The 144,179-nt window shown below is 42.8% G+C and overlaps 3 protein-coding genes across 5 annotated transcripts in view; all 3 read left to right on the forward strand.

Moving 5' to 3' along the window:
• The first annotated feature begins 8,849 nt into the window (after window positions 1-8,849).
• Window positions 8,850-69,090, forward strand: LOC139747544 (obg-like ATPase 1). Its single transcript, XM_071659950.1, has 11 exons — window positions 8,850-8,974; window positions 10,722-10,915; window positions 11,334-11,390; window positions 12,763-12,890; window positions 16,041-16,132; window positions 16,269-16,430; window positions 17,507-17,604; window positions 33,608-33,748; window positions 63,690-63,786; window positions 63,923-64,045; window positions 68,889-69,090. Exons 2-11 carry the CDS (start codon window positions 10,731-10,733, stop codon window positions 68,985-68,987), a joined length of 1,182 nt encoding a protein of 393 aa, XP_071516051.1. The 5' UTR covers window positions 8,850-8,974; window positions 10,722-10,730; the 3' UTR covers window positions 68,988-69,090.
• A 21,849-nt stretch (window positions 69,091-90,939) lies between these two features.
• On the forward strand, window positions 90,940-134,533 carry LOC139747545 (EF-hand domain-containing protein D2 homolog). 3 transcript variants are annotated; one of them, XM_071659954.1, is made up of 4 exons: window positions 90,940-91,062; window positions 106,545-106,707; window positions 131,969-132,223; window positions 132,824-134,533. In XM_071659954.1, exons 2-4 carry the CDS (start codon window positions 106,666-106,668, stop codon window positions 133,034-133,036), a joined length of 510 nt encoding a protein of 169 aa, XP_071516055.1. In that variant the 5' UTR covers window positions 90,940-91,062; window positions 106,545-106,665; the 3' UTR covers window positions 133,037-134,533. The 3 variants fall into 3 exon arrangements, with proteins under 3 accessions (XP_071516055.1, XP_071516054.1, XP_071516052.1); XM_071659953.1 differs by lacking the exon at window positions 90,940-91,062 and adding an exon at window positions 104,161-104,611; XM_071659951.1 differs by lacking the exon at window positions 90,940-91,062 and adding an exon at window positions 105,805-106,215.
• A 1,376-nt stretch (window positions 134,534-135,909) lies between these two features.
• LOC139747542 (methionine synthase-like) overlaps window positions 135,910-144,179 on the forward strand; it is an 85,771-nt gene continuing 77,501 nt past the window's right edge. Inside the window, exon 1 of the mRNA XM_071659949.1 lies at window positions 135,910-136,052. The gene's annotated coding sequence lies outside the window, so the exon portion shown is untranslated. The remainder of the gene's footprint in view (window positions 136,053-144,179) is intronic.

Here is a 144,179-nt window from a genome sequence, read left to right on the forward strand (position 1 = left end):
GTAGTTCCCTCCTCCTCCTCCTCCTCCTCCTCCTCTTCGTAACCTTTAAACCAGAAAACAAATCTACCAGAGCCGTTGACAGGGTCTGACAGACGTGCGAAATGGGAGAGCACACACAGACACACACACACACACACACACACACACACATGTACTGGAAGCCATGAGTGATGGGTTACTGGCCACACCTACCCACATAAGCCCCAGTTGTTCAAAGGCCAAGACCTCGAAATTTCCCCAGGTGTTCCAGCACAGATGAGACACCACGCTACTACCACTACATGTCTACTTCATCTACTACTACTACTACTACTACTACTACTACTACTACTACTTACACGTGTACTGCTCCAAGTACATGTCTACTACTGCTACTACTACTACTTCTAATACTACTTCTCCAAGTACACCTCTACTGCTACTACAACTCCAAGTACACGTCTACTTCTACTACAACTTTAAGTACACGTCTACTTCTACTAATACTCCAAGTACACTTCTACTACTACTCCAAGTACACGTCTACTTCTACCACAACTCGAAGTACACATCTACTGCTACTACCACTACTACTACCACCACAACTACTTCTATTTCGAATCATAAGATAACTATCAAATTGTACATTTCCTGCGCGTTATTACCCACAATCCTCCAAGTACAGTAGACCATCAGAGACTAATTGTTACTCCTTCATCCGCTGAAGACCAACACACACACACAAAAAAAAAAGACGAACGAACATGGCCAACATGAAGGCAGTATTGATCGGGTTGTTCCATTCGACCATCAATTGTCATAATTGCGAAGGCTAGACTGGGGGATTAAGGATACCTTACGTCATCTGGATAAGAAGCGTGGTAGGATCTCCCGGATGAAGGAAGGGGGAGCAGCCACGAAGAATTGCGAGGATAAATAAGGGAGAATATTACAATTACTGGCGGGCGATGGCGTGACTTGAGAGCGAGCCTCGGGCCATAAACAGGGGAACATCTACATCTCGTAATGGATGGAAGAGACGTTGAAGAGGAGGAGGTGGTGATGGTGGAGCGACTCACGGGGGTGAGAGTGATGCCTTTGGGGGATTTCTGGAAGGCAAACGGGTGTGAGGGAGAGAGAGAGAGAGAGAGAGAGAGAGAGAGAGAGAGAGAGAGAGAGAGAGGAGAGAGGGAAGGAGGAAGGGACAGTGGTGCTTCCAGGAGTTCTGGAAGGAGTCTTGGGCTCTCGAGTGGAGTCTGGAAACCCAACCTACGAAAAGGTCATAAGTGGGACGAGGTCTTCGAGATTAGTTTGAGACTAAATGAAGATATAAGGTCTTTGGAAATTTTAAGAGATGATTCTTAGAGTGGTTTGGAAACCCTTGTCCTGGAAAGAATGGTTCTTGGTGATGAAACGTTAGGTTGAAGACTATATATTCACATATAAATGGTATGAGTTTCTTTCCTCATTAATACTATGAGACCTCTGTTGTTAATGCAAAACCTTCTCAATATTTACGAACAAGGGATATCCATGAGAGTAAGAGAGAAATTACGAAGCAGAATAAAGAATCATTAATGAAGTATGAATCAAATAAGGTCTAAAAGGTACGAAGGATTGCTACCGAACAAGAGAATGAAATCCAGGAGCATTTCAGGAAGATCATATGAGACGAGACTGACATTCAGAACTGAAATGGAAAGAAGGAAGGCTTGTGGGATTCACCTGTTCATCTAGTCACCAAGAGCCACTTTCTCCCGCTTACCAAACACTACAACACCATAAGACACTATTCACCATAACCCGAAGACACTTTATATCCAAGATGTAGCTACGGTGAAGAAGACACCGAACACTTACTGTTCAATGGCTACCTGCACTCTCTGCACATAGACGCACACACAACATCACAACACTCTATGGTCTATATGGTCCCCACCAGTGGACGTGGCCCGTTTCCTGGGCGCTGCAGAACCCTCATAAGGACAGAAGGGACCCCTGAGGCAAGCATATATATATATATATATATATATATATATATATATATATATATATATATATATATATATATTAGAAATGCCAAAATTCTCATGGAGATAGCCATGGAGTGTGTGAAGTTAAACTCTCTATATCAACATTTCATTGAGTACAATACGGTCAGAGGGACTATCAGAGACCAACATGGTATGGGCCATTCCATCCTACCTCAAGTCGAAGTCATGTCGGGTGAAAAGCAGACCTGAAAAACACGACATAGAAAATAACCAGAAATCCTATGATGGCGGTTTTTTTTTTTCTTTTAAAGACTCGGTTCTTGTAAGGCGTAAAGGTTACAGGAAGAACGAAACAAGAAGGACAATGCGAAATCCATAGCTAATCCTCGCGTGGCTTTATCTTTAACGTATGGCAACGTGGGAGTAGAAGACATCAGACATGCTCCACTGCTTGGAAAACGTGATCCAGCCACGCTTTGAATCTGACGACGTGGGTAATGAGAAAATAGCTGGATCAGAGAGGAAACTAGAGTCATAGAGGAGATACAGTCGTAGAAACTTAGCGGAGCAAAACTGTTTCTTTGAGAAGCTAAATTGGTTGAAATGGGGCACCACAGCCAGGGTATAGAACAGTGTTGCGAAATCTGTAATGAGGGGGTTAGTGCATTGGTACCATTGGTAGTGAACAGAGACCAAAGGTTAGAGAAGAGAGAGAGAGAGAGAGAGAGAGAGAGAGAGAGAGAGAGAGAGAGAGAGAGAGGAAAGTTGAGTTTGATGAATGATTTCCAAAGTGAGGGAGCTCAGGGATATGTTGTGGAGAAGGTAAAAGTGGCAGAGTAGCCAGCAAGCATTTGAAAAGTATGAGATAGTGAGATATGAATACAATGAAAAGCTGGGAAATCATGGGGGAAAAGTGGCTTACCCAAATAATGATCCAGAACCAATCCATTAGTCTATCAATATGTTACCAGTTACAGAGCAGTAAATCAGGTTAAGGGATTCAAAGGGAAGGATTGTTGAAGGTGAGTGGAAAAATATAAGGAACTAAATGATAAGTCAAAACCATATTCATAGAGCAGTACAGTTTAGCTATAACTTAAAATAGCGAGATAGTGTGAAAAGAGGACATGGTGAGCAATGAAATGCTTAAGTAGTGTACAGAGCGATTGACAGAACCGCTAAGGATTTCATAAAAAAAAATGGTAGGTGTCGTGCCAAAGGAGTGAAGAAAAAGACCAATAGTCGTGCCATTAAGGGAGGTGATTAGAGAGCAAGTAAATAATTTACTTGCAAAGAACATACGACGTAAACGAGAGGCAACACGACTCATTTAAAAGGAGTGATGCACAAATAATCCTCCGGACTTGTGTGATAAAGATTTGATGTCAACAAAAGAGATGGCTAGGTGGATCTTCCAATTCCTAGACTTTCAGAAGGCATTGAACAGTGACCCACATCAGAGTTTTAGCAAGGAAGCTGGGCTTTCTGGCAGGCATAAAGGAAGGACCCCTTCAGTGGATCGAGAATTATCCTTGAGATATGGAAAAGAGGGTGCATATCGGAGACTTTCCCTAAATGGGTTGATGCTCATACTGGCGTGCCGCAAGGCTCGATCTTGGAACTCTCACTATTCTTGATTTACGTATATAACTTCCCAGTAGGGCTAGTACCCTACCTGAACCCTACCTTGCCTATGATGTCAAACTCATGATGATTTAAGGGAATGAGGGACGGTACACCAACCAAGAGAAGAACTTGGGCAAACGCCGGCGTGTTGGTCTGACGCATGACTGATAGATATCACCCCAAGGAACCACACAGTACCAAAGAAGGGATAACAGTGAGAGAAGGCCTCAGTATGACTATCAACTGGGAGGAAAAAAAAAAAAGTGACATGAGTCTGTGTGTGAGAGGGACTTGAAAGTGAACGTCGTACCATAGTGATCTGCTAAAGTGACAGGTTGTTGTCTGCTGCTGAATGATATCAAAACTGCGCTTAAAGACACACACACGCGAAGACTTGATAGAAAAACATCCAGTAGAGGGCAGTAGAGGTGATGCCCGAAGTAAGGGAGCTAAGAAACAGGGTCAGATGAGAGGCTACGACAAAGTTCCCCACTGTAGAAAAGAGAGAAATATAAATGGAAGATATGATCACAACCTTTAAGTTCCTCATCCACTTTGAAAGTGTTGGAAGATGCTAAAAAAAAAGAGAAAAAAAAGAGCAAATCAGAGGTCACTGCAAGATACTGAACATGAAAATCGTCAAGGAATTCTATAAAGACGTACTTTTATAACATCGGAGTTCTGGGTGATGGGAATAAGGGATGAAACTGTAAATATAGAGAGCATTCAATACGTTAAAAAGTTGTAGTGACAGTAGAGAAAGCTGATCAGACGGGGCTCCACACGTGTAGAACCCCTTCTCTCTCCCTGTCTTGCGCACACACACACACACACACACACACTCTCTCTCTCTCTCTCTCTCTCTCTCTCTCTCTCTCTCTCTCTCTCTCTCTCTCTCTCTCTCTCTCTCAAGAACCCCCTAAAAACTTGATCTAATTCACTTTTTTTCAGAAATGTGACATTACCTTTAATATATAAGATTTCGTGTATCATACAGCATGCGCACAGAATGCAAGCATGAATTATATGAACGTATGACACACATATACCTAAACATAAGTGACTTTACGCCGGTATGATTGGCAGGTAATACAGCTGAATGTATCATAAACGTAAAACTCAAGCTCTCAAATCGAGATGTTTCAGCTGCCTAGCATCCAGGACACACGTAACTCCTTCGATAAGAACAGCAGATAACACTGAGTGTACGGTGTGGCTTCGCTTTTGAGAGACTTTGACTTTTCGCTTTTGAGAGACATTGACTTAGAGCAACATTAACAATAAGCTACTTTGATTTTTTTTTTTTTTGAGGAGAAGGTTTGAATCGGAGGTTTGATGAGGTGGTATGATGTTGTGAGGCGGCTCAACCCTTAGGGATGGGGTTGGCTGGCTGGGGGAGAGACACACTGGTGGTGGTGTAATTGGTCTTGCGTGAGGGTCCAACAGTCTCTCTGCTTGTCTCACTCTCATCCCACACCCCACCTGTCTTCCTCTCCCACCCAACTCCCCTTCCTTCTCTCTCTCTCTCTCTCTCTCTCTCTCTCTCTCTCTCTCTCTCTCTCTCTCTCTCTCTCTCTCTCTCTCTCTCTCTCACTACCCCCAGCTGTCTCCCTCCCGCTCAAGCTTGTCTTCCTCCTGCCCCAGGACACACCCAACCTGTCTTCCTCCGAACCCAGGACACGCCCTCCTTCCTCTTCCTCGCACCAGGCCACGCCCAACCTGTCATCCTCCTCATCAAGCCACGCCCTTCTTCCTCTTCCTTACACCAGTCCACGCCCCCTTCCTCCTACACCCGAGCCACGCCATACCCTTAGCCCCCCTTTGAACCATACCACGTTTCCTACCTCCTGCCCCACTTCCTTCCGTACCAAGCCATGTAGACGTCTCCAGATAACAGCAGGAAGGGTCTGTGTATAACCAACACTTTCCCTTGATTTCAGTTAGGGTAACTTTCATACGTTTTCATTATCATTTTCTGCATTTTCTTATCTCCGATTTGATAAGGGTTACCTTATCCACATAGTTTCACAGAAAATGAGATCATCCGATGGGGGGAAAAATAATCATGTAATGATTTAGTTCAATGATATGACAGATGAAGACTTAAACAAAGACTCAAGAGAATATAGATAAAACTACACAGGAGTAAAGAATTTCTGTAGGAAATATTTGGAGGAATGGAGTTTTGTAACCCATGATCTAGCTCATTGTTAAGGAAGGAATTGTGAAATTCACAATTGGAGTTAGTATTATGGGTATCTGTAGTTGCAAATGCAGAAAGAAAGGTTAAAAGAAAAAGGTGTAATCTAATTTAGTAACGATATCAAAACACAATTCACTTAAAAGATATACTGTGAAAGACATATAGGCGACGTGGAATCCAGCTAACAAATTTCAAAGATGTGAGAGTTCAAGGAATGAGGAAAGCACGAAATTAAAACAGGAACAGAGAAAGTTTGAAAAGAATATCATGAACAGGGCAGGAGAAAGGTAGCCTAGTGCGTTCACAATGGCAATACCAGCAGTAGTGTGTTATGTGTTAACTGTTAGTCCCTCTCAGACGTTTCAATCCTGATCCCTGTTGTTGTTTTTTGTTGATATTTAGGCCTTTTGCTCTACGAAGGTGCAAGGTAAGCAAACAGATGAATGAAGAAGAAATGCCTCTACAATCTGAAATTACAGTGGCATGGAAAAAAATTGTCAAAGTCATCGACCTGAAACGAAATATTTCTCAGGACAGTTTCAAAATACATCCCAGGGGATAAGGGAGAGGGGAATTCTTCCCTGTGAGAAAGGAAATACTTCCCTCCTGTATTACTACTTTCCAACAGAAGGAAAAACCACCCGAGGATTTTTCCTCCAAGCCTCAATCACTTGTCCTGACGCTACCTGGCTCGCGCGAGAAAAGGCGAACAGATATAATAAATGTTAGAAAATGTGTTTAACGATGCTGCTTTCAATTATGTTTTACTAGTAGATCTTTCCATATATTAATAGTCCTGTTGAAGAAAAAGTTATTTTCTTTATTCGTAGCATATCGTTCGCCCAAGAATCTTATGTGTATTCCACGCCTTTTTTTTTAATAGGTGTTTATTTAGTTCTTAGAATGGAATCAAAATGCCCTAAACACAAAGCCTTTTATTATTACCCCTATGCTATGCTTACTTGGCTTCAGGTCATTTGGGAGATTAATACATAAATTAATGCATTTTATTTCTTCCTTCAGATTCTGTAGCTCAACAGACTTCAGTAATGAAGTTTGTGGTGTCGTGTTAACCGCACCTGTGAACCACATTTTATCGAGCACTTTGCATATGCCAGCATACGTGATGCAAGTGTTCACTCATATATATATATATATATATATATATATATATATATATATATATATATATATATATATATATATATATGAGACAGGACCCGTCTCATACATGCAGCATACCACTTGTTACGTCATCTTTGCTTGTTAAGGTGCAGTGTAGAGATCATTAGAATTTGCCAAACTAATTTTTTCACTACGATTGCCATGTCGACAGACAATAAAAAAATATTAAAAACTACCTCAAAATTAATTTCTCTATGATTATTTGTCACAAACTTTGCTAAAACCACGACATCATGGAGTGGGTCCTTGTATATAGCCAAGATTAGAACTAATATTTTAATGGTACGAATTGGTTTCTCTCAACATATTGCAAGTGGGGGCAATCAAATCAATCTACATATTCAATCTGTATCCATTGTAAGATTTCTCGAAGCTTAATCTTAATTGTCTTTAACTTCTGTGTTATTTTAAATAAATTTGAATATGTGCTACTTGGGTTAAACTCCAGGGTTTGAGTTCTCTAGTGCCTATATATATATATATATATATATATATATATATATATATATATATATATATATATATACATATATATATATATATATATATATATATATATATATATATATATATATATATATATATATATATATATATATTCAAATTCTCTAACCTAAACTAAACCTTTAGGTTTGTATATGGAATCTTTACTTAATCTCCAGCTTTCAAACTACATTTTCATTGCCCTTAATACTTGTGTTGCTCTAGAATATGTTGGCGCAGTTTCTTGGTACATAAAATATGATATCATCTACATAAGAAAGGATTAAATTCATGGAGACTCCTGGTTTCCATACACGTTCTCGAATCACGTCCAGTACGTTAAATTCAAATGTAAGTTACCACGCTAAAGTAAAGCTAGGCTTTTTTTTTTCATGTCACTTTAAAGACTTGATCTGCAGTCTCAGAAGATAATGAGGCAGCTGTATGTATCCCATCTTGTAGGGACTCTGATTATATTACAGGAGAAATAGAAAATCAAAATCAAAGAACCCCATACGTTATATCGTAAAAGAATTCTGCTAAAAACATTGACATCAGTCAATGTAATTAAATGAAATGTTGACAAAATACTCTTTAGATCTTATCATTTGATGGAGATTAAGAGTGTTCTCGATGCGTATACAGAATTATACAAATTTCTACATTAAGTGAAGATAAGAACGGGTTTGAATGAAAATAATTAGTTCTGATAAGGATTTATTTCTGAAATGTGTCCATATTAACTATTGTTGTTTATCATAATGAATGACATCCCTCTTTCATGATTACTTCCTAACCTAAATTAACCTAACCTGACCAAAACGTCAGAGATCCTGTACCAGTCTTGTTCCTCACAAGTTTCCCATCTTGGAACTTTATTCTGATTATACACTAATCTAAGGAGGACATGAAAACGATTAGACTTTTATGATCCAGGTATTGTTTTATGGTTACAGTGAAATTTTCATGACATTGTACACCATTATAGTGAAATAGTACCGTGATGATCAATTGCTTTATCTGTGCCTTCTTCAGAAAGGCCGAAAAACATTTCATTACAAATCTGAACTCAAATTTAGTAGAAAAAAAACACGTATTTTGTGCAGTTAATTGAAACTTGATATTGGGTAATTGATTTGAATGAAGACCATGCTGAATTTGCCTCCTTTCATAATATATTTTGTTTGTAAACAAGACGTATTTTAATTTCATTCATTAAATTTAAATGTATTGGATTTAAAAGGCTTGAGTCATGACATAAATATTTTTATACTCGTTGTCCTTTTAAACCTATCGTAAAGAATGGGAACTCCAATATATTCCAATGTATTTCCGTGTTCTAAGTTTCTACACATTTTTTCAGTCTTTATTTTATTTTAAGAATATATTTGTATGAATGCTTTGCTTAAATATTGTAAATAAAGGATTTTTCATCTCCATCTGTCTTTCACACGTTGGGTTTGTTTTGGTGCCGGGACGTCGGTCTCTCAGTTATTTAAATTAGGTAAAATATCGTCTTATTTTCCTTAATTTTAATGAAGTAAACATTTTTTCATCATCTTGTTCCTTGTAGAAATAGATGCGATGTGTTATTTAGCCAATATATACCATTATGATTGAATTTAAAGGTCATTCATATCACACCTCATTGACAGGAATACTTTCTTTCGCTACTATATCCTGATTTTCAGCTGCTGAAATACATTTCTCTCAATTCTATAAGAGATGGAGAAATTTACGATGTATTAGAGATGTTATCTGTGTGTCCATGTGTGATAGGGAGTGGCTGTCAGCCTGTGGGTCATAGGGCCATCTGGTGTCACGGTAGAAAGGAAAGTTCCAGTTTAAGGGCACCACAGAGGTACCCCCTTAGTTCTAGAAGACAAGCTTATTGATGAGTTCTACATACATGATAAGGGTGATTTAGAGTAAGGGGAACATGATATTAGCATGACTTTTTATCCTACGTCAATATATATATATATATATATATATATATATATATATATATATATATATATATATATATATATATGTGTGTGTGTGTGTGTGTGTGTGTATATATATGCGTGTAAAAAAAATGATAGTAGGGAGGGCTATAATGATCTGGGTATATGTGAGATAAAAGTAAATGAAACGCGTCTAGAAATCAATTTTACTATTGAAAACATGAACAAACTTCCCGTAGCATCTTAGATTTACCATATTTTTGATGTTTTAAGAAATATGACATAATTGCAGCCTGAAGGAAGCTTGTTCGCTGAGTGTGTCAAACGTTTCGCATGGCTTTTGCCTCATTTTCTATAATGATCATACCCCTTCTGTCACTTTTCTTAGAGGAAAGAGTACTGCTCCATATCCTGCTCCCACTGCGTATGTCACCGCTCTGAAGCGCAAGGATTCCAATGATATGCATTTAACCCAAATCCATAAGTTATATCTGTGATGCTCATAAACTGAAACTTTTACTGTTGGTTTTGTGTAATGATATTTTTAGCATTTTGTATTTCGCAAAAATGGTAAAATACCGTTTTAGACCACCTGTTTGGTGGATGAAATTATGTTCCTCTGATGGGTTTTTATTTGTTTTCCATGATTCTGACCTTCAGCTCTACAGCAGATCATTACCTTTTGAGATATCCCCTTTCTTTATCCATCGATGATAAGGAACCCCCATTTGGAACTGGGGTTTTGAATTAGGGAAATCACAAAAAGTAGTGATTTGTGATAGAAGTAAAGCTCAGGATCATTCGAAAGATGTCAGAAACCGTCAGAAAAACAAATTTGACTAAACCTTGCTTAACCTAAAAAAAAATTTTTGGATGTTCATAACTGTAATAATACTGGGAAGATATAGCACATTACCTATTTTGTATTTATGTATGAAATTTCTGTAAACGTTATGGAACTGTAAGGGACAACATTGTAGTTTAGTCTTGCATCCTTATTAATTGATTTTCTTAGAATCATTTTACCAGGTAGTTGATGTTAGAAATGAAAGATATTTGACGGAAGAATGATAAGGATATTCAGTTTTGATTTTAACAATAAGACGACTGTGAGGAGGGCTTTGAAAATCAGTGGAAGAGCGGGGATGATTACAGTAGTTAGGTATGTGAAAGATTTATATGTAATTGGCAGTAGATTGTAACTGAGAAGTTTCCATAACAGTTTACATGCTTAGTCTGTGGATAGAACTACATTTTGATTTTTGCATTGCGTGCTATGATGAAATGTTATTTCTTTGGCAGTAACTGGAGATGCCACCTAAAAAGCCAGCACCTGTGAAGCCCAGGCCTCTCATTGGTCGTGTGGGGACAAATCTGAAAGTTGGCATTGTTGGTCTCCCAAATGTTGGCAAGTCAACTTTTTTCAATGTCCTCACAAAATCATCGGCGCAGGCTGAGAACTTCCCCTTTTGCACCATTGATCCAAATGAAAATAAGTATACTGTATATTTTTTTATTATAGTGAACTGCATGCTCATTTTTGGAATACCAATAGGCTTTCATCACAGAAATTACCTATAGTTGAACAAGGTGTACCACTGTTTCATGTATCCAAACTTAATGCCATTTTTCAAAAGCTAAGCCAATATTGTTTCTAGAAAGTGATCCAGTCACTTTATAGAATATCATAAATCAGTGATGAATTTTTTTTTAATTTTACTTGACTTAGGAACTGAATACAGAAATTCTCTGCGTGTGATATGTTGGTTCTTGAAATTTTGGAAGTAAAAAGTCCATGTTTTGTGTTACAGATTTGAAGAGTTTGTCTGGGCTACAATTTTGTATTATGGGAATGAAGTTTTAGGGTTATGCAGATGGACCATTAACCAAAAATTCATTGTTTCCTTTACGTAGGGTTCCAGTACCAGACGCAAGATTTGACTTCTTAGTAGACTTCCACAAACCAGCAAGGTAAGATAGTGATCATCATATCTTGGTATTTCATGTTTTGCAATGAAGTACAGTATTACAAGGGATTTATTATATTCTGTTTCCTCTCTCAGCAAAAGTCACAGCTTTATATTTGTGGGTATGTATTTGTGAACTTTGACAGTTCTCCTTTGCCACTCTTTTCAGATTCCTTTTGATACCCTTTCATGGAAACGTGTTGTTTACCAAGTACCATAAGCTCTATCTGTAGATTCTTTTTACATGTATGATATGTCTTATATACACATCCTGACCATCGTTTTCAGTTTCCAGTCTTTTCAGGTTATGTTAGATTTTGGATAAACCTTATGAGAATGCACATGTCATGAAGCTAAAGCTCTGCTTTAAAGAGAGATGTGAATTACTTATTCATATATTGATTTATGTCCCTTAAGTTGTACTTTTTACTTTTATGTTGAAGTATGAGACTTCCTGAGTTTTCATTTTCCGTTTAGACAGGAACCAACTCCTACCTATGTACATCCTTACATAGATATGCATTAAACTTAACTTTTCTCTTTTACCAGCTCTTTTTTCATTTGATTTTTTTGATGTTATATTTTTGCTGACGTAACTTGTTTAGAGATAGATGTAGATCATGATTGTTCATCCATATTCATTTCCTAGATTATATTTTGAATTAGATTTTGAATGTTCAGAAAGAACATTCTTGTAATGAAGAGATACAAGCACTTTTTATTTTCCCACATCATCTGGGATTATGGGAAATGAGCTGGCAAATGTTAGAGGTATCACATGTACAGGAGTGACTTGGCTGGGGGACATGATAAGTTGAGGAAAGATAACCACAAACTAGGATAGCTTATCAAAACGGGAACACATTGCATCACAAGTTTAGGACTTTTGTTAATACCAACAAAGGGGTTTCATACAATATTAAGGTTACATTTAACACCATGTATGATGACACAAATTTAAGTGACTGTTAAGGGAAAGAAATTCTTTTCCCCTATTTCTTCATTTAGAACCCTTTTCCTTCACAGAAAGAATAAGTTTGTCTTTTCTTCCCTTGAACTATTTAGAATTTCTACCTCATTCCAAAACTGGTATACTATGTATAATGTAAGTATGCATATGTGAATTATATCAAAACCTCATCAAAAGAAAATATAGGGAAACTGTAGGTGAACATTCTGAAAATGGGTTATGTGTTTCTGCATAATTAATGTAGCAACACTGAGCAAGATGTAAGATAGTGAGATCTTACCACTAGGAATATTAAGCCCATGTGACTACTCTGTGTACTTTTTAGATTTATATAGTGTTCTGTTTTTATGCATAATGGATTTTTATGTGAAGGCAAGTGTATGATTTCATCTTTTCCTATTTCTAGCAAAGTTCCAGCTTTCCTGAATGTGACTGACATTGCTGGTCTGGTGAAAGGTGCAGCAGAAGGGCAAGGCTTGGGAAACGCCTTCCTTTCTCATATCAAAGCTTGTGATGCTCTCTTCCATCTTACCCGTAAGTTGATGTTTATGAATTTTCTGTGAAAAGAATAAGTGTACCTTTATGTTCCAGAAACAGATTCCCCTTCTTTAGGGCTCCTTCTGTACTAAGGAAAAGGAAACCCACCACATCCATCGGACAGGATTACAGGTCGAGAAGTGTGGTTTTGTCGGGTGAGCCCAGGATAGTTGAGGAGTAAGTTCTTAGTGTCTGTAATGTAGATGTTGATTTTTGAGCTTGAGGATTTGATGATATGTTGAATCAGAGTTGGTAATGAAGGAGAGAAGTGTGCTTTCCAGAACGCGGACAACGAAGCATAGTTACATAAGCCTGTGGAGTATAGTTTTATATGGATGTATATCTGGTGGACTTGTGTTTAAAACTTGGTTGGGTGGGAAATCATTTAGTCCTCTTAAGGTTATTACACTGTGTATACATTTCTCCAAAGAAATTATGATTATGAATGTTGTCTCTCTGTTATATCTTCATTTTTCAAGTATTACAGTTCAGACCATATGCGAGGTATTGCACATCACTGTAGTTGTAGACTGAGTGAAGTCATGTGAATAAAGGCAGACTCTATCCAGATCAGATGATAAAAGAATGGGTGAAACATTGGTATTGTGTATAGCTGTGTAAGTACAAATGATAGAGTATCTAGGGTTGTAGATTTAAACAGTTTAGTGTTGCTGAATTTCATGTTAAACTCAGAGAATGATTGTTTGATTAGCTTGCTCAGAGCTTTGATTGGAAATTGAGGACAGTTATCACTTTTTCTTAAAACGTTAAGGAAAGCAGATGTGGAGCTAATACTTGTCAAGTAAAGTAGTTGAGAAAGGATGCTTTGGAGTACCCTGGTATTATGTGGTTTCAGCAGACCTATGTCTTGAACCTGTAAGGATTGCCAGTGACCTGCACAGCAACAGGGGAAATAAATACCATCACATAGTAATGATAAGATGTTGTCTATGCGATGGTGTCTTTTTATGTATTTCATTGATAATGCATGAGAGACTAAAAATTATTTGCAAGTAATATTATTAACATAGTTTCAATGAGTCATCATATAAGAAGTGTGCTAATACTGTATCATTGTGTCTCTTTGGCCGTATGAAATGCTTGTCAAAATATGCTGAGCATTAAACAGCTAAAGTTATTCAGAAGTCAGAATTTATAGTCTGAGTACACTTTTTGCTGATACTACTTTGTAAAAGCAGGAAAGGCAGTTAGGTATGATAAAGACAGCTTGCATTCGTTTGTTATTTCAACTAAATGGGAGTATCACCTTTGTGTAACTGCAGGCCAAGGATAAGAAATTTATAAGTATGAAATATTGCTAAGAGGTATTGATACACAGAAGATTGAGGGGCTTATTTTTGCAAATGTCAGGTTTTATTTGTTTTTCCAGGTGATAGAAAATAGCTAATGGGAAGAATGTACTGCTAATAATGAGTTCCTTTTTCTTTATTTAGAATTACTTTCAGCTTTGTCTAAATTACCTAAAACCATTTCACCTAATTTCTTGCTGTAGTGAGGTAGTCAAAAACAATCAAAGAGTGGCTTCATTTCCCTAATATCTGTTGATTCTCCGTGGCAAAGCGATATGGTTTTCTTGTGTTTATAAATGATTTTCTCATTGATTTATTGTAAGAGTGTTCTTTGTATAGAATGCCCAATCTTTCAAGAGCCATGGCTTTTGGTACATTAATTTAATATTATGATGTTTACTTCTACTGTTTATCTGTATGGCTCACAGGATTTTTGGTTCAATACTTGATCATCACATACTATACGTTATCAACGATTCAGAGTTCTTAGGACCCACACATTGCCAATTTTTTTTTATTTACCAAATTTCTAAGTATTTAGAAAGGTATTTAAAAATTTAGCTTGCTTTGTGTTAAGTGATTTTGGACTCTGCTGCCTCACATTTTTTTCGTACTATATGTGCAGCATCACTATACTTGTATACTGAAAAGGAAAGTAAGAAAACAGAAACATTGCCAAAAGACAAACATTTATTTTATTTTTTCATACATATTGGCCATTTCCTGCATTAGCAAGGTAGTATTTAGAACAGAGGACTGAGCTTTAGAGGGAGTATCCTCACGTGGCCCCCTTCTCTGTTCCTTCTTTTGGAAAATTAAAAACAAGAAGGGAGGATTTCCAGCCCTCCACTCCCATCCCTTTTAGTCGCCTTCTATGACACGCAGGGAATATGTGGGAAGTATTCTTTCTTCCCTATCCCCAGGGATAAAACGTTTATGTAATAATGAAATTTTGACAAAGATCATCTCAGCTCTGAATCCCAGATTTCTCATTGCTGGGTTTTTGATATCATACTTTGCTATATAACATCACTTTTTCATTACAGATGTGTCTGCTGAGTCAGGATATCAACCAAATCAAGTTTAATGTTCTGTTGATACTGTTATATAGTATTTGTGTTTTCATTTCCCAATCCAGCAATAGAAATGTGGCATACAAAATGTCCCATCATGTGTAATTCGATTGACAAGAAAAATATTTTTCATAATTCTTGTATCTTTTTCACTTGTCATAGGGCTTGTAGAACATATACTACTTTCATAACCAACATCCCAGAGAGAAATTGTATCCAAACATCTTTTTCCATATTAAGTCACTTTGACTAGGTATCTCCTTACAGCAGGATGAAGTGGAAGAATATCTTCCGAGATAAGCATGAACTGAACTTGGACCTTCACCATTTTCTTCTGCTTTCTTTTTTATGTTTTGAAGATGGTTAGAAACCCTTTCTGAGCCTGGCTAAGAAGTGGAGGGAGCAAGGAAATGGAAGGATGGAGTGAAAGAGGCTTTGGGGGGTTGTGGTGTGAACAGCCAGTAGGTGGAGAGATTTGCATGTATGATAGTGAATTGAAACAATGCATTATGCAGGAGGCAACATGTCACAGTGGGTTGAACCAAGGTCAGTGAAGCAGTTAAGGGAAACTGTAGAGTAACCTGTTGAGCTTGGCTAGGGTTGTGTCATTATCCCTTGGAATATCTCCAGTGTTTCATAAAAGGCAAATGAGAAGGGTAGGATGTTTGGGGTTGGAAAACTTACCCTCCTGTATCTTCATTTATTGAATATCTGTCAGTAGAGATTGTTCCAAAATTAATTTTGTTGAACACTGTGTTCACCAGGGGCTTTTGATGATGACGATGTCACTCATGTTGAAGGTGATGTTAACCCTGTCCGTGATCTAGAAATCATCCTTGACGAGCTACGTCTTAAGGTATGTCTTTTTCTTTTCCTGTAGCTTCTAGTAATGTATTAAAAGAATGCAGCTCTGATTTTAGTGTTATGTAAAGTTGATAATTAGTTTTACTACAAATTACCCTAGTATTTACTGAAAAAATTCTTTGTTACAGGATATTGAGTACATCGAAACGGTGTATGATAAGCTATTTAAATTAGTGGAACGAGGTGGTGACAAGAAGCTCAAACCCGAATTTGATTGTGTTTGCAAGATCCAAACCCTTCTTAAGGAGGAGAATAAGCATGTACGATTTGCTGACTGGGATGCCAAAGAGGTAAGTTTTATGATAGTACAGTGTGTCATATGTAGGGCTTTTGGGAATGGGAAAGTAGAGTCTGTGCAATAACAGTAAGTGGTATTTCATTTGGTTGATTCAGCTATTTTAATGAAGAAAGTAGTAAACCCTACTGTTATAAGATTTTGTGGCATTAATAAGTGCTTGATGGGAGGAGGATTGTATTCAGGTGATCAGAGTTTCATTTTAGTTATGGTACGATTAAATGTGATACCTCGTATATTTGGGATGTTTGTTTGTCTGCATACGTGTGTACATGTCTCTCTGGATAAAACAGGGTATTTTGTAGGTCTTTCCCACCAAACGATGGAACCAGTAGTAAGACGATTAGGCTAAGATCAGATAACTATAATTGGTTGACTAGCTGATGATTAGTATAGAGACAGTAGAATGGAAGAGATAAGTTCATTTGCTCTTTGTCATCCAAAGAGGTAATAACCATGAATGATTTAAGTGACCAAATGACTAAGAAATAGTTGTTGTGAAGATTGGTTGACTAGTTGCACTGCTCTCTTCACTTGCCTTTTACACCATGCAGAAGCAGCTAGCTGCCTCAAGGGTGAGGATTGGACTATTAGTTAATGATGATAGATGATCACTTAAAAGGTGGATGATCATCTGAAGATTGGATGATCAGCTAATGTTTTGATGATCATCTTATGATTGATATAAAGAGAGTAGAATTAATAAGATGGGGTCATTTGCCTCTGTGAGTTGATATCCAAGAATTATTTAAGATACTGATTAGTGAATAACTCAAAATCAGGTATATTGTTGATCTTGTGATTGTGTGATTAGTAAAAATTAATGCATTATCCCCATGAGGACCACTTAAAAAAGTAAAAAGCAATCGTGTATAAGGAATAAGATTCAGGTCTTTTTCATGCATAATAGATGGATGCATTTTTTAGGTTAAAGTATCAATAGTGGAGTTTTTCAGACCACCACAAGTAATTGCCTCAACCAATTTGTATGTGAAAAGTTATTTTTAGGGCTAAGTGGGAAGTTCCTAGCCTGAAATTGATGTGGTATATAATTCATTTTTGTCTTTTCAGATTGAGGTGTTAAATAAGCACCTGCTTATTACGAGCAAACCTATGATCTACTTAGTTAACTTATCTGAGAAAGACTACATTAGGAAGAAAAACAAATGGTGAGTACCTAGCTCAGTTTTTATTCATCAAAGTGCAGTTTGAGAATGATTTTCAAACCATTTTTTCTTTCTGATTGCTGAATTCATCCTTTTCCTCACTAGCTAACCTTAGCAGAATCTTTAACAGAATATATGACTGTGTATGTGTGAGTTCCATTTACATCCTTTTCTACAATTACTTTTGGATAGTGCAAACAGACTCGTCCCCAAACATTCTGGTAATCAACTATATCTTTACTGTTAGATGACAGTGGGCTATGTGATACAAAAATATCATTTCTGGATCATGTTTTTTGTCATTTATTTCGATATCTATCAGTGTAAGAAACTAGCAGAAGTGTTTGAAATACTGATAAGGGATTAGTATGATTGAAATTGAATTGGCTGTCCTGAAGTTGATAAGGAATGAGTCAGCATTGGGTTCATACTCTGTTTTATGTTTGAGGATGTGAATGGAATTTATACAGAATATTTAAGCAAGCTAATACTTATTCCACACTGCTCTTTAGGAAAGAACAGTATTGTACATGTTAGTGCATTACAAACTAAGGGAAAATCAAGTCGATTTAAGGAGCTAATCAGAAGATACAAAGAATGAAGGTAGTGTGGGGAACCAATGAATGAGGAATGGTAAGTGCCATTACCAAAGAGTGATTGTAGTAATTATTTCACTAACCACCAAGGGGGTGGACTTAATGTAGCTAAAGAAGAACAATCAGTATCTGAAAGAACATACGCTCTAGCCCTATGATTATTCCTTTGTTGATAATCAGTGTCTACCAGTATGCTCCCAATATTGCTGTACAGTATTATATATGTGCAAGGTACTGAGTGTACCCCAGGGAAGTAAGCATCTATATCCTTTTCCATGTCGATTTATTTGATCACAATCTTGTGATTGTTCCTAACTCGTTGCCCCTAATACAGCTCTCGTCCCTTCTTTAGGCTAACTGTGGCTTTTTAGTGGCACTGATGGGACTGATGTGAAATTTTTTTTTTTCATTTTGTTGAGAAAATTACTCTTTCCTCAGGTAATGATTCTCTTTGTTAGGCATATGACAGAAGTATTTTTGTGAGAATAGATGACTACATCCCCTCTTTCTTTACGATTTTTTTCAATTACTTTTGTTTAGAGGCCATGTGGACAGTAGACTTTATGTATCAGACATGGAAAAATCTCATTCAGCTTTCTTCTTCGCTAAAAATCAATGCAGATTTGTTATGAGGTTTTTTTGGACTTTTGCCAAAACTGTCCCTTAAGAACTTCTGTCAGTCAGCTTTTTTTTCACTTTTCCAAAATGACAAAACCATAGCAGTTTCCCCCACTAATATAGCCTCTATTTTCTTTGTATCAAAGATCATCTTTCTTAAAAGTGTGAGTCATCTGCTGGTGACAGCCTTTCATCCCCTCACTTTTGTCTCTTTAGGTACATCTAGTTTTGCTCAATCTGTGTCTCTCCTCACTGCAGCTGCTAATTTATATTTAGGCTTTGATAGGATTTTCTTTTTTGGGGCATACATAACCTCATTGAGTTTAACACCTGTAAAGCTGAATATTCCTCTGTCTAACTATATCTGCCTACATTGGATATGCTCTTAGTTTTGTGGAATGAATTAGATACAAACAGCCTCTCTAATCACTCATCCATATGACTATTGTCATAAAGACTACATCCATTTTCACTTTGCACACTTGAATGAACCCATGAAGTGCACGCAAAGTGCATCCTTTTGATCTAATCCCAAATCAGTCCTTAGCATCCTCATCTGAAATGACCCTTGCTGTAATTGCTTCTCTCACTGCATCTATCTATCTTTTCTCCATGGTCATGCCATCTTAAAAGATTTTGAGTATTTATTTTGTATTTCATATTCATTTCCTCACACCACATATCCTTCTCATATCTTCATCTTTTTTTATGTCTTATTCTTTCATCCCAATCATAATACGCAGGTTATCTCGCTACTGCTTTTATTTTTCACCTCTCCTGACCTAAATGAATATGAGTTTTACTTTCATACATCAGAGTTGGGAAACATACTGATTTATACAAGTTTGCATACAAAACTTTTTTCCATGAAGGCTTTCAGTGTACCATCAGTTATTCTTCCATGTAAGACTTCTCTCAACTTCAGCATTCTCACCACTGTCCAATCAGAGATTTTTTCCCAAATACCTAAGCTCATCTGCAGTTTCCAGATCTTCACTGGCTTCCTATATACCTTTCTAAAACTCCTTACAACTTTGACATCCCCCTTTTTGGCTCTGTAAAATGACAGCGCACTGCATCAACACACTTGTTTTCATTGCACTGTTTAATCTAGTATGAAACCCCACTTAACACAGCTGTTCAAATGTAGAAGATTAGTTCTCTTCTAAGCAATTACTCCAGTCATAAAAAGGATTAATTTGTCCCTGTATCTGCTTACACATTATTTATGGGTTTTGCATTACAATCTTACTCTGTAGAGTCGAGTCTGAAGCAGTATAGCTTCCCTGCTCTTGTAGTTTGACTTCAAAACTTGGATATACACTAGCCCTATAGCTTAGTTTTGGCCCTTTCCATCTTATTTCTTCTTAGAACAGGCTGCTTGTGTACCTCCATCATAAGTTACACCAAGCAGTACTCTGCAAGACACTGCATCACTTAATTTTTTGTCTGTTTGTGACTGAAGGATGTGTCGCCTTGAATTCTGTTATTTACATAATAAAGCTTTAAAATTCTTTACCTGGATTTTTTCTTCTTGTGTGTGTGTGTGTGCGTGTGTGTGTGATATCTAAAGCCTGCTGCTTTTTTAAAAGCAAAGCCTTCTGCTTCCCCAGAGTATTGTACATTGTTCTTTTTCATCTTTTCTCTTTCTGTGTGCCCCTTTTAATGTTTTTGTTTTTTCAAAGCCAGGCCTGGATGGGCTTTTCTTACCAGAGAGGGAGCTAATGTCATTGATCTCAAAGCAAGTTTTTTTTGTATACTTTTCCATTAATATTGCCAACTAGGTGACAAGCCAAAGAAGACTGTTATAGGTTAGATTTACAAAGCCAAATATGACCTCCAAAGTGGCTTCCCTTTCTTTCGGGAACCAACAGGATCTGCCACACATAGTTGCTGAAGAACATTTTAGAAGATTTCTTTTTCCCTTTTAGGTGAATCTTTAGTTATGGTTCTTTCACTTGTTTCTGGTTACCAACAAGATTCCTCTGACTTACTGCACATTGCACTCTGGCCTCACTGGCTTTGAAATATATAGAGATACTTAGCACTGTCTTAGGATACTGTGTTCTTATGTGAAGATTTATTTCAGTGTTTGATATAGATATAGATAGATCATTTAGGCAGGTATACCTTAGAACCGTATATCTGATCCATCCTGGAACCAGTGCTTGAGACATCTGATTGATGATGAGTTGTCCCATTGAAGATGCTACTCTTGTGATACTAACTATCTCAGTTTTTCTTAATAGTAACTAGATGATGATTCAGAATTCTCTTCATAAGTGTTAGATTATGCATAAATGACCAAACTCAGTTAAGTTTGTGTATTTAACATCCAGGTAATTATTCACTGTCCTGTATAAAAGTCAAATGATTTTGCAGTATTGGCTCCACTCAGTTTTGTTGATTTAACAGTTTGACTTTCATTGATTAACAGTTTGAATCATGATTTGTCATGCTGTAAGCAGATAACACATGACCACCGACTTTGATAATGGTGATAGTTGACCCGAGTGATGGAGGAGGTAGAGGACAAACAGCACTCTTGAAATTGCATGAATGCCTAATGTCATAGAGTGCTAGAGGCAGTAACCATGTGACCATTGGTTGGTTCCTGGATTCTGCTGCAACCATGCTGCGTCTAGGAATGTGGGGCTTTTCAGCCTTTATAGTTTATTGGAATTTCAAGACTTATCTCAAATAGCCAGATGTTACAGTATAGTGCTGCTAGATCTGGATTTTCACGAAGCTCCATTCTGTGCTGGTTAGGAGATTGCTGCTGTGTGTCATAATGCAGTTTGACACTTATGATTCTGTGCAAATGGTATATTTATTCTCAGAGTTTATTCCCAGCGCTTATTTTCCTCCTTACATAGTTTAGGGAAGAATTTTAGAGCTTCCAATGTAATGTATCAGAAAGGAAGGAGCATGGGGGGCAAGTCTCTGTAAACTCTTTTAAACATGTCATTGGTGTTGGCTTGTTTCAGAAAAATACAACCAGAAATCCACCTACTAGAACACCTTATGTTAGTTTCAGATATGGGGTTTGATTTTCATAATGATATTTCAGGTAAACTGAATATCTTAATGGATCACATGATTGAATAAGACATGTTGCTGCTCAGTAGAAATTCTGTTTTCCTTTTTATGTGTTCATAAAAGACATTTGATTTAGTCTGATGAGTCTGTGAATCCAAGATGGGGGTCCATTTTGATGGTTTCTGCCCCAAGTAACAATTGGTGAATTCTTTAGTGTATGCCTCCCTTTTTCACAAGAATTAATTGAAGTAGTGAACATTTTGTCAGTGGGGTAGACATTTTGTATCTATGAATCCCTTTATGTCCATTGCTTTATTGTTGGTGATGAAGTCTTAATTCTTTTTGGAAGATCTAAAGAGTGCCACTGATTGCTGCATGTTTTCTGTTTATTCCTTTATTTCAATTGATGTTGTAGAAAACCGTGTGAGTTGATTTTTATTTTCAGTTGGATTGTTTAGATTATATTTGTTTCTTTAAATTTATCTTTCCTGAAGGAGCAAGGTAGAATCAGGAACAGATGAACAACTGCCTCATTTTCACATGTCCAGTCTCAGTCGTTGTGCATTTAATTTATCTTTCCTGAAAGAGCAAGGTAGCATCAGGAACAGATGAACAACTGCCTCATTTTCATATGTCCAGTCTCAGCTGTTGTGCATGATGTGCCAAAACCAGAGCTTACCATCCAAGACACTGCCCAAAAACTACCTCATGGTTTGCTCTCCCTTGACTGCTTCACAGGCCTTGGTTCAAGCTACTGACACCACATCACAGATACAGTAGTAAATGTACTATGTTGACTTGAAAATACAAGAGAATTTTCAAGATAATCAAAGAAAATATTTAACATTTCAATTCCTACGGCTCTAACCTTGAAGAGAAGGTATAGGATACCAGCGAAATAACAAGTTTATTAGACAGTCAGGTAAAAGAATCAAGTTTTTACAGTTGTATCTCTTTGTAATGTTATAACTTACCAAGTTCATAGCTGCAGAATGGTGTAAAGTGCATGACAATGTCATGTTATGAAATGGTTTTGTCTCTGTCATTGCACAGCATTATATCAGCAATATTGTTGATTAAAGGTGCTTTTCTTTGTTCCATTGCTTGGAATAATGTCTTTTAAAAGTGATCTCTGAGAAATCCTTGTAAACAATAGAAAGCCAGAATACTGAATATGGAGTGAGTATATATCTAAGAAATATAATCCATGTTCACTTAGTAACACTGTTCATCCTTATTTCTTTGCATTATGTCAAAGATTTCATTCTGCCTGTTTCTCAGAGTGACTACCTCACATGATAGCTGTTCAGGAAAGTTGTCAGCCTTTATCCTGCAGCTTTTCAGAGTTTTTGTAAGCCCCATGCTGCAAAGTAGAGGGACAAACTTTATTGGCTTCCCTTGTGCTTGCATGCATCCTGATCTCTTTATATGTGACTAGAATGTTAATTCCATATATACTAGAATTTTACTAATGATACTGCATACAGATGTCCACACTTGATAAAGCTTTTGTCATTGAGAATCAGTGTGTTTTGCTCTAAAATGTTACCAAATGTTGGTACTCATGATGTATCATGGCAGGGCGACTAAGTATTGATCAGAGCTGTGCCTCGTACACTGCATGCAAACCTCTACACCTGATTTAGTTTTTGAGGCCTGTGGCCGAAAGTTGGATTACAAAACTGAGTGCAGTAATTTTTGCTAAATGCTCATGCACTCAGTTTCCAAAGAATAGGTTTATGGATGTCAACCAAACTGGAACCATAGTACATAGGTGGTTCAGCACCTGATTTAAGTTTTTAAGGTTTGGATCAAAAACATTAAGAACACAAGGTCTTTTCCTTTGAAGATGCTGCAAAATATTGTGTACACTGAAGAATTTGTTCATGGATATGGATAGTATGTATATCACAGATACAATACATATAGTTCTTCTGATTAAGCATTCAGCATTAGGACAGCAGGGGTTAAGATCATTTGTATGTCTATATCTTTGATGCCTGTTTCCTTCATAAATTCCCTCAAAGGGGTGGCCACTGCAGTAGAGTCCCTGTAACTAGTGAACTCAAGTGCCACTTCTTAGCCTTTAATGGCTCATCATTTAACAGAGGGTCAATCTAGTGCAGTGTTTGCAGAGGCTTCTACCACCTGTGTACTAAGATGATATTGAATACCTGCTTACTTGATATCTGGATGAACACCAAACTTATGCCATACTTACTACTTGGAAAGCTCCATATCTGATATTGTTTTTTTTTTTTTTTTTTTTTTTTTTTTTGTTAGAGGTCAAACGTCAAGGCCACAAGTTGACATTCAGTAGGTGGATACCAACTTATGCTGGAGGCATTAGTGTTTTACAGTTAGGTTTTCTTGTTAAACTTGGTGCTGTCTTATTTAAACTGTAGACATAATAAAGCTATTGATATATGATGGAAGGATAGATATAACTTATTTCTGTTAGAGATGAATTGCTTACAGTGTTTTGTGTGTTGCAAGCTGAGTTAGCTAAATGACAAATCTTGATGAAGGGACAGAGGATGGTGTGTGCATTGTTCCTGTTGATTATGGTCATTTTCTGATAACTCTTTATCACTGACAAGAAATTCATCACCTTATGAGAGATTATCATATGTTAAGAAACTGTTCAATAGTGTTATGGCACAATGAAATATCAAAATGATGGAAACCAAAAAAGGCACCAGAAAACTTCGTTAGGTAGAACATCATTGTCAGGAGTCACTCTATCAAATGTTTTACACTGCTTTTGTAACCTTTCTTTTAGTTAGCAAGGTTGAAAGCACTTTTAACACCCCTGTAGAGAAATTATGGCTTGGCAGTTTGCAATGAAGTTGCAGCAAAGCAGTAATTGTAATTGAATGGTTGAACACCCTGTTCCTCTACTAATTCTACAAGAAATTATTGCATATCATTAGCCAATATTTATTTACAGTTAAAGCTTTGTGTAAACAAAGCCCAAAACCAGGCACAGTTTGGCAGATTTGACAAAGCTCATACCTATGGTTGAATGATCCTCTGAGCATGAGAGATTCCCTAAGATATTCTTTTAGAAAAACAGGTTTAAAACCATCCAACCTCTGGTTTATCACTTGGTTCAGACCTGCCTTTGGCCATTCAGGGACCACCACAGAGATAACATTATCAAACTACACATCATAGCTTAGAATATTGTGTACTGTCAGGACATTTGCTACCATACTAACCTTTCCATTCCATGCATCACTATTTTTTCCCCCCAAACTTGTTTGCTGTTTCCCATGTTAACAAGGCAGTGCCAGGAACAGATGAAGAACATCCTCATTCACTCACATCCATTCTTTAGCTGTCTTGTATAATGCACTGAAACCAGAGCCCCCTATCCACAACCAGCCCCCATAGACCTTTTCATGGTTTTCCCCTGGCTACTTCATGATATAGTTCAGCCCACTGACAGCCCATTTCACTCAGCATGCCACATCACACTCCAATTTTTTAATCCCATGCAATCCTAACACCCTGCTGCATTTTCAGGTACCTTTCACTCAGCATTTTTTCACTCCATCTTTCCTCTTTGGTTTACCCCTTTTCCTTGCTCCCTCCACCTCCAACATGTATGCCTTCTTGGTCATCCTCTCCATATGTCCAAATGATTAAGAAAATCATGTACCTCTAAATACCTACATACTAGAACACAGGTTCCTTGGTGATCTTTTTACAGAGCATTCACCAGACCTTGTAGTTAAATTGCTAGACAGTCAATCTAGACTTTGAAGATGTCTATAGGTACATATCATTACATCCTAGAATGAGGGACCTTTTTCATTCAGAATTGGTACATAGGCCTGGCAGTTCAAGATGGTGCCATTTGACTTATGCAAAGCCTGAGTGATTTTGACCCTGCTCCCACACTAATGTTCTTTGAAGTTACTGTTCTGGCTTGCCTTTTGACTTTTTGGTAGTCCAACTTAAGAGGAGGAATATGCTAGGCATGGGCTTCAGGTCTTGACCACATTTCGAAAAGTGGGTTGTACCGTCATCCTGGATAAGTCCTGCTTAATTCCCACCCAGAACTTTGAATGGGCAGGAATACAGTGGAACTCTTTGTCTTCCCAGGGACAAAGCTGCTGTTGCCCCTCAGTCCTGGACCATGGTATATTGATGTAAACCAGAGAAACATCTGGGGAAGAGCAGTTTTGTAGCCCTGAGCAAGGTATGGCTTCGGACAGAAAAAGTAACTTTCTGGGTAAACAAGTTCTTTCCTGCCAAAAGTTGAGATCTCCAATGAGTCCTTCGTCATGTACTTCTAGAATCATTGGTTTGGTGGACCAACAAAAGGAACCTCTGAAAACCCATGCCTTGGAGAGCCCTAGGACTTATTGGATAATTTGGATGCATGGGGTTTCCATTCTTCGGAGGGTCATGTAAGTGGGGGCCTTTAAATGAAGGTATGAAATTCCTTTCAAGTCATCAGAAGATGCTGTTGGTCCCATGGTATTTTTTTTAAAATGTCCTGAGTCCAGGGTGCAGAATATTATTTCTAATGTACATTACTGTGGCCGTCTCTTACTTGGCAAACGAAGGCTTTTGCAGATCCGTGCTACTCTTAGGGTTGGTGGAAGAGATGCTCTCCTTACCAATATTCAAAGGGCTTTCTCTCTAAGCCTCTTATTTCCAAGGAGTATGCAGTTTCAGGGCAAATGCCATTTATGATCAGACACAATTTAAACAAATGTTTGCAGAGAAGGGTGCTTTCACTTTGATCCTTTCCTTTGGAGTGGCAAACCGGATGGATCTCTCTACCACCAAAATCAGTGTTGTTACAGTTGTGATGTAAATTGTAGGTATGAGTTGGATAGTTGCAACAGATTCTCTGTCCTTCGATTAGACGCTTTGGAACCAGTTTTCCCCTTGACGCCTCTTCTGAGTAAGAAGCTCAAACTAGTTAGTTTTCAGTTTAAGTAATGTTGGCGACCCTAAAAGTGGGATGAGCAACCTAAGTATCAAAGATTCCTAGGGTAATGCCATTCTCCTTGTTTAATACTCAAGCTTTTTTGTCGAATCCCATCCTCAAAGTCTTGGATTCTTGTACTCACATATATGGATTTTTTTCAAACATATCTACAGGCAGAGGTGTGAAGAATGCCAAAGAGATTACCTTTTCCATATTTTTTTTTTTCTGCTTCTCGAAGATTGTGTCATTTGGTCTGGCAAAACTGTGAGTCCTTCTTGGAAGAATGTGATGCGTCAGCTTCGACTTAAGCCTTATGTCTTGAGTGCATTTAGTCCTTTTTACAGTAATGATAAGGATGGTAACGCTATTCCCTCTGTATAAGAGTGCGTTTTAAGAACCCCTGTCTGTTGCTTCAAACACAGTCACTACACTACCACACTTCTCACAACACATAGATAGCTTCAACATAACCCCCCCCCCCCCCACACACACACACGCACACACGAAACACGATCCATTTGACGCTGTTCGCTAACAAATCCTCACGCAAAAGTGACAAAAGAATGGTTAGCCACCTTCATAACCAGCCACCATGCCAGAGCTATCCACTAGAATCATACTTCTGAAACTCTCGTGGTGAGCAATGGGGTTCCCAAGAAAGCTATTCTTTCTCACCATTTTTACATGACCCTCCCTCTTCCTCACGCCGACCACAATGTGAAGTTCCTCTCATAAGCGGCTAACTCACATGGCAACACCCTTGCTGTACGCCAGCAACAATTAAACATACAGCACTACGTGGCGCCGTTAGCACAATGGCTCGCTCACAGCAAAACGTGTGCATCCCCACGTAAATCAACTATAACCTTCACAGTGTACCCCCTGACGGGTATGAATCGAACATGTGGTCTCACATTACCTTCACCGAACAGACACCAAACATGTCATCACATACAACACACATGATATATGCTCCCTACATCACAAACATGAATACGAAAACCATAAACTAATCCCTCAACATTATCTACGTGCAAGTTATCCACCCTTCTTCTAAGCTGTGCCTGAACCTGTCTGGTCTTTGACCCTTCCAAAACCAAACATAAGATCACGAGCCACAGGAACATGATTACTCAACACAGTCACCATCTTCTCAGCAACCACAGGCATTCGGCTACAACCGGTGCAGTCCCACTTCAGCGTGCTTATCAACCCCAATTACATTCAAGTTGTAATTCCATCCCACCCAAGCCACTCCATTACCCACCCACCGACCTTCATGCACAAGTAAGAAAAGCTTATTTTTTTACCCCACAACCTCACACTTCAGCCACCTGTGCTCACAGATACCCAATCCCCAGCAAACACCACACTTATAAAACCCATCCAAACTATAATGACTCGATAGATATTAAACATCCACCATTTGTTCCCCCATATTTCCCAAATCCGTCATGAACTCCGTCGTATTAGACACACGCCCATTTAAAACCAAACTACTCCCCCCCTTAGGCAAACACGAATCACACTTTTCCGTTTGGACACCACCCTATCCCTACAAACATTATAAACATTGGGGTTAGCATATCTCGTCTTACTACCGTGCCGTACCATTTCACCCCTCAGTGTTGCCACATCACCCCCAGCATTCTAAGTCCCCCCACCTCATCATATGACTCAAGCATTTTAAGTGTACTACACGCCCACCAGACCACACCACAGTATACCCCAGAAATGACGTACTACTACTCCATTATGCATTGTCCTGCCACTGCATCGCACTCTCCCATCATGCCATCCTTACACCCATCTTAAGTGCTCCACCACGATATTTTGCGATCGCTGAAATATTCAGGGAATCGCCACGAGAAAGAAAGAAAGCGCCCGCCGAAACGGCATACTGAAGAGCGCCAAAATGTACGAGCTTCCTTGGTGACTAGAATGATGTACGTGTGTATATTTGACGTGCGGTGCCTTTCTTGCAAATCCAGTTCAGGGAGATTAGGTCGGAGAGATTGTGCGTTGGGGGGAAAGAAAAAAGTTGCCTTACTTCTTTCTTGAAGTCGAGGGGGCATCCCCATGATGTTTTTTTGATATACGTGCTGCTAGTGGGGTTCATCTGTCGGGTCATGGTGGATGTCTTCGCTGTTTTTTATGGACAGATTTTTTTTTTTCAGCGGCATTGTGCAATACTACGTTTCAACCTTGATTTTCAGTATGTTACATAGCTCATCAAATTGGCCGGTTTCGGTATAGGGAGTTATGTGTGCATGCGGATTAGGTGTTCAAAATGCCCTCCTAGATTTTCCTAGCTGTTATGATTGTATTTAGGGTGTGATCAATACAATAGGAGAGCTTTTTAGATTGACACAGTAAATACGATGTTTTACTTTGCAGTATAAGATTTTAAGGTATTTTTTTTTATATAAGATTTTAAGGTATTTGGGTTTTTTTTTTTTTTTTAGCCCTTCCGGTTTTCCACCCTTACGAAATTGTAGGAACACACCCAATTACTTTGCCTGATTCCTTCAATGACGTTGGCGTTGTAATTTTGAAAAGTGTTCAGAATGCGAGCGACCCTCTTTGTTGATGTGTTTTGGTTCCTGTCGTACCGTTCATCAGTAGTTCACACCTACCTACCAACCCGTCATCAATGCCACAATAGCACTAGATTAACCCACTTTCCCTCTGCGATGTCTTAACATCTCCCCCCTTTTATTCTCACGGTGGCATACATACATCTATCCCCTCATCGTAGGCTCCCTCTTGCAAGCGGGCAGCGTACGGCCACTCCGTCGTGTCCTTGTATATATACCACCCCACCCCACACCACACCACACCACTCTACAGCCTCTCTCTTTCTTTGTCCCTGCGTATCACTGCTGTCTCATTATCCCATCTCTCCTCCCCCTGCCTGATATCACGCTATCTTAACGCTCCTCCTCCTCTTCCTCCTCCGCCTTGCTGTCGTATCAGGCCCATTATGCATATTAAAGCTAGATAGCCCATTAAAACTTCCTCCGTGTATGATGATGCACCTGCATCCAGTCCTTAGTTTTGGGAGGTGAGTTTACGGTGACACTGTTAGGGAAACGTGTACTTTGGTATACGTCTGTAGCGAGCGAGAGAGACACTGAAATTTAGGAATCAGCTGAATTATTTACATATACGTGTGTGTGTGTGTGTGTGTACACATGGAAAGATTTGGAGATAAATCCTCGGGATTTTGGCTGCACAGTGAGCCAACTGTCACTTGGGAGTGTGCGCTTAGGATTACATCCGCTAACGAGGGAATTTCTCTCTCTCTCTCTCTCTCTCTCTCTCTCTCTCTCTCTCTCTCTCTCTCTCTCTCTCTCTCTCTCTCTCTGAAAGCCGTAATCCCCCTTCATTATTTATATTTTTTTCCCCTAATTTGCGTGAAGTCTCTTGACAGTGTGATGGGTTACAGGTTTCTTTTTTTTTGGAAAGGGAAACACCCCCGCCCTCACTTTTAAGGATGTGAAATCGGGATTTATTTAGTGTGGAAATGATTTTGAGGTCCTGGTGATTGCCATCGTTTTATTGGCAGTGAGTTCTAGTGTCGTAGATTGGCACTGGTAAGATAAAGAGTAGAAACGTGTCTTTTATCTGTTGTCAGTTACACAGGAATGGATGAGACGAATCTCTGATGCGATAGATATGTTATCTTTCATCTGCAACGTATCGTGGAAGTAGATAAAGACGAATCCCTGGCGCGATAGATGTTTTTATCTGCCACGTAACGTGAAAATAGATAAGGCGAATTACTGACGCGATAGATAAGTTATCTTTTTATCTGCAGCGCGAGGGGGAAATAGATAAGACGAGCCCCTGGCGCGATAGACATTACAGTTGTTGTCATTCTCGCCACCCCATCGACCCCCACTTGTTTATTATTGTATATCTCGCCGTGGATACTACCGGTTCTGGTATTCCAGTCGTCGCTAGAGGAACGTACATATTCCTTTTTCTCCCCGAGTCGTCGGTAATTAACAGGGGTAATTATTGTTGATGTGGGGGAGTTGGGGGGGAAGTGTGTGTGTGTGATTGGTGGTTGGCAGAGTGCTTGTTGATTAGCTGAGGGGGCCACGGTGGGCGGAGCCACCGGCCATCCCCGATTGGTCGGGAGGGCCGGCGACAGTTTCAGTGGTTCCCCTCCCTATCCCCCTCCCGCTTCCATCCCTCCCTCCTCCCACCTCAACGCAACCTCTTGCCGTGGAGCCTCCCTTACTTATCTAACCCATTTATTCCCCTTTATGGGCCTCCTCGCTCGGTAGTTGTCGACTGAATGATGGCGCCCCGTAATACCGCAAGCTCCACGACCCAGCAGTGAGACGCCCAGGAGGTAATTGAAGATAATTTTAGATAGTTTTCTTTTATTTCCCCCCCTCTCTCTCTCCACCACCACCACCCACCCCCTCCGCCTCCTCCTCCTACTCCTCCTCCTCCTCCTCCTCCTCCTCCTCCGCCTCCTCCTCCTCCTCCTCCTCCTCCTCCTCGCACACTCCCGACAGTAAAGGGGTGTTTGGCAACTGGGGTCGCGTCGCTCGGGTGGATAATTGGTGCGTCTGCAGTGTCCTTGTCTTCCCCCCCCCCCCAATCTCACGGGAAAATCTCTCTCTCTCTCTCTCTCTCTCTCTCTCTCTCTCTCTCTCTCTGCTCTCTCTCATCTCTCTCTCTCTCTCTCTCTCTCTCCTCTCTCTCCTCCTCTCTTCCCTCTCTCCTCTCCCTCTCTCTCCCCATTGCCTGACCTCTTGACCACGCTTAGTTTGCAAGATTTTTTTTAGGATGTCAGGATTTCAGCCCCGAAAATCTTTTACCTAAAACACGCAGGACCCATTTATACACAGGACGCTGTTGTGGGGAGGGGGGAAAGGTATAGAGAGAATGCATCACGTACACCGAAAACCAAATCTCCAGATGAAGCATTAAATCGTTTCTCAAAGGTAGTTAATTATATATATTTGGTCATTAAAAAATACCCTAATTACGAACAGTAGCAGAGTACACAAAGTCTTTCAAAACGTAACCAGTCATACTGAAGCACTGAAATCACAAGGTAACACTGTCTTGTCCACAGAGAGCACAGAATCCAGTATGGCTTGATATCTTAAACTGGTCATCCTTCAGCTCGCCTCTGTGCATCTGCCATGAGTAGATGTGTTTTTGTTATTAATTCTCAAAGACTGAATGAGCGCTCCCAAGGTCACGGAAAAATGGATATGTGAATCTTGATCCAAAAGCAAAAATTTTTATGTATCTTGAAATAGCCGGGCTTTTTCGGTGTACAGGTGAAATCCTTCAACCACCTCTGGTTGGTTGGTTGATTAATTGGGTTGGGGGGAGGGTGGGCTTTAATTAGGCCTTAATGACTCCCAGGGTCGTTAAGGCCATCAGCGTCAAGTTCAATTATGGAATAGACTTGACCACCTTCATCACATGTTCAGGATGATTCTGAGACCAGACCACACCCTCTCTCAGCTTGTATGTATCCTCTGAGGACAGTAGCTTTGGTCCTTAGTAACACTAAGAGAGGGCCATTCCAGCTGTTGCAGGCTCATGCCACACTAGGGGGTGGGGTGTGTTTTGAACAAGCGAGAGTATTGCTGTTGTGAGAGGGTAGGTTAGTAAGAGCAAAGAATGTGTCTCGTGTTGTCTACCATGATCGCATCAACACAAGGAAATGATTTACCGGAAAATCATCCATTCCGTTATGATGAACACACACACACACACACACACACACACACACACACACACACACACACGCACACACGAACCTCGCTTCTCACTTGGAGACGCGTGTTATTGATAGCTTATCAGTTTATAACACTAGTAATCTTATCACTGCAAAATAGTATAGTCGAATCTTGGAACGCCCTTCCAGGAGTGGTCATGGGCTCTTACAGATAGACAGTTGCTTTGCCATGAGCCAGTGGTCTGGAGGGCAAGCGAAAAATCATTAAGAGAAAAATGGCTTTTTGCTTTGTGAAACACGCGTGTAGCTTGAAGCGTTTGCCAGGGTCCAGGCAGAATGGCGAAGTTGCCAGGGTTTCGGTACGGTTGTGTATTCCAGGCCTGTGACCCACTGCTAATTTCCATGAACCTCCAGTGTGTGTGTGTGTGTGTGTGTGTGTGTGTGTGTGGGGGGGGGGGTGTTCCATGAACCTGTTCTCCATGTGTTCTCAAAATTTGAACACTCATGCGCATAGTAGCTTGGTATATAAAGCCCCTGTTTCACACCACTGTCGTGCATATAGCCCGTAAGGGGTACTCCAGCATTGATTCTATTATTGCCAAATTAGGGTACATGTATACCCATTATCCTATGCTGTAGTTGGTACCTCTCCAAATCGTGGAATCATTTCGGAAACCCTTCGTCGAAGCATGCCACATGGTCCGCACTCCGAGTCATTGACATCAGTCCACACATTACGAACGTCACCCCCATATCCTTCCTCTGTGCTTGTTACCGGTGCCCCTCGCGGTCACAGCTCCGTCAGGCTATTGCGAAGACACAAGGGGGGGGGGTTTCCGGGGGCGGCGTAGGTTCTTTCCCAAGGCCAAGGTTGAAGGTGGCTCTGAACTAGTGCCTTTATCATTTACTGAAGAAGACGACGTAAGGGTTTCCGGGTTTATGGAGGTTTCTCTGCTTGAAGACCCGGGTCATGAGGCATGTTTTGTGGCTAGAACTTGCGTATGTTGAGGCTTATAGTGGTTCAGTGAACAGTGTGATTTTCGATGACATTTTCTTGTAATTTGAACTTTTCTCTCTCTCCCTTTTCAGGTTGATGAAGATCAAAGAGTGGATTGATGCTAACGACCCCGGCGCCATCCTCATTCCGTTCTCGGGTGTCTTCGAGCTGAAGCTGGTCGACATGGAACCTGAGGCAAAATCCCAGTTCCTTCAGGAGAGCAACGTCACCAGGTAGGTCTCGCGAGGACGTTCGCTTCCTGTGGTGCCTCGGGGAAAACCCCACACGAGACACAGGTCCTCCAGACATAAACACACACACAACCCTGCCTGAACATAGCATCTTTCTGAATCCGTCTCTTGTGTTGATCCGGATAGTTAGTTAGCTCTTCGGACTTTGGACCTATCAGCTGCTTGTGTCATTAAGGACGTCGAAATATCCTGTAACACCCTCAAGTGTTAAAAGATAATTCAAAGGCCACTAACGCTTTCACTGTGTACGCAACCCTCTTGATCTAGAGAACTTAGACACGCCTGACACGACGCTAATGGAATCCCACACCGTGTGGGTCGTTGTGGCCTGACTAAGTGACCCTAAACCTCTGAGTCGCAACGTAGCGCATGGACTTAACACCTCTTGGTTCCCCTAAGAGGCTACAGAATCTTATACATACCTGACCCCAACATTGCAGCTCACTGGGACTCTGCATTTCACATAGGATCAGTCTCGCATGGACCTCATAAGAGGTCTACACCAGGTAGGTCCCAGGACCTGACACAGACTTGACCCCCTTAGAGGCCATCACCCCTAGAGACCATCGCGACCCCCTAGAGACCATCACCAGGTAAGTTCCAACACCAGACATAGCCTTGAGGCCCCCAGAGAGCATCATTAGGTAAGTTCCCAGCACCCGACACAGACATAAAGTTGGTCTGATTTATGGTTGACTAAATTCAACCCAAGTAAACTTCCAGAGGGACCTTGACAGACTCTTAAAGTTGGTCTGATGCATGGATGATGGTCTTATTCGTGGTTGATGGTCTGATGCATGGTTGATGGTCTGATACATGGATGATGGTCTTATTCGTGGTTAACCAGTTAGGTTCCATCGCCTGACTGTAGAGACCTGGCCCCTGAGAGACCACCTTCTGGTGGGTCCCAGCTCCTAGTAACCCATACCAAGTAAGTTTCCAGACCTGGATGTCCACATGGTACCTCCCAGACCCAAAATGCTTCCAAGACTCTAATGTTTTAAAGAAGTTTACGCGATGGTTAACTTTTCACAGAACGTGATTACGTTTTGTAATATGTCGTTGTTATTTTACGTAATGTAGTATTGGAGACATTTTATTCTTGAAAATATGAACTACCCCTGGCCATAGTTTTGAAATGGTAATAGAAGGAGCGTGTTTTTTGGTTCCTTCAGCAGCTGCCCAAGTGCTGTATAGAAAGTCAGTTTATAGTGTCATTATCAGTGAATGTGAAAGTGTTATATATATATATATATATATATATATATATATATATATATATATATATATATATATATATATATATATATCATTTTATCCCTGGGGATAGGAGAGAAAATACTTCCCACGTATTCCCTGCGTGTCGTAAAAGGCGACTAAAAGGGAAAGGAGCGGGGGGGCTGGAAATCCTCCCCTCTCGTTTTTTTTTCTTTTTTTTTAATTTTCCAAAAGAAGGAACAGAGAAGGGGGCCAGATGAGGATATTCTATCAAAGGTCCAGTCCTCTGTTCTTAACGCTACTTCTCTAACGCGGGAAATGGCGAATAGTATGAAAAAGATATATATATATTTGTTCGTTTGTCTGTGGTGTAAGATTAGGTAATTGTGCCACCTTCTCGCCCCTGTACATCCCTTCCTCACCTCCATACACTCATTACGACCAGCTGTCGGTCATTGTAGTTACAGCCGACCCTTTTTTTTTGGGGGGGGGTTGTGGTGTTTAGTGAACCATGGTTGGAAGACTGCTGACGCCAGCCACACACCCCACGAAGAACCCTCCAGTATTCAGTGACCTTCCGACACTATTGTCGCATGGTGGGCTCTTGTGATGACGCAGACAGATGACGAAGACGTGCCTCGAATCGCACCGCCACCTAGGCCGTCAGATGATGTGAATACACACACACACACACACACACACACATACAAGCACACACAGACACACGAACACCCCCGCCGACACGTCTGTCACATGTCCAAAGGCTTAAAACCTGTTTGCCGAGCCGATTATTGTGGCCCGTATGTTGTGTGTATAAATCCGGTGATGGCAGCCGTGTCCCGGGCCGAGTTCCATGACGGCCGACAGTAACACGGGAATTTACAGGGCAAGAGTCGGACATTAGCTGTGATTATCGTGGACATAACTCCCGGCCACCTCTCGTCCCGTCCCGCCTCACATTGACGCCGCTGGCTTTGGGTAGGGATTGGGCTAAGCAGCCAGCCATGTCTGGGATCGAGTAAGAACTGTGAATTCGAGGCATTTTATCATCATTATCTCTCATATATATATATATATATATATATATATATATATATATATATATATATATATATATATATATAATATATTGGGCTAGGAAATGGAAGGACGTGGATGGAAGGATATGAAAGACATCATCGGTCTGGTGTGCGTGCGTGTCGGAGCGAATGGCTTCGACTCGACAACTGGAGAAATGACAATTTGCTCTGATGACATATTATATTGTTTACCTTGTGACGGTGGGGGGGTTTTTGTTGTTGTTTATTTGTTTTTCCTTGTCGTCGCCTTGTTTTATGCGTTGGTTTATGTAAAAGATGGAGACACAGTGTGTGTGTGTGTGTGTGTGTGTGTGTGTGTGTGTGTGTGTAGAGGTTTATATATATATTTTTTTCTGTATTCGGTCCGAGTGTGATTTGGGGAAGGTGTTTGAGTCTAGGGCAGTTATGTTTTGTGGGTTTTTTTTCTGCCCAACGATGGTGGAGCCTCGCGTCACGCAGTTTATTTTGGCAGTCATCTGATGACTTATGGAGAGGAGGAGACATTACCCGGTAGAAGTGGGTGGTGGTGACATGGTCCTTCCTGACCAGTGGCTGTTTCCATGAGTGGTAGATGATGGTGGTCTCTGGAGGTCCATTCAGCTGAGTTGGGTAGCTCCCGGACCATGATGTTTGCGACCCTTTTGGGGCACGACATTACGACCCTTTGGAGCACGACGGTACGGCCCTTGACCATGATGATTACGACCCTTGGAGTACGACGGTATGGGCCTGTGACCATGAGGTTTACGACCCTTAGAGCGCGACGGTATGGGCCCTGTGACCATGATGTTTACGACCCTTAGAGCGCGACGGTATGGGCCTGTGAACATGATATTTACGACCCTTAGAGCATGACGGTACGGCCTTTGAGCTCGATGTTTACGAGCCTTGGGGCACGACGGTATGGGCCTTTGACCCATGATGTTTACGACCCCTTGGATCACGACGGCCCTTGAGCGTGAGGTCTACGACCCCTGTAGCACGACAGTACGGCCTTTGGGTACTGTGGCCTGGCCTTTGATCTGATCCTAAGGGAGGGGGTGGGTTCCTTCGTTCAGTCGAGGGGTGGGCCTCATGGTAGTATATGAGGCTGTGGTCCACCCAAGGCGGCCTTGCACTGTGGAGTCTCATCGGCGCTTGGTTGTCACATGATGAAGTCTTCGCCAGGAGCCACTGGCTGAGCGATCTTGGTGTACACCAACGGCCTAGAGCCTATTAGCAGCTGTCATTACTAGCTTCTCGCTTACACACTAAAAATACTGGATGTGTCCCGTCCTCATGAAGCTGCTTGAGAATACAAGCCTTGTAAACTCGAGGGACGCGGGAGGGTGCACGGTGTAAAAAGTGCTAACCACATTAAGACAGAACACAAGGGCAGTTAGGCCCACTTTTTGACGTATGTCTTGTAGGCCCACTTTTTGACATGTCTTGTAGGCCCACTTTTTGACGTATGTCTTGTAGGCCCACGTTTTGACGTATGTCTTGTAGGTCCACGTTTTGACGTATGTCTTGTAGGCCCACTTTTTGATGTATGTCTTGTAGGCTCACTTTTTGACGTATGTCTTGTAGGCCCACTTTTTGACGTATGTCTCGTAGGCTCACTTTTTGACGTATGTCTTGTATTCGGAGCACTGACAGAATTGTCTACCAACAGACACTTTTTGACTGCGGTGTCTACTCATACACACTGTGACCCGAAGCGTCAACCCCAACGACGTTCCGTCCCAAGTAACAAAGGACGCAAGACAGATCTATCGACCTTATCTACCAACAGACACACTGAGCGAGGCATATACCCACAAAGCCTTTGTCAAAAGTATACTGCTAGCATTTTGGGCCTCGGGGCCTGTTGCTCAGCTCACTCGACCACTTCAGAAATGTGTCACTGGATCAGTCAGTCGACACTTTTAGATTTGTAAATGCGTGTTGTAAACTTAAAGAACTGTCCCTCCTCCTTCACTGTAAATTGAATAATTGTAAATGCGTGTTGTAAACCTAAAGACCTGTCACTTCTCCTTCACTGTAAATTGAATAATTGTAAATGCGTGTTGTAAACCTAAAGACCTGTCCCTTCTCCTTCACTGTAAATTGAATAATTGTAAATGCGTGTTGTAAACATGAAGACCTGTCCCTTCTCCTTCACTGTAAATTAAATGATTTACCCTCGATAGGCTCGAGCGATTGTATTTATTGATTAGTGGAACAAAGGATATAATCGTCCTTGACCCACGGAAAACGTAAACTGCTCCACATCTGGTCGACACTGGTAGAGAGATAGGAGAGGAGAGGAGAGGAGAGGAGAGGAGGGAAGGAAAAAACAGAATAGCGGTGTCTCGGTAGTACCCCCAGACTAGTCGGAGGGGGGTAATGGGCAGGGAACCCACCACCCACCCCCAAGTACAGGTTGCCACCACGGGCTAACGGTGATCTCCGGTGGGGGGAGGTTGATCTAGATCTGTCGCTAGGGGGGAGGGTGTGTGTGTGTGTGTGTGTGTGTGTTCCCGAGATGTTGCAGGGGGGTAACATGGAGACCCAGAGATGCCGTTTGAGGTCAATTTTGAGAGTCCCCGAGATGCCGGATGAGGAGGAGGGGTAATATTTGAGCACCCAGAGATGACCTAGGGGGTAAAATAGGATTCCAGAGATGCTCTAGGGGGGTAAATTCAGATCCGCTAGATGTTGTAAGGAGTAGAATTTTAAGAGTCCATTAAACGCTGTTGGGGTAAAACGAATCGAGTCATTGGAACTCCGGGGGGTAGAAATGAGTGTCCCTGAAACACGGGTTTGGGGGGGGGGAGGGTAAAGTCAAGACTCTGAAGTGCTGCGGGGGTAAGATAAAACCCCTTAAATGCCGCCGGGGGGTAAAATTAAGTCCCTGAAGTGTTGCAGGGGTATAGTTAAGCCACAATGCCGGCCGGGGTTAAACAGTTCGAGTCCCTGGAACGCAATGGGGTTAACTTAGGCTGAGTTCGAGAACGCTGCGAGGTAAAAATTTTAAAGAGTAGAAATGAATACTTGAAACTCATTGGGGTAGAATCTAGTAGGATGGCTTCGAATGCCAGTCGAGTGACATAGATTTGTTTTTTCTTAAGCCATCCCTGTTTTGATCCGAATGCGCTCACTGGCTCAAGTCGTCCTCGGAAAATTGAAGACAGGGTTCGAATCTGACTCAGGGGAGTCGATTCACCAGCAGGCAAGGATGTGTGTGTGTGTGTGTGTGTGTGTGTCTATCCTCGTGAAATAGATAGAGAGGAGGAAAATATGACGTATAGATATACCCGATGCATCTTAAGGCATCAGCTTTTGAAAGAGAGAAAAGTTGGACACACGTATGCATGAATATTTCGTGTTTGACGGAATCAGACATAACGGGTTTCGCATTCGATCTTAATTGAACCGGTTGCGCCGTAATGGTCCACGTGAGTTATCTTTTTCAGCGGTCATAAAGACTGGGTTTGTTTTTGTTTTTTTCTTATATTCCCCGTTGCAACTTTTTACCGGGTCCAGACTTGCTTCCTCCACTTCTGTCTGTCTGTCTGTCTGTCTTGTCCGGAAACGCCAGTCATTAAGAAGTGGTGGTGGTGGTGGAACGGCGTCTGCCGCTGCTGGATGGTTGGAGTGGGGTGTGATGTGGGTTGTAAGGCGGGGTGGGAGGGCTGGCTGGTTAGTTCTTGGATGGATGGTAGTGGTAGCGTTAGTATGATGCGGGTAGGAGGATGGTGGTTGTGTGTGTGTGTGTGTGTGTGTGGAGGGGATGGTGGTAGGCGTAGTTTATGCGCACTAGTGGTGGTTGTAGAGGTGGTAGAGACATAGGTAGGTAGGTATATTGCTGTCGATGGTGGTTTAGTGGAAGGGGGAGGCAGAGCTAGGGGATTGTGGTAGGGGTACTGAAGTACGTTATGCCGTAGTGGTTGATGGTGGTTTAGTGGAGGGGGAGGCAGAGCTAGGGGATTGTGGTAGGGTTACTGTAGCGCGCATGTCGTAGTGGTAGGGTATATATATATATCGAAGCGGAGGAGGGGAAAGAAAACGTATTTTCGATCGTGGTAGGAAACTGCGGTGGCGATGGTGGAGAACAGAAGTAGTGGTGGCGATGGTGGAGAGCAGAAGTAGTGGTGGCGATGGTGGAGAACAGAAGTAGTGGTGGCGATGGTGGAGAACAGAAGTAGTGGTGGCGATGGTGGGGAACAGAAGTAGTGGTGGCGATGGTGGGGAACAGAAGTAGTGGTGGCGATGGTGGAGAACAGAAGTAGTGGTGGCGATGGTGGGGAACAGAAGTAGTGGTGGCGATGGTGGAGAACAGAAGTAGTGGTGGCGATGGTGGAGAACAGAAGTAGTGGTGGCGATGGTGGAGAACAGAAGTAGTGGTGGCGATGGTGGAGAACAGAAGTAGTGGTGGCGATGGTGGAGAACAGAAGTAGTGGTGGCGATGGTGGAGAACAGAAGTAGTGGTGGCGATGGTGGAGAACAGAAGTAGTGGTGGCGATGGTGGGGAACAGAAGTAGTGGTGGCGATGGTGGGGAACAGAAGTAGTGGTGGCGATGGTGGAGAACAGAAGTAGTGGTGGCGATGGTGGAGAACAGAAGTAGTGGTGGCGATGGTGGGGAACAGAAGTAGTGGTGGCGATGGTGGGGACCAGAAGTAGTGGTGGCGATGGTGGAGAACAGAAGTAGTGGTGGCGATGGTGGGGACCAGAAGTAGTGGTGGCGATGGTGGGGAACAGAAGTAGTGGTGGCGATGGTGGGGAACAGAAGTAGTGGTGGCGATGGTGGGGACCAGAAGTAGTGGTGGCGATGGTGGAGAACAGAAGTAGTGGTGGCGATGGTGGGGACCAGAAGTAGTGGTGGCGATGGTGGAGAACAGAAGTAGTGGTGGCGATGGTGGAGAACAGAAGTAGTGGTGGCGATGGTGGGGAACAGAAGTAGTGGTGGCGATGGTGGGGACCAGAAGTAGTGGTGGCGATGGTGGGGAACAGAAGTAGTGGTGGCGATGGTGGAGAACAGAAGTAGTGGTGGCGACAGGAAGGTTGAGGATGATAGAGAGTTGCTCCCACGAGTGACAGACAGGATGGCACAACCTCTCCGAAATAGGCGTGAGACGCTTGTCTGTGTGTGTGTGTGTGTGTGTGTGTGTGTCAGTGCTAGTTAGTTAACACGGGGAGGGGGGGTAGGGATGGGGTGCCACCCACCCACCTACCTGGGCCGCCCAGTTGGTCGGCAAAATACACCCCGGGCTGGCCGGGCGAGGCCCAACCCTCTATAAATAAACCGCCAACCGTATTTCTACGATTGTCACGCCCCCATCGGGCTACGGGCCCCAGGTAGTCCGTGTCACTAAGGATCGCTATCCCACGGCGCCGGAACGGGAGCGTCGACCCTGCGCGGCCACGGTGTTTAGCACGGGGTTGTGTGTGAGGGGGGGTTGTGATGATGGCAGAGGGGAAGGGAGGTCCTCCTCCTCCCCCCCTCTCCTTCTCCTCCTCCTCCCTAGGGGATGTTGCCCACTGGTGTCGCTGTCATTATCCGTGGGGCTCGGAATTCGGGGGTTTCGGGGGAAATGATACGACCCTTGTGGATCCAAATGATATGGGCCTCTGTCAGGGGAAGGCCATGAGGATTGGAGGCGCGGGAGGGGATGACTCCCCCACGAGATAATTTGGGTACCCCGGTTCCTCACGGGTCCTCTCCTCCTCCTCCTCCTCCTCCTCTTCAGGTGGGTAATTAAGCTCTCGTGGAGGATTCGCTACTTCCCCGTGGCCTGCCAGGGGAGGGAGGGTGTTTGGGGTGGCGATGTTGAGGTGGGGGTTAACGAATGCTCCTCGTTTACCGCCGCCCGCGTTCTCCGACACTTGAAGGGTCTCGTTGTCGGCGTCTTTCGTTGTAACTGTGGGTGACGTATGTGTGCTTGTGTGTGTGTGTGTGTGTGGGTACGCATGTTGATCCTCCTGGCCTTTGAACCTGACCCTTTCTAAGGATCAGGTTGATAAGGCCAGGCTGTCGCACACGAAGGGTCGTATCGTCGTGCTCAGGGTGTCGTACCGTCGTGCTCAGGGGGTCGTATCTTCGTCCTCAGCGTATTATCCAAATACCTATCAATGGGTCCATGTCATGTGTCCCTAACTGCAAGTGGATTGCATTTCTTACATCCATCTTGCTACGGGGTCTTCCAAAGGCCTGGCTGAAGTTGTCTCTGGAATATTTTCTTTTCCACGATGCCCGACACACCGCAGGCGAAGGTCATCTCGTATGGAAGGGCTGGAAGGTAGAGAAAGAGAAAGTGGGTGTTCAATCCCAGGCTTCTCAGGTGTGTGTGTGTGTGTGTGTGTGTGTGTGTGTGTAGACGTGAAATCCTCGGCTTATTTGTTAATAGGAAGAAGGAATTTTATTTTCTATATATGTATATGTTAGCTGAGACCCTAAATCAAGGCCATCCCATTAACGAGGCCAGGTGAGGATATTCCCTCTTTTCTTAACGCTACCTTGCTAACGCGGGAAATGGCGAATAGTTTGAAAGAAAAGAAAGAATATATATATATATATATATATATATATATATATATATATATATATATATATATATATATATATATTTATAATATATAATGTATTGTTATTATGTGGACCTTACGGGATTTTTTTTCTTAGATACACACGTATGAATTCTACAGAGCAAGCATTACGTAGGTGAGGTTTGCTGTAGGGCGCAACCTGAATTGGCCATTGTAGCCAAGTAACGAGGAAATGTATATTGGACCCATATTACCATAGAGGTGGGTGACGAGAGGATAAAGCTTGTGTTCTTGCTGTGTGCTTATGGCGAGGATGGCCCCCTTGGAGATCTATGGTTACTCTCTCTCTCTCTCTCTCTCTCTCTCTCTCTCTCTCTCTCTCTCTCTCTCTCTCTCTCTCTCTCTCTCGTGTATGTGTGTTTCCCACCATCCCCCCCCCCTCTTGGCGTTCAGACATCATTATATATATTTTTTCTCCCCATTTTACGTTTTCTTCAAGTTATTGCTCTTACGTTCATTATCATGTCTTCGTTTATCATGCTTCATGACTCGTATTAATCCCCAGGTATTCTTTCCCAACACCCCCCTTCCACCTTCCCCCTGTTTCCGTGGGTGTTGGGGGAAAATTTTCCCCATCCACCTGGACCTTTTGTCTTGTGTGTGTGTGTGTGTGTGTGTGTATTGACAGGAGTCGGCCTTGCTGGTGGTGGCTGGCTGCTGGCTGGGGCAGCGTCCGACTGACTGTCGCCTGCCCTAACACGCGAGAATGTCATCCACCACCGCATCACGTGCTTCCCACACCACACACCCACTCTCTCTCTCTCTCTCTCTCTCTCTCTCTCTCTCTCTCTCTCTCTCTCTCTCTCTCTCCAACGTTTGTTGGTGTATTCCTCTCGTCCACATCATCCAAACACCCCAACGACACCACCACCACCATCAGCAACCACCACCACACCACACCACCACCGTCATCAGCAACCACCACACCACCACACCACCACCATCATCAGCGACCACCACCACGCCACCATCATCATCAGCGACCACCACCACCACCACCACGCCACCATCATCAGCGACCACCACCACACCACCATCATCATCAGCGACCACCACCACACCACCATCATCAGCGACCACCACACCACCACCACACCACCACCATCATCAGCGACCACCACCACCATCAGCCATCATTAGTTGAGGAGCTCCTCTTGCGTGGTAGCCGCCCCTCCCTCGCACACGGAGTTCCCCATTCTATCCTCCGTCATCGTACTTTCCCTCCTATCCTCCACCCTCACCAGAGCAACCCCTTACCCCTTTCCTCCCCCTGTGTATCCATCCACTTTACCCCCCTTTTATCCACCGGCTCTTCGTCCACCTTTCCATCAGTCCAAACCATTTGTCTACCCCCCTCTCATTCCCCTTAGCCACGACTCCATTCACGTAAATCCCTACTACTGCTGCTTGACCCAATCATCTTGGGCCTCCGTCCAAATGACTTCGGGGGTAATTATCGTCGCGCGGGCCGGGGAGAGAGGGGGTTGCATCGCAAAGCCTCCTCACAGATCGTTGATGCTGGTGGTGGATTTACGTCTGGGTCGTGCCGTGCCCGAATTACGTCCTCGCAGGAGGTGATGTAGTGGCTGAACGTGCACCCGCCCCTGACGGAGACCCAGTGAAGAGGGTTGTGGTGGGCGGGGAAGGGTTTGACATGATGTTTGTGGGAGGTTCGAACGGGGGGTGCAGTGTGTGTGTGTGTATGTGCGTGTGTGTGTGTGTGTGTGTGTGTGTGTGTGTGTGTGTAATGGTCGCGCTCTTGGTACATCTCACTGTCGCTGGAGGGAGGGGAAATACGACTCAAGTTCACTTTCCCTTGGCGGAGGAGAATGTGACCGGGGTTCAACTCTCCCCCTTCGGTCGACATGAAAATTGGGTGGGTGAGACGAAGTCAAGCTTATGGTCAACTGAGACCGTCAGTTTACAGGCTGTCGTGGCTACTACGTTACTGCCAGCCAAACCGACGAGAGCTAACCAAACCAACGTAACCAAACCAACGTAACAAGGCAGGCCATTTCCTTTGGAAGGCTCCCACAGTGATACTGGTGGACTCGCTCCCTCTCCTACCTGGGAGAGAGAGAGAGATAGAGAGAGAGAGAGATAGAGAGAGAGATTTGTGAAACAGGTAACCTGGTTTGGTCCTGTGGGGCCACCAGTGTAATTACAAGGCCAGGCTCATCACGGTAATCAGACGCACTTATTGTGACGAATGTCAGGGAGGGACGGGGGATGGGGGGGATTAGGGAGGGATGGGGGATATGGGATGGAATGGGATTGGGCAGGGAACGACGATAAGGGGATAGGAGCTCTCGGATGGAAGTGGAAGATAGGGTAAGGGACGACAACAGCCGGTGTGGCGTCAAAATACAGCTGGAGTCTTGTGGATCAGCCTTAGAAGGAATTCAAATTAGACTTTTATAGATTACTTTCTTTTTTCCATATTCTAGGTAACTTCCCATCCAGCCTCACTCGAGCATACCTTCCAGACTATCATAACATTCAGACCCACGTGCGTTCCAGACCTACATGCCTTCCGAACCTATGTATGTTCCAGATTCTTATACATGACACACCCTCATGCGTTCTGGACCCACGCACGTTCCAGGCCCGCATTCGTTCCGGATCTACACACTTTCCAGACCCACCCACGTGCGTTCCAGGCGCATGGACGTCCCAGACCTTTGCTCCCGCCCATCGTCGAGGCCAAGCTAAGGATCCTAACCATAGAAGACCCGATGGTCTATGACGAGGTTATCTGCTGGAAGACTGTACATGGGAAAGCCATATGAAATATGACCTGATGGTCTATGACGAGGTTATCTGCTGGAAGACAATACGTGGGAAAGCCATATGAAATATGACCTGATGGTCTATGACGAGGTTATTTGCTGAAAGATAGTACGTGGGAAGCCATATGAAACATGACCTGATGGTCTATGACGAGGTTATTTGCTGGAAGACAGTACGTGGGAAAGCCATATGAAATATGACCTGATGGTCTCTGACGAGATTATCTGCTGGAAGACAGTACGTGGGAAAGCCATATGAAATATGACCTGATGGTCTACGACGAGGTTATCTGCTGGAGGACAGTGCATAGGAAACCAAGAAAACAGAAGACCTTACGGCCCATAACGAGTTTATCCGCTGGAGGGCAGGTCGTGTATTGGAGACCTTGATACATACTTCTGAAGACAACGGGGAAGGAGACATTATTACGCGGTATTATGCAGCACCCAGTGACCACCATGGTCAGGTGTTATGCAGGCTCATGGTGGCCACCACCACCACTGTGGGGCGTTGACGCCAAGCAAGATGTAAGGCAGATATCAAGAACGTTTTCTCGTGACGTCATGCAAGTTGGGACACAGACGTCAGGAACGTTGTGATACAAACATCAAGAACGTTTTCACGTAACGCCATGCAAGTTGTGACACAGACGTCAAGAACGTTTTCACGTGACGCCATGCAAGGTGTGACACAGACGTCAAGAACGTTTTCTCGTGACGCCATGCAAGTTGTGACACAGACGTCATGAACGTTTTCACGTTCTGCACTCGTGGGACCCCATTTCTTGATATTTTCTCTTGTCATACTCATTTTTTGAACATCTGTGTGCCCTCCGCATCGATGATTTCATTCATTTTATTCCATTCATTCTCCATTCTGTGCATGTGTGTGTCTACGCACAGGGCTTGGCGGGAAGGCCTGACGGGGCGCGTAGTTGAGGGTGAAGCCGTTCGGGGAGGCCAGCTGCACCCAGAGGAAGCTGCTGCCCTTCTGCCAGCTGCAGCAGCAGTGGCAGCAGCTTTGGGCGGCAGGTATATCTCACCCCCTATTACCCAGCGGCCCTAACGGAAATAGATATTACCGCTTACCAGAGGGTGTTGATTACCCGCGGTTACTGCTGCAGGCTGACCAGGGAAAGAGAGAGGCTCCTGAGGGCCGACCAGGGTCCGCTTGGGCTACTACGGAAACGTAAAGCGGGGCTCCTCCTCCTCCTCCTCCTCCTGGCAGACGAGAACCCCTGCTAGGTCTGTGTGTCGACGGGCGCTTACATGGCCCCAGTCACTCGACACGTTTCTGTGTTCGACCGTATTGTCTATCGAGTTACTCGGTCGAATGACGTTCCTCTTTCTGACTTGCGGATTTGTTTGTGAGAGGGGAACAGTGTGCACGCCGCTGGGGCTGCTACTTGACAGCGTTGGAGTTGGCGGGGGATGCATAAGGTAAGGAGCGAGCTTGCTCTCTCCCGATAGACGGTGTATTCGCATGGGTACCTCATTGTGGTATGGCTTGGGCCCAGTAAGAGACTTAACCCAGGCTGCAGTGCCTCCCCAAATCTCACCTCAACCTGCTCTCCGCCTCCCCCTGAGTCTCTCTCCCCCCTTCATCTGTTGGCCGCTGGTTCCGTCTGGTGATTCAGAGCCGTGTACGATTTGATGCATATATATTTTTCCCCCCCGGTCTGAAAAAAAAAATCACAGGATGTAAGAAAAAAGGAAAGGAACCCATATTGAACCGAGATCAGTCGAGGATGGCCTCGGGTTCGGCTCGGGCCAACCGCGCATTACCTGGCCGTACGTATCCTCTTCTTGTTGCCGATGGACACCCAGCTGGCCTCCCGGTGGCTCCCGACTGGCCCCTAGGCACGCCACGGTCTGGCGCCCCCGACTCCGCAGTCTACCACGTGCAGGACGCTCGTCCAGGGGCGTCCGCCGGTGTGGAGTAGGACTCTGGCGGAATAGTAACTTCGCGTCGTTCGACATTTGTTTGCGTTTTTTTTTTCCCCATTAGTAATTGAGACAGTAGTGTACAGAGGCCATGTCGGTTGGACATTGGAGGCTCGGGATTGGGGGGGGTGGTGGTGGTGGGAAGGGGTTGGTTGGGGGAGTGAGAGAGTTCTCGTGCAGCTGATTGGCGTCTTCCAGGAACTGCTGGATTATTAACCCGTCACGCTATCCTGAGAACTTACCACCTCTCGAACGTCATCACACACCCACTTTGTCTCGTCGTTTGCTCCGTGCGCCCACCTCCTTCCCTCGGGCGCTTGTGGGGGGAGGGGGGGTTATGAGGCAGGAGGGAGGAGCTACAGCCCGCCCTCCGTGTGGACGTCATGGCATCGCACTGAGGAGGATCTCTCTCTCTCTCTCTCTCTCTCTCTCTCTCTCTCTCTCTCTCTCTCTCTTCTCTGGGGACCTGCCTGCTGACGAAGGCCACTAGGGTGATGGACGCAAGGTCGACGGCCGCCCTCTTCCTCCTCCTCTTCCCACCTTCCTCGGCCCGTAGGCTTCAACTGGAGTCATCGAGTGGTAAAGGGCTTTAAGGAGGACTGTCGTGTAATGTTTACATATCTATATAACCAAATTTACGTATCTATACAACCATATTTACGTATCTATACAACCATATTTACGTATCTATACAACCACATTTACGTATCTAGACAACCGTATTTATGTATCTAGACAACCGTATTTACGTATCTATTCAACCATATTTACGTATCTATACAACCACATTTACGTATCTATACAACCACATTTACGTATCTAGACAACCATGTTTACTTATCTATACAAACATACGTATTTATACAACCATATTTATGTATCTCTTCAACCATATTCATGTATCTATACAACCATATTCATGTATCTATACAACCATATTTACGTATCTGTCCAATAATATTTACGTACATATACAACCATATTTACGTATCTGTACAGCTGTATTTGTCTTTGATTGCTCCTGCGCTTGTCACAGTAGATAGTATATTAAAAGAATAATCAAATGGATAGAATTTATAGCTTGTTTAGTGGCTGACAAACAGAGTCTCCACCCTGTCTGCCTTTGCAGTATATTGTAACTAAAATACCCTGGCTAATTCCTGGCCCTGATGTAGGTTGGCACGCGAGGGGAGGCGAGGCCTGCCCAGACACACCAGTTCACAATGACAGCATATTTTGGTACCAGTTAGTGGCAATAGCAGTAGTGGTATTGATCCCAGGTGGCGACACGCCAGTTGGCTGGGCTCGGCCCGCTCAGAGGGACGGCCTCCACGCTCAGGGAGATTCTCATGATAAATGACCTCCTCCCACAGCAGCGAGCCAGGTCGTGCCCTGAGACCTCCCTCAGTAGTAAGCCAGGTCGTGCCCCAAGACCTCCTCCCACAGCAGTAAGCCAGGTCGTGCCCCAAGACCTCCTCCCACAGCCGTGAGCCACGTCGTGCCCCGAGACCCCCTCCCACAGCAGCGAGCCAGGTCGTGCCCTGAGACCTCCCTCAGTAGTAAGCCAGGTCGTGCCCCGAGACCTCCTCCCACAGCAGTGAGCCAGGTCGTGCCCCAAGACCTCCTCCCACAGCCGTGAGCCACGTCGTGCCCCGAGACCCCCTCCCACAGCAGCGAGCCAGGTCGTGCCCTGAGACCTCCCTCAGTAGTAAGCCAGGTCGTGCCCCGAGACCTCCCACAGCCGTGAGCCAGGTCGTGCCCCAAGACCTCCTCCCACAGCAGTGAGCCACGTCGTGCCCCGAGACCCCCTCCCACAGCAGCGAGCCAGATCGTGCCCCGAGATCTCCTCCCACAGCAGGAGGGGGTGTCTCTCGGGACGATTTAGCATACGGCTGTGGGATGTGTCAGGGCACGACCTGGCTCACTGCTGTGGGAGGAGGTCTCGGGGCACGACCTGGCTTACTGATGTGGGAGGTCTCGGGGCACGACGTGGCTCACTGCTGTGGGAAGAGGTCTCGGGGCACGACCTGGCTCACTGCTGTAGGAGATCTCGGGGCACGACCTGGCTCACTGATGTAGGAGATCTCGGGGCACGACCTGGCTCACTGCGGTGGGAGGTCTCAGGGCACGACCTGCTGCTCACTGCTGTGGGAGGAGGTCTCAGGGCACGACCTGGCTTACTGATGTAGGAGGTCTCGGGGCACGACGTGGCTCACTGCGGTGGGAAATCTCAGGGCACGACCTGGCTCACTGCTGTGGGAGGTCTCAGGGCACGACCTGGCTCACGGTTGAGGAAGGGTCACAGAGGACGACGACCTGGCTCACGGCTGTCCTGCCTCAAGGGAATGACATAGCTCCTGGATGCTCTGCCCTGGAGGGGCTTTGTATGGGCTATGATTTCGAAGGTCCATCGGGAGTCGAGTGGAAGTCGAACTCTGTCGCGAGGGTTGACACTGTAACTTTGAGTGAAAGTGACACACACACACACACACACACACACACACACACACACACACACACACACACACACACACACACGTGTGTGTGTGTGTGTGTGTGTGGGGACAGGAAAGGGTGGGTGGGTGGTCGGAGGGGAAGGTGACAGGGGTGTGAATTATGATGGATGGTTGTCGCAGGGGTGTCCGTAGTACTGATTACTGACGTCTGGTACGCTGTCTGCTCCTCTCTCTCTCTCTCTCTCTCTCTCTCTCTCTCTCTCTCTCTCTCTCTCTCTCTCTCTCTCTCTCTCTCTCTCTCCAGTGGTAATGGCCTTCAGGCATAATACAGTTGGAGTTGAGACCCCCGCAGACAGGAAGAGAGAGAGAGAGAGAGAGAGAGAGAGAGAGAGAGAGAGAGAGAGAGAGAGAGAGAGAGAGAGAGACCTCAGGGTTCGACGCAACATCCCATAATGTGAACGGCATGGGTGGGATGGGCCATTCTTTCGTCTGTTTCCTTGCGCTACCTCGCTAACGCGGGAGACAGCGACAAAGTATAATAAATGATTAGATAAATGAATATATATATATATATATATATATATATATATATATATATATATATATATATATATATATACCTCCCGACTGTGTGAGTATCCTTCGTGTTTTTTCTCCTCAACCTCTCTCGTTAGCTATACTGATGACTCTCGTTGTCTCATTTTGGGGGGAAGGGGAGGGTGAGGGCGGGCGCCACATGGCTTACCATGTTTATCTGTGGCATTTGTGCGTCGTGGGCCGTCATTGTGGTAAAAGTCTAGTCCGGGGGAAAGTGATGGTGGGTTAGCGTGTGGCGGCGGTGGTCGTGGTGGTGTTGGTGGTGGTGGGTAGCTGCTGGTGGTGCTGGTGGTCGTGGTGGTGGGTAGCTGCTGGTGGTCGTGGTGGTAGATTGCTGGTGGTGCTGGTGGTCGTGGTCGTGGATAGCTGCTGCTGGTCGTGGTGTGTCATCGTCCCAACCTGAGCATCTGCCGTGTCGTTCACGCCTCCCTTCCCCGCACACCCCTATGGACGGGAGTCTTGGGCCTCTTCTGTCCTGTGCGCTGTCATCCTCCTCCACCGCGTTCAGTCCCCTCCCACTCCAGTCATAGTGTGACGGGAGAGGTTTGGTTTACGTCGCTACCTCGCTGACGCGTGCATATATATATATATATATATATATATATATATATATATATATATATATATATATATATATATGTAGGTACTTTCGTGGTGACAGGTCTTCTTAACTGATAGAGTACGACGGTACGTCTCTTGGACGGCGGAGGGTGGGATTGTACCCTGGCCTTTGACCTGGCTATTAAGGGTCAGGTCGAAAAAGTCAAGCCATTCATAGTACCCCGTGGGACGTACCCCAGTCCTCAAGGGGTTAAGGAAACATTTAACTGTAAGGTAGGATGGAAAGGTCCCTTACCTATTGGGCTGAGGAGGAAACTCCCTCCCCCCTCCGTCCTTGGTATTGCCCTCGTACATGTTTAAAGGAAGACAGCTAGTGTGGTTGTCGCTGTTTCGCGAGCTGAAGTGGGTCGGGACGGTACCTGGTCGGCGACTTCGTCGTTGAGGTCGTGATACCAAACGCACTTCGAGGCAGTAAGTCACCGAACTCCGTCCGTCCGACACCTCCATCTCAAGACCTTCACGTACAGAAAGGTATACGATAGTATTTCTCGTAGGATCACGCCAATGACCCCCCACCACACACACACACATTAAGCTAGACAACACTCAGGGGGTAAACCAGGACAGTAAACTCGAGTGGTTTAGTGTCAGTAACCACAGATGGACCAAAGATTTAGCGCTGTCCTAATTAGCGCTCCCAATTAGGCTGACTGATACGGTCGTATGGGTCAGGATACTAACTTCCTCTTTCCACTGGTTTCGATCTGCGCTCAAGATAGTCTTCCCCAGCGTTGCTGTCCCAGTGTTGCCGGGGGTAGAGGAGGGATAGCATCCCAAGCTTGCCCCGGCAGCACCCCAGGCTGGACGGACCAGGGTAGCACACCCCAGGCTGGACGGACCAGGGTAGCACACCCCAGGCTGGGCGGACCAGGGTAGCACACCCCAGGCTGGACGGACCAGGGTAGCACCCCCAAGGCTGGCTGGCTGGCTGGGGGAGCGGGCGGTAAGGTCAGATGCAAGATTGAGGATGGGGTGCCAGAGGACCCAGGCAGGGATAATGGAGGGTGGTGAGGCGGCAGATTACCCGTGCTGGCCCACGTAATGACCGGCAATCTGGCCACATTTGTCATTGACGGGAAGCCGATAAAGTTCACGAGTGGCGGGATGTCCCCAGCCACTCCCCAGGTCCCTCCTCCCCATTCCCATCCCCGAAACATGTACGCCCTCCGCTTCAACAACCGCTCCTCCTTGACACCGGAGTAAGAAAGATTCCTGTCCCCCAGGTGCACTTATGTATATATATATATATATATATATATATATATATATATATATATATATATATATATATATATTTCAGATGAACAAATCGTCTTTGAGTAGCGGTGTTTCTGTGTGTCTCAGGTGCACTATGTCAAGGTGGTCGTGTCTCGAGAGGGAACCGACGGACGGGGGAGGGACATTCGGTCTCGACTGTGTTGCAGAACGGGGACAGACCGACCGACCTCAACAACCCATCAGCGTCTACGAGAAACAAATGCTTGGGACCTTCTAGCATACTTTAACCAGCGTGTGGATAAAAAAAAACTTGGTCCTCTAGGATCCTTTACCCTCATGCGGTTTGAAAACGTGGTCCTCTAGGATCCTTTACTTTCATGTGGGTTGATAACTTGGTCCTCAAGGATCCTTTACCCTCATGTGGGTTGATAACTTGGTCCTTCAGGAACCTTTACCCTCATGTGGGTTGATAACTTGGTCCTTCAGGAACCTTTACCTTCATGTGGGTTGATAACTTGGTCCTTCAGGAACCTTTACCTTCATGAGGGTTGATAACTTGGTCCTCAAGGAACCTTTACCTTCATGTGGGTTGATAACTTGGTCCTCTAGGATCCTTTACCCTCATGTGGGTTGATAACTTGGTCCTTCAGGAATCTTTACCCTCATGTGGGTTGATAACTTGGTCCTTCAGGAACCTTTACCTTCATATGGGTTGATAACTTGGTCCTTCAGGAACCTTTACCCTCATGTGGGTTGATAACTTGGTTCTCAAGGAACCTTTACCTTCATGTGGGTTGATAACTTGGTCCTTCAGGAACCTTTACCCTCATGTGGGTTGATAACTTGGTCCTTCAGGAACCTTTACCTTCATGTGGGTTGATAACTTGGTCCTTCAGGAACCTTTACCTTCATGTGGGTTGATAACTTGGTCCTCTAGGAACCTTTACCTTCATGTGGGTTGATAACTTGGTCCTTCAGGAACCTTTACCTTCATGTGGGTTGATAACTTGGTCCTCAAGGAACCTTTACCTTCATGTGGGTTGATAACTTGGTCCTTCAGGAACCTTTACCTTCATGTGGGTTGATAACTTGGTCCTCAAGGAACCTTTACCCTCATGCGGTTTGAAAACTAATTGCTGTAATCTCACGTGTAATTCAGTTTCCGGTAAGGGGTCCGGATCCGCCTACCGCAGCGGAGATGACAGGTGGGAATGTGTGGACGGTGAGGGGAGTGGAGGGGCGGCGCACCTTGCGTACGTCCCGGCCGCTGGCGCCGTCTTCCTGCACCGGAGCTCTTGAAGGAGTTCCTCCTCCTCCTCCTCCGTCAGTTTCTAAAGTCCTCATGTCGCGGGTTAAAGGGATTTAAAGTCCTGTACTGATTCCGTTCCTCTTCGGATAATGGCATACCCGTCGCTCCATTCCGGGTTATTTCACTGTCTAATGTGCTTGGTACGAGCGGAACGTCGGTCCTCTCTGGTTTGTTTCACTGTTTAATGTACCTCGTTTGAGATGATAGCGTCGCTCCTATTTGGATATGATTATTTCACTGCTTAAACCTACCTCGTATGCGGCAGTGTACCGTCGCTTCTTCCTGGATTACTTCACTGCACAACGTGTTTACGATACGGTGTACCTCTTCGCTCGTCTCTTATTTCACTGTTTGACAAAACCGTGTATAACTGCGTGTACCGTCGCTGCCCTCTGGGCTATTTCACTGCTCAGCTTGTATAATACAGTGTACCGCCACTTTCCCCCCTCCCCTATGTTATTTCACTTCTTATCATACCCCGTATGAACCAGTGCAGATGCGATATTCCATAGTGCTTTAGCTAGCCGTCCAGTACACTGTACATAAAAGAAGAGAATGATGGATTTCTTTTATGTTTCCTCCCTCACCTCTCTCTCGTCCGCTCTTTTAGCACACTTAATGTGAGGATATTATTTTGTTCTTTGCACCTAAAATTTTGTTATGTTATGGTGGGTGATCGAGGATCCCACTGGTTCCCTAGATCCCACTGAGGACTGTTACTACCCATACGTGTCCACTGCTTCACTCTCCAGTGGTGGCTCACTCACAGAACACCGTCACACACACACACACACACACACACACACACACACACACACACACACACATGCCCACTCCTCAACTCTGCATTGGTCTTGCAATCTTTAAATGCGTCTTTAGTATAGTAGTATAGTATAGTATAGTATAGTATAGTGTAGTATAGTATAGTATTAGTATAGTATAGTATAGTATATAGTATAGTATAGTATCCTTGAGGATAAGGGGTCTTAGATGGTGTCCTGATAATTGTGACGAGGAGAGATGGTGACCTGAGCGTAAGACGAGAGAGAGTATGACTCGCATTTGTCTGGGGAGTGTAGTGTAATCTTAGATTCTAGATATCTCTGGCGGATTGGAGTTCAAGATAGGTTCGAGGGTGTGGGTTGACGAGGAGAGATGGTGACCTGAGCGTAAGACGAGAGTATGATTCGCATTAGTCTGGGGAGTTTAGTGTAATCTTAGATTCTGCATATCTCTGGCGGATTGGAGTTCAAGATAGGTTCGAGGGTGTGGGTTGCAATCTGTCCTTTGTAAGAACGTGAATATAATTCGACAGTGTTGCGTTTGGTGGTGGTGGAGGGGGAGGGGGAGAGGGGTGGTTCTTGAAGCACAAATTGCTGAAGTGTGAAGCAGAGATTAGCTTCCTAATAATGATGAATCTAGGTGTGACAAGAAAAAGAAAATGGCGTGTCAATAACGTGGGAAAGCCCGTAGGGAGAGCATGCCATGTAGATTAACTAGGATTAAGGGACTTCTCAGCTTCTTAACCACGGCAGGACGAGCCTCAAAGAGCGTTTTAGCCTGGCGTTTGTGCTGACTTCCTACCCAAGAGTCTCACTGTTTATGTTCGAGGGTTTAAGTCCTCCTCGTCTTCCAAGGGTTGCCCTCCCGTGTCCATAGGGGCTACACCATCGTATCATCCGAAGATAGCGTCGTCGTGCACAAGGGTCGTACCTTCGTGCCTTAAAGGGCCGTACCGTCGTGCACAAGGGTCGCACCTTCGTGCCTTAAGGGCCGTCCTATCGTGTCATACACAAGGGTCGTACCTTCGTGCCTTTAAGGGCCGTCCTATCGTGTCATACACAAGGGTCGTGCCTCCGTGTCTTAATGACCGTACCGTCGTGTCATACACAAGGGTCGTACCTTCGTGCCTTAAGGGCCGTACTATCGTGTCATACACAAGGGTCGTACCTTCGTGCCTTTAATGACCGTACCGTCGTGTCATACACAAGGGTCGTACCTTCGTGCCTTAAGGGCCGTCCTATCGTGTCATACACAAGGGTCGTACCTTTGTGTTGGGTGATAGCAGTGTAGGTGTCTTTTGATGGTTACCGAGCGGTTTTGGCTGATTGCTTCTCTCTTTTTTTTTTTCTTTTCTTTGGTGCTGGGTGATAGTTATGTGGTCTGGGGTGATCGCTAGATAAATAAATGAATAGATGTGGTCTGAGGTTCCAATCGCTAGATAAATAAATGAATAGATGTGGTCTGAGGTGATCGCTAGATAAATATATGAATAGATGTGGTCTGGGGTGGTCGCTAGATAAATAGATGAATAGATGTGGTCTGAGGTGATCGCTAGATAAATAAATGAATAACGGGTTTATTGGATTTGGGCTGCCTTATTAAGCTTGACAGTACACGGTTGAGGCATTAAAGATGTTACAGAAGTGGAGGGTTGTTCGTTACTCGACACTGGCTTTGTGGTGTTGGATGATAGTCGTGTGGTGTTTCCGTGGTGTCTGTATGGTGTCGGATGGCTGTGTGCGTGTGTGTGTTGTGTGTGTGTGTGTGGTATAGTCTGTGTGGTAAGTGTTGTTAGAGAGCAGGTGTAAGGTGACGCAATTGCGGTGCGGGATGGCAGCTGTGTAGTGATGAATAGGCATTGTGTGTGTGTGTGTGTGTGTGTGTGTGTGTGTGTTATCTAACATGTGTATAATATTTGTTGGTTGTATAGCAGCTGTGTGTTGCTGTGTAGCACGTTTCATGACTGTTTGGTGAGTTACATGGAGCTCTCAGAGTTTGGCACTTGTTTTACCCCCGTTTCTAGACCATGTATGTGTATACCATGGCTTTACTCCGTTGTATGTGTACACTTACACACCCAATCAGTCTAAGCCAGGTGGTCCCGTTTGTCGACCATCGCTTAGGGGAGGATGAACAATTGGGATTGGCTGTGGGCCGAATGCCGTCTCCACGATGCGAACCCGGGCAGGCCCGTGCTTGAATCATGTGGTCAACGACTATACCTGCCATACAACGGGAGTTCGTTGTGGTTGTGGCGCCGCAGTGGATCAAGAGGGACGAGAGATCTTTGGGTGCGGGAGGTGGCGGTGGCGGGGTGATGTTCAAGATGGCACCCATTATGTCGTGATGAATGGCAGAAGTAAGTAGTAAATGCGCGGAAGTTGGTGGTCTGTGGCGAAGGGGAGTGGCAAGCGATTGGTGAGATGGACAGCGTATTTGTAGTTAAGTTGCAGTGTTATTACGTCGGTAGATGGCAGGGTTTGTTGCGGTGATTGGTGACAGCTGCGTGTAAACTGAAAGTCCCTAATATCTGACGTTAAGTCCTCACTGCCCTCGGTATCGTCCCCCTGTGTTTGTTTGTCGCAAATTATTAATACACAAACAAAGCCGTGATTTGTTTTGCTACCCGTACGTAATCACAGCTTGTTGGGAGTTGGGATATGTTTGTCGTAAATATTACATTACGTGTGGACAAGTTGTCATGAAAGGTTACGCCGTTGTGTATTGTGGTGTTCCCCTGCGGCGTTTGTGTGGGCCGTGTATGACATCGGCGAAAGCGTAGTCTGGGGCGGCCATACCTTCCCCAAAGTAGGTAGATCCCTGCTGGTTTCGACGACGAAGAGCATCGCATTTGCCCGCCAGCGACTCGTCCGTCAGCCAGAGCTGGGTAAGAAATAACTCAGTAGAAACTTTACTAACGTCTACCCCGGGTGTGTTGTCATAAACCAAGATTAACTCCCGGAGCCCATTCGGATTATAAGTCTGTGTCAAATGTGTAGTTGGTGATAAAGAAGGACGTAGGTGTGGCCTGAGGATAGATGGGTTATTACGAAGCCGACTGTGGCTGGCGGGGCGTCGCGCTCAGCCAACCAGCGGACGGCGCGTGAGTCGGCGACGCCCCCACGTCAAGCCAGGCTCCTCCTCCTAGTCCCCTCCCCCGTTTCCCCCACCGTTGTTTGGGGGGTGGGGGGGCATCCCCCAGCTCCGCACACGCCGCTCCTCCGCCGTGTCATTGCACCATCCACGAAATAAATTACCGATGTAGATAAAGAGAACGTCTGCCGGGCCTCTATTGTGTTTTGATTGGGGTCGCTTCAGCAAGTAGCAATTATGTATGCGACACGCGTGCCTGACCTATTTATTGCTGCTGTCAATCAGTAATGACAGGTAATACAAGTTGGTGGGTAATGCTGGGGGTGGGGTATAAACCAGCCTGACTCTTCAACCCCAGCTTTACCTGGGGAGGAAGGGGGGTTGGTTTTGGTTCTTGAAGTCTTCTTAAGTAGCATGTTACTCCCAGCTGCTTGGGTGTGTCAGTGCAGCGGTATATGGTATAATGTTCTGGTCATTTGCTGGTGCATTGACACTCATTACAACCACCCCACACGCTCGAAGTAATGTTCATGATGATGGGGGTATGGGACACACACACACACACACACACACACTTGCCAGTCTATCGTCTTTGCAAAATTGCAAGATGTATCCTGTGGAATAGGGATGGGCACCTCGCCCCTTCCGTCTAGTTTATCCATCCGACGGAACGGAAATTTTGCCCCTCATCCTTCCGGCCCTCCTTCCCTTTCTCATTAAATTGAAAGGATTTCTCTCTCTCTCTCTCTCTCTCTCTCTCTCTCTCTCTCTCTCTCTCTCTCTCTCTCTCTCTCTCTCTCTCTCTCTCCTTTGTATTTGGTTATAGATGCACGGGAGACGATAACTTATAAGCTAAGGCGCCGATAGACAAACTTGTCATTCGTTAGGGAGCCGATGGACGAACTTGTTATCCTTTAGGGGGCCGATAGACAAACCTGTCATCCGTTAGGGGGGCCGATAGACAAGCTTGTCATCCCTTGTCGCCGATAGAATTGAGACGACTTATAGTCGTATCCTTAACGTAAAGCATGGGTGTATGACCCTTTGGTTACGATGGGCCAGGCCGTTCCTTGGTCAAGACGTAAGGTCACAGCCTACGATCGTGTTCAAGGGCATTAGCCAACCATCCTTCACACCCCCAAAAGTCCCAGACGCTGGCTCAGGAGGTGCTCATGGCGTCCCGGATACGTGGGTCTGTGTTCTCACCAGCTTCGAGCCCCGTCAGCAGTTTTATAAACCAACAGCGTCTAGCATGACGTAAAAGAAAGACGTAAATCTCAGGTTCCAGCCGAGACTTTTCGGATCCGAGTTTTATTTCGTAGTAGGGACTCCTTCATCGATGAATTGTGTTCAACGAAGAATTGCGTTCACCATTCAACGAAGTGTCTTCATCCTTCGCTGAAGGACTGGGTTCATCATTCAACGAAGAATTGTATTCATCATGTAGCTAAGAATTATCTTCATCATTCAACGAAGAATTGTCTTCATCATTCAACGAAGAATTGTCTTCATCATTCAAAGAAGAATTGTCTTCATCATTCAACGAAGAATTGTCATCATCATTCAACGAAGAATTGTCTTCATCATTCAACGAAGAATTGTCTTCATCATTAAACGAAGAATTGTCTTCATCATTAAACGAAGAATTGTCTTCATCATTAAACGAAGAATTGTCTTCATCATTCAACGAAGAATTGTCTTTATCATTCAACGAAGAATTGCCTTCATCATTAAACGAAGAATTGCCTTCATCATTCAGCAAAGAATTGCCTTCATCATTCAACGAAGAATTGCCTTCATCATTCAACGAAGATTTGTCTTCTTCATTCAACGAAGAATTGCCTTCATCATTCAACGAAAAATTGTCTTCTTCATTCAACGAAGAATTGCCTTCATCATTCAACGAAGAATTGTCTTCATCATTCATTGAACGATTGCCTTCATCATTCAACGAAGAATTGCCTTCATCATTTAACGAAGAACTGCCTTCATCCTTCAACGAAGAATTGTCTTCATCATTCATCGAAGCATTACCTTCATTATTCAACGAAGAATTGTCATCATCATTCAACGAAGAATTGTCCTCATCATTCAGCGAGGAATTCTCTTCATTTTTGAAAGCAGAAAATGATGATGTTTCTGTCAAGTCATTTTGAATCCACGCACCTGCATCTTCTTGATTTGAGGCCATCATTTTCACTTTTCCCTTCATTATCAGTTTGATTCAGTAGCAAAGGTGAATAATACCAACCACCTCTCCATTCATTAGCCTTTCCGTGAGTGTCTGTATCGTTACTCAAATTGGGTTATCAGATCAGCTTTTTTTTCTCTCCCCCCTACACAGTCTCCCATGGGAGGGAGGAACCGGTTGCCAAGTAAGGAGGCGCGGGAGACGCGAAGTAGGGGAGAGAGAGAGAGAGAGAGAGAGAGAGAGAGAGAGAGAGAGAGAGAGAGAGAGAGAGAGAGAGAGAGAGAGCAGTAGCCAAGTGGGGATTAGATAACTAGTAATTTGTGTCGGGATGATAGGGAATAGCGGCCACTTTAAGGTGGAGAAAATAGCACCCAAGTAGGTAGGGAGGGAGGAGCCCAGCAGACAGTTGAGGGCCTACGGTTGCATTAGCCAGGTGAGGGAAGACTGTGCCAATTAGAGATGGAGTGTTTGGTGTAGAGAGGTAAATGTCCAGTAGCCGTACTGGAGGACCATTTCCCCGCAAGATGAAAAACAAGAGTAACGCGTTGGTCTCTGTCGACACCTAAATTAACCTGATCACTCACCCAGTGGTAACGTGACTTAACCAGAAGTTGGTCTATCCAACATTGTAACATTGGGAGGTTACAGTTTGACTCAGGTTAACTCATGGCGGGGTGGAGAGGTTACAGTTCTCATCATGTTAAGAACTCCCCGGGTATCGTATGTGTGCGTTTTCCATCCCGTCTTTTATGAGATGATTTACGTACGAACGTCTCTCTCTCTCTCTCTCTCTCTCTCTCTCTCTCTCTCTCTCTCTCTCTCTCTCTCTCTCGTGCGTCGGTCTCTTTTGCCTGGCGTCAAACGACCAATCCTAGATCGAAATGTTAGTTTTTTTGTCTATCTGGCGAGGATGATTCTTGAAGACGTGATGTGTTGGTTGGTTGGTTGTCGTAGCTTAAGGCCTACCAACTACCAAAGGCCATTAGGGTTGTGATCGTCAGGATGTAACTACCAATCGAAAAGTCTGAATACCATATACACTAACTTTCATGTCTTAATACGGTACATATGATATAAGCAATTGTCTCCATTTAGCCAATATAGTTTCTTTGTAACCTATGTATTCGCTTTTCCTAGTATATATATGTATCCGTTTTTCCTTGTAATAATTCTACCTTTTTCAGGGTAACTTTTTTGTATGAAGTTTACACCTATTTGCACAACGTCTTTTTCTGTACTCATTGTTACGTGATGGTACTAGAAAATTATTGTAGAATCTTAGTCATGACTGAGCACACTTTTCTTCTCGTAGTGTGTACCATATTGTGTTGACCAACACCTTGATCACAGGACGAGTATAATTTTTGACGTGTTTGTGGTGACTGTGATTCGTGCCGAAATGGCAGTTAATAGCGAGACCGTTAATTGCATCACTTCGTAAAAGAAAAATAGGCCTTATAGAATGACACGTACGTACGGCAGTATATCAAAATGATTCAAATTAGAGGTAAGGTATTTGATGTATTGATATACGTATGTAGCAAGAATCATCTCACTGGAAGTGCCATTTATTGAAGAGAAGTTTATGGTCTTGTTTTCGTAACTGTGTGTCGGCGACGTCTGAATAGTCGAGGGGGGGAAATGAGATTAATGATAGACCATCTATTGTTTGCCGTTTTGGGGGCTCCTGTTCGCGAGTTGGATTGTCAGATAGCAGCCCGTGTGTTTATAATGTTAGGGTGCAATGCGGCCCCGGAAATTGGAGTGGTTATTTCGATAGAGCAGCGTGTGATTTGTTGATACGAGACAACGGCTTCCCCTCGGTGCTGTGCTTGTCTCGGGGACCATGGATCGAGATAAGTACAAGGCCATATACATAAACGCCTGCTGCAGGGCCATGGATCGTACCTGCTACACGTCCGTGGATCGTACCTGCTACACGTCCGTGGATCATGTCTGCTACAAAGCCAAGGATCACATGCAATGGGACCGTGGATCAGCCTTGCAACAGGGCCATGGATCACTACAGCTACAAGATCATAGATCGCTTCAGCCGAACGACCTACGGTCACAGCGACAGGATCGTGACAGTTTCTTGCTACAGGTTGCTCATGTTACCCACTGCTGGACCTTGGTACTGCATTCTAAAAAACCATGGTTGTGGCAGCTACAAGACCGATGGGTCAAGCTTGCTACAGGACCCATTTGTTCCAGCAATAGGGTCATGGCTCACCTCTCGTAGGACCATGATGGTTCTTGCTACGCAACTGCATTGGTACCCACAACAGGGCCTTAGTATTGTAGTGAACAGAACCCCGGTGGTGCTTACTACAAGACTTCATATCACACCTGGTAGAGGACACGTAGTTCCCTGCTACAGTGTCTTTGTACTACAATGTACAAAACGATGATGGTGTCCTTCAGCATACAGTTAGGTTGGTTGTGATAGTAGACTTACTTTACGTGCTGTCACACTTGAGTCTACATAAATACAAAAGTAGATGTTACTATATGGATTGCTGATTATTTATTGATAATGTTCTCAGTGGTTTGAATGAGGTACTTCTTGTATAGTCATTCATAATTACCCCAAGAGCACTTTCTTGGAAGGAGTCTTGGTATTGCTCAGGATCTCTCTCCCGGAAAATCCAGCTACCCAAGTCTGCACTACTTTCAGTTGCAGGGAAATGTTAACTCCTTTGTTGTGAGTTCATTGCTTCAAATGATACAGCCTTAACAAAGGTAACTTTTCACTCTCGGTGTAACCTCAAACAGGCAAGAAGGCTTAGTATGACTAGGCTTCTGTTGCAGTTGCGATGATGAGCCACAGCTAAGGGAGAAATGGTCTCTCCCCCTTGGTAAGAGGTAGTGAAGATGGTGCAGTTTGTCTAGGTGTGTTCATGTGTGTGCGTGTGTGTGTGTGTGTGTGTGTGTGTGTGCACTTGCATGATGACTGGAGTCGTGCCATGTCAGGAGTAATTAACTTTGGATACTGCATTGACCAGGCTAGATTAGGCATAAGTGCAATAGATACACTGCCTTGGAAATCAGTAGAGTGACTTGACAGTTACCTGTAATTTTCTGCAGATTTGATAGTTGCAGTATGCATGTAATTGCAGAAAATGTGAGGTGATATTGAAAGGAAATGTTTCCCTGGAGCAGAGCATCCCATCATGAGGAGGACCATTCTGCTAATTTTGACCAGACCTGTATTATGATGTAGGTTCTCTTAACATACATTCTTTGATGGATAGTTGCTCAAAATCTTAATGATTTACTTCTATTTTTCATATCTTATTTTCAGACAGTGGATGATGGCAATATTAGTTTGAAAATTTATTGATACTTTTATTGCATTTTAAAATCTGTTGATTGACAGGAAAACAGTACATGATTGGTTTTAGAGTTACTACTAGATTGATTGTATGGCATCTGATTATATGAATATTTTACTGCATATGATATCCTTAAGCTTGTATCTTAATGAAAAATTTACACATTTATTGAATACATTAACTGTGTAGTAGAATTACTTGCAGTTTGTTTGATACTTCATCTTTGTTTAATATGGTCATGTCTCCAAAACTGTTGTTGATGGATAACACACTTGACAAACAGCATCTCTTTTATGTCATATATTTGATGAAATGAGGTGTCACTCATTACCATTATGGATTCCTTTCCATTCTTTTTGTGTTAGTTTTTCTTTGCACTTCATGTCATCTGTCCCAACTTTGACTAGTAGGGCTGATGATTAACCTAAAGGTTTGACATTGCCAGCCTAATGGTTATTCCTTTTATCATTTGTGGTTTATATTTATATTTTCACCTTTAGTCCTTTGTTTGTCACAGCAAAGGAGAGGATAATATACTGTAGTTAGATCATTTCCCTCTGTAATATAGATCAGCTGGTGCACAGTTAGCATTGGTATAGTTTGTATTTGTTAATATTGATTATCTCTTTGTAGAATTCCGAGTAGATATTTTCAAATAATATATTTTTAACGATTTAAGAAATTATATATGCTGTGTACAACAACTGTCTGGCATCTTTCAGTGCCTTAGACAAGATCATCATTCAAGGATACAAGGCATTGCAACTTATGTATTTCTTCACCTCTGGACCAGATGAATGTAAGGCTTGGACTATTCAGGTAAGTTCTTTCTACTTTGTTTTCTCTTTGAGTTTCTTCAAATAGATATTATATACACATTTGTTTCCAAGCATGATTGCCAGGATAATATAAGATATGTTTAGGACAAATTTATATCTCTAAACCTGGTCAACAGGTTGGTACCAAGGCTCCCCAGGCAGCTGGCAAGATCCACACTGACTTTGAGAAGGGCTTTATCATGGCTGAAGTTATGAAGTTTGATGATTTTAAGGAGGAAGGTTCTGAGACAGCTGTAAAGGTAGGTCTAATTATTTCATATACTTAAATATATTTTTTTATTTTGATGTAAAAAGTATGGGCTTTGAATTTGAAAAGCTAAAATTATTAAAGAATGTTACTTGAAATACCTAAGGTGTATATTTTTTAAGAAAAAACATAAAGAATAACTGTGATATTGATATCCACTTAGTAATGTAACTGAACAAGAATTGAGGTGGAATATGTTAACCAGTTAGTACATGCACACAAACACAGAAATGTGGGGAGATAAGAAGGAAACTCCAGAGCTAAGCAGCTTTAGAAAAGTAAGGAAGGGTCTAAGATTCTGTTGTCAGAGTTTAGAGCAGTGTTCCAAGAGGTTCAGTGAAATCTGTAATGAAGGACTTAGTGGACAGGTGCTTTTGGTAGGATCTGAAAGGAGGTCAGAGGAGCAAGATGTGGTTCAGCACATGCCCAGAGCTAAAATGGAGGTGTAATGTAGAGATGTAGACAGCACATAATATGGTGGCAGCATTTGAAGTGTAAAGCCAGGAAACTGGGACATTACAAACAGAACAGATATGTTGGTCTCAAGTAACTGATCATTGTATCTTGACTGTTTCTGTACCCTTTTCATTGACAAGTAACTAAAGTGTCTTAAGAGAGTGCACTGCATTAACCTTTATATATGGGATGAAACATTATATTTTGTAGCCTGGCTTGGATGAGGTCATTGAGGCTCTTTTCTCTGAGATCTATAGTTTCTTCATCTCAGCTTAGATATTAGCTCTCAGAGGCCCTTGATCTTTTGCAGCCTGTTGGTATGAGGAATGTAGATGGCTTCACATCTTTTGAAAACTATGTTTCTTTCTGCTCTAGGATCAGGAAGAATTGTTTGTGAAATATATGATGTGTCTAGAGATACAAATCTAATGAAATTTGAGGATCATCTTTTATGGATCAAGATTAGTGTGAGCCCAGAGTTTCTACTTCAAAACAAGATGGTTTGATTTTGGAATAAAATTTTTCTAGTACATTCATGAAAAACTTCTTTTTTGAAACATCATCCCTTGTGCCCAGTCATGGTACATGAAGAATTCATTGGTTTCATGGAAGAATGCTTGTTTGTTGATTTAGGCTTTTGTAAGCCTTTGTTAGTGAGAAACATATCAAGTTAGATCAAGAACTTAGTGCTCTTTGGACAACCAGGGCTGACTGTTGAGACTGTGATGCAAGGAAAGTGGCCTTCACCTTGATTCTCTCATAAGATTAGATCATTGAAAGAGGTGAATGTCATTTGAAAATCACCTCTGGTGGATAATACTTGTGCTCAGTTCTATTCAACCCTCTGTGTTTGGCTCTAGTATGTTACCCTCAGAAGAAGACAGCCCAAATTGGATGCCAAATTATTGCTAATGTATAGGTCTTTTTTAGGCTTCACCCTCTTCTGGGTATGCTTTCTCATGGTTATAGGGCTATCCAAAGGTAAGAAATGCAGGCTCTGAAATATGAAAAACCATTTCTCTAGACAGAGGCAGACCACTGTGATCATCCAAATCTTTCCATCCCAACCCCTTCCATACTCTCTCATTTAAAGAAAAAACTTTTCTTAAGCTCGTATGATTGCAGGCCCTAGATGTAAATCCTACTTGGTAATTAGTGATGTGGTTGGTTGTCAGGTAGTGCCACCTGAAGCTCTGCTCCTTTGTTGTCATAGGCCAGGACAGACTCCTGTATAGTTACTGTATGTACAAGCATTTGCCAGCTTTATTACATATCATGATGGCCAAAAATGGCTGGATGCACCATACATAAGAAATAAAGTAGAGTTTTAATCATTCTGGAGCATGTTGTCTCTCTGATGCCCACAGGTTTCTGCCTTTGTGAGAGATATAGTTTTTCATACTTCAAAACCTACATTCTTAAGAAAGACTTAGGGGAAAATGCACTTGATTATGGACTTGTATTACTTGCAAGCACTGTCTCCGGAATTATAGCAAATGAATGTGTACTTGTAAGGGAAACAGTACCAGAGTTAGAGAGAGGAAAATTGAATGCTCTGTGAATATTGTAGTATGATATTGGTTGAGTCACCATTAGCTCTTGAAAATGTGAGAGATAGAGAATTTGGCTGGTAGACTGACGAATTTGGGTTATTCAAGAGACAGATTTTAAAGACATATAATTGGGGACTCCTTCAGTGAACTGAAAATCACCTCGGTAGAAGGAAGCAAAAACCATATGTTACAGGTGCCTTTACATGATGGATGAGAAGTAAAAGATTTACTAGTATCTAGCTTTTATCCTTCATTTACACAAGTGACTGGACACCTGGGATCGAAAAGTCACATTTTATCAACGTTGTATTATTATAGTGGATGAAAGTGGTATAGTCTCATCAAAGAACTTATTCCAAAGGAATCAGTCATTTCCCTGTTACTGCTATGCAGCCTTAAAGCAGATGGAGCCCCATAAAAGTTTCATGGGGTTGTATATGATGATATGTGACTTTTCAGAGGATTTTAGTAATAATTTGTTAATAGAATTAAACTTGTGAGAAATAAAAAGGATCATTCATAAATAGAGTAATTTACAAAAGTTTGTTTAGATAGTAGGTTGATTAGATTCATCCTTATCTTATTGGCATTATGAAGAGAAAAGACAGTGAAGTGAGGCCAAGTTAATTTTTGACTGTCATCTCACTGGGGACAAAGTACAAGGTACATAGGGTTAACTCAGTACTCAGACTTATTAGAACACTACATCAAGTGAGATAAGATGATGAGATGTGTACCAGTCAGTGGCAAATTTACCCTCAAGTATGAGTGCATAGATTTTTTTTAAATTTTTATACAAAATGTGGCAGACTCAAGTTAGAGTATGCTTACCATTGGGGTCATCCCACTTAAGGCAGTGCATAGAGGTGGCTAGAGGTTATACAGTAGGCAACAGAAGTTGTACCATAAATTCAGGTTTCAAACAGAACTTACTGGCATTATATTCCTTCCCCCCTTCTCTCTCTCTCTCTCTCTCTCTCTCTCTCTCTCTCTCTCTCTCTCACTCTCTCTCTCTCTCTCTCTCTCTCTCTCTCTCTCTCTCTCTCTCTCTCTCTCTCTCTCTCTCTCTCTCTCTCTCTCTCTCTCTCTCTCTCTCTCTCAGGGATGTTGAATGTGTTGCAACATTGAATGTCTATGAGTCGTTTCATTGCAGCTAAGTCAGGATTAGATCAGATATGGCTGTAGATTCAGGAACATTTTGGCCCCTCTCCGGGTAGATCTTGCCACTAGCAAAAACCAGTAAGTATTCCAGTGTCATTTTATTTCAGGCTGCAAGAGCTGTAGCATTGGATACATTTACCCTCAACTAGTCAGTTTGTCCCTGTTCCATTATTTTATCTCTATTTGTGTCCAAGTTACATCTTTGGAGGAAAACGAGTTATGTTAGGGCCTTACCCTCTGCCCAGTTCAGTATTTCGAATTCCTTTTTTTTTTCTAAGCCAAAATCTTTATCAGTCTCAGGTATTCTATGAAGACTTCACTTATTTATTGGAATGGGAATCCATGTTTCATAATCATTGTGAAATTTTTGATCTTATCTTTTAGGCTTTTTACTTAAAATTATTAGGCTTGACATCTTTAGATACAGCAGTTATCATTTTCATTCTCCCCATGCATTTCATCCTCTGTTTGCTGTTTCAATCAGAATTTGTGCTTCTTACCATACCTTTTTTTATATAATTCCACTCTTTACATGATCATTGTGCCTAAATTCCTCATAGATTCCTCAGGAATTTCATATCCAACACATCCATCTTCTTCCTTTCTTTTGTATTTAAGGCCCAAGACTCAAGCCCATACAACACTGGTTGGACTATATTATCTTTAAACATTCCCATCTCTGCCCTCATTGCTCTTAATTACACCTGGGACTTTAACCCCTTCTTCCAGTCTGTGACTCACTGTGGCCCCCATGGTTCTATCCATTACTACATCCACTTCAAAAACTAAGTACTCCACTCTTAGGTTCCTCGATTTCAGACTTACATCTCAAGCCATTCTGTCGTACTACCCTGCTGTACTTCATTACCTTAATCTACTCATATTTACTCTCAACTTCTTCCTCTAAAACACATTCACCTATACTCAATCATCAGCTGCTGGAGGTTCTCGCTGGATTCTACCATTAGAGTGGTAGTGTCTGCAAATTGCAATTAATTCACTTGTCATGCCCCTCACCTCCAGTATACCATAAAGTAGGCCTCCCACTCCTTATGCCTAAACCTCTTGCAGTTCCCTCCCTCACCAGCCCACCTCCCATACCAACCCATTCAAAAAAAAAATGTTTAATCCATGATGGTATTACATATCCTGGGCACATACCTGTGTCCACTAGGAACCCTTTGCTCTCCTCTCTTTCAGTGCATTACACATGACAGCTAGAGACTGAGTGTGAGTAGATGTGGCCTTTTTTCATCTGTTTCTTGGCGCTACCTCGCTGACACATGGGATGGCAATGCTGATCCTGAGGGGCAGGGTTGCTACCAATTATCCTCTGCATTTTACCTATCAAAGGTCCATCTTCTTAGAATTGTACTTGCTTTCCCTAATACTTTTTTTCCTCTTTTTTATTAATCTTTTTAGTACCTCTCTCTTCTTAATACCTTTTACCAGTTGACAAGCAACTTACAAGATCCAGTCATTTATGCACTTCTTTTTCATGCTATAAGTACATATTCTTCCACTGATCCCCATTTTACCTTTTCTTTCTTTTCATTGCTGTCTTCTCAATCATTTATTACACAGTTGAATTTGAACTCGTATATCTAAATATGTGTTACTCAGAAACATTCTAAAAGTGACAATCTGTTTTTACCCTCTTTTCAGGCTGCTGGAAAGTATCACCAAAGAGGTCGCAATTATGTGGTAGAAGATGGTGATATAATATTCTTCAAGTTCAACACTGGTGGCTTGAAAAAGAAATGAGAGAAGGCATTGCTGGTGCTTCTGGTGATTTTCTATGTCCAAATGGTTGCAGTGTTCATTTGCACTCAACTATGATATCTTCAGTAAATCCTTTCTCAGGATAGATGTCAGTCTTTCATTAACCCAGTTGTATTCTTAAGTTCCATAGCTCTTCTTTTATTTGTTGATATAAGTTACCCTCTTGAGTTTTTTTTATACTGCATGTTCAAAAAAATAGTCTCTTAAAGCAAACATCTCCATAACTAAGGGATGATTGTTTCTGTTTTGTTTTGTCATCTTTGGGTTTGGTATTGAAGTTTAGTTTCCTCAGCTTTACATCTCCATAACTGAAGGATGATTGTCATTCTTATTTTGTCATCTTAGTGATTGGTGTAGGAATTTAGTTTCTTCAGCTTTTTGTTTCCATAACTGAAGGATGATTGTTACTGTCTTGTCGTGTCATCTTAGTGATTGGTACAGAAATTTAGTTTCTTCAACATTACATCTCCATAACAGAGGGATAATTATTAGAAACACCTTTTCTTGAAACTATGGTGAATTTATAAGAAACTGGTATCCATTTATTCTTGTACAAAATATTATTTGGCATGATTGTAAGACTTTATAAATCCATATGTATATACGGTGTAAAGAATCACTCTTCTGAGATTAATGGAGTTGAATGATAATTTTTGCTTTATGCTTTAACAAGTTTTTATATAAGAATGTGTGACGTTTTTCTTGTAGCATATCTTATATATTTTCTATGTGGTTGTAAGTGCAATTACTTGTCATAATTCTATTCACACTGTTGAGAAAAATGATCAGTAAATGGAAACTTGGACATGGATGCAGAATGGTCACCAGAGCATCAGCATATTTTATGGACTACAAAAACTAATTATATATAAAGATATATATATATATAGATATATATATATATATCATATTGTGTGCTTTGCATTTTTTATTTTTGTACTATTACAAAATTAGAATACATATGAAAATTATCTGCTTGAGTGGAACTTTAGATTTCATGTCCACAGCATTGAGCACACAGGTTTGCATTGAATATTGCACATTAAAGTTGGTTTGCTATGCAGTGTATGTACCAAGGGCTATATAATACACAGAAGAATTGCATGTGATGATACCGAGACCGATGTTGATGTCAAGAAATATTTATACAGTATGGCAAGAAACTGAAGCTGCACCATTCTATAAGTATGAAGTAGCACCATATAGATTTTTTGTAATTTGCCTTGCATAGTCGAGAGCCCTTATAGTAGCTAATGGGTTTTTGTAATTGGTTTATATGTACTCCTGTATGTGTATGCGCTTCTCCAGTAATCTCTGAAGCCAGCTGGGATTACTTCTTGAAACTTGACAGAAGGATTAATGTGCTACTCTTACTCTGTATTCAATTATATCTGATAAAATGTTTCTCAGCAAAGTTTATAGGAGAAAGATTTAACCCCAATGCTTATATGAATCAGGGTTTTTCTCCAGTTTTTGTTTCACCTGCATAGCATGGCAGACACTTGGGGATTCATTGTCTATTACCCATCCTAATGTTATCCATCATGGGGTGTTCCACTGTAAACTTCAGCTTAACGTATATCACAGCTTAAAAACTCTTGAATTAGATCCATTTTCCTTTTTTCTGTGCACCCAAAGAATTGAGTGACATGAGATCCATAATTCTAGTTTGGATTATGCATGAGTAATACCATCTGTAAAAAGGTTTAAGATGTAACTTAACCTGCCTTATAAGAAATTTCATTGATTGGCTATACATTTGTTTCCCATCTCTAAAGATGGAAATGGTGTAAGACTAATAACTCTCATTTGATATTTAAGCCTCAAAAAAAAATAGTTAAACCTGAAACTTAATGTGGCTCATAACTTGAAGAAAATTACACCCCTGTCCCTGGAGCTTAGTACGGATGGCTTCAGCATTTTTGTTTCACTCCCAGTAGCTATGCCCCACTGTAGGCAAAACAAGGATCCCCAGAACACCCTTCCCAATAAGATATAAACCAAGGGAGATGAAAAACTGCAGTCCCATATCATGGAAACAGTGTTTCTTACTTTAGGTTTTTGATTTTTTGTCAGCCTTATTATTATTATCATATGAATTTAAGGTTTCATTTCTTTGTTTACTAGGTATGTGAAGGAATTCTTTAACCTTTGCGAGTAGAACTCTTTAAAAGGAAATTTGCAAAATGGGCCTTATCTTATATATCTTAACTTGTGATATTTTACTGTAAGAATCTTCGTTCAGTAATTAGTTATTGACTGGTTTTCCCCTCATAAGTTGACTCAAGAAAATGCTTTCCTCTATCTAACTGTATGTCTGATGCCTGTTCCAATTGGAACTCCCTCAAAGGATGGCCACAGCAACAGTGTCTCCATAACTGAAGAACTCCAGTGCTGCTTAGCATTTAGTGCCTCACCCTTAACAAGCCACTGGTAGAGGGCAAGTCTAGCATAGTGTATGCAGAAGTTCCTACTTAAAGTTCCTAATGACTACTTCTATCTAATGCTCATACCTGTTACTTCTCCCTAATGCTCCTGCCTAATTATTCGTACCTACTACTTTTATCTACTCCTCTTACCATTTTGCCAAAAGGCAGAAATAGCACAGTGCTCACCGCAGGAAAATCTAGAGATGTGAAGCTGCATGAGTTAAGTGTTGTCAAGTGTTACAAATGACTAGGAGAGATTGTATGTTTGTGGACAGAATTTTAGTAGTCCACATGTTAGTGAGGCAGAAAGAAAAGACAGCTGCTTGGGTCAGAGGAGTGCAACATGACAACTGGCTCTCTAAGCTGATGTCACTAACCCTCCTGATACCCAGGTGGGAAGTACCTCCCTAGTCGTTGGCTGCCTACCAACTACTACCTACTTCTGTGATATGATTTTTATAACTTAGACACACGATTAATGGGGGTAACCCTTCCGTGATATTTGATTTTAGTTCATAGCTACAAGCTAACAGTATATCATAGTATGAGGAGCATCACAAGAGTTTGTCCTCTTATATGTCACTTTTTTGGGTGCTTACTCAAGGTACTCATCCAGGCCTCTCAGATACTAGCAAGATCCAACCCAGCATCCTACATAACCACCATAGGTTGAAGTAAATCATCTTAGGTTTGTTCAAGAGTTTGTTTTGAAATAAAATCGATTTTAGGGGGTGAGGATTAAGTAGCTGACACTCCATCAGCCCTGTTCAACATTGATATGTTGCTGATAATGACATATATAATTGAAGTTATTATTATTCAATTAATTCTTTTGGAGAACATTTTGTTTCATTTCTCTGTTGTTAATGAAGGTTATCATAAAACATTACATGTATTCAGAGGCACTAAAAGGTAAGAAGTGGCACAGGAGTTCACTAGTTATGGAGAGACTATTGCTGTAGTCATCCCTTTAAGGGAATTCCAGTTGGGAACAGGCATCAGAGACATAGATAGATAGATATATTATCAAACATATTTCATTTTATCATACACAGAGGACAACCAGTGAAACTACACTGAAAGGGATTTGTTATTTGGAAAAGATTATTATTTACTTTGAAAAAAAATGGGAATTTGGTGTTGATAATCCTTTGAACATACTTTACCATCATCCTCAGATTATGGCATATGTTTATTTCTCGATACACATAACTGAGTTTAATCATACCCTAGGTGAAATTGTATCATTGAGTTTTCATGATTTTAATTAAAGTTTTGTAGCAGTAATAGATGATTAATAACGATGATGCTGTTGTCATTAGAAGTAATTTTATTTTATTACTGATGATGATGAAAATTTTTCTAATTGTACTGTAAACTTCATTACATAAATAAGATTTGTTCATGATGAAGTAACTATGGTGCATTTTATTTGTAAGATACCTGAACACCCTTTCAACCATTATTATGTCATGTGGCATATTTTCAGTGTATGTGAAGATGTGTCTTTGTTTCTAGTTTTCTCAAAAGTGTTACATTCGTAATTGGTTGAAATACATAGATATGTTTGGTTCTCAAACATATGCTTGGCTCCTTTATATGCCTTACAAGGGTTTACAGGGACAGATACCTTTAACATTTTCTAGTAATAGATAATGCCGACCCAATAAATCAGTTCACACTACCTAAAAGACTGATTACCTCACTTCAGGGCCATCAAGTGTTCTTCACTCTTGTGCTAAGTTAACCTGTCAGGGCAGAAGTTTTGCTTTCTAGTAGTTGAAATTGGTCACCAGTCAGTGCCTGAACTTTGAAAATTGTACATTTGCCAGCCCAAACTTGGGAGGATAAGGAAAGGTGCTGAAATGTGGCATTCCTCTTTCAACATGAAGTGCCATTTTTAGACTTCTCTTTGAACTGAAGATAGGTCATACTGTACTATTTTGACCTATGATATGTCAGTGGAGAGTAGACATGCCCCAATATGTGACACCTACAGCTGCAATATTATTGTGAAACATGTACTAATGAAATGCCAGATATATAGATTCTCAAAATCAAATATGAATTATGTAATGATAATCAGAAAAACAGAAGTATTGTAGAAGTTTTATATGATAATGTGAATAGATTGATGAATTTTTCAGAGGAAACCAAAATTTTAATTCTATATAAATAGTTTTAAGCATTTAGATATCTCTTACATGTTAAAAAGCACTGAAAAACCATTTACTTTTAGCAATTTACAAGTTCCATAAAATCAAATCAGTTCAAGCCTGCTAGTCCACGTGTTCAGCTTGTATGTCCTAAAAGTTACTTTCAGTCGTGGAGAAAAAGTGTTTTTTTTTATGCAAGGTGGTATCAGGAACATGTGAGCTATAGCTTCATTTGCTTGCATCTATTCTGTATCTGTTATGTATGATGAACTGAAACCAGAGCCTAACATTCACACCCAAGCCCCACAGATTACCCCCCATGGTTTTGCCCTCTTAACAGATTTTTGCTCCCTATATACTATATCAATTCATTTTATCCACAGCACATTGTAATCCCTCCTGCACATTCATGATTTATCAGCCAAAAGACTCCTTCCCTCATCCTTTCATCTCTATCTTAGTCCCTTCTCCCTTTTCCTTTTCTGACACATAGATCCTCTTAGCCTGCCTCTTTGTTTATCTTCTTCATATGTCTAAACCATTTCAGCACAGCCTGATTGGCCTCCTTAAGCAGATTGCACTAACTACCACAACTCACTCTGATTGTCATTTTTTTACTCTTATCATTTCCTCCTTAGGCATTTCTTTTCCAACACATCCAACTTCCTTTCATTTGCATTTGAAGCCCAAGACTCATCATTACAACACTTTTGGGACTTTACCTTGAAATATATCCATGTTTGCCCTTACATACACTTGGCCTCTCTTAAGAAATGCACCATAATGCACCCAGGATCTTAGCTCCCTCATCTGCTCCATGATTCACTTCAGCTCCTATGGTTCCATCCATTGCCATGTCCACTCTCAGGAACCTAGAGCACTCAACTTCCTCCAAATTCTGATGTTTAAACTTAGACACTAGGTTCTGGAGCTTTTCTGGCAAGTCTGCCACCACAGCCTCGTCATCTTCCAACTGTAGCTAATTCCTCCCTCACCATACTATCCATCAACAAACAAAACAGCTATGATGATATCACACAACCTTGACAAGATTGACACAGACCCCCCTTCACCTGGAACCTCTCTCCTTCCCCCTTTCTACTAGCACACATACCTAAATTTCCTATTAAAAACTCATCATTGCATTTCGTGAATTTTCATTTACAACACCTATCTTCTGTAAAGCATCTCTTTCAACCCATTCATGTGCTTTCTCTACCATTATTAGACTCCTGCAAAATGCACCTGCATCTTGAATTACTTTTCATACCTCCATGACTTCTTGTGTATGTACACCAAGTTAAAAACTAGTGAAACATCAGGTGATCTGTAAAGGCAAGTAGTTCCCCAGGTCCATCTTCCATAACAGTTTCATGCTCTCATTGATCACCTTAATGGTGACATTGCTGTCCTGTCAACTAGTAGCTCCCTAGGTACTGAGTGTAACAATGCAATTTTCTAGCACACTGGTAAGGTAGCTTTTGTTGTGGTTTTGTATGTCTTTTAGGAGAGGAAGCGAAGGCCTAGAGGGGTAAGAAAACATCAATAGGAAAATTGGTATTGATTTTGTACAGGTATCCTGTTTTTCATTGACACCAAGTAAAAATATTCTCTAGTAAAGCTTAACATTTTTGCCTAATTTCATAATTTAGTGAGTTACTTTCATGATTTAACTGTATTTTCCTTTATTTTCAGGCATGAGAAGTTAATTAAAGCAGTAATCGAATGCCTTAGACCAGTGGTTCTGAACCTTTATATCGGTTGGTGTACCTCATAGTCTCAGTGTGAGTTGTCACATACATTTTCAGTCATACAAAAATTATATGTATCATGAGTGGAGATGTGTTTCTCCTTTTAGAAACTGAAATACAAGGAGGGAAGTTTTCCAATCCCCTGCTCCCTGCCCCCTTTAGTTGCCTTCTTCGGCACAAATGTTTTCTCATTTGCACATATCGACTTCAAAATTGTCTTATAGAGTATAATATACTGAAACTGGAGTTTGACATCCACAGCCAAGCCTTGTAGACAAGTCGATGATTTACTTTGCATCATATGTCCATAAATAGAACCTCCATCCCCTAGTATCACTTGTTCAAATTCTTCTTATCTAGTGCATACTTTTTGCCCTCCTAAATGTTCACATATAAAAATGTAAAAAAGGTGTAAAGCATGTTTTTATCATTAATTGCATTAAGCTGAATTACTTGTATTGATAGATTATACACAATGGCTAGAGATGGGACGTGGGCATGCGAGGCAATTATTCATTTAACCCTAATGCTTCTTGCAGCGTTGTCTGGATTAAGAAAGCAAATATGTTCAGTGTGAATAAAACGACATTTGTCAGAGTATGGAGGGGAAGGAAAGTTGTGTGGAGTAGTATTGTTGGCATAAGAATGAAGGGTTGCAGATTGAAAAAAGATTTATGAAGAGCAAGAAGAGGGTAGGCAATAAGAAAATTTTGAGAGACCCGACTGCCAGTCTTTTTTCATTGAATGATCTCACAACTAAGTTTTCTAGTCTCAAAACTGTAAATCTGAAATAGAACAATACAGAGGGATATTTCTTACTTGATTCTATGCTTGCAGCAGTAAATAGGATGTACTGTAACCAGTATTGGCAATTTATGATTAGCAGGCAGTATATCGGAAGTAACAGTAATCTGTACATAGTTAGCAGGTAATGTTGATATAGTACAATATGTATAGTTTTTTACAGTAACCTCCATGGTATAGGGAGAATCATGTCCTAATCATGACCACCTTGGATAAAAGAAAAGTAGATTATGAAAAAAATGAGATTAGTTACAACTCCTCAGGTGTTTTAGACATGCCTCTTAAGATTGAAAAGATTGTAGGAAGAAAGAAAGATGAAAGAGAGAAAATGTATGAGGAAAGGAAAAGGTACCATAAGGTTTTCATATTCCAGTTTTCTGTCCTTTTGACTGTATTTACAGTTTCAGACATCATCTTTTATGAGGTAGAGTGATTTAAATGTTATGCTGAATGCTTATCTAAAATAGAATGTAATCTTGATTAAGGTTGCTATCACCATTACTTTCTGTTGGTGTGCCTGTAGACATATACACTGTGTGTCAGGTGGCTTTCACATATCTTTTGAAAAAGATGATGGATATTGTTTGACATAAAAGTATACATAGGAGAAGCAGTGATTGGGACTGGTTTGGGAAACAGAAGTCACTCATGATTTTGAAGGTCATACCTTCAGGTTGAGTAGATTTTCATTACAACATCGTTTAAAAGAATAAGTGTGTGCATTTCATTTCTATGAACACCCAGTTTGAGACTGACAGGGAAGTTCTTATCACCAGTTCTCATGAGTGATGCACCCATGTTAGATCTACAAGCATAGTAATGGGCATGGCACTACTAAAGTCATGCATAGCCATCTCAGATGAAAGGTAGGATGACTGTAAAAAGATATATGACTGGATTAACTTTAGTTCATTGAATTTGGATTGATTTGAGTTCATTGAATTTTTGTAACCCAACACAAAGATGGAAATGTTATAAGAAGAGGGAAAGACAAAACAATCCACAGCTTCCTTGTAGCAGGAAAGAAAAATAACTGTCAGGCCTCATGAGGATGGTTTCCACACATAAATTGTTGGAAGTAGCAGCCAGACATGCCATGGGTACAGTCCCAGGAGTGGGACACGCAGACAATTCATGAGAGCAGTGCCGGAAATATACTTGTGGAACAGAGAGAAGGGAACCCATCACAGCAGTTGACAAAGATGAATGAATTTAGGTGAGAGCAGGATGCACATATGCAAGCAGTACTCCAAACTGGGGTACAGCTTTTGGGAAAAGGCTTTTCATAATGTTCATAACATGAGATTTAGGATAGAATGGGAGATGTTGTTATACCCATTATGTTTAAGTATTGTAGGGTTGAACTGTAATGTTTTATAATTTGATAGTATTAAACGAGTTAGATTTATAAGGATATACAAGTAGAAAATGCACCTTTGCAAAGTTTAAATTAACCAGGTCATTATTTCTCCAAACCATGATGATATCCATTTCATGAAAATCACTTTTGTTATTTACAGCAATGCTGAAGGTAATGAAGAGGCATCTGTTGAACTCGTGATAAGAAGTTACTAGAATTGATCCTGTTGAGAAGAGGTATTTCAGAGTTCAATTTTGTTCAATAATGATAGCTTTGAGATATCATTTAGATGCAGAAATTCCATAAAAGCAGGTATGTGATTTCCATTTGATCAACAGCTGAAGCATCATGAAATTGCGACCAGTTGAATTTACTGAATGATGTATATTTGGATTAACTGCATCATATTGATTAGAGATAACCAAATTTGTAAAACTTCCTGTAGCAAGTACCATGGCACATTGGTATCATTTCAATTTACTATTGTATCAAAAATTTAATAGCAGTTACAGATTTGTCATTTTCTGTCTTTTCAGTACAAATGATTCCAATTGCTCATTCTAGTGTCTTGTTTTAGTAAATAATACTATATCATTGTTTCACAAAGTTCAGGTATGCTTAAGTTAATCCTTTGATATGTCTTCTGTAATTTACATGGGATAAAGTCAGTGATGCATTTTGATTTACACAAATTATGAATTGCATTACTTACAGAATTTGTATTTTGTCGTTGCAGTAGAAAGAACACATCTTTGCCTAACAGTCAAAATCCTCTGAAATTTCTTATCAGTTACATTGTAATTGACTTAAGATGTCTTAGAAACAAGTCATTATTGTTTTATAGTACGCATGCAAAAGCATTTACAAAGGTCTCTTCAGTTCTAATGAACTGGTCCTCAAATTATGTCTCCTAAAACTTGCAGTAAGCATGATTAGTGATTGACATATACAGTATGTTGCATATTCTGCAATTTCATCGATCAGATAATATACTACAGCAAAAACTCAGTATGATGCTGTTAGTCATGATAATAGACATTGCCATAAGGGTGAAAAATTAGAACAGTAAATACCTAAAATCTTAAAGTAATCAAGAATAATTCTTATTCTGTATGTAATACAGTAAAAGCCCAAAAGACTTCAGTTCAGTGGAGCAATAGACGGCAAAATATTAGCTTGGATCATGTAATGGCTGTGAAGTGATTAGCATTTAAGTACTAAAAGTAACTCATACCAAATATCAAATCGTATCTTACCTGTCCTATCTGTCAGCATGTCAGTTTTTACGATGTTGTAAGACAAAAAGTTGAATTCCTTCTCTGGAGGTGGTATACTTCGAAATGCAGTAAAAGGGAAGAGAGCTAGTAGCATGAAAGATGAGGCTGAATTGAAAATTAGGGACATGGATTACCCTTGAGTTGTAAATGTTTTCATATAATGTGTTCTGATGAAATATTCAGTAATTCTCACCTGACGAAGCTTAATTGGTTGAACTTTTGCCATCTTATTCCTAGGGAGTAAGCACAGAGTAAAGGAAAACTAGCTAAAGGGAGTTTATCACCTACAAGCTGTGAAGGCATGTACCCTAAGATGTCTGTGTTGATTATTTAATCACATTTTTATCAGATTTCTTTTAAAGCTAAATCAGCTACCTGTTTATGGAGGGAAAAAGGGGAAACAGATAAAGTACAAGAAAGAATATTTGTATATGTCACTTAACCACGCAAATTATAAATTTGTGTGAGCCAATGTAAGGTATGAAGATGTAAAATATTAGCAAAGATTTGAAGTAGCACGTATTTATAATTTCAATTTACACAGACTGATAAATTTTGGGTAATGGTGTATTTCCGTACTGAGATAAAAAACTGAATAGTAACTGTAGTAAATGTATAGAACTTACTTGATTAGTTGTTGTATAGACAACCAATAAAAACCGTCTATTTTTAAGATACGAGTTATATCTTGTGTTAAGTATAACTTCAGAGATAGAGAGGGGAAAAAGCATTAATTACTTATAACGACATCATTCGTAAAGCAATGTTGCAATTAAGTAACTTTGCGGTATGTGAGTTTATAGGACGCCCACGCCTTGTGGGATAGCTTAGTTTGCCCTATCAAACATTTTTTATCGAAATTTTGGCTTAAGGTATTTCTACCTATCATATACTGATCTAAATTCAAGCATCCTGGACTGAGTTCGAAACCTTGATCATACCTCAGGTATAAAAGAACTGAATGAAAATTACGTTTTAGAAAATATGTGTAACGCATGATTATAGAGGAATGAAAGAGGACTAAGTGCCATACTTTACACAATTCACATCATAGATGTACGAGTTGTGTTAGATTTAATGGCAATAGTTGACTTCCTGATATCACTGGATCAGGTATAGTATATATCGGGTAACCACCAGATTGAGGAGAAATTACTTCTGGCTTGTTATACTATACCGTCGTATTTTAATATTGATAAGCGATTTTTTTTTTTTTTTTAATACTGGAAATGAGTTAGACAGCAGCTTCAAGCGTGGTTTATAACCGAGTGTTTTTTTTTTTTTAATAGGAAAGTTTAGGTTAGGACAAGTATGGTTCACAGAGTCCCACGAGGTTGGTCAGTAGTGTGTGACTTTGAGTGCTGACATCATCTCGCCGTCTGACGGGAAGACCCATGTTTCATTTACCACGTAATGCGTATCTCACACACACACACACACAAACAACACCAGCCATCCGTCTAAGTTTATGTGGTATTGTCCTGTCCCTCTCTGTCTTTGCTGTAATTGTTATCAAGGGTGTTGTGATTCAGTCATTGCTGTGAGGCCTCCATGTTAGTGTTGTGATCAGCTGTGTCTTCTTGCATCGTGATGTAGGTGTTGCAAGTTGTGCCCTGCGATTCGTTTCCTTGAAATAGTTGTAACTTTAATTAAACTTTTCAGAAGTACGTATTAGATGTTTTGATAGCTGCAGTCTTTCGTTATGATGGTTAAGACTATCTACTGTTAAGTATCATTAGGTCGCATTCATACGACAAACATACAAAATACTAAAATTGACTTCTATAATTTTTCGATGATTCTTTAACATTCATCTAAAATCTTGCTGAAAGATTGCTTCATGAAAAGCCACAAACTCTGGACTTCCTCAGGCAATATTACAATCTTTTTTTTTTTTTTTCAGAGGCTCCGTCTAGCCTTTCATGTTAGTCCTCTAATGATGGCAAAGAAGGAAGTACTAGGGTTGACTGATGAGCTGTTTTCAGAATAGTACTATGGTGCAACCGACGACCGCCATATGATAACCATTTCTGTGCCCATTTCTGCTGAAGATTACCGAATCCCTTACGTTCTGCTACACCAGTATGAAATGAGTGCGCGATCGTAATATTCTGAATAGCTACCTTTCAATGCATTTTTAACGTACCGTGGCTTATGTAAACTGATGAATTCATGCTGGTTGTAAAGTGCAGTGGAATACTGGCTGGTTGTCGAGTGTTACAGGAGACTGGCTAGTTGTAGAGTGTTGTAGAAGACCGGCATTAAGAGGTGACAGGATGCCAAGGCATTATCACATAGTCTGCCCCAGTGAATTCCCTGTGGTTTTTGTATGCTACAGCTGCTTGAAGTCTTGTCGAAAAGTGCGCCGGTATATCCACGATAGCTGGCGTTACCAGGCTCCGCTTGGATGTGGCTACGCCGGCGAGTGAAAAGCCACTTTTGTCGATGGGCTTCTCAGTCTAAAGGAGTCCATCATTTCCCTGCTACTGATTGTATCATATCCTTGAAGCTGCAGGAGTCTCGTAAAAAGGGTCCTAGGGATATATATGTATGTATATGTATTATTGGATTGATCCGTGATGGTTCTTGACTTTCTTCGAGTGAAAGCCAGCCAAGTCTTAGTTAACATTTGACTCTCATTCGAGATTTGTGTGGTTTGCTCAACAGTGAAATTTGGCGACTCAACATATGCCTAGGACCACTTCCATGCTACTGATAACATCAGCTAAGCTTGTAAGAGCTTTCAAGGAGCCCTATAGTATAGAAAAGAAAACATGGCCCAAGTAACACAAAAAAAAAGCACAGTTGTGATTAGATTAGTTTGACATCATTATTAACCGCAACGACAACCAATACCGTTCGTGACTTATATAGACCACGTCCTTGTATGTGGAATGTGACCTGACATTATTACCTCTCGACCTGTCCTGGTGGGTTGGTCAACTCACCGTGGCTGCTGAGACTTCCGCTGCTCAGGTCACATTCCTCGTAAATGTAGTCTACCTTTTGTTCTCTAATGTACGTTGCGCTGCACATATGGCGGACACCAACAAAGTTCATGAATTTCTGTGCTTCCTATTTCTAGGTTTTCATATGTATACCACTTGATATATATATATATATATATATATATATATATATATATATATATATATATATATATATATATATTGTCTGAAAACCATTGAAAATTTTACAGTAGACTTTTTAAGTTAGCATAACGAGATCGAAACCAGAGTTGCTATGGGGTAGCCTGACTACATGTGAGGAAGGCGAGGAGCTTAAAACGGTAGACGACGCTGAATTACCCGGTAACTTCTACACCGTATAATACCTGCCGCCGCATGCGTTGTATCAGTGCGCAACAAGTGGAGTTAACACGATTTTGACGACTGTATACGGCGTGTAGGATGGATGTTTACGTCTTCCGGCTCGGTAGTAGTCTTATCTGTTGACAGCAGTAACGTAGATTGACGTCATTGGATAAGGGATACTGGATATCCGGGGCCTCCTAGAATTTTGAAGAGCCTCATCCTGTCGGACATCCGGCCCAATGCTGTAGTGAACGTCTGGGACCTCCTGCCAGTGAAACTTCAAGAAATACAAAGTATAACATCAAACGGGATGTTTCAAGGTTCGCTTTCTATTGACGTCACGTCGGCCTCACCACTAGAGAGGGACAACAAAGATGGTGTTTGAATCGAGAGCTTGAATTATGCTGTGAGGTTACGAGGTAAATTTCGTCCATTGTGCATAGAAGAGTAAGGAGTGACTCGATCACAACCTTTAAGTTTACAAACCGGTTTTGTTAATACCATCCTGAGCAGTTCTTCGAAATATGAGAATATAGAGCAACCAAAGGTCAGGATATGAAATTAAGTAAGAAACTTTTAAAATAATTGTAAAAGTATAAGGACAGTGGATAAGTGGAATGAGTTAGTGATGATATTGTGAATACGAACGGCATACAAAAACGTTTGATAGCAAAGAATATTTACAAGATGAGGCCCCACGAATGCAGAACTCCCTCTCCTTACAGCAAAAACAGATTATTACAAATAGCAAGAGTTTAAGGAATTAAACCTTGCTTAGATAAACATCTCAGGCCCTCAGACAGCAAGCCTGTGATATTGGTGTGAATTACAATTGCCTATTTATCATATGTATTTACGTTCGAGGAAGGAGGCTGTACATTGATGGGGTTTCACTCCCCTTATCTTTGTATATACATCGGACAGGCTTTAAGCTTGTATAGTGGTATTCACATTTACCTCTTTTTAAGCTTTAGCAGTTCCACTTGCCTACAACTTTGAACATGCATGAGTTCTTCACTCCTCTCCATTCACTTGTCTTGTCTAACTTACAAAAACAACTCTCTTGTTTCAGATTCTCTCATAATTTCAGAGGTTTGTATTCTGTTCATCATCGTGGCCTCTCAGGAATTTAGAGTTATGCCTCTTCTCATTTCTTGCAAAGTGGGTAAATACTAGGCTTTTCCCTCTCTTCGCACTTCATTCCACTCGTGGGGGTGGGGGGCTGGCTAGCTATTGAAATATCTCGTACACCTAACCATTTTTACTCGCGTATAATCGCCACCCAAAATTCCATCTCTTATTTTATGTGTCTATCTCTGTTGTGTATGTGACTATTAAGCAATCACGTATACATTTCTTGACGTGCTTTTGCGAGCGGTTGCTCGTCACCTCTCGTTAGGTTAAGCGTCATGCTCTGGTGAAGGTGTAGGCGGAGCAGGGGGGAGTGGCCCAGCGACAGCTGGTGCTGACAAACCAGATAATTTATCTAATCTCTCTTCCGGAAGTCTTTATCATTCAGATGTGCCCTACATTCGTAGGACACCTTTTGCCGGTGTGTCATTTCTCTAGAGCTCCCGTGGAGGTGCATTTCTTCTATATTTATCCTTAGGTACATATTTATATGAGTTGCATGTCTATAATCCGTCACGTTGTGTAGCAACAAAATCCTCTCTCCAACCTTGAAACGAAAACTCTTATTGGACGACTTGAAAAGCTCGTCCCGCTCGACCTAGATAAGTATATTGTCATGATTTTGGACGATAACTTTTCCCCAATTATGACCTAAAATACCACTTCATCGTCAGACAAGACATATAACGTATGCAGCTTTGCGAAAAATTCTTTTATCTCTGTAGGTGTCTTATCACACTCATGGGGCAACACGAGTGTAAATCTCTCTCCCCTTAACACGCAAAGTGTATTCAGAAAACTCACACACACACACACACACACACACACACACACACACACACACACACACTTGTCAAAAAAGAAACGAGTATGCAAGAAGAGAGAGAACAGGACTTCTACTAAAGAAATGTATTAAACGTTGTCTGCAAAGATTTCGTGAGTGGGATGTTGCATGATAAAGTGAAGCACTAACTTGTACGTGTGAAAGTCCGTGTTTCACTGCTGCGAGCTAGGCTTGGTTTGATGAAGGTGTAATGAGTCATTAGAAAGGCTATTATGTACCTGATCCACCATTCCACTGTAGTGGGAGTGGAGTTTATTATATTAGACGTTGTATAATACTCTCACGCAGTGAGTGTGACGCGCGTTTCTAAACGCCTTTGAAAATATGATGTGAATGGCGATTCGACTTGTGAGGTGCGGTACTCGAACACTCCGTTGTGGTGGTGGTGGGTTTTTCGCAATACCTTGAAAAGGAGGTGGCATACTTTGCATTTCTTTGGACGTTAGTTTTACCTCCTTTCCCCTAACCCGACCGTTCAACCTAACTAACTACCTTATTTAACGTAATCCATCATAGCTTGCTTATTGTAACCTTACCACCCATCCTAACTAAACTTATTCATCTAACCTAACTTAACCTTCAGATTTAATCAGACCCAATCTCAACATCTTAGTCTTAACCACTTTTCATAATTACTGCCATGTTTCCACAAGCACGCCTACTACTTTTCATAATTACTGCCATGTTTCCACAAGCAAGCCTACTACTTTTCATAATTACTGCCATGTTTCCACAAGCAAGCCTACTGACCCCTTATCTCTCTCTCTCTATCTGCTGGCCTGTGTTGACGCAAGGTGTAAACAGGAGCTCCCCTATCTTTTGGTACATATTTACGACTGATTATCCTTGGCCACAGACGAATTTGTACAGCCAGATGTATTGTCTCTATTGTGAACCACAGCCACACAAATAGCGCAGTTCATGTACCCCGGTAAACTGAACGATTTAGCTATGAGTAACTCATGAATTTCGTTATGGATGTTAACTAAACGTCCCAGATTATTCGGTTAAGATACTGATTCATATTTGCCTACATTTCATCAGTTTCGATAGCGGTGTTTTGGTGAAATGCCAGTATATGTCACGGGATGAAAATGAGAGGCTGGGAGGGAGGCGAAAAAATCGTAACAAAGGGAACCACAGAGTGAGAATGGCAACAGAAAATGATGGAAGGAAAGTACATTTAGACTGGTATAATAATGATGATAATGATAATGATAGTAATAGTAATAATGATGATAGAGAAATGGGTGCAAAAAGAGAAAATATGGGGTAAGTTGAGAGAAAGGGAGGAAAGAGGCTATTGATGCAGATGTAGTACGCTATTAATGAGCATTTTTATTGAGTGTTTGATGCGGAACCCAATTATATAAACACTGAGGTTGGAACAGAAATTACCCTAGTGGTTCAGCTGACAGATACAAATTGTCATACCGTCTCTTAACAGCGTCACCAAGGCGGAACACCGCTTCCTGTTAGCCGATTAATAATACCCACTGGAAGGTGAAGCGGCCTTCTATCTTGATATATAGGGGCGTATTGTAACCGATTCTTTTGACTAGTGGCGCAAGTTTCGATGGAGTGAAAAAGATTTTGAGCGATCGGGGCCTGAACATACAGGAGAGTGAGAGGCGTGCAAGGAACAGAGTGAATTGGAACGATGTGGTATACCGGGGTGGACGTGCTGTTCCTGGCGTTACCTCGCTAACGCAGGAAACGGCGAACAGATACGAAAGTCACCCTGAACAAAATAGGGGATTTTTTTTTCATTTTGATTCACCTCATTTTGTAATAACATTAAAATTCACCTAACACACCAGCTTACGTGACACGGCTGCTCATCTGGCACAGCACACTTTGGTAACAGCTTACATGACACCAGCCGACATGACACACTGCTGAGTCATCCTTCATAAACCTGACTCGTCACCCCAGGCGTGACACACCGTCCTGATGACAGACCTCACACAAAATAGGCCATTTGACACGGTAAAACACGTCGACCACGTAAGTGAATTTATCTACTTAAAACACTACAGATAAGTGAGATCCTCCAGTTGACATTGTTCATAAGTAACATCACTTATTTGTCACCTCTCACATGACGTCACCCACTTGACACTTTACACTTAAGTAACACTACCCATTTGAAAGACCTCTTGCTTAATCTACCAGCTTCTTGACTTGCCACTTAAGCGCGTGATAACACTTTATCTAACACATGATTTACCTACAACCTGACCCACCACTCACCTGACTCATCGTTAACCACCTCACCCACCCCTCCACCTGACCCTTCATCCACCTGACGCACTACCCACCTGACAGCATTCATCCACGCCCACTTACCCACCAGGCAGTCTCCTCTGTTGTTCCTTTGTTACCAATTTTCCTGCAGGCTTGTGTGCTTAAGGGAGTGGTGGATGAGGGGGAGCCTTCTGATTTACTATCCTGTCTCCATCTATAGTAGTGGGTAAGGGGGAGAACCCAACTGCTTTACTATCCTGTCTCCATCCATAGTAGTGGGTGAGGGAGAAGCCATCTGCTTTACTATCCTGTCTCCAACTATAGTAGTGGGTGAGGGAGAACCCAACTGCTTTACTATCCTGTCTCCATCTGTAGTAGTGGGTGGGGGAGAACCCAACTGCTGTACTATCCTGTTTCCATCTATAGAAGTGGGTGGGGGAGAAGCCAACTGCTTTACTATCCTGTTTCCATCTATATTAGTAGGTGGTGAGGAGCCCTCAGATGTACTATCCTGCCCCCATCTATAGCAATTGGTGGGGAGAAGAGCCATCTGCTCTACTATCCAGTTTCCATCTATAGTGATGGGTGGAGGGGAGCCATCTACTCTACTATCCTCTCGTTGTCAGTATAGGTTAGGAATTTTGGAATACGTACGTGACTATCCTCCAGGAGATTACCTAGTCATAGGACCTTGAAGTCCTCTGTTATCTGGTGGCTTTCCTGTGTACTGCCTCATACCCACGCTTTCGCCCACCGTCAGCTAACCCCTCACCCTCTCCACACACACACCAATCCAGTTGGATCATGGCAGCAAGGGTTCAGAACTGGTGGAGTGTATAAGCCCAAAAGCAGAAGAAAATGTTCAATAGCAATGGGGAAATAATTCCATTAAAGAAGACGATGATAAGATAATTATCCAAAGTCGACAAGAGTAAGAAAATTATCGCCATCTGCAGATTAGAATATGGTAGAAAATGTAAGATATATGGCACAGTGTGAAGTTGTTATGATGCTTTTGGTAAAGATAATTGCGATATTCGTCAAGACACACTGTTGTGGATTCCCCCACACTCATAGGTCACAGATAACGTGATAAAGGAGATGCCAGGCGTTCGCTAGATGAAGAGACAATACAGATCTCAAACAGTTTAAAAGCTACAATGAGGAGGCAGCCAACTGATGTGTTTGAAGGAAGAAGGAGAGTGATTGCACGCAGCCACTCGTGCATCCACTTTCCATCCCAAAATGAGAACAGATAAGTACAGTACTAGTATATTACTAGATATTATCACCTCCAACGTAGCTCTAGGCTGCACAAGCGCACAAGCCTATTTGAAGAGGTCCTTTACTTTAACTTTGAAGGGCATGGCCAAAGATATGGACACACACAAGAATACCATGTCTTGATTTGCTTCAAGTGATTGAGTGTACTCTAAGACCTTATAAGCCAGTGTCACGGACGACCTTGTAGTGTTTAATGGTACAAGTATCCGGCTGCTGGGGTCGGACAAAGACGCTCTGTGGCCCTCGGTCATGCTGCTGCGCCACCGCCTACAGGATGAGCACGACCGCGGTAAAATTAGCGGCTGTTAGCGGCCAAAAAAACAATAGACCTCGCCCTTCCACTCCTATGCAGCGGATGGGAATCACGGTGCGTCTCCTTGGTGTGTGTGTGTGGCGCGGATTGACATAAAGAGTACGGACGCTCGCACCGTGTGGTGTGGTAACCTTGATGAGAAAACTTTTGAAAGCTGCATCACTGTGTCTCATTTCGTTAATATTTTATCTCAGTGTTCCATAGGATTAGGAAGAAAGAATGGTATGCGAGTATATCCTGTATGGCGTAGAAGGTGACTTAAGAGACGCGGGAACATGGGTGCTGGAAATCCTCCCTTCTTAAGCTATTCCAAATTGCTAGAACAGACGGAACCAAATGAGGATTTCTTTTCCTCGAATGCTCTTTTGTATTTCATTATGCCATCTCGCTAAGGCAAGAGGAGAAGGAAAAAAGAGGCCAGACGGTATAGAGAAAAGAACATGTAACTATGATACATAATCGTCTTGTATTTATGTATATATTTTTTCTGTTTGTCTAAATCAAATCTTGTGGTTCTGCTTACGTGTTAGGTGGCTCTGTCTGTCCACTGCTGGACGTAGAGTCACCTTGGTAACCTGACCTGTTGCCGTAGACTGAGCGGCCGCCTCTCTATTCCACCCTACTCCCTACCCACGCACCCGCCTCCTTTCCCCTGGTCTCCTCCTCCTCCTCCCCCCCCTTACCCTGTTACCACGACCACCACACTCCCGCCTTGACCAGCCCCAGCAGAGCTGCCCTTTCCCTAGACCCCACCTTCGCTCTCAAGTCCTCTGTTGTCGGTGCTTCATTTTGATATCGATTCTCTCTCTCTCTCTCTCTCTCTCTCTCTCTCTCTCTCTCTCTCTCTCTCTCTCTCTCTCTCTCTCTCTCTCTCTCTCTCTCTGTCTCTCTCTCTCTCTCTCTCTCTCTCTCAGGGAGGAACTCAGTTTTAGAGAGTTAACCGACGGGGCAAGAAGACTATCAGGGCTAATAATGTAATTGAGTGGCGTGAGAACGAATGACAGAAAAGCTGATGATGATAAGAAGTTAGCTCAATGTATTACATTGGGAAACAGTTCATTTGAACACCGCTGGGTTGAGTGTGTGGTTACCAGTCAAAGGGAAATAAACAGGAGAGAGAGAGAGAGAGAGAGAGAGAGAGAGAGAGAGAGAGAGAGAGAGAGAGAGAGAGAGAGAGAGAGAGAGAGTTCAGAAAACACTTCTTCATAAGCAAGATCGATGATCCGATACGTTAACCATCATGAGAGGTTGAGGATTAACCATCATGAGAGGTTGAAATAACTCGAACATGTACAGCCTAGCCGAGAATGAGGAAATGATACATGATTAAACTATTCATGGCCAACGAATAGAGGACATCAAGAAGGATATATTCTAAATCTAAAAGTATCGTAGTGAGGTAGATTAATTGAACGATGGATTCCGTAGTGATAGATGGTGGAATGTAACTAAAGTCTTATAAGAAATGTATACGAAAGTCCAACGTAGGCATTGGGAGGATTATTCAGGGTAATAAATAGGAAGACGAATGACAGACAGAGCAACTTGAGACACATTTGATGGAAAACTTCAAACACACTTGATGGAAAACTAGATAATTCTCAGATAGAACAGTTATGTAAGTTGCGTGGCGGCGGGAAAATATAATCATTCTTCACTTAAAAAAAAAAAATAGAAAGAAATGTTATGAGTACTGTGCGTAGTTAGCCTTGTCTCTAGGCAAAATCGTGTCGAATGTACTCTCTCTCTCTCTCTCTCTCTCTCTCTCTCTCTCTCTCTCTCTCTCTCTCTCTCTCTCTCTCTCTCTCTCTCCACTTAGTGGTTGCAAGAAAAGAACAGAGGACACAAACGTAAGGGGAATATGGCGTCTTATGATTCCATATTTGATGACCGAGGTGATGCATTACGTAGACGGAATTCTACACTCGTATGTGCCCCCCCCCCCCCCCATATCTCAAGCTTTCTTTTCTCTCATATGATCTTTTAAAATCACCAACACCGTCTGTACATCAAGATTCCCCCCCCCCTTCTCTTGGCTTTATTCTACATATCTACAACTCTCTCACTACAGAACTATTTCTTCACATCTTCCCTGTCTTTGTAGGCACCTCCCATCGACCTTGCATTTCTTGTTCTGCAGAAAAATTCTACCTTATCAAATCTTCTCAGGGATTTGTACCATGTTTTTATGTCTTCCTCTTCTTCTCTCATCCAGACTGGGAAGTTACACCTCACCGAAGGAGAAAATTTAGAGTGGAGACTAAAGAGACGTGTGGGATACACGTTGGTAAAGTTGGGTATAAGATGGAGTGTGTGTGTGTGTGTTTAGGAGAGAGAGAGAGAGAGTGCCTGGCCCCCACCACCTGCCACGCCCTCGCCACCTTGAGTCTGTAGCACCAAGCTTATCGCCTCAGTGGGTCTCTTCAGGACACCTGGCTGGCAATCTCGACCTTCACGTGCACCTGCCTCACTCCTCACCGTCGTGAAAGTGAATTCTGGCCCCACGCAGAGTGTTGCGGCGCGGCCCTTGGGCGCGGCCCTTGGGCGCGACGGTAGAACCCCATGGGTATGACGGTCTGATCTCTGACCTGACCTCTGACGCGTCGGGTTCAAAGGCTAGGGGCCCATCAATACCCAAAGGTCGTTCCGTTAAGGATCCGACCATTGAACTCAAGTGGTTAAGTCTTCACGTAGATCATAAGATACATTGCGTATTAAGGCCACACTACTTGTTCCAGGTTCACAGTTCCGGCAATATCATAGTTGATTGTTCACTGGGGTTTTAAGTAACCTCTATCTTCACTTTCACAAAAGCCCTGTTGATATAATGGGTCTCTTGAGGTATGAACCATTAGAATACAATCAGTATTGTCTTTCTGTCACCATAGACCGGGGCAAGTCACTCTCTCCTCCATGTCTCCACTTTTGCCTTTCTCCGAGCAATCTCTCCTAATGTTCCCTCCCAGTCTACCGATCGAGGATATAAAGAAAAAAAACGTGAAATCTTTCTATTTTTCAGCGTTGTGCATCGTTGATAACAGCCCTGTGCGGTGCATGGATTTGCGTGTGACAGACTTTCAAGAAAGCTGCGTATTGTCCTTCAACTGGACCACATCCTTACATCCATCGCTCATCAGTTTATCATTAGTAAGTGCTACATTTATACATCTCGGGGTCTTCTGAAGAAAACCCTTCAGGTACTCAGAGATTCTGTCAATAGATACATCAGGTGTTAGTAGCTTACGATACGGACATGATAAACGACTTGATGTGAGTGCTGTGTAGGCAAGAGGGGAAATGTGGAAGGGGGGTGCCTGGCACTCACCTGGGGAGGGTGTGTGGGTGGAGATCGCGCCCGGATACAGTGCCAGCCTCCACCGCCCCTCCATCGAGGACCCGGACACACACACACACACACACACACACACACACACACACACACACACACACGAGCCTTCCTACCTCTCTCCCTCCCTCCCTTCAGCATACGTAAACACCCGCAGCACACTCCCCTTCCCTACATCACCAGCCGCACGTCCGCTGGGGGACCTGACGGAGGGAGATGCAGGAGGAGATAGAAAATAGCGGGGCCGTGTGAGACGGGAAAGAGACAGACGTACATAGGTAGAAAGAGATGCAGGGAGATAGACAGACTGAAAGACTTAGACACAGATCGAGAGACGCAGACAGATAGAAAGAAAGACAAACACACATAATTAAGAAATATACGGAGGGAAATGAACGAGAAGACAGACAAAAGGAGAGAGTAGCTACATTTAGCATATATACAACGAGAACTTGACCTGAGGGAGACAGGGCTGTGAAGCACGTAGATGGGATGGAGTTGTTAAGCCGAGACCAACATCAATAAACAAACCTGGTGGGCAACAGGGGAAGCCAGCCTCGCCCAAACGTTCATATGTGGTCCAAACCAGACAGGCACACACCCTCAATCACTTCAAGCCTTCGCAAACACATTCAAAGCCTTCGCAAACGCTAATATTTAGCGACAGTGTTGCCATACCAACCGATAATCTTCTTCATCTACAGAAAACCACTTGCGCGTAAGGTATGACGCAAACGATGACGTAGTATTTAGCAACAATACCAACATGCCACCCGCAAATCTTCTTCGTCACTAGAAAACGACGCGCGCCTTGAAAATACCCAATAAGCCAGCGATAGAACGACATATCTTAAGGGTCAACTCACCTCTCTCTCTCTCTCTCTCTCTCTCTCTCTCTCTCTCTCTCTCTCTCTCTCTCTCTCTCTCTCTCTCTCGCTATATGTATATATAGCAAGTTATGAGGAAATGAACAATGGTCGTTGTAAGTAATAAGTTTTCCTGCAAATTGATTATATCCTTCTTAAGGTCCTCGTGTTATCGAGCCGTCTTTTGTTTTCCGTCTATTGTTTTTTTTTTTTTTCTTTGAAAGCTTTAGGAAGAGTAGTTGCGTACGAGGCCAGGTAGGGAGGGGAGGGGATCACGTTTCGTTCCGGTTATATTTTTAGCCTCGCCGTACTCTGAATCGATCTATGAACAGAGTGAAGTTCTCTTCATCTCTCTCTCTCTCTCTCTCTCTCTCTCTCTCTCTCTCTCTCTCTCTCTCTCTCTCTCTCTCTCTCCAATGCGGTGAGCACTACGTGTTATCCCTGCCTTAGGGGCATAATCTCGTCGCAGGGGCACGTAACTCTCTCTCTCTCTCTCTCTCTCTCTCTCTCTCTCTCCCTTGGGACGATAGATAAATAAAAGTGGCGTTCTTGTAAAAAAAAAAAAAACGCGGGGTGTATTTTTATAACTGTTGCTGTTGCGTCTCTATATCTCTCTGACCCGGATGCATGGATTGAGTGAGTGCAGAGGTGGAGGCCAAGGAAGGTGTGTGTGTGTGTGTGTGTGTGTGTGGAGGTGTTGGGGGTGGAATAGAGGGGGGGGGGGAAGGCCAGCAGGGTGAGTGTGGAGGGAAGGAGAGGCCCGGAGCGTGGGTGTGTGATAGAATACACAAATGACCTAGACCTAACCTCAAATTCTTCGCGCCATTTAGATGCATTCTTACATTATCCCAGTGATGATGAGTCGGAGATTAAGGAAATGAATTCAAGGAGAAATACAACGCTTACAGCTAGTGACACACACACACACACACACACACACACACACACACACAGTTTTATTCGAGAGCGTGAGGGATTTCGAGACAGTATAACAAACCTCTATAATGACTCCGTCCTGTATTTATGACACGAGTTGCGTCTCGTTTTGAGCACTCCTGCTCTGGGTCAGGTTAGGAGCGCATGCACCGAGAGTGCTGTCGGCTCGTTCACACAAGTATGTTGGCGTACCATTAATGTGATTACCAGGTTCGAAACCTTCGCATCTACACATTTGCGGCTTCGCCGTAGCATATACACAGACAAATAGCGTCATCTCTCAGTGCGGGACTAATAGGGAAATACTGTTATGGTGGCGAGCAAGGACGTTCGAAGGGTGCCAGTTTTGCCTTTGTGGGAACTGAAATGTTCGTTGTGTACACCCCTATCAGTTCCAGGACGTAGAACTATTTGGTTCATCGGTTTCGAAACATCGAAAGGTTCGTTGGTTCGGAAACACCCTGGAACTTTTTCCAGCTAAGGCTTCGACCGGTGAAGCAACTGGTTCGTTGTCTCGGAAAAATCCCGGAACCTCCTGATGAGGCTTCGATTGGTGAAACATTTGGTCCTTTGGTTCCAAAGCACACCGTTAAACCTTCCCCTGATGATGAGGCTTCGATTTGTGAACCACCTGGTTCCTTTGTTCCGAAACAACTCGATTCGTACCTCAGATCAGTCTTCGACAAAAGCCTTGAGGGAGTGTGACAAATTTTCGTAGGTCATGAAACATCAAAAGAGGGTTTCGTTTTCTTCAAATCTTCGTAGAGTTAGAATAGGGACGACTCGTCCTGGTCATTGATGGCTATTCACATTCATGCTCCACTTAAACTCCATCCCACTTGCTGTCATCTCACCATCTCCCGATTTTCACAGGTGATCCCATGGGGTCTGCCTTGCGAGTGGCTGGCTTGGTCCGCGTATCTCGTGTCGAGTGTCATCGTTACGCAACGCCATCGTGACGCAAACCAGAGCTCCGTTGCCGCACTGATAATTCCTTGATCACGAGGGTGTGAGTGACCCTCTGGGCATCCTGTCGTGTTCAAGGGTCAGGCCACAGTGCTCAGGGATCGCCCTCAAGGACCGTACAGTCGTGACCAAGGAATTTGAATTCGTCACCCGGACGTCATGACAAACTTGTAAAGGTTATTATTTTTCGTGGGTGTTAATTGCCTGTTCCCTTCGTCATGGTGGTAGTTTGAGAGGATATTTACGGGAACATGGATGATACACATCCAGTATCGAAGGTCAGATGTATCTATTTATTCTGGGAACCTGGGTGTCTTGTGAGGTTACATGAGGTAACTGTCAGCTGATTATGGAGATGATTTTAGCAGACCAGGTGTGGCTAAAGCTGTAAGAGAATAGATGCAACACACGAGAGAGTTTCATGTCAAAGTCCAGCACGCGAGAATTGCAGCGTTCGAAGTAGCCAGCGACGCCGCTACAGGGTTGAAGAGTCAGTCTTGCTGCCGTGTCTTATAGAGAGAGAGAGTGTTAGATAGTCGACTGCACTCAATATGAACGTCTTCAATTGGCAATATGTTCCTCTCGTTTGACAATTAGTGTTTCCTTCTGGTCCCCATCCATGCTCTATACTGCAGACTCTTTCATGTACATTTGGCATGACGGGGGCTTTTGATTGCAGTTCGGTGTGGACGACGAAGTGGAGCCAACAGGCTAGTATGCGTTCGGGGGGAGGGAAGGCTTTTAACAAGTTCGCCGGGTAGGATGAAAAGAGGGAAGCCAGCGACAGGAGGGGAGGAAAACTGTTTTCGAGGATACGTCATCCAAGCTGGAAAGATGAAACAGCCTGTTGTCAACGAAATGATCCTTAGGCATGACAGGTAGTCTCTCTCTCTCTCTCTCTCTCTCTCTCTCTCTCTCTCTCTCTCTCTCTCTCTCTCTCTCTCTCTCTTACGGCACCAATAATCCACTTTTACTTAAAAGACTGAGTACAAGTAACGTAACGATGCCCTTATTTTACGTCACTAACTTTTTGTGTGCTACGGGGAGAGTTTTTTTTTTACACTTGTGTTGCCCTGTCTTTTAACCTTGTAAACATGTACCATGTGTGTACTCCTTTAAACACACACACACACACACACACACACACACACACACACACACACACCTTAGCCTATGTCAAGTACCCGTTTTATCGACCAGCCTTTAGAAGGAGGAGGAACACCTGGGTTGGGAGTAGGCCCACCGCCGAGCCAAGGATTCGAACCCATGCCTCTCCAACCACGGGCTTTTCCGTGCTGATTCATGGTCAGTAACGCTAACCCCTACACCACGGAGGCCCGTAATTGTGTGTGTGTGTGTGTGTGTGTGTGTGTGTGTGATTTTCTATATGTAATTACATATCTGTATGTACAGGACGGGCAGAGTCCTACATTCGTGAGGCCCCATCTCGTGTGTGTGTATGTATGATTACGTATTTATGACTGCGTATTTGTACAGTATAGGGAGAGGGTTTTACGCTCGCGGGGCCCCAGTCTCTTGAACTGTCTTCACTACCAAGTAGCCTTTGGATAATTCATATACTGCTGGCATCTACCTTATTCAGTGTGTGTGTGTGTGTGTGTGTGTGTGTGTGTGTGTGTGTGTGTGTGTTTTGATAACATCAGTGTAAGTAAATATTCATCACTGGACATTTAAACCTGACGCTGCCAAAGCAAACACTGGCGATAGGACCCATTTATGACAGTGCCACGTGACGCCCTTCGTTCTTTTACCATCTTCCTCCCCTCTGAGGGTGAGGAGACCTACCCTCCCTTCTGCGTCCTTCCGACGGAGTTCCTCAGCCACACACACACACCCCGCTCAGGGAGAGGAGATAGAAAACGCACACACCGCCCTCGTGGGTGTCTCGGAGCCACTCAACACTAATTCACCACTGGGCGAAAGGCCGCCAGCTCTTTTCAGTGGCAGGGAAGGCCAACCAACCAGGCCACCCCACATACACTGGCTCACCACTAGCTAAGAACTGCATAAAAACCGTGGTATCTGTGACAATAATATCCCTACTTGGTTGCAAGGGAGCTAAGGACGCTTATAACAACACCTTTGGCTCGTCTGTCTAACCCAATGTGGATTCATCATTTAGTTTTAGCTCAAACGATTCATTTCAGGTACCACCCCCCTCAAGCAATGCGAATGGTTATGAACTAGCCACTATCTTGCGTGACATATCACGCAAGGTTGGGTTCAGTTTACTTGACACCTGTGTGGGTCATGTCAGACGATACCAGGTTTGTGCCATGTCACCTGACACCAGGCTGAGTACAATCACACCTCTCAGGTTTGTGTTCGGGACGTGTGAAACCAAGTCTGTTCATTTCGGATGACACGAAACAGTGTGGTGTCAGATATCACCAGAGTAGCACATATCAAGTGACACTCGCTACCTACCTAGGTCGACTGACACCAGGTTTGGGTTAAAGCAAACGACACTCAGAATGTGACAGTACATCAGATCATAACAGGTGACACCAAACTGAGAATCACAAGGCAACACTGAATGGGATAACATAAATTACACCAATCGTGTCTAGCTAGGTGACTACAGAGAACACCAGTTCTTCATGGCAGGTGACACAAGGGTTCGAGGACGCCAGGTGACACCAGCTGTGTCATGGAAGGTGAAGCCAAACTAGGGTGTAACGCGTGGCCTTGAGAAGCCACTGGTACTGCGTAGACCACACGAGAGACTCTGGGTACAATTTGGATGACTAAACGCTGGGGCACGTTAGGGATCACAGTAGTAGCGAGCGACCTAGCAGAGACCCCCTGGCACATATGCGACTCGTCAGAGAGAGAGAGAGAGAGAGAGAGAGAGGGGGGGTTCCAAAATTAAGAGAGGAAAGCAATGCTTCAGGTACGCCCTTGCGTACTAACGTTAGACCCACCAGTCTCTTTCTGTCCTAAATGTTGTTGAATACTTTTACATCCACGATCCCTTCAGCTGTAGTTGAGACCTAGAAATATGTATGTCGGTAATATAATGCATCTTAGTCTACGTTTAAGCATGGAATGGATACGCAGTATGAAATCACAACCATACAAACAACTTACGTTAATCACAACCATACAAACAACATGTTTATACCCAACCGCGTTAAAACGTGTCGCGTAGAAGAGATATGTACCCAACTGTGTACAGCAACGCCTTTGTTAACCCAGACGTGATATTTTTTCCCCCCCTAACCCCGTGTACGTATGGCCCTTATCCCAGTACAAAAAATGTTTTCATAAAGCGAAACCATTGTAGGTACAAACGTATCAATCCAACCAGATACGGAGATGCATACCTTAGTTCAGCTTCCCAATAGATATGTAAACAGTGACCATAATACATCAGTACACGCGAGCGTACACGACAATGTAAGGGTTCTGTGCATCCAGAAATTCACAAACGTTGATGATTAAAACAACACCAAATCCAGAAAATAAGAACTAAAATATTTAACACCGCTTTCGAGAGAAGTTCCGCTGCTTTTACCGTGGAATATCGTGTCCCTCATGATGACTGATGATGATGGTGGTGGTGGTGGTGGGAAGTCATATGAGTGCAGGCCAGACCCCACCTGTCACATTGCCGCCACCAAGGAGAGAAAGCTTGACGCTGCATTGGCAACAGAGTTTTTTGCTTGCTAAGCTTTCGCGCTAAACCGCTAGACAGTATATGGGGTTAGGACGAACCGAGTCGTGTGTGAGTGTTGGCAGAACTTTACGTGTAAAGTGGAAAGATTGTATGTGTCTCAGGCCAGCAGTCCTACGCGTGGGTAAGACAGAAAGTATAGACAGCAACCTGGGCCTAAGGGATGCAACTTGACAGCCACTGAAGTGCTGCCAATTGCCTAACCTCATTACTCTCACAGTTTCGAGGACTTTGTAGCATAGCTGCACGTTAGACTTGTTTGCCATTGCTTAGAAGTATAGTCCCGTGTCCAGCACAATCGTGTCATCTGCCATAGTGTAGTTCCTAGTGTTAGATTATCATCCTAGCAGGATCAGTTTTGCTTAGACTGAATGGCCATCGCCAAGTGTGTGTTGGACTTACACTCCCTTACCGAAACGCAACCTCGAAGTCCTTCAGGTTTTGATCGAGGCTCGCAGCCACAGGGTAGATGCGTCACAAGTCTCGGGTGTTCACGATGACAATGTTTGGGTAAGGATCCATCCACACAGGGGGGGTGGCTATGGACTCGGGGTTGGCTATGAACTCCCACTCACTCCCCACCTACCAGTGTGTAGGTGTTGAAACATTTCGGACAATACGATCCCCCTGGGAACATCGCCGGGCCTGACGGGTGTCCTGCACAGATAAAGGGGAGAGATTTGTACGTCAGGGTTGGGTGGAGTCCCAATGTGTTTTCAATATCGAAACCCATATCCGTCCAGCCTGGTTTTTTTGTCATGGTTTCCGGGAATATCTGAATATTATGTATATATTCTTTATATTTTATTTTCTCCAGTATTCTGTGTGCAGTTTATGATCTTCGTAGCCATTTGTATAGCTCTGGTATAGAGTAAGGAAATAGATTTCGTAGGTAACACGGGTCGAAAGAATTGGTGACTTTTTTTTCTTTCATAAGAACTTTGACGTTTCTCTCTCTCTCTCTCTCTCTCTCTCTCTCTCTCTCTCTCTCTCTCTCTCTCTCTCTCTCTCTCTCTCTCTCTCGGAACACGGGAGTTTCCCCCCTCGTACTCGAATATTCTGCTTTTCCCTCCATGCAGCTGCGACTGATCTGTCTTGATCTGCCTGCATCTGCTGACCCCCGACGGCAGGGCCCCCCAGCCCCCCCGGGATACGTCAGCACTCGTATCACAGGACGTGTCCCGAAGCTTGCCATACCAACGGAGCTGGAAGACGATAGTCCCTCGTATGATATATATATATATATATATATATATATATATATATATATATATATATATATATATATATATATATATATATATATATAAAGTTTTAAGAAATCAAACTGACAAGTTACTGTATCCAACCCTGGGAGGTTTTCATGCTTGATCAGTAGACAAACTACTTACTTTGATTTACAAATAAGCCTATTTACAATCCTTGGGAGGCAGTCGTACATTATCTGACCGTTAGATAAGCTGTAGATTTAGCTCGCGTTCTAGGGAAAGATGGAATTCATTTACACCGCCTGAACTCTGCAGTGTAAAAGAGACATCCAGCTCTGCAGTGACCGAACGTCCATAACACGCCTGTCTCTGAGTGGCTCAGGGAGAGGGACGATGCCGTCCCAACAACAATGAGAGAGAAAAGAAATTAAGCCAATGAGGTCCTCGCCTTCAGTAACCGACAGGAGAACTTCGCTGGATGGGGTTGAACGCACAACTACGACGAGGAACCATAGGGCTAACCAAACGTTATGATACATTAAGGTTACAAGTTCCACAAACGTAGAGGCCAGCCAGCGTCGCCCACACATTCTCTGCATCCGAGCGGAGTGGGGTGACAAATGCGCACGGTGCGTTTGCTTCATCTACTTTAGTCTCTCGACGCCGGGAGGACTACGAGCCCTGATAAGGTTAGCCACCACCACTGCACTGCTGGTGTAGAACACATTAGTCCCACCGACACAGCCTCGTACATTACCCAGTCGCGCCCGTCCCTGACGATGTTAAATTGCCTCGGAAGACGATGCACAAGAAAAGCAGTTCGATCAGATGTAGGGAACTCCAAACCGTAATCTCTCATTTGTATCACTGGACGTAGTTTGGAGAGAATGAAATACTGACAAAGAGAAGTTATTTTGATGAATATCACTCGCCGAATCTTTAAGTAATTTGGATTTAGGAATGGTGTCATTCACAGTGGGTGATCTGAAGAACCCAGCTGTGTGACATCAAACATATTTCTAAAATCACCGACGTCTTATCATCGAACTTTGCCTCTGGCCTTCGATTGGGTGTGGCACCAGAGGTAATCTCAGATTCTGAGGCCTGAAGAATCCCCTGAAACTGTATGATCCCCCCTCTTAACAGCCCTCTGTAATACTGTAATCACATACCTACAAAGGGTCTCGGGGTCTCTCTCCTGTATGATCAGTGATGTGAAGGGGAGGATATATTTTAGGAATGTTTTCCCCACTCCCACATGACAGCGAGGCAGCCCCGTTACAGGAATTAACTATAGCAGCGAAGGATATATCGGCTTTAAGGTGTATATTCTGTATGTAGACGGCAAAAAGTTGCACTGGCCTTTACAAGGATGAAGCTCGCTCACAGCAGGAATACGAATGCTCCTCCAACTCTCGGATACCTTCGTCGCCCATCTCATCTTCGTATGCTGGACGAGGCTTGCGGCAGGAAGAAAACAGAAAAATACTAGCGAACTCTGCAACACTAGGGACACCGTCTGGAGTGGGAACACACCCGTCGTGTACAGTACTTGCTTAATGTACCACACAGCCCCTTCCCAGTGTGGCAAACGGGTAAAGTTTATGCTTGACGTCAAGCCCCACGAACCTTACAGCTCAGTCGTTCTCACGTACACCCTCTTGATAACTGTCTCGTAGCCCAAATCTGCACTTCGGAGAGACATTATAGAAAAGCAGGTCCTCTGAGTTGGCTGGCCTGAATAATTTACCAAGCATGCGTCTCGTAAGAAGAAAAAAAAAAAATGCTAACCTCCATCTGAATGATTCAGTCACAGTCATGAAAAAGTAGTTTTAAAAGAGTAAAGATATACATAAAATCTTTACTTGATTTTACACGGAAGAAGATTCGTGTTTACAAGGATCCGTAGCAAGATAAAAGTTCTCTGTGAAAAATAGCAAGGCTTGATTATCCACTGGTTCCCTGTCCTACCCTCGCTGGACAGAAAAAGCGAAGACCTGCGGAACATGCAGTAAGACAAGAGCATAGACACCGAAAACGGGGATAAGCAGTTCTATACAGAGGTATAAACATGTATGTATGCATGCATAAAGTTTTACAGAGGCTGTATGTGCCTGATTCATATCCATGAAACTTGGAAATGGAGCCATTCATGATCGATACATGGAAAAGTATACCCGTGCGCATTCATGTTTTGGTACAAATGAGCGTGGGCGTTCAAAATTCACCGGATAGCCTAGCTCACCCGTCAACGGTCTGATCGAGTGAAGTCGCGCCTGCAGATCCATCATCCCGCATTACCCCTCACGAATACACACGCACGCACACTCGGGTCCAAAACGTATTCGACAGACGTCCTGATAAATCACAACACACCAATAAAGAGTCCGCACAGGTATGTATTTATATCCCCCGACACACAGGCCACCTGCGCATCCACTTACAGCAGCCGGCTGTATTGCCGGCAGACTGCCTAACCTAAATCTCGCTTATAATGCCGTGTGAATGATGGATGTTCTCATCACGCATGTTCACCTAGCGTGAATCTCGATTCACCAAAAAGTGTGAGACGCGTGAGAATTGTGTCACGCTGTTGGGCTCCTTGTCTTGCTTCCAAGCACAGCCTCCGTGCCGTAAGGACGAATATCGTTCATCCACGGGTAATTCCAACGGCGAAGCGACCCTTGCCTAACCTCTTACTCTCAGATTACTCTTATAATAGATCCAGCCACTTTACTTTCGTTTCTGGTGACTTACTGTACAAGCAAAGTATTCCACCAGGTCGTATACCTAACAAAAGTCCAGTGTGAATGAGTCAGTAGATCCACAGAAGACTTACCAGTTCTTTTTATTCCATGTCACAGTGAGACGTGAGTGGGCATGCTTCGGTAAGCCGATTGAAACACCGAGCCATTGCATCACCTTCACTGAGGTGACCAGTAATGTCAGGTCTTGCTGCATCGGTAGGTTCAGAGGTGGACCGTAAAGGACGATGTGTATCGCATCTTCTTCAGTCATATGCCCAAAGCAATTAAAAAACGAAGCCCGAGAAGCTATCTAGTCATGTCGCCACGAAAGAAAATAAATGAATGGAAAAAAATGATATAACGGAGCATCGATCTTTACCGTAGTTGAATGGTATATATACATTTATCTTTTCGGTTCATAATACATCCCAGCCAGAGGGTAAATCGGAGCGCATGAAGCCGACCTCAGATGAGTGGCAACTTGTACAGTACGATATATATATATATATATATATATATATATATATCTGGAGAAGGCATATGATAGAGTTGATAGAGATGCTCTATGGAAGGTATTAAGAATATATGGTGTGGGAGGGAAGTTGTTAGAAGCAGTGAAAAGTTTTTATCGAGGATGTAAGACATGTGTACGTGTAGGAAGAGAGGAAAGTGATTGGTTCTCAGCGAATGTAGGTTTGCGGCAGGGGTGTGTGATGTCTCCATGGTTGTTTAATTTGTTTATGGATGAGGTTGTTAGGGAGGTGAATGCAAGAGTTTTGGAAAGAGGGGCAAGTATGAAGTCTGTTGGGGATGAGAGAGCTTGGGAAGTGAGTCAGTTGTTGTTCGCTGATGATACAGCGCTGGTGGCTGATTCATGTGAGAAACTGCAGAAGCTGGTGACTGAGTTTGGTAAAGTGTGTGAAAGAAGAAAGTTAAGAGTAAATGTGAATAAGAGCAAGGTTATTAGGTACAGTAGGGTTGAGGGTCAAGTCAAGTGGGAGGTAAGTTTGAATGTAGAAAAACTGGAGGCAGTAAAGTGTTTTAGATATCTGGGAGTGGATCTGGCAGCAGATGGAACCATGGAAGCGGAAGTGGATCATAGGGTGGGGGAGGGGGCGAAAATTCTGGGAGCCTTGAAGAATGTGTGGAAGTCGAGAACATTATCTCGGAAAGCAAAAATGGGTATGTTTGAAGGAATAGTGGTTCCAACAATGTTGTATGGTTGCGAGGCGTGGGCTATGGATAGAGTTGTGCGCAGGAGGATGGATGTGCTGGAAATGAGATGTTTGAGGACAATGTGTGGTGTGAGGTGGTTTGATCGAGTAAGTAATGTAAGGGTAAGAGAGATGTGTGGAAATAAAAAGAGCGTGGTTGAGAGAGCAGAAGAGGTTGTTTTGAAATGGTTTGGGCACATGCAGAGAATGAGTGAGGAAAGATTGACCAAGAGGATATATGTGTCGGAGGTGGAGGGAACGAGGAGAAGTGGGAGACCAAATTGGAGGTGGAAAGATGGAGTGAAAAAGATTCTGTGTGATCAGGGCCTGAACATGCAGGAGGGTGAAAGGAGGGCAAGGAATAGAGTGAATTGGATCGATGTGGTATACTGGGGTTGACGTGCTGTCAGTGGATTGAATCAAGGCATGTGAAGAGTCTGGGGTAAACCATGGAAAGCTGTTTAGGTATGTATATTTGCGTGTGTGGACGTATGTATATACATGTGTATGGGGGTAGGTTGGGCCATTTCTTTCATCTGTTTCCTTGCGCTACCTCGCAAACGTGGGAGACAGCGACAAAGCAAAAAAAAAAAAAAAAAAAAAAAAAAATATATATATATATATATATATATATATATATATATATATATATATATATATATATATACTGCTTGGTGTATCTGGCTTGGTTGACGTGACGAACCTGTTGTTTCACCGAAATGTGACAGTTCTTCGCCAGGACGACGGAGGGACGTCAACGGCGTCACTATGTGGGTCAGGGCAGGAGGGTCTCCACCTCACACACACACACACCCCACTCACACATCCGCGCTCTCCTCTCGGAGCTTCCATCCCCCGTCACCATCATGTAAAGAAAGAAACTCTTAACATTTTATTCTTACCCAAGCCATCGTAAGTAATGAAAAAAAAAAAACATAACGAAGTTTTCATATAAGCAAGAGAGAGATTGGCGAGCGAGACGATTTCGACTTTTTTTTTAATATAGTTTCGAAGAGTTTTACTCACCGTCGTCTGCAACAGATGTATAGTTTTCTTGCTCAGAGAATTTAGCCTTATCATCAACAATAGTTAGTCTGTGGAGCAAAGACTGAGAAGGGAAAGACATGTCGTTAGAACTTCAAGTAAACGCGCGCGTGAAAACGTTGATATTTGCTTTAGATTTGAAACACAGGGAAATCGCAGCGTCTTTGAGGTACGCTTCTCACAGCCTTGCCTGTCGCCTGGTTCCATGCTAGGCAACGTGCAGTGACGCCTGCAGCGGTGTTGTGCAGTGACGCTTACTCTTATGTCGAGCAGTGAGTCTTCCACCTGCGTCGTGCAGTGAAGCCTCCAAGACCGTTGTGCAGTGACGCCTCCACCAGCAATGTAAAGTGACGCTTCCACTTGTACATTGACATCACAAGCGTTTTGCACTGAATCCTCCACCACCGTTGCGAGTTGACACTTCCAGCCTTCCACTACTTTTGTGCAGTGACGCCTCAACTACCGTCGTGCAGTGACGCCACCGCTTTTCTACAGTGTCGCCACCGCCATTGAACGTTCAGTGACGCTTCCACCACCTCTGTGTAGTGACATGATGCCTCGATTCTTGCAGTGAAAATGATACCTGTTTACCATCATCTATCCTGAAATCAGTCGCCGGAATCCATCATTTTTTTTTCTCATCAAAACTTCGAGGCTGCTTACTTCTTAAAGGCAAGATTTTACTACAGTTACGTGTTATGCAAATAGCAGTTACGTTGCACTTACATCCGTAATTTATACTGTTAGTTCTTGGTATATGATTGCCATAACGTTTAACTATTATACAACGGTTTTTGTCTAACCAAGGAATAGCAATTGATTTGCAAATGCATATTGATGTTAGCACACATGAAACTGTGGCATACTGATGAGTTAAGTTTATTTATCGTATTGCATCCTATCTCTCTGGTTGTGTATGGACTAATCGTTTATAAATAATGCCATAATCATCAATATATATTTTGTAATACTGCAGACATTCTGGATATACTGTAGGTGCTATCAAAACTTCAGAATAGTTAAATGCATAGAGTGAATTGGAGCGATGTGGTATACCGGGGTTGATGTGCTGTCAGTGGATTGAATCAGGGCATGTGAAGCGTCTGGGGTAAACCATGGAAAGCTGTGTAGGTATGTATATTTGCGTGTGTGGACGTATGTATATACATGTGTATGGGGGTGGGTTGGGCCATTTCTTTCGTCTGTTTCCTTGCGCTACCTCGCAATCGCGGGAGACAGCGGAAAAAAAAAAATATATATATATATATATATATATATATATATATATATATATATATATATATGTAGATATATAGATAGATAGATAGACTGATTCCTCATAGCACTTTTTGCCATCATATTGGCATATCAAAGGTCACGTGGTGATGACGTCACCGACCACCCATAAACAAGCTTGGTTGCTGGCCGGGTACTTTTGCCAACCTCTTCAAGGTAAACAATAATAATTCATTTTTGAATTGTATTGCGGACGTCTTGTAAATAAAATATCTAGCCAGTAGTAACGTATTGGTTGAAATTCAATGACTACAACAGATACTGGAAATATATTATTAAACATACTGCATCTAGCCTTGACTGGTACTGCACCACTGCCAGGCGTCTTACCACTGTACCCACTAAGTAATTTTTTTTCTCTAGTTGACCGAGTACTTCACAAAGCCAGAGTAAGCGGTCTTGGGGCAACTGGTCTCTAGGTAATATGAATATGAATATTCATAAACAATTTTGGTATATATTAACAAAACTGTACGGAATGGAAGGTCAGTACTGTTGCTAAATCAGACAGAGTTGTCGTACAGCATTAGATGAGGGAGTTGGTCAGGGTATTTTAAATCATAAAAGCTGATGAGCTGCATCGTGTTTGTCCGAGTGAGTGTGGCAGGGCAGAGTGTTGGACGCCTGCGCAGTACTGTGTCCGGGGTGGAGCATTTCCTGACACTCATCGCTCACACGAGCGGACAGGATATAAACGGTTGCTCACGCATCGCACCGACCATTCCGAACGCAAAGGAGGTAATCGTAACGACGAAGCAGCCACACTTAACCCCCAAAAGGTTGAAGTGATAAGTGATAAGCCATACTGCACGCGCTCAGTGCGGGAGGAGTAGGAGAGCGAGACAGTCGGTGTTGTTTTGTGCTAGTGAGAGGGCGCTGTGCCAGGGATCGACCGCGGCCCGAGTCCTGCTGGTGCTGCTGGGATATCGACGGGTCAGTGTGTCAACTGCAGGAGAGAGAGAAGACCTCGCAGTGCTCAGGTGAGGCGAGAGATTAGTAGCTCGCCCTCCCATTCAGTCCTTAATCATTTGTTCTTAGTGTCAGTGATCACTCATTTCACGTCCTCTTCTTTAAGGTGAGGCTAGGAACCCAGAACTTTCTCGAGCAGGAACATTATTTGAGACGGCACTACGCTCCGAATGTTGCTTGTCGTCGGCTTGTCCTGTATATTTAGACGCAATGAAAGCATTTGGTGGAGAGAAAGCTGTGATAGTTTAATTCAGTAAATCGACCAGCTGCGTGTGTGAGTGAGAGAGGCGCGCGCCGCCTCTCTAGTACTCTCTAACATCTCTCCCTCTCCCACCCACAGTGTGTGATCGGCTGGCCTCTCCATCGCCCGGTGTCACCTACGCTTGCCAGTGAAACAAGGACAGTTCTACCTCATACATTTTTTTTTCTATCGTGCCAGCCTTCGAGAAGGGGTCTTCGCCATGGGAGACGTCAAACTCGTAACGTTGTTGGATGTCGCTAAGGTAAGTTTACAAGATGTTCCACCCAGTGAGGGGGTTTAGTGAAGGTCCCAGTGTGCTTGTGTTACGTTCAGAGATCAGAGTGATTAACCATATTGCGTGAACGTGTCAGGCGTTGCGGATAAATGGTACCCAGTCCCCAAGGGTTATATTTAGCTCATTCGTGTGCTGCAGGGTCCATGCATCAGCATAATTAGTGCTTATATATATATATATATATATATATATATATATATATATATATATATATATATACATTGCCGGACTCTACCGAATGAGGGGAATCACCTTTAACGAAGATGTATCATCAAAAGTGGATGGAAAGGAGTTTAGTATTGTCAAGGAAGTGTCACTGCTTATGAGTCCCAACAGTTTTCTGCAGGTGTCCTGGGTTGTATGATATATATATATATATATATATATATATATATATATATATATATATATATATATATATATATTGTGTGTGTGTGTGTGTGTGTGTGTGTGTGTGTCTGTGTTCTTGTGCATTTATCTCTCCTCGTGCAAATGCACCGAGCTACTTGTAGATGTGCGCATGTTTACTGTAGCATGGTTGAAGCAGAATGCAAATACACATATACACACAGCATTTTGAAAACCACACACACACACACACACACACACACACACCATTATTCAACAGCTTTAAACAAACAAACAAATACACATTCACACTACATCCATATGCAGAAAGAAACCAAGAGAGGAGCGCTTTTCCATCAGGCGGAGGATGTGGGGATAACTCGAGCGAGACGAAGTGATATGATGAACATTAACCCGATAAGGATAACGTCACGACCCCTATGTGTGATAGAATGACCTTTGACCTGACCCAAGCCATTATAAGGGAGGGGTTATACCTTCGTGCTCAAAGGGCGAAAATGTTAAGGATAGGTTGTAGTTGTGGAGAAAGGTTGAGCAATCCTGCTCCACATTGTGTGTGTGTGTGTGTATGTATGTATGTAGGTCCCAACTTGTCTGGCGAAAGAGATAATTTCAGTTTTACAGGGACGCATTCATACACGAACTGACACATATACGGACTCAGACAAACGTATGTTCTTAAATCACACACACACACACACACACTGGTGGTGGTTAGCGTCTGTAACCATGAGTGGTTACGGTTCTGCTTGGCTTCTAATCTTAGACGCGGCCGTCGGCCCACACTTAACCCAGGTGCTCACCCTCCCTTGGAGACTGGTCGATAGATGGGTGGTTGTATTAAGCTGGTTGGTGTGTGTGTGTGTGTGTGTGTGTGTGTGTGTGTGTCTAGTGTCCATACTCACGAGTAAAGACATGGTACACATATATAAGGTTAAGATATGGGGCAAGTGTAAAACTCTCCTCTGCACACACACACACTTGAGAGAATGTAATGGGTTTGGGAAGAGCCAAAGAGGGTCTCATTATGATTATTATTCAGAACGAAATGAGCTGCAGGAATCAGGAAAGAGAGACGTGGGATTAGACATTGTCCCTAGCCCGTCGCCAAAGTCCCATGTTTGGTGGTTACCAAAAGGAGACAAACTGGTGAATATAACAATGGCATTAACGTGTATGAATAAAGTAAATATTCAACAAGCTGCCTACATCCTACGTTAGTCCAAAACTAGAATATAGTTCACAGTTTTCGGTAGAAGGTCTAAAGGAGGGTAATAAATAATGGTGCCAGAATTAAGGTGATGCTGAGTTACGGGGGGAAAAGGATAATGGAAGCTTTGAATTTGTCCTCTAAGGAAGAGAAAGGTACCAGAATTGAGCTGATGCTGAGTTCCGGGGGGAAAAGATAATCGAAGCTTTGAATTTATCCACTAAGGAAGAGAGAAGAGTAAGGGGTTACTTGATCATTCACCTTTTAAAAAGTTTTTAAATCAGTCTGATGTCAGTTTTGATCATTTGTTCAGAAAGATGCAAGGGTAGAGCAACAAGAGGCCGAAACAATAAGAAATGCAAGAAATGTGTTTGAAAAGACGTGAAGTATATCTGTTGTATAAAAGTTGTGGGTGAAACTTTGAATGTGGACAGAGCGCACAGAAGTTTAAAAAGTTGTACCAAGGCAGAGAAAGTTCAAGAGATGGAGCCCCACTAGTGCAAAACTCCCCCCCCCCCCTACCCCCCACAGTACGGTACAACAGGTAATTCTACACTTCATGTAAAGCAACCAGAAGCAGACGGGCAGACAGACGCCCAGTCACGAATGTAAAGAGGTAAATTCACAAACGCAGACATACTTGCTTGATAATCAAACACAAATATATCCCCTTGCAAACGCCTCTCTCTCTCTCTCTCTCTCTCTCTCTCTCTCTCTCTCTCTCTCTCTCTCTCTCTCTCTCTCTCTCTCTCTCTCTCTCATGCACAAACGTTGGTTTTACGTAACCCCAGGACCGCTTCCCCAAAGGGTTCATGCAGCTTTAATTAAGGCTGCGCCACACTCAGTAGCAGGGACATGGTGGACTTCATTGAAGCAATAAGCTTTTTCACGTCACCTGACGATGGTGCAGCCTCTCCATAGGTGACTTTTCACTAGTAGTGTATCCTGAAGCGCACACACACACACACACACACACACACACACACTTGGCTTAGGCTGGTGTGTGTGTGTGTGTGTGTGTGTGTGTGTGTAGACACATATATATATATATATATATATATATATATATACAGGGTAAAGAAACGGGGCAACGCGAATGTGAAACTCCTTCTTCCCTTAACACACAAGTGGTATAACCAAATGCACAGGTTGGTTGGTCGGTTGGTTGGTTGGTAGTGCTAAACCTTCAGGTAAGAACCAGAGTCTGCGTTAATGCCATCAACGTTAACTTGATATAATAATCAACGACCGGAAAACCTTGGAACATTTTCTTCATTCATGAATAAAGAAAATGGTAAGCGCACGGACCATTGAGCTAAGACCGAGCCAAGAGCACGGACACTTAGCTGTGACCACGGACACTGTGCTAAGACCGCGGACTGTGTGCTAAGACCACGGACACTCAGCTAAGACCACGGACACTCAGCTAAGACCGCGGACACTCAGCTGTGACCGCGGACACTCAGCTATGACCACGCACACTTTGCTAAGACCACGGACACTCACTGTGCGCATATGACCCACGCATTCATGGTCTCATAATACGTATAGCCATACGCACAAAGTTTCACGATCCTACACTTCATGAAATATGTAAACCCCTCTGGCTAATTGAATATTTTTTCCCAAATCAGTTATTTATAGTAATTGCTATGAGTTTTGAGTGCACGTTCTTGATAATGACGGGATGCGCATAGGCTCATCTAGTTGTGTTTATCTTAATTGTCATTTTGTGCATGAGTTCAAGAAAATTATGTAACTTGTAAGAAAAAAATTTAGTAGCTTATAACAGGTCCATTCGAGAGATAAAGATGGTCTGTTCTGTAACTTATAGCGTTACATTACTGAAGGATTGTGCTGTTAATAGCTTAATTACTAGTGTACTGCAACTGTATTACTCAGTAGTTTTGTAACCATTATATTTTATGTAGCCAACATGAGCCACATGCATGATGTAAGTGTATGTGGTCTTCCGAGTCCTCCGTTATTCGTCATGAAGATATTAATGATTTCTCAATATGGTGTATGTAGTTTGGGGTTAATTGGTCGCACTGATTCTGTCATTTGCTTGTTTAATAGCCCAGCCAACCATACAACCATCTAGCCTTTGTATTAGGTCATTTGTACGTATAGTGGGAGTGTATTTTAGTCTTAGAATTATCTTCATTTAAACTTATTAGTCTATTAATTAGTTCCTTTAAGGGGCGCATACGTAGTGAGAGTGTATATGTGGTGGTAGAATTATCTTTATAACGTCTGTGGAAGGTGTTAAAAGATATTTCTGATGGCGTTACTACTTGATAGGCTTGATGGCCCAAATAACCAACCGACCTTTGGCATTTTCATCTAATCAGTCGTTTTATAAGTGTCACACAGTGGATTATGAGTTACTCACTAGTCTTATTACTGCTGTAAGTACTGTATAATAACACTGAGTTCCTCAGTAGTTATATAAGTCCTTAGGGCTTGTATAACCTCAAGAGTCTCATTCATGGTGTATTGAATGTCTCTTGTCTTATGTATATATATATATATATATACTACTGTTGAACGTCGCTTCGTATATAGATAGTTTCTCAGGTATCCATAGTTCAGTCCTCGGGCTAACGTGTACGTAGTATAATGTATATATTCATAGGTGAATGTATATTCATCACTGTGCGTCATGGAGACAGTATATAACCAGTGTACGATAATCGTTTCGTGTTTACAAAGCCCATAGATTGCACAGCATCGTTATAACTCAAGGGTTTATTATGCAATTAGGAAATTCGCGATGGGGAATTTTTAGTCCATCTTGTGTGCTGGGTAAACTTAAGCCTATGGCACACCAGCAGTGACGTAATTAAGGTAGCCTATTTGGTTCGTAACCTTGGAAGAGATTTCACGTGGCAAACTTCTCGTACACGTAGGTAACAGAAACTTGTTACGTAGCTTCTCTGACATCTAATCAGGTGTTTTGTACAGCTTATTACTTAGCCCTGGACTTTATGAACGTTTTTTTTTTATTTTTACGTTGGCTAGCCATGAACCTGTTTACTGACTGGCTGGACTCTTGGGGAATGTTAGAGGCTGCGTCTCGAGTAGGCCTTGAACTGAGGCAAAAAAAAAAAAAGTCTGTCCATTAGTCTTGAAATTACAGTTTATCTTTCTGAGTCACCCATGACTATAATAAGCCTCCATAGAGGGCTATGACGCCTTATTTTGATTAGGCCTCTATTAGGCCTCGTGTCTATTAACTGAAGTTCGTAGACATCCAGTTCTGAAGTGGTGTGGGTAAACGATTACCACCGTTCGTGCGCAGTCATTTTGTTAAGCACCGTGTCTGTATGCCATCGTGCATTATTGCTAGCGTGTATTCCAAGCATAGTCTAAAACCTTCAAGGGTCAATGAATGTTCATCTATACACAAATTGCTGAAAAACTTGAGATATCTCAAGGGGTGGTGAAAAAAAAATCTAACATGGTCAGGTAAGAGGAGATCTCTCACGTGCTAGCTTTGACGTTGTATTAAAGGAGAGCTTTCCATCTCTTCAACCCTGGGAATACCTACCTGTTCGTGTTCGTTCGCCCGCCTGCCCGCCTCCCGCCCGGTAACCGGCCGGCCAGCCACCAACCTAACCTTGCTAGGCGCGATGTTTCTCTGGCGTCAGGTCTAGAGCGTGGTAGCTTCCCCTGTGTGTTTGGGGTTGTCCGGGTACTACGCAGTGACCTGAGGCAACGGTTCCCCAGCGTCAGGTCAAGGGTTAGGTCACGTACGTAAGTGTTGGATGTAATTATAACCACCTCCCCCCTTCCATCTCCTCCTCCTCTTCCTCCCGCCCAAAGTAGTGACGGCTGCCGGATCCAGGTCCAGCCCCAAAGTTGGCGGCGTTTCGGTAATCCCACGTAATCCGAAATGACCATCCCCGGGGCGTCAGGTCTTCGTTGGGTAAGTTACCTCACAAAAGTTGGTTGGTGTCCGGTAATCCCCATTCGTCCCCAGGAGTGACGGTTCCCGGCGTCAGGTCTAGCGTACGTTCTCAAACCCAGACGGGGTCCGGTAATCCCCAGTGATGTGGTCACGACACACACAGACACACACACGCACACCGGCGGGATGTGATGGCTAAGCTAGGCTGACTGGTTGACGACTCTCGTCCTGGTCCGCTTGTGATCATCTAGCTCTATGTTACTTAAAGTTTCCTTTCGAGTCGTTCGTTAACCCATGTGGCTTAATAGCTTCTTTCCCTTCGTTCGTTAAACATGTATTTCGGTAGTTTTCGTTCTGGTCGGTCGTTGAACACCCAATTTCATTGTTTCGTTCGCGTCCTTGTTTAGTGATGTATGGCTATGCAGTTTTAGTGATATTTAGTCTATGGTGATTTTATGTTTTTTTCACGTGAACTCATAGCAATGGTAACTTTTAAATGCGGAGTGATTATGCTGTTGTGATGTCTAAAAAAAAAAAAAAAAGCATGCTTGTTAATTAGTTTATAACTCGTTGTGTTCACTTTGTGAATCCAGTTGGAACCAGGAAATCCAATGTGTGAATACCTATCATAATTTAGAATAAATAAAACTGGTTTGTCCAGTGTAATTCTTGAATTAAAAAAAAAAAAGATACTGGCTCTCGTACACATTGTAATTAATACCGCAAAAACGTTATAAATATTACACACGCGGCGAAAACAATGATTTTTTGTATCGCTTGTTGCAACTGTGTAATGGGAAACCCACAGGTTTATCAACACCTAACGTTTCCTCGAAATATTTCGCGCAAGTTCCAACATGCTGCTACACAGAACAGCACTGAACTCGGATTAACACACGAGATGGTTAATAAATGCTTGTGACTCTGAAATATATGTGAGACAATTCTTGCAAGGGTCTGATGGTGCACTGTGTGTCCTGTTAATCAAGAGTCGAATTATGCTTTACTTGGTATCCTGAATAGAAGTGTTTTTGTCATGTGTCGTATGCTTTAGGTCCTTGTACTTTTTGTATAGATTGAAACCCCGTGTCAAGCGAGATCTAAGATCTGAGTTGTTAGAACACTCATATCAACAGGGAAAAGACTGGTGTCAAATGTCGACAGCTCTGTGTCTCGATAGACGTTTTGCAAGTACACAGTTATTACATTCGTAGTGCATTGTCAATACTGAACTACGTGAGTGTTGGAACTCGCTCATAACAATGGTCTAAACCTGCATTATTTTTTTATTCTCAGGATTCATAATCTCACTACGTGTTGTTTTGAGGTATATGAATATATTCTGTTGTTTTCTCTCTCTTTGTGGAAACTCTCAATTTATTCATTCGCATTTGTCACCTGTGCTTCCCACGCAATTACCCTAGTTCTCTTTGCTGTCTTCTCCATTCTGTAACTCGTTAACATACAAAGTAAAAAGTGATGGTCCCAACTTTAACCCTTGGGGTACACCACGTCTGACTCAAAGCCATTGAGAATTACGTCCATTGAGTATTACTCTCTGTTCTTGATCACTCAACCAGACACGGTCACGGCATGCAGTCCCCTGTTGTTCGGCGGCATCCCCAGCTGAATTCATACCTCCAGATGATTTCTTCAACAGCCTGATGGAACTTTAAAAAAACAAAAAACAAGTGAAACCCTGTGATGTATAGACGCCCTGCACCATGTTCATCTAGAGTCCAGCGCTTGCTCGAATGGGCAGCCAGCGACGCGTGTAGAATCTTGTCTTCCCCCCGATTCATCCCAGTCTTTTGGGAGGGAACCGCATGAATATTTCAAACCTCCCTCCCTCCTCCCGGCAGCGTATAATGCACTGCCGCACGTGACGATTACAACACTCCATTACCCGGGTTGCAAGCAGGTGAGCGTCGTTATAATCTCGGCCCCGTGCGCTTTCTCGCGGAACATCGTCTGGTGTCATTCTGAAAGTTTTACTCGAAAGCCTCCCCTCCTCCTCCTCCTCCTCCTCCGCCGCCCACCACCACTGCCTCCGCCTCCGCCGTCGTCGTGTGGAGGTGGGTGGTTATCTTCGCATTCCTGCACACCAGGTCTCTTTCCCAGATCCTGCATGTCACCTTGAGGCAGTTTTCTTTAACTGCAGTCCGTCACGCTTGTAAGGCCGTATGTACCAGTGTGACACGCCACCTTTATAAAACTGCCCTCCCTCACGCTCTTGCAGCCCGCCATAGTAATTAATAGCATCTATGCACTCCCTCCCGTCGCACAGTTGTAAGTCTACCGGTGTGTATCGTTTAAACTGCCTTCCTCACGCTCTTGCAGTCCTCCATGGTAATTAATACCCATCCATGTAACTCCCTCCCATCGCACAGTTGTAAGTCTGCCGTAGTTTATCGTTTAAACTGCCTTCCGTCTCACTGTTCGGTGCCAACTTTTAAACTGCTGTGTGTCCGTTAACTGTGTTTAGTCCGCTCGTGCCGTTTGAATGACTTCCACCCCGTCGCGCTGTTTACTCTACCATGGTGCCCGGGCGTGGCACGCCGTCTTTAAACTGACAAAACCGCCGTGCTGTTTCGTCTTCGCCAGGGTGACGCGCATCTTTAAACTTCCGGGTCGAGGAGAGGAACCCCAGGCGAAAATCAGGAACGTGATGGGATGTAACACGAGAATGGATCGTCCGTTCGTGGCGCGAAATATCTGTATTTATTCTTGATGATTAACGTTATTACGTTATTAAAGCTGTCCGTGCGTGGTGCCTGTTTGTAGAAAGCCTAAACTCCACGACCTTGCCCATAGTGAACCCGTAAAACTAATGCTTTAACACGCGCAGGTTTCTGGGTGCTTTTATGAAGATTAAAATGAACGTTGATGTTAATGAACTGTACAGTATTAACGTTACTGTTAATATGATTACTTTCATCATAGGAATCATTCTTTTTTTTATTTTGTTCATGCATGAATTGATATAATGTATCAATCCTCCTCCACCGATGTAGTACCAAGAATCACAAACCTCCAGCCCCACCACAAACCTCCAACCCAAGTCACCCCCACCACAAACCTCCAACACCGCCGCCACCAAATTCTCCATTTCCATAAAACAGTCTTCAACATCACCGCAGTCTTCACCACCACCACTACCAGTCTCCAACGCCACCATCTCCACCAGAGCGCACCACCAGATGTCTCAATCGCTTGTGTAAGCAAAATGGAAGACTTCATTTGTATGACGCTGACGTTGTGTTCTCGGTACGCACGTATGTTATTGGATTTAATGGCTGTTAACAGCTGAGTGGTCGTTAAGCCATAGATCGTTATAAGTTAGATAATGATTGGGTTATGTGTATTGTAGTTGTGTGTGTGTGTGTAATCGTTCTCGGCAGCTGGAAGTCATAAGGCCGACGTCTGTCTAACTACAAACTTCAGACACTAGGTACCAGTGACAAGGCTCGAGGTAGGTGGTTATTTGAGCTCTAGGACCATTGACTGCCTACCAGGGCCGTCAAGACCAGTCCACGTCATCTCGTAACCACTAAACTGTTATCTGGAATGTTTTCCCCCTCAGGTGTTCCCAGTATCTCAAAAGACGTATACATTCGTTCAACATAGATGACACCAGCATAAGAATATCGATGGTTGGTTACCTTATTTTTAGTTCGATCAAAGGCCTGGAGTTATTAAAACTGGTCATGTTATCATAGGTACACCTTAAACAATCCAACCCTATAATATATATATATGTTTTATAAACGTCTCAGACAATACTAGATACTTATTTTGTGTAGGGATAAGTAAAGGTGTCGACTTACATCACTGCACTTATGGCGAAAGCAGTCCTGAATGATAGTGGCATATTTCCAGTGTTTTTTCTGTATTTAATTTCGAGATAAAAACATTAGTTGATAAGTTTTCTGAATACGTACACACACACACACACACACACACACACACACACACACACAGCCCAGTCACAAAATTGAGACGCGGTCAAAACCTTTACTTAGAAATTGATTTTGGTGAGCTGATGGTAGGTTGGTTGGGAGGGTGAGGAGCGTCATTAACGGGTGGATGGTCAGCCAATGTGACCCCCGCCTCCCATAATATGCCACAACCCCGTCAGGACGGCAATTGAACAATCACAAAACGATAATTCTTGTTTCCGGGCTGTGCACGGCACGACCTTGGCCAGATCTGTGCACCACGAGTGTCTTTGTCTAAGCAAAAACACACACACACACACACACACACACACACACACACACACTCCTCAAGTCTGTGCATCAAACGTGTTTGTAAGATTCCTCCACGCCTGCCACTTCGCACATCATGTCTCTGTACCGCACTGCCTTTCTGTGCAACAGATATATGTCTACACCATACACCACACCCGTGTGTCTACACCATACCCGTGCGTTTACGCCACACCCATGTGTCTAAACCATACCCGTGTGTTTACACCACACCCATATGTCTATACCACACCCGTATGTTTACACCACACCCTTGTGTCTACACCACACCCGTGTGTTTACACCACGCCCGTGTCTACGCCTCCCTGGCTACCGTCTGGGTGTTGCCAAGTTCGGAGAAAACCCAGTAGGGCGGACCATGCTATTATCGACCCACCTACTTCTTAGCCCTTTGCATACACCGGGTGTGTGTGTGTGTGTGTGTGTTCTGGTTGTCGGTGGATGCTCCCTCCCTCCCTCAACTTCTCGCTGAATCGTGGAGGGGGTGTTGCAACTAGCCTGTACCCTGCCTAACACAGGAGGCGTGGTGAACATTTACCAAAGTCCTCCTCTTTGCTTCCGTTTCAGATTTACTAGACATCTTCCCCCACCCAGACACCATACGATACACACACACACACACACACACACACACACACACACACACACACACACACTTTCAACTATTAACCTTTCCGAAAAGCATCCACCAGTTTTCATCAGTATGTCCATTACTCACCAACCTTTAGTCATACCACAACCTCCACCAAACGTCCACGGAATAACACCCACCGTATTATCCCCCCCTCACCGCAAGGGCCTTCACCACACATCGCCCATAACAAAGTCTCTACTGGACATCCCCCCCACAACAACACAAGCCTCAGACATACAACCTCCTCCTCCAAGACTATCCATTGCTAAATCTCTCCCTTATGCCTCTCAGTTCACAAGGGGCAAAATAATAAGCCAAGTGGCCCTCAGAGGACGTGCCATGCACACTTAACTAAACGCGACTTTCACTTGGTCACTCGGTAATTTGTAGGGATGTTGTGCACCGTCCGCGGGGTTCCGGGGCATTGGTATTCAGACGTTGAATAACCTAGAAGTAGTTTCATCATTACGTTTATCCACACCCCACACACACACACGCCCTGGCTTCAGCGAGATTCGACAAGGCTCTGGACAACGTCTGAGTGTATAGAATTACGGATGTAGATGTGACAGGCGCACCCGACGGGCTTGTGTGTATAGGATCATACAAGTGCAGATGGATATCAGGCTTACTTATGGACGTGGGATGTGAGGCGGTCGCGTCTGGTCAAGGCCGAGTCGCAGATCATGTGATGGCGTGTCCTCTCGCTTGTCCCTCCACAGTGCGTCTTACCCTCTTCTGCATAATTAATATTTATTAGCTGCGAGACCAACAGGGATTTGGTTGTCAAGGCAGAGGAGGAGGAGGAGGAGGCATTTGCTTGGCTGCTGGAGGGCAACCCAAGAGATCAGCGAGCAGATAACATGCCAAGTAGATCGAGTGGTTAACAAATTACATTAGCGTAGCACGCATCCGGGAACGTGTAGCGCGGGCACCATTTCAACGAGGGCATTTTATCGAGTTTGGTGTGTGTGTGTGTGTGTGTGTGTGTGTGTGTGTGTGTGTGTTGCTGTTTTAATGTCTGTCTGCTTTTGTGAGAATGGATGAAATGAGTGACGCATCGCTAAGCTCGGCGGAAACGTTAGAAACACTATCTTATATTCTGTGACAAATGAACAGATAGATAGAGAAATGATAACGTCATTTAGTCTTTATGTATGAGACAAAAATATCACTATAATCAAAAATTCTTGTAGTGTATCCCCGTAACGTAATGGAAATAAAGCGTGTCCTGTTATTACAGGACAGTGACTATTTAGGAAAGAGAACTGTTATTACGGAAAGCGATTTATTACTGCACGAGCCATATGCTTTGTAAAAATGTATGTGGTCTTAAAATTATCGTTAACAGCTGAATATATTCAAGATCCTTTCGATTGGTGTAACCAGACGCAAACGCCTTTAATGACCCCGGTATTTGATAAGCATTAAGATCAACAATGCAGCCTTTAAGAATGAAAATGGCCACAATTGTCGTATTACTGAACACTGTTTATGAATGAGAACTGGTGTTACAGGAATTATTTGTGATACACAGTATTGTGCCTTTATACCCATGATCATTTTTATGTTTGTATTAGATTTATTTTCTTGTGAACTGTACTATATGATTCCCGCGATTTCGAAGGCGTGATAAACTTTCCTCGGATCTAAGAGCTTGCATAATCACTCACCTTAGGATATATTTACATCACATGAATCACTTTTATTCTTGAGTGTTCAGCGTTTTGTAACCTCTCATTCCATCCTGAAACAACATAAATGAAGCCAAGTGGGAAAAGGTTGTTGCGTAAAATCGTGGCATCGGAGAATACCGTAACCGTTGAATGTCGTCGCTCGCTGAACCTATCAGACGACATGACTGATTATTTGTTTTTTCGTCCGTTTTTTTCCCAATATATCGATATTTTTACTTCCCCCCTTTGTAGTAGGTGATGTACTTTGACGATATGGGATGGACAGAAGGTTAGTTCTGAGTGAGTTTTCTTTTGGTATATGATGGTGGTGGAGTACCTTGATTGAAGACTAGGCTCGGTGGTGGAGGACCTTGATTGAAGACTAGGCTCGGTGGTGGAGGACCTTGATTGAAGACTAGGCTCTTATGGGTTTGTTTTAAAGGCTGAAAGGAGAGTTGCAGACGCCAGCTGATATTTACATATATTGATTTTTTTCTTATATATGTATTGTATATTACATATAAATGTGTTGATATAAGGACACTGAAATCTCGAAGTGATAATTGTATTGCTTAAGATTATATATATATATATATATATATATATATATATATATATATATATATATATATATATATATATATATATATATATATCAAAAGTAGTCTTGTAATGCACACACACAGAATGTTGAAGCAAAAAATCATCGTTGCAAAAATCTAAATTGCACAGCAGCTGGCCGTGTTAATAAACTCTCATGAGCCGGACTTTCCGAGACAGACCCGCCTCATCCGGTAACCTCGATTTTCATCAAAAGAAAAAAACACTCAAATGCTATTAACCTCAGGAAGAGTCGCATTAGGTCGCGTTTACATAGTACTGACATTACTTCGTCCGCAGCACAGTGAGAAAATACAAAACAATAAACCATAGTCAATTATATATAAGACTTGACGATACGAGCCTTGTGTGAGGGCGAAAACTAACCTCCCTCGAACACACTTTACTCGCAGCGGTTTGAGAAGGTCTGTGAGTGTGACGACACGACGACCCCTTTGAGCACGACCCTCATGGTATGAGGTCGTGTTCAAGAAATTCATCATCTCGCGGTGCTAGACCTACATTTGCGCATTAGGATTTACAGAGCGGTTGTGTAGCCATGAATAAAGATCCACATTGTAAAATCAGCTCAAGATCCTCACCTCCCCCCTCACCCCCCACCCTTCGTACAATTAAGTTAATAAAATCGGGGGTAAAGGAGCGGCTCCGCTGGCGTCTTGATATTTGCCAACTGCTGAGCTCAGCCAATTCAAGGAGCATAATTCCAAGGCCGTTGGCTTTGAGAGATGTTTGAGAGGCTTGAGGCTGAACACCTGGCGTTGGGCTCCCGTGCCACACATACTCGCCTGGAAGCTCAGTATTCCCTAAAACTCTCTTCGCCACAGGAACATTCAGCGATCGGAACATCGGCCAAATTACCTGAGGAAATTGAATGGACTTTACATACAGATGTTTGGCGTACATTTTCTCGCGGGGATATGGTAGAACCTGAAAAGTGAGCATCAGTGTTTATAATGAGAAAAAAAATTGCGGAGGCAAAACTGAACTATTCATATAAAGTGGAGAGTTGTAAACACCGTAATAATTTTCTTAATTTTCATCTAATATTGCCATATATACGTATTTATGTGTGTGTGTGTGTGTGTGTGTGTGTGTGTGTGTGTAAAGTGACGAACTTAAACGCATCAAAAGAACGAGGTAACTTGAGAACCTAAAGAAAAAAATCAAATCGCGTTTTATGTGATATATCGTGTGGGTAGTAGATTCTTTCAGTCTTTGAGAGACAATCTGAAATGTGGAAATGTCATTTTCATATCGAACGCTGCCAGCGAATTCAGCGTCCTCTCTCTCTCTCTCTCTCTCTCTCTCTCTCTCTCTCTCTCTCTCTCTCTCTCTCTCTCTCTCTCTCTCTCTCTCAGCTTGCTGAGGTGAAGCAGATAACTTATCTGTGTAGAGCGTGGGGCCGCTAAGGTCATTGCCTCGCCCGCCTTTGCTTTGGAGATTAATGAAATATTTATCTTTTAGTGGTCAGACCTCTTGCGCAACACCGATTGTTGTTTAAATAGAATGATATGATGCAGTTTGGGTTTAACCTCATATACAGTGAGGTTTAAAAGCAGTATTATATAGAGTCCTCTTTCAGTTGCTCCCAGTTTTTGTGCCACTGTGGTCTTTCCAAGCTAGTTATCATATGAATAACACTTTGTAACAATGACTTTGTGTGTGTGTGTGTGTGTGTGTGTGTGTGTGTGTGTGTGTGTGTGTGTGTGTGGTCGGGGATGGAATCTATCTGAAGCACCACGAGGAAAATATTAAATATATGTTATGAATTACAGTGTAGGGTAGGACCTAGCAAACATGCACCGTTTTTGTCCTCCTGCTTCGTTAACATCATTATGGTATTGCTTGACATACGTCTTTCATTTTATATAACCGACAAACGTGTTAGGTTGGTTTGTACTGCAGTGTTGTCTTTGGTTTTATGAGTTGTAGTGTCTGTATTACTGGGGTTATGACGGGAGTCGAATATCCAACGTTTAAAGTTAGTGTTTGTTTGGGCTTTAGGTCTGGGGTTTTATGAGGCCGTCTGTGTCAAGTTGCATCCACCGAAACGAAAAAGATTTTATCTTTTTCTGGCGTTGAGGATGATTGTAAGACCCTACACACCTCGTAATGTATATGACTAAGTTAAGGGCATCTTGTAGTCCAACAACAAAATAATCTTAAAACATCTGCAGGTGTTGAAGATAATTCAATCATACGTCAAGATAATTCTATCACATACGCTCTTGACTTGCCCTCGAGTGAATGGGTGTAGCTTTGTAGAAGTTTGGAATGTGTGGGTGTATTGTAGTGCAGGTGTAACGACTTACAAAGCTTTGGATGTGTGTGTGTATTTAACGTGCTAGTCTAACGTTTCGGGTGCAGCATAATGCGGGTGTCATAATGCGGGTGCGGGGGTGATGCGGGTCTGGGTCGGTGCGGGCGCAAAGAGTGTTGCGGATGGCGGCAGATGGCTGGGCGGATATCCTGGTCCGGGCGGCTGCCGGACGCACCCCACGCCGCCAGCCGCCTCGGTTATATCGGTCGGTGTCTGCCGCCTTTTCTGATACGACCGTGGCACTCGACCCCCATTTCCCCACCTAAGCTGCATCTGGTGTCTGAGGTTCATCGTCACGGCTTCACTTCCCTCCTCCAGTTACACAAGGATTAGTAGCATAAACTTCACGTTACGTCACTGTGTTGCATTTTGCTGCCCGAAAAACGACGCATTTTAACCTAACGTTCTTTCTTTGTTTTGCGTTGCAAGCAAATAATTTTCCACGGGCAGACTGGCGAGAGGTTTTATGAGTATGTCTCCCGTTGTCACTTGAGCATTACGGTTTGTGACCCGAGGTATGATGACCCGTCTTTTGACGTGTCCCTTAAGGACTAGGGTCATAAGGTGTCCTATAATACACAAGGGTCCAAGGATCCTGCTGTCGTGCCCAAGAGATTAGTAACAGTGATGCTCAAGTGAAGCCAGCTTTCTGCATTTGTAAGTTCGTCGTATTCGAGTTCGTTAGTGTGAACGATTCTGATTAAGGCTTTGTGAGAGGAACATAGCGCATCATTATAATTTTACTTCTTTTTAGTTTTACAGACAGGGATTAAGACCAGTAATAACTGTTTTTATTTCGACAGTTTCCTCCAATTGATCTTGCGCCATTATCAGCAGTGAACAGTGACTCTGGATGACTCAACATAACAACTTACCCGAACATATTTAAGCCGCTCATTGTGTTTCGAATTAAATGTTTACTAGGCAACTGTATAAAACTTTCTGGTTTTATACTTATCTACCGATGTTTTGCCAGTCGGGTTCATATGTAGACATGTCGAGAATTCCAGAGTTGATTGTCCTTTCGAGAAATTCTAGGCAGTCCTCTGCATCTTCCACAAAAGCCATAACTTACATACATGCGACTAAAACTTAGTTTACTTCAGCGCGCTTCGTTTCTGGGGCGACGCGACGCTGTTGTGAGTGTGAGGGTGTTGCCAGCGCAAGAGGTGTGGCGCGGCGCGGCGGCAGGACGTTACGCCAGTTTCACTCACCTGCCTTGGGTGGCAGGCCCCTCCCGGCACACTCCCCCCCCCCTCCCCCCCGCTGTAGCTAGGCACTCCCACCAGTGCCATCTGCTGGGGTGGACTGGCTGGATGGGGAGGGAAGCGCCCGAGGCAGAGGGGCGCTTGTAGCTGCTGGTACACTTTAACCCGCGGCATTTATGACTTCTGTATTCAGCCCACGCCCACAGAGTTACTCATGCGCGAAGGAATACTCAAAGCTCTCTCTCTCTCTCTCTCTCTCTCTCTCTCTCTCTCTCTCTCTCTCTCTCTCTCTCTCTCTCTCTCCGACACCCACATGACAAGTGTCAGGAAATGTGACCAGACTCAGATCCGGTCATATATATATATATATATATATATATATATATATATATATATATATATATATATATATATATATTTTTTATACTTTGTCGCTGTCTCCCGCGTTTGCGAGGTAGCGCAAGGAAACAGACGAAAGAAATGGCCCAACCCCCCCCCATACACATGTATATACATACGTCCACACACGCAAATATACATACCTACACAGCTTTCCATGGTTTACCCCAGACGCTTCACATGTCTTGATTCAATCCACTGACAGCACGTCAACCCCGGTATACCACATTGCTCCAATTCACTCTATTCCTTGCCCTCCTTTCACCCTCCTGCAAGTTCAGGCCCCGATCACACAAAATCTTTTTCACTCCATCTTTCCACCTCCAATTTGGTCTCCCTCTTCTCCTCGTTCCCTCCACCTCCGACACATATATCCTCTTGGTCAACCTTTCCTCACTCATTCTCTCCATGTGCCCAAACCATTTCAAAACACCCTCTTCTGCTCTCTCAACCACGCTCTTTTTATTTCCACACATCTCTCTCACCCTTACGTTACTTACTCGATCAAACCACCTCACACCACACATTGTCCTCAGACATCTCATTTCCAGCACATCCATCCTCCTGCGCACAACTCTATCCATAGCCCACGCCTCGCAACCATACAACATTGTTGGAACCACTATTCCTTCAAACATACCCATTTTTGCTTTCCGAGATAATGTTCTCGACTTCCACACATTCTTCAAGGCTCCCAGAATTTTCGCCCCCTCCCCCACCCTATGGTCCACTTCTGCTTCCATGGTTCCATCCGCTGCCAGATCCACTCCCAGATATCTAAAACACTTCACTTCCTCCAGTTTTTCTCCATTCAAACTCACCTCCCAATTTACTTGTCCCTCAACCCTACTGTACCTAATAACCTTGCTCTTATTCACATTTACTCTTAACTTTCTTCTTCCACACACTTTATCAAACTCCGTCACCAGCTTCTGCAGTTTCTCACATGAATCAGCCACCAGCGCTGTATCATCAGCGAACAACAACTGACTCACTTCCCAAGCTCTCTCATCCCCAACAGACTTCATACTTGCCCCTCTTTCCAAAACTCTTGCCTTTACCTCCCTAACAACCCCATCCATAAACAAATTAAACAACCATGGAGACATCACACACCCCTGCCGCAAACCTACATTCACTGAGAACCAATCACTTTCCTCTCTTCCTACACGTACACATGCCTTACATCCTCGATAAAAACTTTTCACTGCTTCTAACAACTTGCCTCCCACACCATATATTCTTAATACCTTCCACAGAGCATCTCTATCAACTCTATCATATATATATATATATATATATATATATATATGTGTGTGTGTGTGTGTGCCCCTTCAGTGGAGCCCCTGCAGGACGAATTAAGAGCAAGTATTTCGTGTCTTCGGTATGGAAGTTACATCTTAGGCAGGGGCGGCCTTGTGATATGTTGAATCGGTGTTTTGTAATGTTTTAAGGGATGGGTGGTGTCCGGAGCGCGGATTAGAAAGTATAATTGGTACATGTCTGGGGAAAATAGTTTCAGATGTATGTATATATGGTATTCAATACTGGGTTAGGAGGGTGTTTGTTGATTGCATGTAGTCATTTTGGCGTGTGTGTACCTCGTTATCGTGTATTGTATAAAGGTCGTTGGAATGCATGGCTTATTATTTCTGCTCGAGGGGTGATGGTAGTTATGGAATGGCTTGAATAGAAAAGGTCTGGTGCTGCTCAAAAAGAGTTGTACTGGGCGTATTTAAGATGGGATTGCATTGGTAGACTTTTGTTTCATTGTGTAAGTGTTTGAGCGTTTGTGGTTCCTAGGCAGCCAGTGATTGTTAGCAGTGCTCTGTTCTGTATGGTTTGTAGCTGTGTTGTATTTACTTTTGACAGGGTGGATAAGCAGGCAGCAAGGGAAAGTGGAGGGTGGAGCAGATGAATTGTTTACAAATGATACTGGCAGGAGAGGGAGAGGGTATTATTATTAGTATTAGTATTAGTATTATGTATGGCACACCACTATCGTTTCGTAGAGACATTAATTAGACCAAACCCATTTTAGCTGACAAAACGCTAAACACCTCGCTCTCCGATGAATAATGAGTAGCGGAAACTACCAAAAGCGCAACCCAACTTGTTTTGTATAAATTATGTAAACAGACCAGCAGTCTCTCTCTCTCTCTCTCTCTCTCTCTCTCTCTCTCTCTCTCTCTCTCTCTCTCAGTTGGGATGGGCCTAAGTCTGTGTGCTCTTTTTGTTGGTAAATCATTGGAAAAGAAATTTATTCAAGCGCACGAGCGTGAGATCGCTGAGGTGGCGTCGGTGTAGTGAAGATGGAAGCTTAGCTTATAAGCGTTCACTGTGTAGAATGGTATGCTCATATATATATATATATATATATATATATATATATATATATATATATATATAGAGTTGAAGTGTAGGTTCGTGATTAGAGAAAATGGTGAGCCGGCAGGAGGTTAGGTATGGCGAGTGACGAAGCTATGTGTGACTACTGATACGAGTCACTGAAAATAACGTTGAGTAATTGTGACGTTAGGTTGGTGACGGTCAGACGGAGTGCGTGGTGCGGTGGTGTGACGAGGGGATGGGATTGTATGGAGGGGGGTAAGAAGGTTTAAACGCTGGTGGTATATAAGGCTCATTATCCTAACTTTTCTCTCGTCACCCGGCACCCCACCCAGCTGACTCCGACATTACCTCATCTGTTGCCTCTCACCGCCCGCTCCCTGCTGTGACTGTCTACTGACTAGTCGACTTGGGTTGGGCTAAACTAGTTTCTCCTGAATGATTAGTGGTTGGGGTTAGGCTTGCGTTTGTCTCCTGAGTAGTGGTTTGGGATAGGCTTGCGTTTGTCTCCTGAATGGTGGCTTGGGTTGGGCTTGAGTTTGTCTCCTGAGAATAGTAGTGGCTTGGGTTGGTTTTGAGTTCATCCTGAGATATGGTGCAAGGTTTTAACCACTAATCTTACATTCATATGTGTCCCGCATGTTTGCCATGTCTTATCAACAAGAAAAAATAATTTAATTTTTTCTGTGCTATTGTTAGATTACGAATTATACACCTAAATTCATATATTGTATTCATCAGTTTTACGTATTAATTTTAGCTGTAGAACATATGAAACAGAGGACCGGTAGGGCCATAATTTTTTGTAGCATTTTGACAGGCGGTCTGTGCCGTGTCCATGCTAGGATAGCCTCAATAGCGGAGTCGACATTAAGGTCATGGCCAGACATGTACTTTCTCGTGGCCTTTGTCATACTCCATCGCAGGAATAGATCAAAGTTTATACGCACACTCATTATATATATATATATATATATATATATATATATATATATATATATATATATATATATATATATTACTAGTAATGTGTTTTGGGAGAGAGCGTTACACTCGCATTGTCTCGTTTCTTAACCCTGTACATATATGTATCACACCTTCACTCCTATGTCTGTGGTGTGTGGTTGCGACGCAAGTGAAAAGTCACCTCCGGCAAGGACGCTTCGTCTGTGTCCAAATCTTGACGAAGAACTCACTCCAATGGAGTCCATCATTTTCCTGCTTCTGATCTCCGCGTAGCATCGATTGTACGGGAACTCCTGGAGATGAGAGAGTCGTAAGGATTATGAAGTAGTGATATTAGTAATGCTATTGATATACGGCTTAATATAACACGTCAAGGGGCACGAGGACCACTCGCCTACATGCTGTTCACATCATCAGGCAGTACAGAGAATCACACACACAACACACACACACACACACACACACACACAGCATAAGCTCTTGACGACCTTTTGACCTGACGCTGGGTCGTAACTTGTCCTTGCTTTGTGCGTCACTCTACCCCCTGGTTGCTTTGTCTGGTCGTAGGGCGCAGAGAGGTTATATATACACACTGCTTTCAGTGTCATGGGAACCGACCCCTCCTCTGTTAAACCCTATAGGGGTAATATTACGTCATATGGGAATTTGCCCATCCTGTTACCAATGGGGAGGGTGCATCTGGGTAATGGGCGGGATTGAGTTATTGATTTCACACGAAATTATAATGCTGTACACACACACACACACACACACACACATATATATATATATATATATATATATATATATATGGTAAAATTCTCTGAAAACTATGTAGTTCTTTGAAGACGCCATGGTAATGTAAATACCCGAAGCGGTTGCCTGTTTCACAGAGATGAATGAAGATGTTCTTACCAGTTGTTCTGCTTCTTCGTCCACCGACCTCGCTCGGAGGGTAGCGACCACCCGCGTTGCCCTCCTCATTACTGCTGCCAACGAGCCCATTTTCTTCCCCGAAGAGGATCTCCGCCTGCTCTCAGACCACCCAATTATTTCCCTTTACTCTCCCTCACGGGTGGACCATTTTATGGGCGACCAGCCTTGCCTTCAGCCAGCCCTCGCTTGCCTCATTACCCCCAGGTCCTCAATGTCATTGGATAGGTTCTGCTCGGGTGGGTGGTGTGTGTGTGTGTGTGTGTGTGTGTGTGTGTGTGTGTGTGTGTGTGTGTGTGTGTGTGTTTATTATTATTCGTGTGCATTAGGGAGGGAGTTTTAATCTCGTGTTGTCCCGTATTTTAACAATGTATTCATCATGGATTTAATCCCTTTTGTATGTATGCAAACAAACACAAAACACATCAGCCTAAGCCAGGTACCTATTGATCGACCCGCCCCGAGAGGAGGATGAACACCTGGGTTGTATGTAGATCGACTGTCACGCCCAGTATTCGAACCCACGCGTGTCAGACCCCGGGCCTGACTCATGGTCAGTAACACCAACCTCTACGCCGCGTGTCTGGTAGTGCGCGTCCCCCATGCTGTTAGCGAACGCAATGCGTCCCAACGGGATAGCGTAACTGCTGTTACGCTGATATTGCAATGTCAGGATATGAAATTTGTTTCTATTTTTTTTTTTTTTTTTACTGAGTTCCAGCCTGATGCTGTTCGGATGTATTGTTTGTAGAGTACCAGGTGTGGAATGCGAGGCTGTATTTGACCCGCTGAACTTCTGGTGAGGTTCCTTACCTTGGGTTACTATTCAAGGACTCCAACTCTCATACCTCTCTCACATATCTGAGATGAAAGACTCGTTTCATTGGCCTTAAAGCAAGCCAGCATCAGTCAGTCCCTTCCGTCCCGACCGACCCGCCCCACGTCCCACAGATCGATTCATGGCGCCATACAGCAAGCAACGTCCCTCCCTCCCTCCCGACCACCCTCACCTCCCACAGATGGAATCGTGGCTCCATGCAGCGCCAACTTTCCACCCTCCCTCCCGACCACCCTCACCTCCCACGGATCGATTCATGGCGCCATACAACAACCAACTTACCTCCCTCCCGACCTCCCTCACCTCGATTCATGGCGCCATACAGCACCAATTTCCCTCCCTCCCTACCGGCCGACCTGCCGACCTCCCTCACCTCCCACAGATGGAATCATGGCGCCATGCTACACAAAGGACGACACGAGATGTGTCACACGTGTCACGAGGGCTGGTCCCTTCTCCTTGTCTGGCCTTCACCTGTTGCCCGTGACTCACTTTCGCTCCTCGCTGCAAACAGCATCACGCCTCCCATCCATCCATCCTCCTCCGTCTTTGGAGAGGAAACCCCCTTAGCCTCGTTTTCTCCTGCTATTTTTCGTCCATTTTTCGCAAGAATTTTTTGTTTTGGGACATTTCTTCATTTCTCGTCCACGAACTCGGTAGAGACCTGTGTAGGGCCATCACGATACTCCTCTTTGTCGCCTGCGTTCCCAACCTTGGCTAACCCTGTCGCTCCTCTCCGGCAACGTCTGTCCTGCTTAACATTAATATAAAATGACCTTTCACCTCGTGAGCCGTAAATAAGTTTGACCTTATTAGCTGAACCTGGATGGAATGCGACTCTTCATTCCCTGCATACTCGTAGGTTAGCGCCATTCACCTGTTACTAGAGGAGTACAAAGGAATTTCAAACAGCAACGGAATATTTGTGAGTTCTTTCAAGACTGTTTGTGATCGTGGAAGAGATCACAAATCCGTAGCCTCGCGTGGGAAGAGTAGAACTACTACAGATGTTTCACGGTGAAAAACCTGTAACATCTCCTATATTTGAGGAACTGTAATTAATGTCAGTCATGGATCCTAAATCGAAGTATTTATCAGAATTTCTTCTTTAGTATATCTACGGTTTTGCTTTCAGCCGCCCTTAATTCGTAAGTCATTTCAAGTGCTGACATATCCTGTTGAAGAGAAAGGACTTCTCACCAATCGAGGTCAAACGTTTCCCAACGAGTTTCTCTCCATTGGCAAGAGTGTAACGAAACGAATCTGTCCTTAAAGTACATCAAGTCCCGGATGATTTTACTCAGTGGATCTTCGTAACTGAGACGATTCTCTTGCAAGGAGTCTTGACAGTGCGAATGTTTTCCTAACGAAGCATCGTTTCTTTTTTTTTTCTTCTTTGTGGGGGTGGCTGTTTACCCACTGAACAAAACTTTAATTGGTTTGTGAAAACTAGAATACGAAGTGACTATTTTTTTCCCCTGCTGAACGTTTGTACACAAACGAGTTTAGTGAGGGAGTTAAAGTTGGATGGGAGGCGGAGGAGTGGGTGGATGCTCTCAACCGTGCAGAGTGTGGCCCCTCCAAGCGATGTGAGGTAGTCGCCCGCGCAGTGCAAGGAGGTAATCGCCCACGCAATGTGAGGGAACCCTCCCACGCAATGCGAGGTGCTCCAGCCCTTAAAGATTAAAGGAGCGTCCTGTAATATCAAGGGAGGAGTGTGTTTCCACCCTGTCGCTGGTACCGACCCCCCATCATATTCCTTGCTTTATTGTAGCTGATTATCACTTAGATATCTGGCTACCTTTATGAGGTTGCAGCTCGGGAATGATACTTAACAAGGACACTTCAGACACATCCATATTCTTGGAAGTAGAAAACGGATGGTCCTCCGCTCATAGGTGTTTAAATGCATTGAAAATTTACACGAAGTACATGGTGTTAAGCTCTTGAGCATGGCAGTGAGCCATGGGTGTAATGATGTGGCCTTTAACCTGACCTTTCTAGGTCAGGTCAAAGACCACACCATCATGTGCAAGGGCCGTATCGTCATGCTCAGTAATCGTACTGTCTTGCTTAAGGATCGTACCGTTGTACTCGAGCATGGTACCGTCGTATTCTAGGATCGTACCGTCGTCCTCAAGCATCGTACCGTCGTACTCGTGCATGGTACCGTCGTGCTCGAGGATCGTACCGTCGTCCTCAAGCATCGTACCGTCGTACTCAAGCATTGTACCGTCGTGTTCTAGGATCGTACCGTCGTCGTCAAGCATCGTACCGCCGTCCTCGAGCATCGTACCGTCGTACTCGAGCATCGCACCGTCGTCGTCAAGCATCGTACCGTCGTACTCGAGTACCGTCGTCCTCAAGCATCGTACCGTCGTCCTCGAGCATCGTACCTTCGTCGTCAAGGATCACACCATCGTCCTGAATGCTGAGTGCGCAAGCCCTGACCCTCTTACGATATCGTACATTAATTCTAGGTTGTTAATGCTGCCAAAGGCCTCCATGTGCAAGCATAGTGGCCAACACATCAGTTGCCCTCCTGACTGAGCAAAGCCTCGCTCGGATTATAAGCAGCCTGCCTCGTCTGCAAGATTAAAGGCAGAGAAATAACATAGCCATGCATCGAGTCAGAGAAAGCTAGGCTGGGACGCTGGGTGATCGTGGATGTATTGATTTGTGACGAAGGAAACAGTTTTTGTCAGTTATAGTTTTAGAATTTCGTTCCGTCTAGATATATTCTAGTCATTGTGGCCTGCTTTCGCATCCCGGAGCATGGACAGCATCCATGTTCTTTCTCTGAAGCACAACAGCTGTGGCAAAGGATGATGCAGGCTTGCCTCCGTTTGCCCGTCACTGTTTTCCGCTTCCTTGGCATCAAAAGTGGAATTATTCACTGCTTCTGTCACTCGTTAGTGTACGCGTGACTCTCTAATTAGCACTCACGCGGACTGTCTGGTCACCACTTCTTTAATGTGTGACCAACACAACTCGTCCCCACCATCCGGAAAAGGATTGGAAAAGTATTGATCCATTCATGATTATCCAAGCTTCTGTACCGGGAGGGAGTTTTACACTCGTTTGACCCATCTCTCTTTCGCTCTCATACGAATCTTCCACATTCACAGTCTCATAATTCGATTGTCCATTCATCCAATACGCTTATACTACAAAAGTACTTTTTACATCTTTACCCACGAGTTTAGAATTTGATTTCATGTTTGCTGTCTTACGTCATCAAGCTAGTTTAAGTGCTTAAAAGATTGTGATCATGTCACCCTTTACCTCTTTCTTCCACGGTAGGCAAATTTAAGGCCTTTAGCATATCCCCTTGACACGCCTCTCTTAATTCTAGTACCATCTTTGTTGGCCTCCTGTGAACCTCCTGAATTAGTTGGTTCAGCATAAGGTAGTACGTCACCAGGTGGTGCATGTGGTGGTTACAGCACCATCTGGCATATATGTAAGGTAGTTTAGCAGTGGGTCCTGATTTATACCAAACTTGTCTCTCTTTCTCTCCCCAGCACCCAGAGTATTCTGAAGACGAGCTCAACAAACTGTACCAGCTCTTTTGTCGCTACGCCGAACCCAGCACCAAGAAGGGATCCATCTCCCTGGAAAGCTTTAAGAAGCTCCTGGAAGCACTGGAGCTCACGCAGACTCACCTGGAAGCGAAAGAAACGTACGACAGGGTCGTCAAGGATGGGAAGGTCACGCTGGATGAGTTCATGAAGTTGGTTAAGGACTTGACAGCCAAGACTGGCAAGATCAACTTAGATGTGAGTAGAATATGTTTCTCCTCATTCCTCTGTTTTAACTGTGTCAGTTTTGTGTCTACGCGAATTCGTTGGGAGATTTAACCATTATGTAATGACTGTTTGATTGAGTACGATGGTACGATCCTTGAGTACGATGGTACGATCCTTGAGTACGACGGTTCAGGACGACGGGTATTGCACCCAAGTGATGGATAGGCTAAGCCACCCTCCCTCCCTTAACTCGTGTCGCACCGTCCTACTCAAGGGTCGATCCGTTATTTATCAAGGGTCGTATCGTCATCATGTTTTAAGAGGCTGGTCGAGGCAGAAATAATCACCATCTTCAAGTCATTCAGAGGCTAAGCCGAGTCAGAGGTTGCCACTACTAGTTTCGCTTCTCTCGTTCGCTTTCCACCGTGCCTTGCGTGGACAATAGGTTTGCTGCATCTTACGGTGGCTCAAATTGATATTTTCTCATTAATGTCTAAAATCCTTGATAGCCTTAATCATTTATGTAATAATCGTTGTTTTTGCAATAATGTTGTAAGCCGTGAATTGGTGTTGGGTATGTATTTAGATATATTCTTTTTAAACGTAACCTGAGCTTGTCTCTACGCGCAGCTGGTGGTGAAGTTAGCCGCGCAGGATGAGGTCGATGTCGATAACGTAGGCGTCGGCGGCGCCAAGCGGTTCTTCGAGGCCAAGGCCCGGATCCTGGAGGTCGGAGACGCCGCCTACAGGGCCTTTGAAGACAAGAAAAAGGAAGAGGAGGAGAGGAGGAAGAGGCAAGAGGAGTTCAAGAAAAAAAGGGAGCAATTCCAACCGGCAGCGTAGATGAGGAGAGCTGCTACATGTCGCCAGCAGTATATAAACTGTGGGGTGGGGGTTTGGGCGGGGTGTGGTAGTATTTAGTTTTCGGGTGATGTGTGTCACACAAGAACACGGGATGGAACCCCGACAAGGTAGGTCTGATTTGGAAAGGAATTATTACCCTAAGCGTAAGACTGAAATGCGTAATATTACAGGGTATCTCAAAAGCCAGGAACCAGTTAGGATTAGTAGGGCTAAATGAGCCATCATTTTTCTTCTCACTGTTAACAGGGCAACAGACCATTTGAAAGGAATTATATTTGAGTTTACAGAGATTAGAATCAAGAGGCTAATGAACATTCACATATCTTGGCTACGAAGAATCGAAATGACCAAACGAACAATTTAAACATTCACGGATACCGTAATATACCAGTGTTAATCATCCAGAGTAATAAATCGTTAAGTAAATTTACTATCAAAACATTTTTCTAGTCTTACATAAAATTCCAGTACCATTAACCCTGTGGCTCCTTCCTTGTGGTACACCCTGTGTATATATATATATATATATATATATATATATATATATATATATATATAATCAGTATTTCAAAGTAATTTACTTTTTCGCGAACTCGACTACATTGTATTCAGAACAAGCTGATAGTAGGAGTATGCCTTAAACTGCTACATTACCACTAACAACGGTTATGTTATAATTAGATGAATTATTATTATCATTACATAGTTATTGCACTACATGATATTCAGGGCGTCTTTAAGCTCTAAGTGAGCTGGATGGTGCTAGAGCCCAGTACCCGGTAAGAATACTGCTCGAAATTAATGGTATTCGTATTTTCGTAAGATCATGCCATTGAAGTGATGAAATAGCATATATATTTCAAAATTTTCTTGTACTTGCAAAATTTTCCAGGGTTGATTGTCAGCCAAATGATATTTACGATTTGTTAAAGGTGTGTATGGAAAAGGCATTCGTACGGGTACGAAATTTTCGGTAATGTAAATTTTTTTTTTCCGGTACTGCACACCAGTCAGTTTTATTGTGTAGCCGATCTACCAAACACAGTGACACGTAGAAAAGATATTCAATGTATCATTTTGTAATTCCATTCTTAATTAGGTCAACGTGATAGTCTTGTGTCAATTAGGCATCCACATCATACCAGTAGATTGCACAGCCTTTTTTTATCTTTTTTTTTATGTCGTTACAGCATCTGTGAATGTATTATTAACATAGTGTATTGTAATGGCACGGACAAAGTTTCAACATTATGAGGACTTTGAAGAGCAACTGCATCTTTGATTACATGGTGATGTACATGACGATGGACCAGAAGTTAGCCTTTATCTAGTGTGTAGGATATAAATTATAAGATCTCTAGATTTGTAAAAAAAGAAATATCATATCTAGGTGGAGTCTTTTAGGATTTTATTAGTTCATCAGCATTCATCTGTCTATGCGGGCTTTGTGATAAAACGATTCCACTTCATCAAAGATTATGTGTTTCACTTACCCTTTAACAGTAATGGTTGGCAAGGATGATGACAGACATGATATGATTATTGAACGCTGTTTGTTAATAGTATTTGTTAGACTACTGAGGAATTACATGTATCATTATATGATCTCTTGAACAAACTTATATGTTGAAAATGTTATGTCAGTGGTGCGTATATACTTATTTGTGTTTCAGGAGTGATGACTTTTGACCTAATGTAATAAAAAGGGTGTGAGGGAGAGAGATCTGAACAGAAATACCACTGCAAAAAAATATGAACGAAGGAAGGGATGGATAATGTGTAGAATCCAAGTAAACAAAGTAAAATAACTATCAAGTAAATAGCCATTACAAAGTATGCATGTCTCATATTCCCAGCCAAGATATCCTGCAGCCGCACCTAAGAGTCACATTTGTACTCAGTAACACTATATTCTCTTTACTAGGACACTTAAGTGAATACTGCTGTATCATTTTTCTTACAATTGTTTTGGTGTTGACTCTGGGCACTTTAGTACCAATTGACCTCTGTAACATAAAGGAAACATACACCTCAAGATTCGCTTCCTGTCACTACGACCTTATATAAGATGTTGACCCGAATGAGGTGTGTCCACAGCGAACGATGAGAATATCAATGTTGTTTACGACTTGCGGAACTGGCCTTCAAATCGTTCTCACCTCTGCCCTCAACACTAAGCCAGTAACCTCCCACCTTCATGCAGAATTAAGTAAATCAAGAGTCTGTCTGGGAATTTATCCAGAATGTTATTTATCATCAGTGAAATTGATGTGTACGGACAGATATTTCGTGCTCGTGACGTGTGAACCAGTGAGGACACATGCAGACTGGACACTATTTGGGGAAAAGACACAAATACAGTTTGAACACGTAATGAATTAAAGCTGGACACATCAAATTTGACTCAAAAACCAAAACACACATCGGTATGGATTCATTTCACAAAAGCTGGAAACGAGGCTTTCGGACGAGTTGACAAATTGCCTGGTTTTTCTTTAGTTGTCCTGTACTTTTCAGTAATTAATGTTGGTGCAGCGCGTTCACAATACATACTATCACACCACTACGTACGAGGCATCGGTGCATCCCCTGAAAAGGATAATAAAAGCGAAAGGTTTGGAAAATGAATAAGACAGACTATAGCCAATCACTGTACTACATCAACGCCTGTTTCTTTGGCCAAGGGTAAGCCAGTGACACCCTGTGAATACGGACGCGTACATGTGTGAGTGTGAATGACACCTGATGAAGAGGACAGTGCGCTGCGAGTGCTCAAAATTGCAAGGTGTATTGCAGTGCAAACATTACAGGCCTACGTGACCTTTACAGGGATTAACTAGTGGAAATATATCGTTCGTTATTGCTTCGTAAGCATAGCCCGTGGATAAGGTAATTGCGCCGTTAACCTTCCAAGGGAATTATAATGTATCAACAAATTAGTGTGATGGAGTGTCAACTGGCCCCAGTCAGCGTGGTTACCGACGGATGTAAAGAGGTTAGTAGTAGTTTGTCCTAGGAAGGCGTTCATATTATTAGATTTTTTTTATGAAGAGCATTTTCCATTATTTTGAAGATGGGAGATTACCAAGCACAGGTAGGTTACAGCATTACCAAGCACAGGTAGGTTACAGCATTATTAAACATAGGAGATAGTGAGAGTGGAGCTCGTATATACTTTCTTTGGTGTTTATGATGCAAATGATTTCAAACATCGAAGCCATTGGATCCTTTCGAGGCTATGATGGTGGAGGATAGCAGATATGAGCAGCATTAATGTGATGAGAGCAGAAAGGCATACGAATGATTCAAATAGAAAATTCTGCAAAAACCAGAGCCGCAAGTGTTAGTCATGGACTTGAGAAATATTTATCGTTTATTCTTAAATGTACTTACACCATTTCTAACACGTATATAATCCCTTAAGCTTAATTCTGTTGAAAGAAAATATGTCATGAGTAAAGTGTTTTAGGCCATATGTCTATATGTACTTCAGCGTCTGAATAGAAATAAACCAAAATTAGTTACATTCAAGTGATAGAACTTAGATCATAGAAATGTGATGGAAGGTATTGCGTGTTGCATGTAGGTTTCCACAATTTTGAATAATCATTGTACGCGGGGCATAAACTTCCATGGTGTGCTGCCGGCAAGAGCTATCGAAGGAGCAAATGGGAAGGACAGAGAAGATCCTCTAGGAGGGCAGGGCAAGCTTGGAGAAGATAGGACGGGGCTTGAGGAAGGGAAAACAGATCCTGGAGAGGGCAAAGCATGACTTGGGGAAGGCATGACAGGACCCGAGAAGGGCGGGGCAGGACAGGACCTGGGGAGGGCAGAGGAGGGCTTGGGAAAAGCAGAACAGGGTTTGGGAAGGGACGGAAATGTCGGGGGGAAAGTGGATAAGGGCGTGGGAAGATCTTGTGAGAGGTTAGGGTAGGGCCTGGGGAAGCAAAGCGAGGCATAGAAAGGGCAGGAAATAGCCTAGGAGAGACAGGGCAGGATAGAGGTTGGCGGACAGGATTTCTAAGCGAGGAAGTGGACAAGGCCCGGCCCTCAGGAAATGAATCATTATCACCACAGTACTGACCGTGGTCGCCTCTTGATGCGTTAGTTTGCTCTACTTTATTGAGTGGGAGATCTGTACTTATCTCTATTAATCCATATTAACGCTCTGTTTACAATCTCCTTAACCATCATAGCCTCGGGAGGATTCATTGGTGTTATGGTTCTTAGTTTCTTTTGCCATCTTTTGTATTATCACCCATAATGACAAAGCTGCCAAACTTTGAGTATGAGAAGGAAAAGTATTCTGAAACCGAATAGCTGGGTTTGTTTAGCGCAAATATAACCCACCCAAAAAGGCTCGAAGGTATGTTCCCAGATTTTTTCTACATAATATACATAAGTATTCATCTCAAGATTTAACGCCATATAAAGCCATTTTCCAGCATTCTTAAGAGAAATGATCAGTATTTTGTGACACCACAGACTCCACTGCCAGTATGAAATACAGTGGGTGCTTTAGTTAGTGAAGCAACACGAAACAGGTGGGGATACAAATTTTCATGAGTTCAGTGCGGTTATCCGTGAGATGTACTTCAATTTCGTGGGGTTCTGTAAATTCCATAAAGGTATCCATGCCTGTAAATCATTTATGGATTTCACGTGTTTATACTTCTTGCCTTAGACCGCTGAGTTTTAGAGCCCCTTATCATCTCGTCTTCCAGCAGATACGACTTAACGCCTTTTTCTTTTTTGAAGCAGGTTGCCACTTCCTTCAAAACTTCTAAGATTATTTTCCTGTTCTGTTTTCAGTATCTTTTTATCCGATTTTCATATTTCACCAAAGGACTGGCTTGTACGAGGAGTCTTGTCGGTATAGAACAGACCATGTAAACCAGACAAGGCCTTTATCGGCCAGGACACTGCGTGTATGACCTCCCTAACCCTCGCAGGCCAGACGCCCACCATCCCTCCCACCACAGGAACAAACCAGTTTAGTTCCCATGTGAGCGTTTGTTTGATGCTGTTGAATAAGCCAAGTCTCTGCCAGGCATACAAGTCGTGTCTTATAAAGACCTGTTGTGGGTTACCTATTCTCTAGGTTAGAGAATTGTCACGAATTATAATTGATCCTATACATGCTGCCTCCTCTTTCGTACCGGTGCTCTTGATAGTGTTTGTAGGCATTCTCGGGATATGACTAAGCTGTGTGGAACTTCATCATATAATTTTGATGAGTCGAATATCGTCTTCAGTAGCGAGAGATTTTGTTGTTTCAAGCGGTTAGCCTGTTCTGCGTGGATCGCTCGAGTGTTATGGGAGTGGTTTTAGTGTCCTTACAAACGAAACCTAAATTTGCATTGTGAATACCATTTATCTTTGAGGTTCTTAGTTTTGATCAATTACTTAATGATTATATTCAAATTGGTGCTTCTCTAGTGTTCGTTTGCGCTTAATTTATGAATTAAGGGTCAGAAATGAGACCTGATGCCGTCGAAAGTGATGTAATTGTATTTAAATCAGGTTGACTGCAGCTGATAATAACACTAATAACTTAAATGTGGTCACAGTTATGAAAATGTAAATAATAGTTTTTCCTTCGGTCATTTATGCAAGTTGCAACACCAAAGATAAATAATTCTCAATCGACTGATATAGCCTCCCCCCCAAAAAAAAATCTAATAATAATGACTTTATGGTTGATCTGACTTAAATATACACCAAGTATAATTATCAAATGTTACCGAGGAAAAAAAATCCCTTTAGAGGAAACATAGGTCGATTATCAGTACTGCTCGCCCACCCTAACAAGGAACGATCATCACAGGTCTCGCTTGGGAAGATCCAATCAAAGTGACCTTGGGCAAAAATTATATACTCACTGATAATGGAGACTCGTTTTGTGTGTGTGCTCTGGTGCATCTGAAAGTTTCTCTGTCTACCACCTAATACCTGTTTGAGGCTTAAGAGGATATTTCCATTATTAGAGCAGAGTTCTGCTTCTTTCCTCGAAAAAGGGTCCTGGGTTTGTAATATATATATATATATATATATATATATATATATATATATATATATATATATATATATATATATATACACACGTGTTCCCTGCATGTCGTAGAGGGCAACTAAAAGTGGTGGGAGCAGGGGGCTGGAAGTCCTCCCCTTCTGTTTAACTTTTCCAAAAGAAGGAACAGAGATGCGGGCCAGGTGAGGATTTTTTTCCCCTCTGAGGCTCGGTCATCTGCACTTGACGCTATCTTGCTAATGCGAAAATGGTATATATATATATATATATATATATATATATATATATATATATATATATATATAGTTTGTCGCTGTCTCCCGCGTTAGCGAGGTAGCGCAAGGGAAGAGACGAAAGAATGGCCCAACCCACCCACATACACATGTATATACATACACGTCCACACACGCACATATACATACCTATACATCTCAACGTATACATACATATACATATATACACATGTACATAATTCATATTGTCTGCCCTTGTTCATTCCCGTCGCCACCCCGCCACACATGAAATGACAATCCCCCCCCCCCCCATGTGCGCGAGGTAGCGATAGGAAAAGACAACAAAGACCACATTCGTTCACACTGTCTCTAGCTGTCATGTATAATGCACCGAAACCACAGCTCCCTTTCCATTTCCAGACACCACAAAACTTTCCATGGTTTACCTCAGACGTTTCACATGTCCTGGTTCAATCCATTGACGGAACGTCGACTCGGGTATACCACATCGTTCCAATTCACTCTACTCCTTGCACGCCTTTCACCCTTCTGCATGTTCAGGCCCCTATCACTCAATGTTTTTTTCACTCCATCTTTCCACTTCTGATTTGGTCTCCCACTTCTCGTTCCCTCCACCTCTGACATATATCCTCTTTGTCAATCTTTCCTCACTCATTCTCTCCATATATATATATATATATATATATATATATATATATATATATATATATATATATATATATATATATAATATTTATTTATTAGTTATTGCCATTTCCCGCGTGAGCAAGGTAGCGTCGAGGACAGATGACAGAGCCTGAGGAAAACATCCTTACTTGGCTCCTGCCTCTGTTCCTGACATTGGAAGGAAATTTGAGACTGCCACCCAGAAACTCGTTTCAGGAGCTCCTAATGGACGCCATTGAAGTGAGAAGTTCTTTAACAGGATTGCACTTCCGATGATATTGCCTCACTAAAGGTTACTTTCGTGCACGTTTTAATTGTTCAGAGAAGTTGGTCATAACAATCTGAATTGATTAAGATCTGCAAGTGGAGTCTGTCTGCACCCAACCGAGGTATTTGTCCTCCCCGGGTAGGTCGATAAATGGGTATCTGGTTTAGGCTGGGGCTTGAGTTACAGGCACTACATTTAACCACTTTGGAAGGAAGAATGAGAGGTGGCCTGACCACATCCTTTAAATTTTTAAAAACAATTATGTGACAGCTCAAGAGAGGTAGGGACAGAACAACCAAAGGATTTAACATAAAATCAAACAAGAAATTTCTTGGAAATTATGCGAATAAGTACTTCTGTTATGTAAGTAGTGGATGATTAAAAAAATATATGACTGAAGACATAGTTAATGCAGACAGCATATAATAATTTAGGTTGAATGATAATTTTCAAGAGAGGGGCCCCATGAGTGTAAAACTCCCTCCCCATACAGTACTGATAAATAGTTGTATGGTACATATTTACAAGTTTAGGAGACTGGGCATCACAAGTGTAAAACTCGCACTTTGTTACACAAATAGTAATCACAGTCACACGCACCTTAACATCCTGCTAAAGTAACCCCTTCTATGGAGTTCTAGCAGTGCTCAAGATCCACGACCCTGGTTGAGAAAGTACATAGTTTAGATGTGTGCATATCATTATGAGGTGATTGCAGGACAATTCAAGGGTAATTGTTCATTGTCCTCAGTATGGAAGTTGCATCTCGGGTATGAGAAGTCTCTTTGATATATTAAATCGGTGTTTGTGATGATGTAGACATGAGTGATGTCCAGGGCACAGATGAGAAAGTAACATATATTTCTGAAAAATGGTGTATGTGTGTTGGGGGGATGTTTAAGGCATAGGAGGGTCATATTGGTGTATGTGTGTCTTGCAAGTGTTTTGTTTGTAGTGAAAGGAAAGGTCTGTAAGTATAGGTTGTTGAGGTTTGAGGTGGTTGTAAGTTTTCTTTCTATCTGGGGGTTAGTATTTTGGATGGAGTCCAGCATACTTCAGCAAAGGATTGAATGCCGAGTATATTGAGGTGGGAATACAGTGGGAGATTCTTTGTCGTGTTGTATGAGCACTGAGTACTAATGGTTGCAAGGAATCCAGTGATTGTTTTTTTTTGTGTGTGCTTTGCTGCTTAGTTACACTGCTTTTAACTTGGTGGATGATTAGGTAGGTGAGCTATCATTTAAAGTGTAGTGGATGCTTTGACTAAAGGATTTTCAGGGTTTCTCGTTTGTCCAAATCTGGTAAGTATTGTTAGGGCATTTTGTTTCCCTATGGTCTTTGTGTAAATGTTTGTGGTGTGGAGAGCAAGTCTTCAGAGTCATACGAGATACTCTGTATGGATGGGTTCATTTAGTGGGATTGGTTGACAAGGTGACTGGAGAATACAGGTTGGATTCATGTCTTACATGAGTTATGGTGAGTTTTTGATTGATTCGAGAACTATGATTTTACATACTCCAGTCATGGTGATTCGCGTACTATGATTTTAAATACTCCAGTCACAGTGAGCACAAAATAAAATAACATTTATATGCACCAACAACAGTGAATGAGTTAGTGTCTGGTTAAAACTGCAAAACATAGTTAAAACTAATTATCCTTTTTAGATGTAAGCTTCAGAATACAGAAAAAATTCAAGTATTTAGACAAAATTTACATTTTCAATCACACTGCAATCAAAATTCATGTTAGTAAAACTCAAATCTTTTCTACAAAATGTTTATTACTTATTACTTGGGTTAAGAAGGGACATATGGTGCAAGGAAGCTTTCATAATATTCTTATTCAGAACTCTAAATTGTGACTAGATCTTCAACAAATAACTTCTACATGCTGTCTGAGGTGATTATGAACAGTTTTTAACACTAAGGTAATGCAAAAAGTCTGAAATTTCACACATTACAAGGAAGTTTCCTTTGAACACCATAGCTATGAAATTTATAATACTAAGCTACAAGAAGTTACACAACTGCAGCTCATGCTCTCAACATTTAACAATTTATGAATGAACAACTTACATTTATTAAAGCTAGCAATCTTTACCTCAACAAAATTACAGCACAAGTCCTTGAGAATCAGAGATAATGATACATATTCCTTAATATCATTTAATTAAGACTTTCCTTGACAACTAGATTCTCGGAAAGTCATCACCCCATGGAATTTTTCTAATGAAAACCATGTTTAGGCTTGAGGGACTAATAATAATCCCAAATAATACTAATATTATTCAGTTTTATCATCACCCTACACCTGGGGTGAAAACTCTTTAAATTAAAATTGTTATAAAAACATTAACTGGATTGTAGCCTCACTCAAGATGAAACTAAAATATAAAGGAATTTAGAGATGAGTTTTTAAGAATGGTTCTAGTCAAAAATATCTATGTTTATGTCAGGGAGTGTTTTATCTACCTAAATCCAAATAAGTCATTGTCTACACTTACATTATGGTAGCTAATTAGTTACAGCACCTCCCACATCCTATCATAACAGCCTCTTCACATACAAGTAAATAATCTCACTCACCCTGCATACCATGGCTCACTTTATAACATGAAAGTGTAAATGACAAGTCATTCCTCGTACATGCATGCTGTGCCAGAAAATACTATACTTGATCATTCATCCCGTATCAATATGAAATGATGACCTTCACTGATACTCTAATATTTTTTACACCTAATTGCCTTTTGCCGTTTCAGTGATGTTTTTCATTTCCTCCAAAATTTGTAAATACTTTCCCTTGTCTTATTTTTTTCCATTTCATAATTTTCTGTATATTTCAGTTGAGGCCCAGCCCTGATGTGGACTTTTGTCCATGAGTGGAGCCTTCAACACACAAACACAAAAAAAAAAAAAAAAAATCCACCCTATAGCTGCCATGTATACTGTACTGAAACCAGAGAGTAATATCTACAGATAAGCTCCCACTGCTAACAGGCTTAAACAGGGCATATGATTAAATCATGGTAAACTATGGAGTAATCCCTGATTTTGGTACACTGTACAAGGACTTGTGCAAATTAGGCCATTTCTTGTTTGTTCCTGACAATACATCACAAAAGCAGGAAAGGCAATTCTTTTAAAAAAAAATATTATGGTACTTTTATTCATGGTCATCATTCCACATTCTGCCAACTCCCAGTTCCTCTCTCAAATGCTTGTACTCTTATCTTTCAACTTTCTATATAGACCTAAACTCACCCATGCACCACAGTTCACTACTTCCATTATCCCATTCCATGTTTGCAAACTCGCTTTTTCTTTACAGTATCTTCCTTCAAGAACCTGCATCTCAAACACTTCAGTACTTCTTGACTATCTTGTCCACTAGTTTTTTATCCTGGTGGCCATGGCCACCCCTTAATGGCAGTTCATGGAAGGAACAGGCATCAGAGATATGAATATATAGATAGAATAGCCTATATTCATTCAGCAGATTCGGAACCCGTGGAACATTTTAACCATTAAATCATATATCTCATTTCAGTTTATGCTTGACCAGTATATACCTACACATCAACACAGCCACAGTGTATCTCTACATGTCCCAGTAGCCCTCATTTATCTAAGTATTTCTGACTCGAAAATATATGATTTTGCAAGGTCATAGGCATTTTACCTACAATTTATCTCCTTTTCTGACATCAACAAGTTTTGCCCAATGTAAAAATATTGAAATACTACCATCACATGCCAAAGCAACAACCTTAGTTCTCTTTTAATTATATAATAACTGCTGGTAGGTCAACAGATATTAGGTAATCAGACGTAATTGTTTTCTATAGTGAGCTATATCTAGGGTTTCGCATCATTCAAAAAAATAAAAGATCTAAATGAT

The sequence above is a fragment of the Panulirus ornatus genome, chromosome 69 (genome assembly GCF_036320965.1).
Source record: "Panulirus ornatus isolate Po-2019 chromosome 69, ASM3632096v1, whole genome shotgun sequence".
Classification (NCBI taxonomy): Eukaryota; Metazoa; Arthropoda; class Malacostraca; order Decapoda; family Palinuridae; genus Panulirus; species Panulirus ornatus.

What these genes read in the sequence shown, in the direction of transcription:
- LOC139747544 (XM_071659950.1), top strand. Translation starts at nt 10,731, where the DNA reads ATGCCACCTAAAAAGCCAGCACCTGTGAAGCCCAGGCCTCTCATTGGT. An exon ending in GACTTCCACAAACCAGCAAG is followed by an intron (nt 11,391 to 12,762) that starts GTAAGATAGTGA and finishes TCCTATTTCTAG; the next exon opens with CAAAGTTCCAGCTTTCCTGA. An exon ending in GTTCTGAGACAGCTGTAAAG is followed by an intron (nt 64,046 to 68,888) that starts GTAGGTCTAATT and finishes CCCTCTTTTCAG; the next exon opens with GCTGCTGGAAAGTATCACCA.
- LOC139747545 (XM_071659954.1), top strand. Translation starts at nt 106,666, where the DNA reads ATGGGAGACGTCAAACTCGTAACGTTGTTGGATGTCGCTAAG. An exon ending in CGTTGTTGGATGTCGCTAAG is followed by an intron (nt 106,708 to 131,968) that starts GTAAGTTTACAA and finishes TTCTCTCCCCAG; the next exon opens with CACCCAGAGTATTCTGAAGA. An exon ending in CTGGCAAGATCAACTTAGAT is followed by an intron (nt 132,224 to 132,823) that starts GTGAGTAGAATA and finishes CTCTACGCGCAG; the next exon opens with CTGGTGGTGAAGTTAGCCGC.